The sequence below is a fragment of the Hyla sarda genome, chromosome 7 (genome assembly GCF_029499605.1).
Source record: "Hyla sarda isolate aHylSar1 chromosome 7, aHylSar1.hap1, whole genome shotgun sequence".
Classification (NCBI taxonomy): Eukaryota; Metazoa; Chordata; class Amphibia; order Anura; family Hylidae; genus Hyla; species Hyla sarda.
Genome location: NC_079195.1, coordinates 43,291,337 through 43,419,333, shown reverse-complemented (window position 1 = coordinate 43,419,333; position 127,997 = coordinate 43,291,337). Strand labels below are relative to the sequence as shown.

The 127,997-nt window shown below is 45.0% G+C and overlaps 1 protein-coding gene and 1 long non-coding RNA gene across 7 annotated transcripts; one reads left to right on the top strand and one right to left on the bottom strand.

The window, feature by feature from the left end:
- Positions 1 to 6,457: 6,457 nt before the first annotated feature.
- On the bottom strand, positions 6,458 to 24,275 carry LOC130282136 (uncharacterized). Of its 2 annotated transcripts, none has more exons than XR_008846254.1 (3): positions 24,153 to 24,275; positions 23,483 to 23,595; positions 6,458 to 6,690 (listed from the first exon to the last, which is right to left on the bottom strand). It is a non-coding gene; the product is annotated as an uncharacterized LOC130282136 (long non-coding RNA). The 2 variants fall into 2 exon arrangements; XR_008846255.1 differs by having other exon boundaries at positions 23,483 to 23,592.
- Positions 7,902 to 104,154, top strand: CPN1 (carboxypeptidase N subunit 1). 5 transcript variants are annotated; one of them, XM_056530071.1, is made up of 10 exons: positions 25,583 to 25,649; positions 29,631 to 29,713; positions 37,544 to 37,740; positions 48,141 to 48,296; positions 53,299 to 53,484; positions 78,982 to 79,093; positions 84,912 to 85,051; positions 88,608 to 88,707; positions 90,086 to 90,204; positions 100,502 to 102,443. In XM_056530071.1, coding segments are annotated over exons 1-10 (1,227 nt in total). In that variant the 5' UTR covers positions 25,583 to 25,647; the 3' UTR covers positions 100,634 to 102,443. The 5 variants fall into 5 exon arrangements, 4 of the variants coding, with proteins under 4 accessions (XP_056386047.1, XP_056386046.1, XP_056386048.1 ...); XM_056530073.1 differs by lacking the exon at positions 25,583 to 25,649 and adding an exon at positions 27,560 to 27,650; XR_008846253.1 differs by lacking the exon at positions 25,583 to 25,649 and adding an exon at positions 103,258 to 104,154 and having other exon boundaries at positions 29,385 to 29,713; positions 100,502 to 100,775.
- The last annotated feature ends 23,843 nt before the right edge of the window (positions 104,155 to 127,997 follow it).

The window sequence follows — 127,997 nt, the reverse complement described above, 5'->3', positions numbered from 1 at the left end:
TATACTGAGAGATATACTGAGAGATATACTGAGAGATATACTGAGTGATATACTGAGAGATATACTGAGAGATATACTGAGAGATATACTGAGAGATATACTGAGTGATATACTGAGAGATATACTGAGTGATATACTGAGTGATATACTGAGTGATATACTGAGTGATATACTGAGAGATATGCTGAGAGATATACTGAGAGATATACTGAGTGATATACTGAGAGATATACTGAGTGATATACTGAGAGATATACTGAGTGATATACTGAGAGATATACTGAGAGATATACTGAGTGATATACTGAGAGATATACTGAGTGATATACTGAGTGATATACTGAGAGATATTCTGAGTGATATACTGAGAGATATACTGAGTGATATACTGAGTGATATACTGAGTGATATACTGAGAGATATACTGAGAGATATACTGAGAGATATGCTAAGAGATATGCTGAGAGATATACTGAGTGATATACTGAGAGATATACTGAGAGATATACTGAGAGATATACTGAGAGATATACTGAGTGATATACTGAGAGATATACTGAGTGATATACTGAGTGATATACTGAGAGATATACTGAGAGATATACTGAGTGATATACTGAGTGATATACTGAGTGATATACTGAGAGATATACTGAGAGATATACTGAGAGATATACTGAGGGATATACTGAGAGATATACTGAGAGCATACTGAGAGATATACTGAGAGATATACTGAGAGATATACTGAGTGATATACTGAGAGATATACTGAGAGCATACTGAGAAATATACTGAGAGATATACTGAGAGATATACTGAGAGATATACTGAGAGATATACTGAGTGATATACTGAGAGATATTCTGAGTGATATACTGAGAGATATACTGAGAGATATACTGAGAGATATACTGAGTGATATACTGAGTGATATACTGAGTGATATACTGAGAGATATACTGAGGGCATACTGAGAAATATACTGAGAGATATACTGAGAGATATACTGAGAGATATACTGAGAGATATACTGAGTGATATACTGAGAGATATTCTGAGTGATATACTGAGAGCATACTGAGAAATATACTGAGAGATATACTGAGAGATATACTGAGAGATATACTGAGTGATATACTGAGAGATATTCTGAGTGATATACTGAGAGATATACTGAGAGATATACTGAGAGATATACTGAGTGATATACTGAGTGATATACTGAGTGATATACTGAGAGATATACTGAGAGCATACTGAGAAATATACTGAGAGATATACTGAGAGATATACTGAGAGATATACTGAGAGATATACTGAGAGATATACTGAGAGATATACTGAGTGATATACTGAGAGATATTCTGAGTGATATACTGAGAGATATACTGAGAGATATACTGAGAGATATACTGAGTGATATACTGAGTGATATACTGAGAGATATACTGAGAGCATACTGAGAAATATACTGAGAGATATACTGAGATATATACTGAGAGATATACTGAGAGATATACTGAGAGATATACTGAGTGATATACTGAGAGATATACTGAGAGATATACTGAGAGATATACTGAAAGATATACTGAAAGATATACTGAGAGATATACTGAGAGATATACTGAGTGATATACTGAGAGATATACTGAGAGCATACTGAGAAATATACTGAAAGATATACTGAAAGATATACTGAGAGATATACTGTATATATCAAACTGACATAGAATGGACTGAACATAAGACAACAACACATTATATCTAGTGGTGAAGTCTAGAGATGAGCGAACTTACAGTAAATTCGATTCGTCACAAACTTCTCGGCTTGGCAGTTGATGACTTTTCCTGCATAAATTAGTTCAGCTTTCAGGTGCTCCGGTGGGCTGAAAAAGGTGGATACAGTCCTAGGAGACTCTTTCCTAGGAATGTATCCACCTTTTCCAGCCCACCGGAGCACCTGAAGGCTGAACTAATTTACACAGGATAAGTCATCAACTGCCGAGCCGAGAAGTTCGTGACGAATCGAATTTACTGTAAGTTCGCCCATCTCTAGTGAAGTCCATCAGAGACCATGTGAGATGGGATTACAGGGGAGGCATCTGCAATATACCAAGACGTGTAATGTAAGCAACCTATTTTGCAATAACCAGAGCGCCAAAACTGTATAGGCAGGGGCGTAACTATAGGGGGTGTAGAGGTAGTAGTCACACTAGGGCCATAGGGGGAGATTTATCAAAACCTGTGGACAGGAAAAGTTGCCCAGTTGCCCATAGCAACCAATCAGATCGCTTCTTTAATTTTTCACAGGCCTTGTTAAGAATGAAACGAGCGAGCTGATTGGTGGCTATGGGCAACTGGGCAACTTTGCCTGTCCACAGATTTTGATAAATCTCCCCCATAGTGCCTAAATGGGCCCAAAGACACCTCTTTACTGTGAGAAAACACCACTATTATTAATGACATATGGTAGACCTGGGGTCCTGTTAGGCTGGGTTCACACCACGTTTTGTTAAATACGGCTCCCGTATACGGCTGGAAGGAGGGGGCGGGGCTTAATCGCGGCGCCCGCACTCAGCCGTATTCGGAAACCGTATTTAATGTATGTCTATGAGCCGACCGGAGTGAACCGGAGCCTTTGCCTCTGGTCGGGAAACCGTCTATGGCCGAAAACGAAGCCGACCGGAGGCTGCGGTTCACTCCGGTCGGCTCATAGACATACATTAAATACGGTTCCCGAATACGGCTGAGTGCGGGTGCCGCAATTAAGCCCCGCCCCCCTCCTCCCAGCCATATACGGGAGCCATATTTAACAAAACGTGGTGTGAACCCAGCCTTACAGATTTTTCATTGGGGACCTGAAGCTACAAGTTACACCTCTTACACAGCAATTGATGATAAGTACACACGTGGTAATCCAGGGCTGTATAGCCATACACTAGTACCAATCAGTACATAAAGCAATGGTGTATCAAGTCTACATAATAAAATGCCATGTAAATATTAAGAATATGGGAAGTGCGGGTAAGACTATAAAATGTGTAAATGCAAAAAAAGTGCAAACAAGTATAAGCCATGAAGTGCAGTGTGTGGTGAGGGTGTGATGGAGGGCAGATGTTAATACCCTAGGGGCAGATGGCATGAACCCCTTATGTTCGTGATGCCAGGGCGTGGTTTAACCTCTGCACCACCCGAAGGTATTCCGCTGGATCCTGGGCTAGGCACGGGGCAAAGAATGACTCCGACGCTAAGTTACGGAACAACGGCAGCTTTACTGAGTCAGACAGATGGAATAGTCTTTACAGCTCAGTTAGGTGACCAATGACTTCAGAGACTATAGGGCTCGCTGGGACTTATAGTGGATTTAGACAATTTGCTTCAGGCCCACGATGACTTTATACAGACTGATCTTAACTGACTTGACTAGTGTCACGATTCGGCTTACGGGTTGTGGATCCGCTGTGTCAGCGAGGGATTGGCGTGGACCGTGCTAGTGGACCGGTTCTAAGAGGCTACTGGCTTTCACCAGAGCCCGCCGCAAAGCGGGATGGTCTTGCTGCGGCAGTAGCAACCAGGTCGTATCCACTAGCAACGGCTCAACCTCGCTGACTGCTGAGAAGGCGTGGGACAGAAGGACTAGGCAGAGGCAAGGTCAGACGTAGCAGAAGGTCGGGGGCAGGCGGCAAGGTTCGTAGTCAGGATGGATAGCAGAAGTTCAGGTAACACAGGCTTTGGACACACTAAACGCTTTCACTGGCACAAGGCAACAAGATCCGGCAAGGGAGTGCAAGGGAGGAGATCAGATATAGCCAGGGAGCAGATGGAAGCCAATGAAGCTAATTGGGCCAGGCACCAATCATTGGTGCACTGGCCCTTTAAGTCTCAGAGAGCTGGCGCGCGCGCGCCCTAGAGAGCGGAGCCGCGCGCGCCAGCACATGACAGCAGGGGACCGGGACGGGTAAGTGACCTGGGATGCGATTCGCGAGCGGGCGCGTCCCGCTGTGCGAATCGCATCCCCGACGGCCATGACAGTGCAGCGCTCCCGGTCAGCGGGACTGACCGGGGCGCTGCAGGGAGAGAGACGCCGTGAGCGCTCCGGGGAGGAGCGGGGACCCGGAGCGCTAGGCGTAACAGTACCCCCCCCCTTAGGTCTCCCCTTTTTTTTGTCCGGTGACTGCCTCCCCTGGGATGAGGACACCGGGAAAGAATGGAGGGTTTCCTCAACGGCAAGCAGTACAGGAGGAGTTGGAATGGGGAGGGAGGGCAGAGGGTGAAGCTTGGCACGGGGCAGGGTGACACAAGGATGGGAGCCATGAAGAGGCACAGAGGCTTGCCTGACGGGACTGGGAGGGGGGGAGAGGCACTTCCGATGGCAGGCAGAGTCCCAGTTCTTGATCTCCCTGGTGGTCCAATCAAGGGTGGGAGAATGAAGCCGGAGCCACGGCAGACCGAGGAGGACCTCAGAGGTACAGTTGGGGAGAACGAAGAGCTCAATCCTTTCGTGGTGGGGTCCAATACACAACAGGAGGGGTTCTGTGCGGTAACGCACGGTGCAATCCAGTCTGACTCCATTGACCGCGGAAATGTAGAGCGGCTTGACGAGACGGGTCACCGGGATGCGGAATTTATTAACAAACGACTCCAAAATAAAATTACCAGAGGCACCAGAGTCCAAGCAGGCCACGGCTGAGAGGGAGGAGTTGGCTGAAGGAGAAATCCGCACGGGCACCGTGAGACGTGGAGAAGCAGACTTGGAACCAAGAGACGCCACACCCACGTGAGCTGGGTGCGTGCGTGCGTTTCCCAGACGTGGAGGACGGATAGGGCAATCCACCAAGAAATGCTCGGTACTGGCACAGTAAAGACAGAGATTTTCTTCCCTACGGCGATTCCTCTCTTCCTGGGTCAGGCGAGACCTATCCACTTGCATGGCCTCCTCGGCGGGAGGCCCAGGCGTAGATTGCAACGGATACTGTGGGAGAGGTGCCCAGAGATCTAAGTCTTTTTCCTGGCGGAGCTCTTGGTGTCGCTCAGAAAAACGCATGTCAATGCGGGTAGCCAAATGGATGAGTTCTTGCAGGTTGGCAGGAATCTCTCGTGCGGCCAGCACATCCTTGATGCGACTGGATAGGCCTTTTTTAAAGGTCGCGCAGAGAGCCTCGTTATTCCATGATAACTCGGAAGCAAGAGTACGAAATTGGATGGCGTACTCGCCCACTGAAGAATTACCCTGGACCAGGTTCAACAGGGCAGTCTCGGCAGAAGAAGCTCGGGCTGGCTCCTCGAAGACACTCCGGACTTCAGCGAAAAAGGACTGGACTGAGGCTGTGGCAGGATCATTGCGGTCCCAGAGCGGTGTGGCCCAAGACAAGGCCTTTCCTGAAAGAAGGCTTACTACAAACGCCACCTTAGACCGTTCTGTAGGAAACAAGTCCGACAACATCTCCATATGCAGGGAACACTGAGACAAAAATCCACGGCAGAGTTTAGAGTCCCCATCAAATTTGTCCAGCAGGGACAAGCGGAGGCTAGGAGCGGCCACTCGCTGCGGAGGAGGTGCAGGAGCTGGCGGTGGAGATGGTTGCTGCTGTAGCAGAGGCAGAAGTTGCTGTAACATGGCGGTCAACTGCGACAGCTGCTGTCCTTGCTGGGCAATCTGCTGCGATTGCTGAGCGACCACCGTGGGAAGGTCAGCGAGACTTGGCAGCGGCACCTCAGCGGGATCCATGGCCGGATCTACTGTCACGATTCGGCTTACGGGTTGTGGATCCGCTGTGTCAGCGAGGGATTGGCGTGGACCGTGCTAGTGGACCGGTTCTAAGAGGCTACTGGTTTTCACCAGAGCCCGCCGCAAAGCGGGATGGTCTTGCTGCGGCAGTAGCAACCAGGTCGTATCCACTAGCAACGGCTCAACCTCGCTGACTGCTGAGAAGGCGTGGGACAGAAGGACAAGGCAGAGGCAAGGTCAGACGTAGCAGAAGGTCGGGGGCAGGCGGCAAGGTTCGTAGTCAGGATGGATAGCAGAAGTTCAGGTACACAGGCTTTGGACACACTAAACGCTTTCACTGGCACAAGGCAACAAGATCCGGCAAGGGAGTGCAAGGGAGGAGATCAGATATAGCCAGGGAGCAGATGGAAGCCAATGAAGCTAATTGGGCCAGGCACCAATCATTGGTGCACTGGCCCTTTAAGTCTCAGAGAGCTGGGGCGCGCGCGCCCTAGAGAGCGGAGCCGCGCGCGCCAGCACATGACAGCAGGGGACCGGGACGGGTAAGTGACCTGGGATGCGATTCGCGAGCGGGCGCGTCCCGCTGTGCGAATCGCATCCCCGACGGCCATGACAGTGCAGCGCTCCCGGTCAGCGGGACTGACCGGGGCGCTGCAGGGAGAGAGACGCCGTGAGCGCTCCGGGGAGGAGCGGGGACCCGGAGCGCTAGGCGTAACAACTAGGACTGATTAGACAGACTTCATCCCCTTTGTAGCTTTCCAGGTTTTGACTTTCACCTGTGGGGCACTGGATTAGAAGTGGTTGCGTGGTCGGCCTTGTGTCTCTTCAGGACACCAGACACTCTCAGGTCTTGACGTCACTGTAGCTCAGTTTAGCTTAGACTGACTGGTTAGCTCTTCTCTGGAGGGGTCTTATAGGTCACCCACAAGTCATCTGGTCACTGACGCCTTCCATGCCTACAAAACATGGTAACAAGATTTAAAGGCACATAACAGTATACATAAAATACAATAGATAATACAAAGCACTTATTAACCATTTATGATGCATAGATTATGAGGGGACTCAGGGGTCACTGCAATAGAGTCCGCCAGACAGGACAACAAGGGTCCAGGAGTGCAACTCCTGTACTGGGCCACAACAAGTGCATACTGTAAATGTTTGTCTGCCAGGGGGCCATGGGAGCCAGCCCCTACATATGTTTTGGTAAAAAAAAAAAAGGCCTTCTTCTGGGAGTGTCAACTTACACAGCCAAGGGAATTTATTTTATGTAACTCACAAATACAGAAACATAGCCACACATCCACAGCTTGTACTATACTGAGAAACAATTAGATCATAGTACAAGTTGTGGAAGTGCGACCATGTTTCAGTTTTTTTTTTTTTTGTGAGCTACAGTTTATATCATGTAGAAAGACGTAACACCATTTAAACAATGGCCCAACACATAAATTAAGCATAATACATACCTGTTGTGGAGCTTCAATATATGACGATCCGCACGTGAGCACTTATCATCACTTTCTGTGTTTGTACTTTTTTATGTCCTCTCATGATTTTATTGTTTTCGTGTACCAATAAAAGCTATAATGCCACCATTATAGTTCTGTGTAAACTTTTTATGTAGCGATGTGAATGTAAGGAAAAAAGTTTTAAACTTAAAGGGGTATTCCAGGAAAAAACTTTTTTATATATATCAACTGGCTCCAGAAAGTTAAACAGATTTGTAAATTACTTCTATTAAAAAAATCGTAATCCTTTCAGTACTTATGAGCTTCGGAAGTTAAGGTTGTTGTTTTCCGTCTAAATCCTCTCTGATGACACCTGTCTCGGGAAACGCCCAGTTTAGAAGAGGTTTGCTATGGGGATTTGCTTCTAAACTGGGCATTTCCCGAGACACGTGTCATCAGAGAGGATTTAGACAGAAAAGAACAACCTAAACTTCAGAAGATCATAAGTACTGAAAGGATTAAGATTTTTTAATAGAAGTAATTTACAAATCTGTTTAACTTTCTGGAGCCAGTTGATATATATAAAAAAATTTTTCCTGGAATACCCCTTTAATATAGAAAATTCACTATTAAAATCCAACTCTTTGAGAATCATGAATTTCTCAAAACGGGAGTTTAATGAAGATTTTTGTCTTGACTCTTATTCAAGGGCTTAAAGAAGTACTTCTATCCACGGAAGAGGGGATAACAAGCCGATTGGTGGGGGTCTGAACCCTGAGACCCCTACTGATCAGGAGAATGTGGAAAGTCACCCATAGAGGTAGCTTTTCCCTGTCACGATGCCGGCTGGCAGGTAGTGGATCCTCTGTGCCAGAGAGGGATTGGCGTGGACCGTGCTAGTGGATCGGTTCTAAGTCACTACTGGTTTTCACCAGAGCCCGCCGCAAAGCGGGATGGTCTTGCTGCGGCGGTAGTGACCAGGTCGTATCCACTAGCAACGGCTCAACCTCTCTGACTGCTGAAGATAGGCGCGGTACAAGGGAGTAGACAGAAGCAAGGTCGGACGTAGCAGAAGGTCGGGGCAGGCAGCAAGAATCGTAGTCAGGGGCAACGGCAGGAGGTCTGGAACACAGGCTAGGAACACACAAGGAAACGCTTTCACTGGCACAATGGCAACAAGATCCGGCGAGGGAGTGAAGGGGAAGTGAGGTATAAATAGGGAGTGCACAGGTGAACACACTAATTGGAACCACTGCGCCAATCAGCGGCGCAGTGGCCCTTTAAATCGCAGAGACCCGGCGCGCGCGCGCCCTAGGGAGCGGGGCCGCGCGCGCCGGGACAGGACAGACGAAGAGCGAGTCAGGTACGGGAGCCGGGATGCGCATCGCGAGCGGGCGCTACCCGCATCGCGATTCGCATCCCGGCTGGAGACGGTATCGCAGCGCGCCGGGTCAGTGGAGCTGCCCGGAGCGCTGCGGTAGCGAGAGAGAAGCGAGCGCTCCGGGGAGGAGCGGGGACCCAGAGCGCTCGGCGTAACAGTACCCCCCCCCCTTGGGTCTCCCCCTCTTCTTAGAGCCTGAGAACCTGAGGAGCAGACTTTTGTCTAGGATGTTGTCCTCAGGTTCCCAGGATCTCTCTTCAGGTCCACAGCCCTCCCAATCCACCAAAAAGAACTTTTTTCCTCTGACCGTCTTGGAGGCCAGTATCTCTTTCACAGAGAAGACGTCAGAAGAACCGGAGACAGGACTGGGAGAAACTAATTTGGGAGAGAAACGGTTGATGATGAGTGGTTTAAGAAGAGAGACATGAAAGGCATTAGGAATACGGAGAGAAGGAGGAAGAAGAAGTTTGTAAGAGACAGGATTAATTTGGCACAAGACTTTGAAGGGACCAAGATAGCGTGGACCCAGTTTGTAACTGGGGACACGAAAGCGGACATATTTAGCGGAGAGCCATACCTTGTCTCCGGGAGCAAAAATGGGGGGAGCTCTTCTTTTCTTATCGGCAAACTTTTTCATGCGAGATGAAGCCTGTAAAAGAGAAACTTGGGTCTCTTTCCATATGGTGGAAAGATCACGAGTCACTTCATCTACCGCGGGCAAACCAGAGGACAAGGGAGTAGGGAGGGGGGGAAGAGGGTGACGGCCGTACACCACGAAAAATGGGGATTTGGAGGAAGATTCAGAGGCTCTAAAGTTATACGAGAATTCGGCCCATGGTAGAAGATCTGCCCAATCATCCTGGCGGGAGGAAACAAAATGTCGTAAATAATCACCCAAGACCTGGTTAATTCTTTCTACTTGTCCATTGGATTGAGGATGATATGCAGAAGAAAAGTTTAATTTAATCTTGAGTTGTTTACAGAGAGCCCTCCAGAATTTTGACACGAATTGGACGCCTCTATCCGAGACTATTTGTGTGGGCAACCCGTGAAGACGAAAAATGTGTACAAAAAATTGTTTAGCCAACTGAGGCGCTGAAGGAAGACCAGGAAGAGGGATGAAATGTGCCATCTTGGAGAATCGATCAACGACCACCCAAACAACAGTGTTGCCACGGGATGGGGGTAGGTCCGTAATAAAATCCATACCAATCAGAGACCAAGGCTGTTCGGGGACAGGCAGAGGATGAAGAAAACCAGCGGGCTTCTGGCGAGGAGTCTTATCCCGAGCACAGACAGTGCAGGCTCGCACAAAGTCCGCGACATCCGTCTCCAGAGTCGGCCACCAATAGAAGCGAGAGATGAGTTGCACAGATTTCTTGATGCCTGTATGACCTGCGAGATGGGAGGAGTGACCCCATTTGAGGATTCCGAGGCGTTGGCGTGGAGAGACGAAAGTCTTTCCTGGAGGAGTTTGCCTGATGGAGGCTGGAGAAGTGGAGATCAGGCAGTCAGGAGGAATGATGTGTTGTGGAGAGAGTTCGACTTCCGAGGCATCCGAGGAACGAGAGAGAGCATCGGCCCTAATGTTCTTATCGGCAGGCCGAAAGTGAATTTCAAAATTAAATCGGGCAAAGAACAGAGACCACCTGGCCTGGCGAGGATTCAGCCGTTGGGCAGACTGGAGATAGGAGAGGTTCTTGTGATCGGTGTAAATAATAACAGGAAATCTTGATCCCTCCAGCAGATGCCTCCATTCCTCAAGTGCTAATTTAATGGCTAGAAGCTCTCGATCCCCGATGGAGTAGTTCCTCTCCGCCGGAGAGAAGGTCCTAGAAAAAAACCCACAAGTAACAGCATGCCCGGAAGAATTTTTTTGTAGAAGGACCGCTCCAGCTCCTACAGAGGAGGCATCAACCTCCAATAGGAAGGGTTTAGATGGGTCAGGTCTGGAGAGCACGGGAGCAGAAGAAAAGGCAGACTTGAGCCGTTTAAAGGCGTCTTCCGCTTGAGGAGGCCAAGACTTGGGATTGGCATTTTTTTTGGTTAAAGCCACGATAGGGGCCACAACGGTAGAAAAATGTGGAATAAATTGTCTGTAATAATTGGCGAACCCCAAAAAACGTTGGATAGCACGGAGTCCGGAGGGGCGTGGCCAATCTAAGACGGCAGAGAGTTTGTCTGGATCCATTTGTAGTCCCTGGCCAGAGACCAAGTATCCTAGGAAAGGAAGAGATTGGCATTCAAACAGACATTTCTCTATCTTGGCATAAAGTTGATTGTCACGAAGTCTCTGAAGAACCATACGGACATGCTGGCGGTGTTCTTCTAGATTGGCAGAAAAAATCAGGATATCGTCCAGGTATACAACAACACAGGAGTATAAGAGATCACGAAAAATTTCATTAACAAAGTCTTGGAAGACGGCAGGGGCGTTGCACAGGCCAAAGGGCATGACCAGATACTCAAAGTGTCCATCTCTAGTGTTAAATGCCGTTTTCCATTCATCCCCCTCTCTGATGCGGATGAGATTATAAGCACCTCTTAAGTCCAGTTTGGTAAAGATGTGGGCACCTTGGAGGCGATCAAAGAGTTCAGAGATGAGGGGTAGAGGGTAGCGGTTCTTTATCGTGATTTTATTAAGACCGCGGTAGTCAATGCAAGGGCGTAGAGAGCCATCTTTTTTGGACACAAAGAAAAATCCGGCTCCGGCAGGAGAGGAGGATTTACGGATAAAGCCTTTTTTTAAATTTTCCTGGATGTACTCCGACATAGCAAGAGTCTCTGGGGCGGACAGAGGATAGATTCTGCCCCGGGGTGGAGTAGTGCCCGGGAGGAGGTCAATAGGACAATCATAAGGCCTGTGAGGAGGTAGAGTCTCAGCTTGTTTTTTGCAAAAAACATCCGCAAAGTCCATATAGGCCTTAGGGAGACCGGTTACAGGGGGAACCACAGAGTCACGGCAAGGGGTACTGGGAACCGGTTTTAGGCAGTCCTTGAAACAAGAGGGCCCCCAACTCTTGATCTCCCCAGTGGACCAATCCAGGGTTGGGGAATGGAGTTGAAGCCAGGGTAGTCCAAGGAGGATTTCGGAAGTGCAATTGGGGAGGACCAAAAATTCAATCTTCTCGTGATGAGGTCCGATGCACATTAGAAGGGGCTCCGTGCGGAAACGTATGGTACAATCCAATCTTTCATTGTTTACACAATTGATGTAGAGGGGTCTGGCGAGACTGGTCACTGGGATGTTGAACCTGTTGACGAGAGAGGCCAAAATAAAATTTCCTGCAGATCCGGAATCCAAGAAGGCCATAGGAGAGAAGGAGAAGGCAGAGGCAGATATCCGCACGGGCACAGTAAGACGTGGAGAAGCAGAGTAGACATCAAGGACTGTCTCACTTTTGTGCGGAGTCAGCGTACGTCTTTCCAGGCGGGGAGGACGGATAGGACAATCCTTCAGGAAGTGTTCGGTACTGGCACAGTACAGACAGAGATTCTCCATGCGGCGTCGTGTCCTCTCTTGAGGTGTCAGGCGAGACCGGTCGACCTGCATAGCCTCCACGGCGGGAGGCACAGAAACGGATTGCAGGGGACCAGAGGAGAGAGGAGCCGGGGAGAAAAAACGTCTTGTGCGAACAAAGTCCATATCCTGGCGGAGCTCCTGACGCCTTTCGGAAAAACGCATGTCAATGCGAGTGGCAAGATGGATGAGTTCTTGTAGGTTAGCAGGGATTTCTCGTGCGGCCAGAACATCTTTAATGTTGCTGGATAGGCCTTTTTTAAAGGTCGCGCAGAGGGCCTCATTATTCCAGGATAATTCTGAAGCAAGAGTACGGAATTGTACGGCGTACTCGCCAACGGAAGAATTACCCTGGACCAGGTTCAACAGGGCAGTCTCAGCAGAAGAGGCTCGGGCAGGTTCCTCAAAGACACTTCGAATTTCTGAGAAGAAGGAGTGTATAGAGGCAGTGACGGGGTCATTGCGGTCCCAGAGCGGTGTGGCCCATGACAGAGCTTTTCCAGACAGAAGGCTGACTACGAAAGCCACCTTAGACCTTTCAGTAGGGAACTGGTCCGACATCATCTCCAAGTGCAGGGAACATTGGGAAAGAAAGCCACGGCAGAATTTAGAGTCCCCATCAAATTTATCCGGCAAGGATAGTCGTAGACCAGAAGCGGCCACTCGCTGCGGAGGAGGTGCAGGAGCTGGCGGAGGAGATGATTGCTGAAGCTGTGGTAGTAGCTGCTGTAGCATCACGGTCAGTTGAGACAGCTGTTGGCCTTGTTGCGCTATCTGTTGTGACTGCTGGGCGACCACCGTGGTGAGGTCGGCGACAACTGGCAGAGGAACTTCAGCGGGATCCATGGCCGGATCTACTGTCACGATGCCGGCTGGCAGGTAGTGGATCCTCTGTGCCAGAGAGGGATTGGCGTGGACCGTGCTAGTGGATCGGTTCTAAGTCACTACTGGTTTTCACCAGAGCCCGCCGCAAAGCGGGATGGTCTTGCTGCGGCGGTAGTGACCAGGTCGTATCCACTAGCAACGGCTCAACCTCTCTGACTGCTGAAGATAGGCGCGGTACAAGGGAGTAGACAGAAGCAAGGTCGGACGTAGCAGAAGGTCGGGGCAGGCAGCAAGAATCGTAGTCAGGGGCAACGGCAGGAGGTCTGGAACACAGGCTAGGAACACACAAGGAAACGCTTTCACTGGCACAATGGCAACAAGATCCGGCGAGGGAGTGAAGGGGAAGTGAGGTATAAATAGGGAGTGCACAGGTGAACACACTAATTGGAACCACTGCGCCAATCAGCGGCGCAGTGGCCCTTTAAATCGCAGAGACCCGGCGCGCGCGCGCCCTAGGGAGCGGGGCCGCGCGCGCCGGGACAGGACAGACGGAGAGCGAGTCAGGTACGGGAGCCGGGATGCGCATCGCGAGCGGGCGCTACCCGCATCGCGAATCGCATCCCGGCTGGAGACGGTATCGCAGCGCGCCGGGTCAGTGGAGCTGCCCGGAGCGCTGCGGTAGCGAGAGAGAAGCGAGCGCTCCGGGGAGGAGCGGGGACCCGGAGCGCTCGGCGTAACATTCCCATGAATATATGGCTCCTCTGTAGGGTTATATAGGGTCCTCCTGTAGTCAGAGAGCCAACTGTAGGTAGGAACCATCCATCCCCCAATCCCCCCACCCGGAGAAAAAACCTCACTTCGGTTTCACTTTAGCCACCGACATCTTCAGCTTCTTCCCGCGGCCACTAGAGGCTGTAAGCTCCTCTAACTACAGGATGTGCATGAGGACATCATCGTACATGTCCCAGAAAAAGTGATGTTCCCTGCCTTAATGGCCACAAGCAGCGTCACTATAGGCTGGAAGCCCCTAAAGACCTTTCAGCTAGGATGCACTAAGACCACTGTGGCGGTGATACACAAGGATCTTAGTGTGACCAGTCAGCCTTTCCCCACAGGACTGCCACGGCACACCTTGTGGGCCCTCGTGGCAGACCAACATGCCGTGGCACACTGTTTGGGAATCACTGCTCTAGAGTCTCGTAATGTTATCAGTTGCCATGGGGGGCACCACCATTCCATGTTGAAACCTACAAAACTTTTTTTGTTACATTGTTGGTATTTCTGTAAATGGCAAAACAAAATAATTGTAAATTAAATTGCTAAATAATTGTTTAATAATGTAAAATAATTGCTAATTTAGCTGCTAAATAATAATTTAATGAATGTAAAATAATTGTAAATTAAATGTATAATAATTTAATAATGTAAATTATTGTAAATTAAATGTACAAATAATCATTTAATAATGCAAAATAATTGTAAATTAAATGTATAAATAATAATTTAATAATGTAAAATAATAGTAAATTAAATTGATAAATAATAATTTAATAATGCAAAATAATTGTAAATTAAATGTAAAAATAATAATTTAATAATGTAAAATAATAGTAAATTAAATTGATAAATAATAATTTAATTATGTGAAATAATTGTAAATTAAACATTTATCCTGTGGAGCAGTAGTCTCCAAACTGTGTTGTGAAATTACAACTCCAAGCAGGCCCCAAAAGTTTTAGAATAGCTTGAGAGCCTCTGTTTGGGGACCACTGCTATAGACCACAGTATTTAATCACCGCCTTACTCTTTGATATATCTAGATCTGTAGTGCTAGTTACTGAAAAAAAGATGTAGACAGTGTTGGGCTTCCCAGAGGAAATGATTCAAATTACCACCCTTCATTTATGTATAACATGTTGATATCTAATCTCAATTCCATTTTAACCACTAGCTGACCTTCCATGGGCAGTCAGCAAATGCTCTGCAATGACGTTCCTGAACATCCTTGCAAAGTCTGCAGCCGCACAGAGATTGTGCCACTACTGGAGAATAGAGAGGAAACAAAATAATACAATGGCACTATGTGCTAATAATACAAAAAGTTGAATTTCTTTTTTTTTTTTAAATAGACACTTATTTCCATTTTTTTTTACATTTTGGCCCCGATGTCACAAAATAAAAAGTTATATAATCATATAAAAATAAAGCCCTATGTGCCAATAATAAAAACCTGATACAAACATTATTTAAATAACTGAGCAAGAAAAATCTTACATATCCAAATCAACCAAAATAACAAAAATGTGTCTGGCTATAAAGGAAGGAAACTGTCCCAGTTTAGATGTGGTTCACATGGTCATCATTGTACACATAGAACAAACAGTATCATCAATAAAACTGAAAAGGATATTTGTGAATCATACCATTAAAAATAAACCTTGGTAAGTAATGGGCTTCTTATTCAGCTCCTGGCCTTCTGGTAGATTTTTAGGGCCCAATATTGTCCAGGTCCACCATAGGTGCTTGGTTACTCTTGTGGGCCATTTTGACCCTGGATGTATAAGGCAAACTGGTGTTTAAAACACTGATGTGATCTACTCTTAGGCCTATTGGCTGACATTATCTAGTCTAGATGAATGTCCACCGCATATGAGCAGTCAACTAGACTGGGGCTTTTGTGGGCTTCATAGCAGCCATCTTAACTGTCTTCATGGTATACATTCCCTTGAATTTTGTTTAGGACACCGTCCGGCGTGTCCAACGATCCAGCGTCAAAATTAAGATGCTGGATGATTGTGAACTGTCCCAATCAAATGAATGGGATCAGTTCTAGCATCAGTTTCCCTCCTGTGTATGCCGGAAACGATCCCAGATGCTGGACATATGTGAATCCAGCCTAACAGACCATGGACATCGGGACAAATGAATCTGCTCCTCATAAAGGCCAGGGACGTCATCAGTATTGACTGATGGTTTTCTTCCACTGCCTCAAAAGTGGCAACTTCTACTCCCACTTACTGGCCTGGGCTTATTGTCCAGGTTGCTGGTCCATTTGGCATTTTAGTACGTTGTGTATATGGTCAAGTTCACTTAAGGTACCTGGCACTGCCAACATATTGGTTATATATTATTACACAATAGCATTATTGTACAACTGCTTTTAAAGCCAAGAAGAGGGTTAAGTCAAATAGTAAAACTCATCAAGGTTTCCTGGAAAGAGCAACAGGGGTTGGATTGTTACTCCTATATTACTCAATCTCTGCTGTGAGTGTACACTACCAACATTATACAGACAGGGGGTGCTGCTGCTGTGGGACAAGAGTAAAGAATTTGCCATCAGAAATGTTCACAGAATCCTTACGATCCTGCCTATAATACTATCACTAACAATATTATTAGAGATGACGCAGTTTTTTCTTTGAAAACCGGCCCCTCCACCCTTTGTTCCCATTGTCCCTGGAGTTCAGCATAATAGCTTCCAACTGCTTGTAGAAGGATATTTAAATACATAACACCTTACCCCGTGCGGCAGGAATATTTAAAGGGATATCCAAAGTATCCTATATCCTATCCAAAGTATAGGGGATAAGATGTCTGATCGTGGGGGGCCCACTGCTGGGACCCCCTGCAATCTCCCTGCAGCACCCGCATTCTATGCAAGGCTGCATCTCCAGTTTCGGAAACCTTCGGGTTTCGGGAACTGTGGACGTGGTGTCACGCCACGCCCCCTCCATTCATGACTATAGGAGGGGCGTGATGGCCATCACGTCCCCTCCCAAAGACATGAATGGAGGCGGGGTAGCGTGACATCACTGTGATGGACTGACTCCGCCAAAAGTGACTTCTCCTTCCTGATGACAAGCCCCAGCATATCACAGGCAATATCCCCAGGCAGAACTAGAGATTATTGCATCCTTGTACCCAAAGAACCAGGCAACACCAGTCTTCAGGTATAAAATCAGAACTCTTTATTGTGGAACAAGTGTCTTCTTTTATAGGAAAGACATCACAGGGGGAAGGGTCAGTAAAGACAATACAGGTGACAGCGAGTCTGGGAGATAATCCAATAAAAATAGCTCTCCCTATACAGTGCCTTGAGTGCAAAAGGTGGAGGTGTGCAGAAGTCGGACTGTGTGCAAAAAGGAGAAGCATGTGTAGAATTAATGCATTGTACAAAAGGTGAACCGTGTGCAACAAGTGGACCGTGTGCAAAATGTGGACCGTGTGCAAAAGGTGTATTGTGTAAAGGAGGTGGACCGTGTGCAAAAGGTCAATAGTGTGCAAAAGGTAGACCATGTGCAAAAAGGTGTATTGTGCACAGAAAGTGGACCGTGTGCAGAAAGTGTATGAAAACAGTAAATAAAAGTATTTTAACTCTGAGCTTTATGTCACTGGACAACATGAACTGAGGGGTACAAATAGCGATGTCCTAAACTCCATCCAAGTAGGTAGGGTGACTCTAGGATCCGTCACAATCACGTCCCCAGTTCCCGAAACCCGGAGGTTTCCAAAACTGGAGACGCAGCCCCGCATAGAATGCGGGTGCTGCAGGGAGATCGTGGGGGGGGGGGGTCCCAGCAGCGGGCCCCCCGTGATCAGACATCTTATCCCCTATTCTTTGGCTAGGGGATAAGATGTTTTTGCCCGGAATACCCCTTTAAAGAACATCAAATGCAGCCCACAATGACATCACAGACACTATCTAGACTAATAAATGACACGAAGTATCTAAAATTGTCAATGAAATCACAGTCCCTTGCGGTGACTGGCATTCATCAAGTCTCTGCCCACGACCTGGTGGAAACACTTTCATGTGGTCCAGGCCAGATCAGCAGTGGTTCCATACCCTGTTTACATAATATGCCATTTGGGTTATACCAATGTTTTGAGAAAAAAAAAGAAACTGCACAAGAAATTCATATTTTTTAAATCTTTCAAGGATACTATAAGACTGGCGTAAAAGGAAGGGGTATCTCTCCACCCGGTTTACCATATATCAAGGTTTAGGAAAAACAAAGGGCAGAGCTTCCTATGGGACAGTACGTATGTATAGCAGTACACTGAAGACAGTGGTACATTGGGTGAGTGTATGCTCACCTTTTCCATTTGTGTAAGATACTCAACTACCGTCAGAGCTTGATATGAAGATAGGGTGCAACACCCCGGAATCAGAGCATAGGTAACCCACGTCGATCAGTAGACTTGTCAAATCAGGTACAGTGACCAAAAAAGAATCCGGGACATGTAGGCGCAATCCGTGCATGAACGACAAGGATCCAAATATAGGATCTAACTTTTTATTGTGCTAAATTCAGATGCGTTTCAAGACATAGTCTATTTCTCAATGAACAGTGGATCACTTGGTAAGCCACTGTTTATTGAGAAAGAGACTGTGTCTCGAAACGTGTCTGAATTTGGCACAATAAAAAGTTAGATCCTACATTTGGATCGTTGTCGTTCATGCACGGATTGCGCCTACATGTCCTAGATACTTCTTTGGTTGCTGTACCTGATTTGACAACACCCGGTTTACCAGGGAGTCTGCATTCTGCGGATCTCCCTGGACAACCTAACGCTGCACTGGCATGGGTAGAGCACAACTATAGCGATCCATCACCACTCTCTCAGCCATCTTCTCTGGGGTAAGGGACTCTGGTTGCAACCACTTCCACACGAAGTGGAACTGATTAAACATCTGTGACCTTGGTGGTTTATCCTTGCAGAAAGTCCATTGTTGTACCCACTTGGCCTGGACTGGACCGCTAGGCTGACCCCCAAGTGAACAAGAATCTCAGCCTTTAAAAGCTTTTTCCGTCTTCCCAGTCAAGTACGGACCCAGCACTTCAGCCCACTGTTCCAATGGCAACTTTTCTTGTTGGGAAGACCCTTTAGTCTTGCCTACAAGAAAACAGACCCAAACAGGCAGGTTTGTCACAGGTCAGTATTCTTGTTTTTTTGTTACAATTCACATACAGCAATAAGTTCCACTTGCAGCATGGCGTATAACAGAAACTTAAACGTCTTTCACATCAGGTTCTTTACACAATCATGAACATCTGAGCATCTCACCCAAAACATGGCACATTCATTCCCAAATTCCGTGGTATTGGTGCTGTGTATCAGTATCCAACATACCACAGACAGGCTTATTTTAGCTTCTGAGCCACTCCTCTCTGCTGCACCTGTGAGTTCAGGACTGCAGCACACACCCCAACTGAAGTATGGAAAGGACTCTATATCCAGAACCTTCAGTCACTCCCAAAACCCAGACCCAAACTCCAGTCTGAAGCAGAAGCCTCAGTGATACATACCTCCCATCCACCATTTTACCAGCTGTTTGCTAACAATATACCGTATATAACATTTAGTGTGGTTGTGCTTATATGTTGATGGAATATCAGTTTGGTTTGCTGTAATATTACCTCCAGCTTTGGTTGCCAGGTTTATTTATATTTAAATCTGTGTGTTGAGTATATTTGAAAGTGTGAAGAAGAGGTCAGAGCAACCTTGAAACGTATTGTACGTGGCTCCATTAAATTGTTTTATGTGTTTATGATGTGTGAAGTCTTTGTATGGAACTAGCAAGCACTCATGAAACCCTGCTAGAGTGAATGCTTAAAGGGGTACTCCGCCCCTAGACATCTTATCCCCTATCCAAAGGATAGGGGATAAGTTGTCTGATCGCAGGGGGTCCCCGCCGCTGGGGGATCCATGTCGGATGACTGGCGATGCGGGGCGGAGGCTCGTGATGTCATGGTTACGCCCTGATCGTGACGTCACGGTCATGCCCCCTTAATGCAAGTCTATGGGAGGGAGCATGACTGCTGTCACGCCCCCTCCCATAGACTTGCATTGAGGGGGCGTGGCCGTGACATCACGAGCGGGGTGTGACATCATGAGCCTCTAGCGCTGCACCCGATGCTCTAAACAAACACCCGGTACAGCAGGGAGATTGATCGTGAGGGTCCCCTGCGGCGTGACCCCCGCGCTTAGACATCTTATCCCCCTATCCTTTGAATAGGGGATAAGATGTCTAGGGGTGAAGTACCCCTTTAAGTGTCTTTTATTGGTTTTGTTGCTGGGCTCTGCAGGTGGAGAGGCAGCCATTTCCGATCTGCCGGTTATATAAAGCTTTATTGATAAGTAGACGTGTGGGTGAGCAACGTATCCCTGAGCTGCCGGGTGCTGTCACCTTTCTTCAATCCTAAGTAGATTTCCAGTTCCTCTTTGTCAAAATTAGCTGGGTAAACCAGTCAGTCAGTAAAAAGTGTTCATATCTAAGTTTAATAAATTTCGGGATAGAAGAGAAAAAACCTGGGAAAAGTTCAAGCCTCTTCAGTGTCCTGTATCCAAGTTCCATCACCAGAGACAGGTCTGGGCCACATGTGCATTGATCATAGCGCTGTATGGAGTGTAAAGGGGTACTCCGGTGAAAAACTTTTTTTTTTTAAATCAACTGGTGCCAAAAAGTTAAACAGATTTGTAAATTACTTTAAATTAAATTAAAAAATATTAATCCTTCCTGTACTTATTAGCTGCTGAATACTACAGTGGAAATTCTTTTCCGTTTGAAACACAGAGCTCTCTGCTGACATCTCTGTCCATTTTAGGAACTGCCAGAGTAAAAGGAAATCCCCATAGCAAACATATGCTGTTCTGGGCAGTTCCTAAAATGGACAGAGATGTCAGCAGAGAGCACTGTGCTCATGATGTCAGCAGAAAGCTCTGTGTTTCAAAAAGAAAATAATTTCCGCTGTAGTATTCAGCAGCTAATAAGTACAGGAAGGATTAAGATTTTTTAATAGAAGTAATTTACAATACAAATCTGTTTGTCTTTCTGGCACCAGTTGATTTAAAAAAAAAGTTTTTCACCGGAGTACCCCTTTAAAGAATTTTTCCCAAAAGTTTCCAGCTCCAACAAGTATTCTTAAGACAGAGGAGGAGAGAGCTAAACAAGGACCCCGCTACATATACTAATCTCTTCAGTGACCTACAATTATTTGCACAAAGGAAGCCAACCTGTGTAGGCATTTACAATAGAGTTTGAATGTATTGTACTGTATCCTGTCTGCATTTCACTAGTAACCTCACTTACTCAGGTGAATAGTGCACCAGAGACCTTCCACTGTAAAAGCATCTCTTAAAGGGTCAGTGACCAACTTCCCACTAATCTGCTTAAAACATGTAAGAACATTTCACTCTGTCCTAAAGAGACTGCATTTTGCTTCGATCCACACAGAACGTACAGTAAAGTTTCATGTTCAAAAAAACAAAGGAATCATACACAAAATCAGCCACATAGGAAAAAAAATGCAGGATGGGGAAAGCAGAGTCATCAAACCGTAGTTCAGACCTCAAAATGAACCAAAGCTAAAATAAATTTAGACCCTAGATCAAAACAATATGTTAAAGGGGTTATCCAGGGAAAAACTTTTTTTTATACATCAACTGGCTCCAGAAAGTTAAACAGATTTGTAAATTACTTCTATTAAAAAATCTTAATCCTTTCAGTACTTATGAGCTGCTGAAGTTGAGTTGTTCTTTTCTGTCTAACTGCTCTCTGATGACACCTGTCTCGGGAACCGCCCAGAGTAGAAGCAAGTTCCCATAGCAAACCTCTTCTACTCTGTGCAGTTCCCGAGACAAGCAGAGATGTCAGCAGAGAGCACTGTTGCCAGACAGAAAAGAACAACTCAACTTCAGCAGCTGATAATTATTGGAAGAATTAAGATTTTTTTTTTATAGAAGTTATTTACAAATCTGTTAAACTTTCTGGAGCCAGTTGATATAAAAAAAAGTTTTTTTTCCTGGAATACCCCTTTAATGTCGACCCCCAAGAAATTGCTTACCATTCCTTACTTCTGTTTACTTCTGTACCCGGAACCTAGGACCAAGATGTTCTGTTCTGAGCTTATTCAAGAAACAAGATGCTCAGGATTAAATTGCTCATTAAATTGCTCATTAAATTGCTCGGCGGCACTGACATTTCCTACAATCAGGTGTCATTCTTAAAGAGTACCTCTCATGATCTTGTTACATTGTATAATCCTCCCAGTTCCCGGCCCCATCATGATAAACCACCCCCTGCCTTTATTTTTAATATTTTTTTTTTAGTTTTCTACCTTTATATTGTCTCTTTATTTTCTTCTCAGTCAGATTCACAAACTGGGAAGGGGTGTTCCCCAGCAGGTTGGACACCATCTGAAGCCATACAGGGGAGAACTTTCTCCCTCACTCTGCTACGCACAGCCCAGAGCAGTTCAGTGTGAGATGAGCTATGATTGACTAAGGCTGCACACACCCTCCTCAGTACTCTGGATTGCATTTCCTGATTTTGGACTTCTGCCAGGCCAGCAGGAGTCCAAAGTCTGTGCAAGAGACGGAGGGAAACGTGCTCTGGACAAATAGGGAGACACCTAGTGGCAGCTTTTTTAAACACAAATAAAACAGAAAACTTCATTTTTTTTTTTTTTTTATCAAAGTGCAAAGTATATTTTTTATTTACCATAAGGAGTGCATTAGAAAAAAATAGTTTTAAAGAGAGTGCCTTTGTACTTTTATGCATTAAAGGGGTACTCCGGTGAAAACCTTTTTTCTTTTAAATCAACTGGTGCCAGAAAGTTAAACAGATTTGTAAATTACTTCTATTAAAAAAATCTTAATCCTTCCTGTACTTATTAGCTGCTGAATACTACAGAGGAAATTATTTTCTTTTTGGAATTCTCTCTGATGACATCACGAGCACAGTGCTCTTTGCTGACGTCATAATAATAATAATAATAACTCTATATTTATTGTTGTCCTTAGTGGGATTTGAGCCCAAGGCCCCAGCACTGCAAGGCAGCAGTGCTAACCATGAAGCCACCATGCTGCCCTTAGCACACATCTGCTATGCACGGTTGCTAAAATGGACAGAGATGTCAGCAGAGAGCACTGTGCTCGTGATGTCATCAGTGTTCCAAAAAGAAAGGAATTTCCTCTGTAGCATTCAGCAGCTAATAAGTACTGGAAGGATAAAGATTTTTTTATAGAAGTAATTTACAAATATGTTTAACTTTCTGGCACCAGTTGATTTAAAAGAAAAAAGGTTTTCACCGGAGTACCCCTTTAACCTTTGTATTACGGTATGTCCACAAATTGTGGATTTGTCATTGGATTGTTGCAAAATTCCTGAGGATTTTGACAACAAATCTGCAGCATGTGAACATTCCCTCATCTCCCTATTACAGTTTTTCCCAACCAGGGTGCCTCCAGGTGTTGCAAAACTACAACTCCCAGCATGCCCGGACAGCCTTTGGCTGTCCGGGCATGCTGGGAGTTGTAGTTTTGCAACACCTGGAGGCACCCTGGTTGGGAAACACTGCCCTATTAGATCTCACGGCATGCACAGTGATTGAGTTTGGATGTCATAGATTGGGCTACACAAAAGATTGGTGCATTGTTTGGGCTTTTGTTGCCCAAATCTATTAGCCACATATACTGCATTACATAGGGAAATATGCGGCTGATGAGGGACACTTATTTGACAGGTCAGATCGAAGCCTTCAACCAACAAATGAGCATTTACTCACCTGTTCACCATTACGTTTCCTTTTTCACTGCTGTCATTTGCCCAAGGATTTCGGCAGAGGTAAAGCTGGCACATGCCTAATAGGTGCTAGCTGATTCATCTTCCTCATCTCTACTAAAAAAAACATTCAATCTTATTTCCATGGAGAAAGAGATAAGTAGCGTCATGTAAACACATGACACTGTTTATTTAAAGCGGTACTCCAGTGGAAAACATTTTATTTTTTTTAAATCAAAAAAATTCTATTAAAAAAAAATCTTAATCCTTCCAGTACTTATTAGCTGCTGAATACTACAGTGGAAATTCTTTTCTTTTTTGGATTTCTTTTCTGTCTGTCCACAGAGCTCTCTGCTGACACCTCTGTCCATTTTATGAACTGTCCAGAGCAGCATATGTGTGCTATGGGGATTTTCTCCTGCTCTGGACAGTTCCTAACATGGACAGAGGTGTCAGCAGAGAGAGCACTGTGGTCAGACAGAAAAGAAATCCGAAAAGAAAAGAAATCTCTCTGTAGTATACAGCCGCTAATAAGTACGGGAAGGATTAAGATTTTTCAATATAAGTAATTTACAAATCTGTTTAACTTTCTGGCACCAGTTGATTTAAAAAAAAAAGTTTTCTACCGGAGTACCCCTTTAATGGATGACAACTGTGGGCTATGCTCGGGTTACCCTGCGTTAGTGCCCCCGTTAGAAGTATCCATCGGCATCCCGCCATTGATTTCAATTGCCCAGACAGAGTGACCAAACTTCAGACTGTGGGGGAGATTTATCAAAACCTGTGCAAAGGAAAATTTGCCCAGTTGCCCATAGCAACCAATCAGATTGCTTCTTTCATTTTGCAGAGGCCTAGTTAAAAAATGAAAGAAGCGATCTGATTGGTTGCTATGGGCAACTAGGCAACTTTTCTTCTAGACAGGTTTTGATAAATCTCCCCCTGTGTGTCCAAATCTTGGTGTTTTTTTTTTCCCATAGAAGCCTATGGGAGAGAAAAAAAACGCCATAAAAAATATCCATGTAGGTTGTGCTTTGGCGTTTTTTCACCTGTGGAAAAAAAGGAGTTGTTCCCAGGAAAGGCTGGAAAAACTGCCAAGGTGACAAAAACGCAATTTCCACACAAATGAAAAAACGCCAGACGCAGGAAATTGCACTGGCGTTTTTTCTACCCTTTTTTTTTTTCAAACAAAACAACGCGGGACAAAAAAACTAAGTCGAAATTTAGCCTAATAGGATGTATGGGACCTGTCCAATAATAGGAATAGGTCCCACTGACTGTATGGACACTGGGGGGTTAACAGGTGCCGAACAAGGTTGGGGCCCTCCCACAGGTCGGGGTGGGAACTGGGTGATAGTTACGCCCATAAGGGATATAGGAGACTCTCCTGCTTCCTCCCTCCTCTTACCTCACCAGCAACGAGAGACGTCCCGCCCTCCCTCCCCTTTTGGTTGTTATGATTTGTAATGTTTTCTTGTATTTATGTCTATTTTGGCCCGCGCTCCGGTTGTTCGGCGCGTGGGCTTGCTTGTTCACCCCTTTTAAAAAAAAAAAAATATATATATAAAAAAAAAAAAAAAAAATAATAATAATTTGAAATATAAAAAAAAAAAAAAAAAAAAAAAAAGGTGGTTTACGTTTCAGAGGCCGTACTGTAGGCTTGTCTACTCCCGTGATGTTTACGATTTTTCTGCTTCTTGTACTTATTTCTGTATTGTGTTTTTCTTATTCTTTTTGTCTTCCTTTTAGTCACAGCTGGCATGGAATAGTTTGACCTTAGAAGATGGAAGATGCCGTGGGCAGTCATGCCCGTCGGGGATCCGACGGTTGGCATTCCTCTACGGCTGTGGAACAGGTCAATATCACCGTTTTTGTTATATGGTTACTGCTATGCAGTGTTGATTTAGAGTTGCACGCTATAGTGCTGTTCATTACTTAATAAATTGGAGCTGTGACCACCACCTCAGCCCACTAAAAGAGAAACACAGTGTCTGTTGTTATTTACTGAGCGGGGGGAGGGCAAAAGGTTTTGTAGAGGGAAGGTGTGTTCAATGCAGTCATAGTTTGATAGTTCAGATAGCCACGAACTTGTCCGATGCCCTCACATGTCTACTAGGGTCCAATAAGATTTCATAGAGAGAATGGAGTTCTATACACAAAGGTATATAAGACATGTAGGTTCAAACCCAGAACTAGAAAGGCGCAAAATACAAAGTGGGAGATTTATCAAAACCTGTCCAGAAGAAAAGTTGCCCAGTTGCCCATAGCAACCAATCAGATCGCTACTTTCATTTTGCAGAGGCCTTGTTAAAAATGAAAAAAGCGATCTGATTGGTTGCTATGGGCAACTGGGCAACTTTTCTTCTGCACGGGTTTTGATAAATCTCCCCCAAAGTGTCTCAGCTTCTGTGTATCCATATGCTGCAGTATACAAACCATTTTGCTTTATTGTGCAACACTGTATATGCATGAGGCCCTATATGTGGTAAAAATGCAAGACCATCCCCCATGATACCATGGCCTATAACTTTCAATCCACCCATGGGTCAGGAAAAGTTCCATTACATTAGAATATCAATTGGACACAGGTTACACAGGTCAAGATAAAACAGAAAGCGAACTTTAGGCCATTTGTGTGATTCACTTTCCCTTGCAGAACATATGTTTGTGGTTTATGAAAAAATACAGATCACAATTCCCATACCAAAATACCAAAGGGCATCCCATAATAATCATACCTACCTCAGCCCCAATTCCCCTCAGCTCCTGTGTGGCTTTGTCAGGTCCCCAGATCTTCTCTCCTCTCTCTGCTCCCGAGATGAGCAGGACCTGCCTTCTAAGCCAATCGCTGGCACCAACGCCATTGTTATGTTTCTCAACAATTAGCTTGTGAAGGCCTTGAGACAGCTCTTTGATTTTACCCAACATCAGTTTTGTAGCCATCAGTTGGGACTGAACCATCTGATATTCATTTGCTTTACTGATTTCACCTGTTGTCTTGGCTTTCCTTGCCTTTATGCGCTTGAGAAGCACTTGTTTAGACTCTTTTAAGAAACCAACTTGAATGTTGTGCAGTATGGTTCACTTTCTATGCAGTGGTCAGTGATTTATCAACTGAGGCTTTTTAAAAGTGTTGCAGAAATTTGGCGCATACTCTTTCTGTAATCTTACACCAGCCCAGACCACACATTGAATTTGTTTAGATCTATACTATTTAGCTTTTTATGAATTAACATGCCTCTTTTGCGCCCCACATGCGGCAGAGTCTATTGTTTTCAAAGTTCAGACTGCAGAATCACCTCCGCGGAATTCTACTGGCGGACAGTCCGTGCAAAGAATGAACATGTTCATACTTTGGATGAAATTATGGCGGGACTACATTGCTGCCTATAGAGATGGCAATGTCTACGCAGTCCTACCACCAAAGTCCTCCAGGGCGCCCGCTGCAAGTAGACATTCAGCCAGCGGAATTCTGCGTGGACAAGTCCAAAATGTCAGTGTTTCACTCAAAGTCTGAGTTTTAGAAACTGACTGGAAATGTATGCCAAGCCGGATCTCTCCAGAAGGAAAGAATGGCCATCTGCAGACAGCTGTTTTGGGGGTTATTGCCCTGCGTCAGTACAGAGCACTCCCCTTAAAGGGGTACTCCGCCCCTAGACATCTTATCCCTTATCCAAAGGAAAGGGGTTAAGATGTCTGATCACAGGGGTCCCGCCGCTGAGACCTCCCACGATCTTGGCTGCGACACCCCATACATCCGATGCACGGAGCGAACTTCACTCTGTAACGGATGACTGGCGATATTGGGCGGAGGCACGCCCCATCCCATAGACTTGCATTGAGGGGGCATGGCCGTAACATCACGAGACTCTGGCGCTCCAGCGCTGCACCCAACACTCTAAATCAGGGGTCTCAAACTACCGGCCCGCAGGCCAATTGCGGCCCGTGGACAGAAATTTTGCGGCCCTCTGCCCCCGCCCCGTACTGTGTGAAATGTTGCGGCCCGCAACTCCTTCCCCGGTGACCCCCCCCCCCCCCCCCGTACTCATCTTTCTGTTCTGAATCTGGCAAAGCAGGGGTTGGAGTCACGTGACGTCAGCGGCGACGACGACGTGGCGGGCCATCCGCACTGATCTGGTGCGACGTGTCTGCTCTGGTGCACCTGACTGACCCTGGTAAGTCAGTACTGCCAGGGAGAAAAAGGGGCGCTGGGGGGCTTCTAACCTCTGGTGGTGGTGGTGGGGGAGTGTTGCTGATGTCTCAGCAAGTGTGCAGGCCTGCAAACTGAATGATTAGGGTGTTACTTGTCTGTCCACCAAACCCCACAACCCCCCGCAGCAGTAGTACCCCCCTAATCTGTCAGATGATGCTACTATCACGGGGGGGTTGGGGGGGTAGGGGGAATGGATGTTGCTGGGGGATGATGGGGGTGCTACTGCTGGGGGGGTGTTTCAGGTGGATGATGAGGGTAGCATCCCAATCATCCAACAACACCCCCCCAGCAGTAGCACTCCCATCATCCACCAGCAACAACCCCCCCCCCACAGCAGTAGCATCCCCATCATCCACCAGCAACACCCCCTCCCCATTCCTCCTACCCCCCTTTGGTAATAGCATGAGCTGACGGATGATGGGAGGGCAACTGCTGGGGGGCGGGGTGTTGCTGGTGGATGATGAGGGGGCTACTGCATCCCAATCATTCAACAACACCCTCCCACAGCAGTAGCATCCCCATCATCCACCAGCAACACCCCCCCAGCAGTAGCACCCCCATCCTCCATCAGCAACACCCCCTCCCCTTTCCCCTACCCCCCCCCCCCCTGTGGTAATAGCATGATGAGGGCATTATATGTGAGGGACACATGATTAGGGCATTCTCTGTGAGGGGCACATGCAGCCCAGCCTCACCCAGCCGCTACCTCCAGTGGCCCCCAGATAATTTGAGTTTGAGACCCCTGCTCTAAATGAACGCTGGGTGCAGCAGGGAGATCATGGGGATCCCCTATCCTTTGGATAGGGGATAAAATGTCTAGGGGCAGGGTACCCCTTTAAGGAGAAACATTTCCGCTTTAGTCGCTTAAAGGGGTACTCCGGTGGAGAACATTTTTTTTAATCTATTGGGCCCAGAAAGTTAAACAGATTTGTAAATGACTTCTATTAAAAAAGCTTTACCCTTCCGGTACTTTTTAGCAGCTGTTTGCTACAGAGCAAATTCTTTTCTTTTTCAATTTCTTTTTTGTCTTGTCCACAGAGCTCTCTGTTGACACCTGATGCCCGTATCAGAAACTGTCCAGAGCAGGAGAAAATCCCCATAGCAAACCTATGCTGCTCTGGACAGTTCCTGATACGGGCATACGGTGTCAGCAGAGAGCACTGTGGACAAGACAAAAAAGAAATTAAAAAAGCATACAGCTGCTAAAAAGTACTGGAAGGGTAAAGATTTTTTAATAGAAGTAATTTACAAATCTGTTTGACTTTCTGGCACCAGTAATAATGTTTTCCACCGGAGTACCCCGTTAAGGCTGGAATCATACATTTTATGCTAAATACAATGCGCCAAAACCCTAATGTCTGAGCATAACACATGTATGTCCTGAAGGTGTGCGGAACATGATCCCATAGTAGTAAGTGATGGGAGCAGCCGCTAGGTATGGACGCCGCCTCATCCTACAGCTGGATATTGACTGTTTGCAGACTTGTTAATAAATGAGCAGAGGTCAGCGGTGCTTGCTTCACCTGGTGGGGGCTGCAGGGAGGAGGGAAGCAGAGGGGAAGGAGGAGGGGGGGGGGTTTCCTCAAACAAATGCTGTAAGTCACTCTGTAGGATGCTGTCAAGGGAGGAGTTCTGCAAAAATCCCTTTTTTCCTTCTTAGTCCACCTCACATACTTCCATGGGCTGCAGTGGGCTGGCACTTTTCTATGTAACTGGAGCAGACTAGTTGCACTTCACACTTGTAGGGGACAGGACGCCTCTGTTACATATTTTATGGAAACTTAAGGGGGAAAAAAGCTGAAAGAATGAATGTGAAGTTGTGTGCGCTCCTCCTTGCCCTCCTGTGTAAGGTGGCAGTATCAGTCAGCTTTCACTACCACCGCTACCTAGAGCTAGTCCAGGCTCTCAATGACATCCACAATGCCTGCCCTTATATCACCAGGATCTACAGCATTGGAAGAAGCCACCAAGGGAGGCACTTATATGTCATCGAGTTCACCGACCAGCCTGGCATCCATGAGCTGTGTAAGTATCAGGGGGTCCTGGCATGACTTATGTTGGTGATGGATTATAGTGATGGAAACGTAAGCGCCGATAATGTACAATGGTATTATACAACATTAGATGATAGAATATTGTTATATGACATATGGGCTCAATGTGTATAAAACTCATAAAACGAATCAAATAATTATCAGGATTAGAACATAACTCATAATAACACATAGAAACACAGAATGTGTCGGCGGATAAGAACCATTCGACCCATCTAGCCTGGTCAAAACTTATGTTGAAATATATTTATTTATCTAAATATCGGTCTATCTTGTAAGTATCTATGTCATATCTGTTAATGGAAAAGTAGCAATAGGGGAACAGGGGTCTTGATGCTTTAGGGGGCCCAATGGGTCCCTCTGTTCTATATGATCATTGCAGAATGTATTTATCTATCTATCTATCTCATATCTATCTATATATCTATCATATATCTATCTATGTATCTATCTCATATCTATCTATTTATCTATCTATCTATCTCATATCTATCTATCTATCTCCTATCTATCTATCTCATATGTATCTATCTATCTATCTGTCATATTATTTATTTCTTATCTATCTGTTTATTTAATACCTATCTATATACTGTGCTCCCTCAAGGTACAATATTAATTGGTTCCAGGACGACCATTGTATGTTGAAACCATAACTCTATGGAAACCTGTTAATTGGATAGGAAAAAGTAAGGATTAAAGAAAAATAAATAGATAACTATAAAGTAAATCCTTCCATATAAAAGTAAGAAAGATCTGCTGGAGCTGTAATCACTGTCTATGTAGAGGACATAAGCTTCTTCAGGGTCCTGTACAGTACACAGTGTCCTAAAAAAGTAATGGAGCTGCCCCCCACCTGGTGTCCAGAGGAACAGCTAACCCTGGCCCAGGTAAAGAGCAGTACAGAACATGTAATACCTCCCTGTACTGTAGGGGGCGCTACAAGACACCAATCAGTGCATATGCTTCAGTAATACAGGGGTTTTACCAGTGAGATGCCAATTCTAATTGGTCGGTTCTTCCAGCCATTGACATGTATAACAGATCTGGACTGTCTGTAGTATTGTATTTGGAGTCTGGTTTCAGATTACAATGGTCCAGAAAAGAACATTGTATGTTGGAAATATTGTAAGTTGAGGGATCACTGTATTATATATGTATGCGTGTTTATCTTCTATCTATCATTCTACCTGTCTATGTATCTATCTATCTATCTCTATCTATCTATCTCTATCTATCTATCTCATATCTATCTATCTTCTATCTATCATTCTACCTGTCTATGTATCTATCCATCTATCTATCTATCTATCTATCTATCTATCTACCCTTACCTACCTTATGACAACTCCTACTCTGACCCTCCACCACTTAGAACTTTTCCCATCTTAAATACAACTTAAAGTTGATTTCCAGGAAAAAACTTTTTTTTATATCAACTGGCTCCAGAAAGTTAAACAGATTTGTAAATTACTTCTTTTAAAAATTCTTAATCCTTCCAATAATTATCAGCTGCTGAAGTTGAGTTGTTGTTTTCTGTCTGGCAACAGTGCTCTCTGCTGACATCTCTGCTTGTCTCGGGAACTGCACAGAGTAGAAGAGGTTTGCTATGGGGACTTGCTTCTACTCTGGACAGTTCCTGAGACAGGTGTCATCAGAGAGCACTTAGACAATATAGAAAAACTCAACTTCAGCAGCAGCTGAAGTACTGAAAGGATTAAGATTTTTTAATAGAAGAAATTTACAAATCTGTTTAGTTTTCTGGAACCAGTTGATATATATATATATATATATATATATATAAAAGTTTTTTCCTGGATAACCCCTTTAAGGTTAGGTTCCAGCTATGGCTCTTTAGGGAATCAATGAATTTCCCAGCAGGACAGATGACTGATGAAGAAGAAAGCAGCAGTGGGGAAATCACCGTCCTGTGCCGGCTCCGTACAGACCATGGTCATATAGAGTGACAGCAGAAGTCACCATGGTCCTTGTCACCTACCATTGGACCTATAGGTTTTATATTAATGTTATCAGGATGGGTACACAGAAGGCTGGATGTGTTGTCGCTCTACATTGATGGCTGTTTTGTGTAGGGGGAATTGTTTGCATTCCTCCATGAACAATTGCCCCATTTAATTGGCACCATTGTCTCCAGGATTGCCCAGAGGTGAGGCTTATCTCTTCAGCTGTTTTATTGTCTTTGAGTCATGTGGATCGGCCATGGCTACTGTTCAGCACACAGTTCACACATAACAAAAAGTATTTATAGGAGCAATTAGAGATAGGGGAGATTGGGGAGAATGGGAGATTGTGGATGTTTACACCACTGCTGTACTAAAAACACTGTACATACACATTTAAAAAAAAAAAAAAAAATATATATATATATATATATATATATATATATACACACAGTACAGACCAAAAGTTTGGACACACCTTCTCATTCAAAGAGTTTTCTTTACTTTCATGACTATGAAAATTGTAGATTCACACTGAAGGCATCAAAACCTTGAATTTACACATGTGGAATTATAGACATAACAAAAAAGTGTGAAAATATGTCATATTCTAGGTTCTATCCACCTTTTGCTTTGATTACTGCTTTGCACACTCTTGGCATTCTCTTGATGAGCTTCAAGAGGTAGTCACCTGAAATGGTCTTCCAACAGTCTTCAAGGAGTTCCCAGAGATGCTTAGCACTTGTTGGCCCTTTTGCCTTCATTGAGTTCAGGTCTGGTGACTGTGGAGGCCAGGTCATCTGGCGCAGCACCCCATCACTCTCCTTCTTGGTCAAATAGCCCTTACACAGCCTGGAGGTGTGTTTGGGGTCATTGTCCTGTTGTAAAATAAATTATGGTCCAACTAAACGCAAACCGGATGGAATAGCATACCGCTGCAAGATGCTGTGGTAGCCATGCTGGTTCAGTATGCCTTCAATTTAGAATAAATCCCCAACAGTGTCGCCAGCAAAGCACCCCCCCCCCCCCCCCCACACACACCATCACACCTCCTCCTCCTCCTTCCACGGTGGGAACCAGGCATGTAGAGTCCATCCGTTCACCTTTTCTGCGTCGCACAAAGACACGGTGCTTGGAACCAAAGATCTCAAATTTGTACTCATCAGACCAAAGCACAGATTTATACTGGTGTAATGTCCATTCCTTGTGTTCTTTAGCCCAAACAAGTCTCTTCTGCTTGTTGCCTGTCCTTAGCAGTGGTTTCCTAGCAGATATTCTACCATGAAGGCCTGATTCACATAGTCTCCTCTTAACAGTTGTTCTAGAGATGTGTCTGATGCTAGAACTCTGTGTGGCATTGACCTGGCCTCTTATCTGAGCTGCTGTTAACCTGCGATTTCTGAGGCTGGTGACTCGGATGAACTTATCCTCCGCAGCAGAGGTTACTCTTGGTCTTCCTTTCCTGGGGCGCTCCGCATGTGAGACAGTTTCTTTGTAGCTCTTGATGGTTTTTGTGACTGCACTTGGAGACACTTTCCACCTAGAATATGACATATTTTCAGTTGTTTCACACTTTTTTGTTATGTCTATAATTCCACATGTGTTACTTCATAGTTTTGATGCCTTCAGTGTGAATCTACAATTTGCATAGTCATAAAAATAAAGAAAACTCTTTGAATGAGAAGGTGTGTCCAAACTTTTGGTCTGTACTGTATATATATATATACATATACAAATGGCGGCCACCACATACAGATGGAGAATGACTTAGGAGGTGACAGCACGTGTAAATTTCTAGAGCAGTGTTTTTCAACCAGGGTTCCTCCAGCTGTTGCAGAACTACAACTCCCAGCATGCCTAGACAGCCTTTCAAGACCAGTATTTCCCAACCAGGGTGCCTCCAGTTGTTTGCGAAAACTACAACTCCTGGCATTACCGGACAGCAAAAGGCCGTCCATGCATGCTGGGAGTTGTAGTTTTTTTTAACAGCTGGAGGCACACTGGTTGGGAAGCACTGACAGTAGTTAAAGGAGTACTCTGGTGCAGGAACATTTATCCCCTAACCAAAGGTTAGTCAGCGGCTGTAATGCCCCCTCCATGTAGGAATAAGTGTCTGATTGCAGGGGGTCCAACCGCTGGGAACTCGCGCAATCTTCTGCACGGTGCCCTGTCCCTCTCCAGGAACGGAGCGTGTCGACCCCCGCATGAAGCATCGGCCATTATGTCCCCCCCATGTATCTCTATGGGAGACCCGGAGATACCCGAACGCTATATCTTCTGCTCGCCCATAGAGATACATAGAGGGGGCATGTCGGCCACTGTTCGTGTGGGTGTTGACACAGTGCCTTTGTTTGGGGAAGGGAAGGGGGGGGGGGGATCGCAGGTGGATAACCCCCTTTAAACATAACGCAATTGACAGGGGCGGACACCGTCAGCAGAGGGCCCCTGTGCAAAGAATGTGCCTGCCCCCCCCCCCATATGTCACAGCTTATTCAGGCCCCCACATTAGGTAGCATAGTTTCCCCACATTAGGTAGCATAAATTCCCCACATTAGGTAACAGTTTCCCCACATTACGTAGCATAGATTCCCCACATTAGGTAGCATAGATTCCCCACATTAGGTAGCATATATTCCCCACAATAGGTAGCATAGATTCCCCACATTAGGTAGCAGTTTCCCCACATTAGGTAGCATAGATTCCCCGCATTAGATAGCATTGTCCCCACATTAGGTAGTATAGTTTCCCCACAATAGGTAGCATAGATTCCCCACATTAGGTAGCAGTTTGCCCACATTAGGTGGCGTAGATTCCCCACATTCGATAGCATAGCCCCCCCCCAACACACAGACACACACACACACACACACATAGGCACACTTACATGTCCTGCGCAGCGCTTCTCCTCTCTGGCGGCGGGGTCTGACGAGTGACGTCACTGCGCGGGTCTGCGGAAGGACGTCAGTTGCATGACGTCCCTTGTCAGACCCAGGTCGGCCCGCTGCCCCCACACGCAGGGCCCCTGTGCAGCTGGTTCAGCGTATGTCCGCCCCTGGCAACTGATGCCCCAACTGATGGCAATGTACATCAGTTGTCATTTGTTGTTCAGCATCCGACATCCATTATTTCTGAACGCCAGAATGCAACAAGGTGCGTTCCCCGTCCGGTGTGTTTAACCATCCAAAATGAGATGCCGGATGAATGTGAACTGTCCAATTCCAATGCATGGGATCAGTTCTATCATCAGTTTCCCTCCTATGCTTTTTCTACAGCCCTATAGGGAAACACTTCTGGACAACAAACATATGTAAAGGGGCCTAAGACATATGTCTGACAGCAAGTTTGTTAACTGTTTGCAATAGCAACTAGCAGAATTGTGAATGCAGCACTGGAGTACACTACAGATTTCAGGATCAGCAGAAGATAGTTAATGTAATGTATTTACAAAGCAACTCAACTTTATTGCAGATGGTATACATATATGTCATGATTATGAGTGTCCAATACCTAGGAAACCAAATCCTAGTCCCAAGCTTAAAAGGGGTATTCCAGTGAAAAAAATATTTTTTTCATATCAACTGGCTCCAGTAAGTTAAACAGATTTGTAAATTACTTCTATAAAAAAAATCTTAATCCTTCCAGTACTTATCAACTGCTGAAGTTGAGTTGTTCTTTTCTGTCTGACAACATTGCTCTCTGCTGACATCTTTGTCTGTCTCAGGAACTGTGCAGAACAGAACGGGTTTGCTATGGGGATTTGCTCCTACTCTGGACAGACAATAGAAGTAATTTATAAATCTGTTTAACTTTCTGGAGCCAGTTCATATGACAAAAATAGTTTTTCACTGGAATACTCCTTTAAAATCACAGCTTCTACCTTAATGCGCTTACCCTAGTGTGGCATTTGGTTAGCTATAACACATCATGGTGAGGGACAATGAATATATTAAAGGGGTACTCCGGTGGAAAACCTTTTTTTTTTTTTTTTTTTAAATCAACTGGTGCCAGAAAGTTAAACAGATTTGTAAATTACTTCTATTAAAAAAATCTAAATCCTTCTAGTACTTATTAGCTGCTGAATACTACAGAGGAAATTAATTTCTTTTTGGAACACAGAGCTCTCTGTTGACATCACGAGCACAGTGCTCTCTTCTAACATATCTGTCCATTTTAAGAACTGTCCAGAAGTTTGCTGTCTGGGCATGCTGGGATTTGTAGTTTTGCAACATCTGGAGGGCCACAGTTTAGAGATCATTGTGCAGTGGTCTCTAAACTGTAGCCCTCCAGATGTTGCAAAACTGCAAATCCCAGCATGCCGAGACAGCTGTTTGCTGTTTGGGCATGCTGGGATTTGCAGTTTTGCAACATCTGGGTAACTACATAACTACATACCTTCGGTGATCAGTACATGCTGCGAGTTGTAGTTTTGCAACAGCTGGAGGCACACTGGCTAGGAAAACACTGGCACAGAGAAAGAATATTAGGATATATTAACTCTACAATGTACCTTCCAGTCCATTTTAAAGGGGTACTCCCATGGAAACCTTTTTTTTTTTTTTTTTTAAATCAACTGGTGCCAGAAAGTTAAACAGATTTGTAAATTACTTCTATTAAAAAAATCTAAATCCTTCTAGTACTTATTAGCTGCTGAATACTACAGAGGAAATTAATTTCTTTTTGGAACACAGAGCTCTCTGTTGACATCACGAGCACAGTGCTCTCTTCTAACATATCTGTCCATTTTAAGAACTGTCCAGAAGTTTGCTGTCTGGGCATGCTGGGATTTGTAGTTTTGCAATATCTGGAGGGCCACAGTTTAGAGATCATTGTGCAGTGGTCTCTAAACTGTAGCCCTCCAGATGTTGCAAAACTGCAAATCCCAGCATGCCGAGACAGCTGTTTGCTGTTTGGGCATGCTGGGATTTGCAGTTTTGCAACATCTGGGTAACTACATAACTACATACCTTCGGTGATCAGTACATGCTGCGAGTTGTAGTTTTGCAACAGCTGGAGGCACACTGGCTAGGAAAACACTGGCACAGAGAAAGAATATTAGGATATATTAACTCTACAATGTACCTTCCAGTCCATTTTAAAGGGGTACTCCCATGGAAACCTTTTTTTTTTTTTTAATCAACTGGTGCCAGAAAGTTAAACAGATTTGTAAATTAGAGATATAGGGATATATTCCCCCACCTCTCTGCTTCCCACCATGCATCTGATGAAAGGTCACATGACCTGAAACGCGTCATGCTTGGCGCTGATTCCTGGAATTTTAAATGTTTGTCTTATTGAAGTCTCTCCATGTCGATGATTTTATGTGGTTCCAATAAAGGTGAAGTTTCATAATCGCTGGCATCTACCTGCTTTCTTCGTAGATTTGTAAATTACTTCTATTAAAAAAATCTTAATCCTTCCAGTATTTATTAGCTGCTGAATACTACAGAGGAGATGGTTTTCTTTTTGGAACACAGAGCTCTCTGCTGACATCATGAGCACAGTGCTCTCTGCTGACATCTCTGTCCATTTTAAGAACTGTCCAGAGTAGGAGAAAATCCCCATTGCAAACAAGTGCTGCTCTCAACAGTTCCTAAAATGGACAGAGATGTCAGCAGAGAGCACTGTGGTCCTGATGTCAGCAGAGAGCTATGTGTTCCAAAAAGAAAAGAATTTCCTCTGTAGTATTTAGCAGCTAATAAGTATAAGATTTTTTTGATAGAAGTAATTTACAAATCTGTTTAACTTTCTGGCACCAGTTGATAAAATAAAAATAAAAAAAGTTTGCCACCGGAGTACCCCTTTAAATATCTCAACTAAAATATCTTCCATTTTCTCCATAGTGGAGCCGGAATTTAAGTATGTCGCAAACATGCACGGCAATGAGATCCTGGGACGGGAGCTGCTCATCCAGCTGGCTGAGTTTCTATGTGAGGAGTATCGCAATGGCAACCAGAGGATCATCAGCTTAATCCAAAACACCAGGATACATATCATGCCTTCTATGAATCCAGATGGATATGAAGTAGCAGCCGACCAGGTAAGGTTTGGTGCTTTCAACCTCTCATCCACAGCAGAATGTCCCTCTTGCTTTAATCTTGATGGGTATTGTGAAACGTGAAATAATTCTACTTGTAAAGCTCTTCAAAGGAGCAGCGGAAGTAAAGATCTGTCACTTGGTGTAAAATGCGTCAGCACAAGTTCTCATCAATCAGAATCAAAGTGTCCTCCAGGTGTTGGGCAGGAATGTAAAGGAATATGTCTTTCTTTGTTCCTTTACCCCCATTGGAGATTTAAGAAGGTAGTGCCCCCATGGGCAATGCAAATGTTCTACAATGCTGTTTCCAGTGTGAGCCACATAAAAAATAAAAAAAATGTAAAAAAATCTGGGCCTTAGGCCCCTTTCGCACCGCCGGTATACTACGGCAAATTTGGCTGTCAAACTCCCTCTTTTTATGAATTTTTTTTTGCATTTTGCCGGCCGTAATTTTGCCGAAGCAAAATTACGCCCAGCAAAATGCAAAAGACAGCCAGCAGTGTGAACGTAGCCTTAGACACACCTTTGTTGGCACTATTATAGGGAACCAAAAAACTAGACCAAGAGCCATCCAAGCATTAGGTTAGGTTCACACTGTGGAATCTCTGGGCAGAAATTCTGCCAGAGATCAAGCCGGCGGCACTAGGACCGCGGGGACTACATTGTCGTTCCCATAGATGGGAATGCATTTCTGAGCAGATCTCCCAAAAGATCCACCCAGAAATGCATTGCAGTCTATGGGGGCAGCAATGCAGTCTGCTCGGTCCTAGCACCGCCGGCTCGATCTCCAGCAGAAATTCTGCAGTTTGAACCTAGCCTTAGAAGAACAAGATCACTACATGCAACATCAGGAAGAATCAGGAGAATATCCTATTTTCCATAGGATCAGGTTAGGGTCTATTCCAGTGATTCCCAACCAGGGTACCTCCAGCTGTTGCAAAACTACAACTCCCAGCATGCCCGGACAGCCTTTGGCTGTCCGGGCATGCTGGGAGTTGTAGTTTTGCAACAGCTGGAGCCACCCTGGTTGGGAAACACTGGTCTATTCACAGAACATAATTTCCGCTTGCGGAATTCCGCCTCAAATTAAAGCTCATAGACTTCTATAGGATTCCGCACTCCCATTCACACTTCTGAATTTCCGGTGTGAATGAATTTCCATTCAGAAGTGTGAATGGGAGTGCGGAATCCCATAGAAGTCTATGGGCTTTAATTTGAGGCGGAATTCCGCAAGCGGAAATTCTGCCGTGTGACTAGGCCCTTAGGCTGGGTTCACACTACGGAATCTCTGGGCAGAATTTCTGCGCGGACAGCATTGCCGTCCCCATAGATGGCAATGCATTTCTGGGTGGATCTTTTGGGAGATCTGCTCAGAAATGCATTGACATATATGGGGACGGCAATGCGGTCCGCGCGGTCCTAGTGCCGCCGGCTTGATCTCCAGCAGAAATTCTGTCCAGAGATTCCACAGTGTGAACCTTGCCGAATTTCTGCCTAGAAATATTCCGGGCACAGATTCCTTCTGCAGCAGGTGCTTTCACCATTGACAGCAATGCAGTCTGCGTGGCACATGTTCATTCATCCGGTGGGTCCGGAACATTGAAATTCCGTAGTGTGAATGGGTCAACAGAAAACCCATTCACACCAATGTTTTTTTTTTCATGCAGCGGAATTTCCAAGCAGGGTTTCTGAGCAAAATTTCGTGCAGAAATTCCATTGTGTGAACGGGCCCTTACTGGGCTTTGAGGGTCTCTTAGTAGGTACTGAGTTAGTAGGAAGATTTGGCTTGCACCTGAATTTCCGAAGTGTGAATTCATTTCCATTCAGAAGTGTTAATGGGAGTGCGGAATCCCATAGAAGTCTATGGGCTTTAATTTGAGGTAGAATTCTGCAAGCGGAAATTCTGCCGTGTGAATAGACCCTTAGGCTCGGCTCACATTATGGAATCTCTGGGCAGAATTTCTGCTGGAGATCGAGCCGGCGGCACTAGGACCGCGCGGACTGCATTGCCGTCCCCATAGATGGCAATGCATTTCTGGTTGGATCTTTTGGGAGATCTGCTCAGAAATGCATTGACATCTATGGGGACGGCAATGCAGTGCATGCGGTCCTAGAGCCGCCGGCTTGATCTCCGGCAGAAATTCCGTCCAGAGATTCCACAGTGTTAAGGTCCATTTGCACTACAGAATCTCTGCCTAGAAATTATCCGGGCACAGATTCCTTCTGCAGCAGGTGTTGTCACCATTGACAGCAATGCAGTCTGCATGGCGCATGTTCATTCATCCGGTGGGTTCGGAACATTGAAATTCCGTAGTGTGAATGGGGCAACAGAAAACCATTCACACCAATGTTTTTTTTTCATGCAGCGGAATTTCCAAGCAGGGTTTCTGAGCAAAATTTCGCGCAGAAATTCCATTGTGTGAACGGGCCCTTACTGGGCTTTGAGGGTCTCTTAGTAGGTTCTGAGTTAGTAGGAAGAGTTTATTGCAATGCTTTTTGAGAAAAGCTATGCTCAACAGTGCTCCTCCAGAGGAAAGAAAACATTCCCCATAGTGCCACCTATTAGCACTGGGCATTACTGGGGAAAATTTTGCATACCTTGTGCAGGGAAGCAGTCGTCCATAGTGTGGTGCTACAGGTGGAATGTGGGTGAAATGTACAGTTTTTGACGCCAGGGAAACATTAACCTACATGTTCCGAGCATGAGATAGCTTCTCCTGGGCCAAGTGCGGTAATAGTTACAGATAACTATCTTTACTGAAGCAGGAATGTTGTTAAAATCCTCACAGTACAGACTTGTGCAGAGGGAAGTGCAGAATGAACCCGGGAAGCCTGTCGCTTTGCTGGGACTTGAAGTAGCTGAGACTGCCGATTTTAGATCAATTTCAGCCCACAGCTGAATTTAGAGACTTTAGGGGAGATTTATCATTTCCTTCCTGACATTTTATTATCTGAAATTTGGCGCAATTAAAGTTTTTGTGCAAACATTTTGTGCAATTTTAAAATAGACAACTTTGGTAAAATTGACTGTGAAATGCCGTGGTTCATTCTTGACTATGCAGTGGACGAGATTTATTAACTACGTCTGTTTTTAAAAAGGCGCAAAAATATTGTGCACACGTTAAAAAAAAAACTCAGATTCATACCACCTCTGCCTTAGAAAAATGACATCCTACAGCAAGTTCTAAGGCGGTTTTTCATTTGTGCAAAATTTATCATTTTGATAAATTTGGCGCACATAAGCCAAAAAACACAGCAAAAAAAACAAAAAAAACAAACAGGCTGTGAATTGGCTTCACACAGACACATATTGATAAATCTCCCCATTTCTACTGACTGACTTAAGACTTTTTTCCCCTGGAGCTTTGTTCTTACCGCCAGGCATGAACTTCCCCTGAGCGATGAGGTTCTTCTGAGATCGGCATGGCTGCAGTTTTCTTCTCCTTTGGCCTCCTCACACTTCTCCCCACACTTTTCCACACTGTACTCTGAACTGGTCTGCACTGAACTGCAGATCCTCACTGACTGAACAGCCTCTCCCTCCCCCCCTACACTATATGGGGACAATGTTGGGGGCTCCCAAGGGGGCCTCACGGTCAACTGGTTAACTCTGCAGCATTTCCTTAAAAAGACAGTAACATAATTTATCACAACATAACACAGTTCAATATAACAAAATACAATATGGAGTAGTGGGTCCAGAACAGTGACAGCAGGGATGCCTGAGGCAAACTAGCCCACAGGACGACATCCTGTACTGGGACACCACACATAGCAACCACTCAGATTTCAACTTTCATTTTTAAAAAAGGCTTCTGAAAAATGAAAGCAGGAATTTGGTTGCTATGGGCAACTGCAACACTTTGCGCCGGCAATCTGTGGGGAAGCAGAGCTGAGAGGTAAAGTCAGTTGGGGAGATTTATCAAAACTTGTGCAGAGGAAAAGTTGACCAGTTGCCCAATCAGGTCACTTCTGCCATTTTTAAATGGGCCTCTGAAAACTGAAAGAAGCGATCTGATTGGTTGCTATGGGGAACTGGTCATCCTTTCCTCTGCACAGGTTTTGATAAATCTCCCCAAGTGTATGAGAACTGTGTGGGACTAAGGTATTTTGTGCTTTATATAGTTTACTATCACTGCTTTCCGATGTCAGTCACCTCACTGCACTGCTACTCCTATCAGTCACCTCACTGCACTGCTACTCCTATGTCAGTCACTAGTGTACTGCTACTATCAATCACTTTACTGAACTACTACTCCTATCAGTCACCTCACTGCACTGCTACTCCTATGTCAGTCACTAGTGTACTGCTACTATCAATCACTTTACTGTACTACTACTCCTATCAGTCACCTCACTGCACTGCTACTCCTATGTCAGTCACATCACTGTACTACTACTCCTATGTCAGTCACCTCACTGCACTGCTACTCCTATGTCAGTCACCTCACTGCACTGCTACTCCTATGTCAGTCACCTTACTGTACTACTACTCCTATCAGTCACCTCACTGTACTACTACTCCTATCAGTCACCTCACTGTACTACTACTATCAGTCAACTCACTGTACTACTACTCCTATCAGTCACCTCACTGCACTGCTACTCCTATGTCAGTCACTAGTGTACTGTTACTATCAATCACTTTACTGAACTACTACTCCTATCAGTCACCTCACTGTACTACTACTCCTATCAGTCACCTCACTGTACCACTTCTCTTCTGTCAGTCACCAGAGTACTACAACTATCAATCACCTTACTGAACTACTACTCCTGTATCAGCCACCTCACTGCACTACTACTCCTATCAGTCCCCTCACTGTACCACTACTCCAATGCTAGTCACAAGTGTACTACTCCTATCAGTCCCCTTACTGTACTACTCCTATGTCAGTCACCAGTGTACTACTACTGCTATCAGTCACCTCCATAGTACTACTGCTTTTGTGTCAGTCATCAGTGTACTACTATTCCTATGTCAGTCACCTCCCTGTATTACTACTCCTTTATCAGTCACCTCACTGTACTACTACTCCTATATCAATCACCTCACTGTACTACTACTCCTATATCAATCACCTCACTCTACTACTACTCCTATATCAATCACATCACTGTAATACTAATCCTATATCAATCACCTCACTCTACTACTACTCCTATATCAATCACCTCACTGTACTACTACTCCTATATCAATCACATCACTGTACTACTACTCCTATGTCAATCACCTCACTGTACTACTACTCCTTTATCAATCACATCACTGTACTACTACTCCTATATCAATCAACTCACTGTACTACTACTCCTATATCAATCACCTCACTCTACTACTACTCCTATATCAATCACCTCACTGTACTACTACTCCTATATCAATCACCTCACTGTACTACTACTCCTATATCAATCACCTCACTGTACTACTACTCCTATATCAATCACCTCACTGTACTACTACTCCTATGTCAGTCACCTCACTGTACTACTACTCCTATATCAATCACCTCACTGTACTACTACTCCTATATCAATCACCTCACTGTACTACTACTCCTATATCAATCACCTCACTGTACTACTACTCCTATATCAATCACCTCACTCTACTACTACTCCTATATCAATCACCTCACTGTACTACTACTCCTATGTCAGTCACCTCACTCTACTACTCCTATATCAATCACCTCACTGTACTACTACTCCTATATCAATCACCTCACTGTACTACTACTCCTATATCAATCTCCTCACTGTACTACTACTCCTATATCAATCACCTCACTGTACTACTACTCCTATATCAATCACCTCACTGTATTACTACTCCTATATCAATCACCTCACTGTACTACTACTCCTATATCAATCACCTCACTGTACTACTACTCCTATATCAATCACCTCACTGTACCACTACTCCTATATCAATCACCTCACTGTACTACTACTCCTATATCAATCACCTCACTGTACTACTACTCCTATATCAATCACCTCACTGTACTACTACTCCTATGTCAGTCACCTCACTGTACTACTACTCCTATGTCAGTCACCTCACTGTACCACTACTCCTATGTCAATCACCTCTGTGTCAATCACCTCACTGTACTACTACTCCTATGTCAATCCCCTTACTGTACCACTACTCCTATGTCAGTCACCTCACTGTACTACTACTCCTATGTCAGTCACCTCACTGTACTACTACTCCTATATCAATCACCTCACTGTACTACTACTCCTATGTCAATCACCTCACTGTACTACTACTCCTATGTCAGTCACCTCACTGTACTACTACTCCTATATCAATCACCTCACTGTACTACTACTCCTATGTCAATCACCTCACTGTACTACTACTCCTATGTCAGTCACCTCACTGTACTACTACTCCTATGTCAATCACCTCTGTGTCAATCACCTCACTGTACTACTACTCCTATGTCAGCCACCTCCCTATACTAATATTCCTATGCCAGTCACCTCACTGTACCACTATTCCTATGTCAGTCAAGTCACTCTACTATTTCTATATCAGTCACACCCCTGTACTACTACTTCTTTGTCCATCACCAGTGAAGTGGTACTTCTATATCAGTGACCTTACTGTACTACTCCTTCTATGTCAGTCACCAGTGTACTACTACCCCTATATCAGTCCCCTCATTGTACTGCTACTCCTATGTCAGTCACCAGTGTACTACTCCTTTATCAGTCGCCGAAGGCTGTCCGGGCATGCTGGGAGTTGTAGTTTTGCAACAGCTGGAGGCACACTGGCTGGGAAACACTTCTCTGTGCCATGTGCTGCTTTAATACAATGTATCAGTAATTTCCTGATTCTTCCTTTAATCCTCCTCCAGTCCATATCCCAGGCACTTGTCTTATTCTCCTTTTAGACGCTCCAGATTTTACTGAGAATATTGTTTAAAAAAAAAAAAAAAGTTTCCATTCTAAAAAAAAAACCAAACAGCAAATCCAAGATTTTAGCACAGAAAGAAAACCGTTCCATGTTTATGAATAGCTGCAAAACAGCTCGAAATGCGGCGTCTCTCTCTCCATATATGGTATAATTGTGTGTTAATGCGCCCAGCATGAGGAACATATTAGGGCTTCGGGTGGAAATTCCATTGGCTGAAGAAGCACTAATGTATTTCTCTGCTACCAGACGCCTCGATTCTGTTTTATTGCTTTCTATGGGATGAAATATTTTATTTTTTTACTTGTTTAGGATTTTGACAGATATGAATCCTGCTCGGGATTTTACCATAAAGAGAAGTGCAGAGAAATTCCTTTAATCCAGCAGTAGATAATCCAGAATGTCTGGAAACCTCTCCTGCAATACGAAATTGTTATATAATGGGGACATTTCAGCAGAAAGACTGTAAAAGAATTTGTTAACACTTTATTTAGAGTTATTTTATAACTTTTTGATTATTTTCTATGATTATCTGATAATCCAGAATGCTTCATAATGTGTACCCACCTGTTCATGCTGAATTTTAGGGGTACTCTGGTGAAAATATATATATTTTTTAAATCAACTGGTGCCAGAAAGTTAAACAGATTTGTAAATTACTTTTATTTCAAAATCTTAATCCCTCCAGTACTTATCAGCTGCTGTATGCTCCACAGAAAGTTATTTTCTTTTTTAATTTCTTTTCAGTCTGACCACAGTGCTCTCTGCTGACACCTCTGTCTATGTCAGGAACTGTCCAGAGCAGAAGAGGTTTGCTATGGGGAATGGTTCCTGCTCTGGACAGTTCCTTACATGGGCAGAGGTGTCAGCAGAGAGCATCGTGGACATTCAAAAAGAAAACTCAAAAAGAAAACAACTTCCTCTGTAGCATAGAGCAGCTGATAAGTACTGGAAGGATTAAGATGTTTTAATAGAAGTAATTTACGAATCTGTTTAACTGTCTGGCACCAGGTGATTTTAAAGAAATTGTTTCCCACCGGAGTACCCCTTTAAGTCACCTTCAGGCAATGTTCATATTCTTTATTTTGATGCTCAAAAATATAAATTTTTTCCAGGCAAAATGAGCTTCAACTTTTCAAGTCTTTTTTTTTTTTTGTTATTGTTGCTTTTTAGAGCTTTTTGTAATATACATTTTTTATGAGGTTTACAGATGGTTTGAAGCATTTCCATGAAAAACAAAAATTCAATTGTGCGTGTACATGCCCTTAGGGCACTTTTTCCCAAACATTGTGCCTCCAAATGTAGCTAAACTACAACTACCAGCATGGCCAGACATTCGTTTTGCAACAGCTGGAGGCACAACGGTTGAAAAACACTGTCCTATAAGATAGTAACATTTTACCTGCACTGATACATTGTTGCAACAGGAAAGAGGTTAGTGCTGCAAGGGGCCCAGGGGACACTGAAGGGAGGCTGCCAGACAGGGCAGCAAGGGTACGGGCAACAACTCCCGTACCAGCTTGAAGAAGCACCGTTTACGGTGTGAAACAGCTTGTCCTGGTGTACGTCCCCCGCCTCCCTCCCTCCATCTGCTTTTGTTACCTGCAATGCTGCAATAAAGCTCCGTTGCCGTTGGTGAGTGCAGTCTTTTTCTTGAATCCATATTTACTGCTCTACATATGGACTTTGCACCTCCTGCACCGGCACCTACACGGGGTTACACACGCGCTCCACCATAGCTCCTGATTACTGAATCCTTAGCCTTAGTCCTGCTAGTGCCGAGTCTCTTGCTACATAACACCCGTACTGGGCCACCACAATTCTCTTGCAGAGGGCAGAAGGCGCCCCTATCAAGAGGGTGCTCTAGGTGGCTACCTATTTTGCCTATAGGTGGAGCCTGCCCTGCGTTCACACACACAAATAAATATTACTGCAAAAGATAAATTGTCAGTTTTTTTTTTAACCATGATCAGCTAAAAACATGGCCGTTTTTTGAATATGTTTTATGCCTCAAAAATCAATCCATATTATGTCAGTCCCCCCCCCCCCCCCCACACACACGATTTGATTGGTCAAGTGTAGTTAATAATTATTACAGCCATAAAAAGGGTACCTAATGTGAAAACAGATCTGAGAACAGTACCTGCACGAAAAAAATAAAATAAATACACAAAAAAAAAAACTCCAGGAACATAAAACAAGAAACATGTATATAAATACTCTAAAAAGCTAATAAATATAAATACTCTAAAAAGCTAATAAATAAAAAAAAAAATAAAAATAAAAACAAGAGACCCTTTTTATGGCAATAAAATATAATAGAAATGGCCATTCTATGCTTCAAAATACACTCTAAAGAATGATGTGTTAATGTAGCCTAAGGCTTTTTTCACACATCTGTGGCGCCCAGTCGAGAACGGCTGTTAACCTCTCTTTTTGTTTCTTTTAGTTTGACGGTCGTCGTTTTGACAGGGTGCAATGGGCAACAGCGGGTCCCATTATAGTCAATTTGTCTGTCGGGCGCCGCTGTTTTTCAGCTGGTGTAGCCGGATGAAAAGATGACGCAAGCTATATTTTTTCTCCCGCTATTCTCCCCAGCAGCCCCGATGGCCGTCACACTACCGTGCGACAACGGTGGTGTGAAAGATGCCTAACACTGTTATTTAGTAAGTACTAAGGTCAATGGTTCCAAAATGCCCCATCTACAGCCCATAGGCCTATGTACCGTAGGGCTAGTCCATGGGGTTGCTAAGGTCGGGCATTGGCAATTGGATCATAGAAGAGTGTAGAGTGATAAACAGTAGCCATTCCATCCTTGGTGACAAAATGTGACATCAATGTGTGTGTGTGTATACAATTGCTAAAATCACATGGTATGTTTTGGGGGAAAACAAAGGCTTAAAAGGGGTCACACTTCCCATGCTGATGTTAATAGGTAATATTATTGTGGATGTATACTGTCAGTAAATTGGTCTTAAAGGGGTACTCCGGTGCTAAGACATCTAAGACAGCTGTCACACCCCCTCCCATAGGCTTGCATTGAGGGGGCGGAGCGTGATGTCACACGTGGGCGGGGCTGTGACGTCACAATGCTCCGGGGTGCTGCGTGCAAGATCACGGGGGTCCCCAGCAGCGATCAGGCATCTTATCCCCTATCCTTTGGATAGGGGATAAGATGTCTTAGTGCCAGAGTACCCCTTTAAGGCTTCTTATTTTTTGATGACAAGGGTTACGAGGTGTTTTCTCTCCCAATCTGCAGATATAGAAGCATCTGTCATCTCTTCATGTTACTGCTTCCTGATCTCTTCCTGTTCTTTTAATGTCTTGTGAACAGTGGAATCAGCAGATGTTGAGATATCAGATATCAGAAGAAATGGTTCATAAAAATAAAAACCCATGACTCCTCCAAATAAAATAAAATAAAACCTAATGATACACCATCTATTAAACAATGTTACCTTTACAGGGCCCAGATGCCAATGGATATCTGACTGGAAGAAATAACTACAATGATGTAGATCTGAATCGGAACTTCCCTGATCTTAATATCGTTTTGAACTACAATGAGAAGCACGGAGGGCCGACTGACCACTTAAAACTCCCTGACAACTGGAAGGAACAGGTAGGTCCATGTTTCCTCAATCAGGAAAGGCTGGGTGATATCTGAGGAATCCCTAGAAGACCATAGCTGCTGAGGGCTTTGGTAAAGTCCATCTTCAGGCCTGGATTTTTAAGGAATGAAAGGCAGATTTGGTAGTGGGGCTTTTCATTCACTTCCTGTCCAGTTGAGGTTTCAGCACTGGCACTGAAGACAACTTGTTACTTTGCTTTAGGACTAGGTGTAACTCAGTCAGCAGGCTGAAACAGCAAACAATATCATAAGGGTTGGAGTCCTGAGAAATGCAAAGCCTGACAAAGGTGAATCCGGCACTGCTGTCCACCTATATCCCGTCTGGGACTGACTAGTCCAGCAACCAAACCAGTGGGGCTGTATTGAGGTTGAATTCTTCCAGCGAGCGCTCGCTCCCGCCACCGTCGTCCTTGCTTGATGAAACGCAGCATCGCGCACGTTACATTAGTTGAAGGGCGCATGCACTGGGACCTGTGTGTCAATCACACAGCGGTCCCAGCACGGAGATACAAAGTCGGCGTTGCGCCGGCGGGGCATCGCATACCTCGCACCACGCCTATCCAACCATCAGTGGCTTTGATTAAAAGCACTTTTTAGCGTCACGAAAGCCTGCAAAGATGAGGTAAAATAATTGCTGTACACAACACCTGCACACAGTACAAAGGCTGTGTACAGGTTATTACACAAAAATTTCATGACAGTTGCGCTATAAAGGGTAGCTCCCACCATCCATTTTTTTTTCTGTCCTTGCCTATTGCCCATCTATCCCTAACCCCCTCCCTGCCTTTGCATTTTTTTTCTTCTATATTAAAAATGCTTTTTTGTCTGCCTGGTAGTGTGCTCACTACCAGGCAGACTTCCCCAACAGGCACAGCGTCACTGATGCCTGCTGGGGCCGACACTTCTGCCCTTAGTTCACTATGCAGGGTGCCTCCAGCTGTTTCACCACTGCAACTACCAGCTTGCCCTGACATCTACGTTGTAGGGGTGAAACAACTGGAGGCACCCTGTGTTGAAAACAATAACTTTGTTAGCGGTGCGGCGCTACCCCGAACCCCGCAACCCCCCCCTGTTGAAATTAATAGTTGCCGCATGCCTCGGCGCTACCCCGAACACCGCTCCCCTCCCTGTTGAAATCAATAGTTGCCCCATGCCGCAGCGCTACCCCGCTACCCCCCATTCCCCCCCCCCATTGAAATCAAAAGTTGTGCCCGAACCACGCTCCCCCCCCCCCAGCCATACCCGAGTGCAGAGCAGCAGCGGTGGCGTGTAGATGCCGGGAGGCTGGGCCGGCGTGTGAAGCCAGGGAGCCAATGCCCGCTCCCCCCCCCTGTCTGATTGACTGGCAGGGAGTGAGCGCAGGCTAAATGAATTAGGACCTATGCCCGGCCGGCATCGGTCCGAATTCATGCGTGACGTCACTAGCCGACCACTAGGAGGGAGACCCCTAGTGGCCGGTTTTCAACATTAAAATAAACAATTTTAATGAAAGAAAATGTAATAGATTTATATTAGAGATATGTTGTAGTACATAAGTACTACAACATATCAAAAAAAAGTTTGGCGACAGTGCCCATTTAAAAAAGACTGAATTATATTTCAATATAGGGTCCATTTTTTTTCTCTTATAACCAGCGCCAACTTAGTCTGTGGCAATGTGTGGTATTGCATCTTAAGTACTGTAAATGAGACTGAGCTGCAAAAAATGATAATGGACTCATATAACCCCTTTTCCATTCATTTGAGAATGCTTTGTTTTAGTCATATATTTAGCATTTTCTTCCTGTTATCTCCATACATACCAAAAAATAAGATAGGGGTATTGATATAAGAATATTATCCATCACCACCACGTGATACATGATTCATTTATGTGTTGTCTGCCAGCTCTGTGAAGTTTCTCTTGTTATCTGCCTTCTTTCCTAATAAATCCGTCCATTTACATGATGCTTGCCAATTCGCCAGTCATTATCTATACAGTTTAATGAGAGGGATTTGGCAGCTGGATGTTGTTTATATTTACCATGAAAAAAAAAAGAGGGATGAAGCTTAAAACATTCTATCAGTCAAACGCTTAGTCTTTACCTATTTTTCCCCAATATACATGCATGCTCAGCTCGGAAGAGCGTGCACGTGTTCAGAATAGGGGGAGAAAGAAGAAGCCAGCCAGACACCACTGGCAGCGGCTTGTCTCTAATAATAACAAAAGGATAGGATAATATTAAATCCAACATGCCCAACATGTTTCTCCCCCAGCATCTGCCATCAGGGGAGAATTGGGAAGCCACCATACACATCAAATGCTTGGCTGATTACACCTAAATACTGTTAACAATAATCTAATGCAGTGGTCTTCAAACTGTGGACCTCCTGCTGTTGCAAAACTACAACTCCGGCCACTTTGTGGTAAGGAATTGCTTCATTCACTACATTTGGGGGGCTAAAATGGCAAGGAAGTCTAGGAAGGCGGCCCTGTGATGTCACAGCCCTATATATTTGGCAACCATTGCCGAAGACGGGCATTTCCCGGTGCAGAGACTGTGTGTGTGCACTAATCACCGTTACTGACAATACAGATCTTTACAGCGGCGAATCCATTCACCTCAAGCCCACATTCATTCTGGCTAGACAGAGAGCGGACACTGTGTGGTCACTAATCAGCATTACTGACAATACAGATCAGCACAGGGGAAATCAATTGACCCCAAGAACGCATCACTGCAGGCAGGCAGGGAGAGTTTAGAAGTTGTTTCATGGTCTGCCGACCCTGCTGTCACATCCAGACTCTGTCATTGTACAGTGATTCTAATAGCGACGCCTGTAATCTGCATGTTATACTGAATAACAGTATCATTTCACTACCCCAGCACACTCCCTATGCGTGTTACAGCAAGGCAAAGTGTTCTACACCCCGATTGAGGCTCTCTGTAGCACGGAAATAGCCCTCTTTTAATAGCGATTTGCTGCGAATATATTCAGATCTGTGGTGGCCCAGTACAGGAGTTGCACTCCTGTACCCTTGTTGTCCTGTGTGGTGGACTCTATTGCAGTGTCCCCTGAGTCCACCCTTATTGTACATAACTCAAATGGTTAATTATTCCTTATGTTATTGATTGCATTGTCTTATAATGTTATATGCCTTTAAATGTTGTTACCATGTCTTGAAACTAGGGAAGGTGTCAGTGACCAGATGACTTGTGGGTGACCTATAGGACCCCTCCAAAGTCTCCCCCATATAAACCCTGGGAGGAGCTAGCTAGTGGAGTTCTGTGCTGAGTGCAGTGAAGTCAAGACCTGAGAGTGTCTGGTGTCTTGAGGAGACCTAAGGCCTAGTCATGTAGCCACGCTTCCATCACCAAGTGCCCCACAGGTGAACGTCAAAGCCTGGTAAGCTACACAAGGGGTGAAGTCTAGTCAGTCCTAGTCAAGTCTGTTATAATTCAGCGTGGGTCTGCAGCATTCTGTCCAAGTCCACTACAAGGCCCAGTGAGCCTGCAAGTCTCTAAAGTCACTGGTCCCTTCCTTGGGCCTAACTGAGCTGTAAAGACTATTCCATCTGTCTGCCTCAGTAAAGCTGCAGTTGTTCCGTAACTTAGCATCAGAGTCAATATTTGCCCTGCGCCTAGCCCAGGATCCAGCGGCCATACCTCGTGTGGTGCAGAGGTTAACCCCTCCCTGGCGTCACGAATACCATCTGCCCCTAGGGTAATAACATCTGCCCTCATCACACCCTCACCACAGATCGAACCAAATTTTTTCAGAAAATTTGGCAAATTAGCCGAATTGAATTTTTGAAAAATTTGCCCATCTCTAGATCTAATGTTTAAAGGGGTACTACCGTGCTGACAACTTATCCCCTATCTAAAGGATAGGGGATAAGTTGCCTGATCGCGTGGCGTCCCGCCGCTGGGGACCCCCGCGATCTTGCATGCAGCACCCCGCTGTCATCAGGCCCGGAGCAAACATCCGCTCCGGGTCTGATGACGGGGCCGGTGATCGTGACGTCACAGCTCCGCCCCCATGTGACGTCACGCTCCGCCCCTCAATGCAAGTCTATGGCAGGGGCGCCCCCTGCAATAGACTTACATTGAGGGGCGGAGCGTGACGTCACATGGGGGCGGAGCCATGACGTCACGCCGTGATTGGCAGTCATCAGACCTTGAGTGATGTTTGCTCTGGGGCCTGATGAGAGTGGGGTGCTGCGTGCGAGATCGCGGGGTCCCCAGCGGCGGGACCCCACGTGATCAGGCAACTTATCCCCTTTAGATAGGGGATAAGTTGTCAGCACGGTAGTACCCCTTTAAAGGGACCCTTAGTCTCTAAGCCAAGTGCACTCTACTTTTAATTTACACTCTCCAGTTGATGCCAAACTACAACTCCCAGCATGTTCTGCCAGTCTTTGACTGTCAGTGCATGCAGGGAGTTGTAGTTTCCATATAGCTATATAGAGATTCAGATTGGAAAGTCTATAGATTCTATAGGGATTTGTAATCTTATCTCTTAATCTGTTAATGACCCACAACGTGCATGCATGTCATAGGGGGACGTTAACAATGTTCAGAGAAAATTTGGGCAAATTTTTTTGGTGCTCGGAGTCGGCATCACATTTTTTGGCCACGCTTTCCGCCAATACCAGTTGTTTTGTCCCACTAATAATAATAATAATTATTATTATTAATAATAATAATAACAAGAAGAATATTTATTTATACATGCCAACAGATTCTGCAGCACTTTACAATTTTGGGGATAAAAATAAAGTCTAGTATCAGACATTACTTGATTTTTACATATTTGATCTTATGTTTCTCTAGAGATAAGCGACATCAAATGTATTTTAGTGCCACTCACCACCCTCTTTGAAAATTTCCAAAAAATAAGTATAGCATATAACATATACCGTATCACCTATCTATTGTGTATTATGAATTTATAAAGCAGACAGACTTCCGGGTTATTTTTATTAACTGAAATATCTTTTTTTTCATGCCAGGTTGAACCAGAGACGCTGGCCATGATCCTTTGGATGGAAAATTACAATTTTGTCCTGTCGGCAAACCTACATGGTGGCGCCGTTGTAGCAAACTATCCATTCGATAAAGTCAAAGACTATCGGAACAGAGGTTATCGGCGCATGGCGAGTTATACTGCTACCCCTGACGACAAGCTGTTTAAAACGGTAATTTATGTCATACTACTCAACATTAAAGAGGTTATCCAGCAAAAAAAAATGTTTATATATCAACTAGCTCCAGAAATTTGTAATTTGTAAATTACTTCTACTAAAAAATCTTAATCCTTTCAGTACTTATGAGCTTCTGAAGTTAAGGTTGTTCTTTTCTGTCTAAGTGCTCTCTGATGACACGTGTCTCGGGAACCACCCAGTTTAGAAGCAAACCCCCATAGCAAACCTCTTCTAAACTGGGCGGTTCCCGAGACACATGTCATATACATTAAATTATATATATACATTAACTAACACATTTATAAGAGGCGACTAGGGGAAAGCCCTACAGGAGAGCCCTATTGACATGAAGGGACTCTAGCTGCGGGGACCTTAGACAAGGGACAGGACCAGGTCCTGTATCGGGACACCACAAACCCCCTTACTTGACATAAGTCATTCTCGACATACGTCCCCTAGGATAGAGGAACGGAATGGCCATAGGGCCGGATGCAGTCCTGAGCATTAATACAAATGTCCATATTCAGGCTGTAGATGAATAACGGTATAGAGTCTTTGTGCATAGTGAAATGTCCATACAAGCTCTAACATTAACATATAAACAGAATTGTTAGGAATTGGATCATGAACAGGATGGTATGGATTTATCTTGACATCCTTTTTGGTATCTCCCATTCTACTTTACTTTATCATGCACCTATTGACTATGCAAGAAATTTTATAACAATTAACATCTGACTGACATTTGATTTTTTTTTTCTTGACTGACAAATACTCAACTGAAAGTATGTAAAATGACAGTAATGCTTCTACACACTTTAACATATCTCACTATATTTTTTTCCTTTGACAAATAGCAAATATTAGACCAAATATTTATTATACCACATATTTATTTTCTAGATTTATACACTGGTTGCGGATTGGGTTGCCTGAGGCTTTCTGCCCAATGCCTTGGTTACTAGGGTCTATAGGTATTACACACTTACCCTTAGAACTCTCTGAATGACATACTGTTACCTTTTTTTATTGAGCCACAGGAGCACCTTCTGGCCAGGAAGAGCATCCTGAACAAAAGAACACATTAGTGCATAAACAGTGGTATAGTACTGAGATATAGCATGTTACAGTTCCTAAGTAATGTGTTGTTGTGTGTGAGATATATATTTCTAAGTTATGTGTACTGGATTCTGAATGTACACTAATGAGTTTTGTATAATGTACTATGTGTACATTGTATTGAATAGAGTCAGTCTTGGTATCTGATGGGAATATTTCCTGTAGGTTTTAGTGAGGGGTGACACTATTTGTTACTCCCAGAGGAGCTGGGAGGGCACCTTTAAGTAACACTATAATACCTGAAAGAAAATAAGTATTTTGTGTACAGGAATTGAGACTTCTGTACAATAACCATGGACATTGGTTTGACATTTTATAATAACAGACATTTTATTGGCAAAACACCAAAAACATTCAGGTACATTCACCTGCTGTATGGGTGCACATTTTGCACACAAAAATATATTACTATGATGTTATTTACAATAAACAGACACGTAAGGATCAGCAGTCCACCTACATTAGGAGTCCTTATTAGAACACGGCTGCTACCAAAGCCAGGTGTAGGCTTACAAGAATCTCCTAGGACAAGGAGTCTCTCGGCCTGGGGCAGGGCACTAGCTTAGGTGGTTACCTTACTGAACAGGTAACTTCATGGCATAGTCCTGCCAGGCACTTCTTCTTAACAGGTTGCACCCGGAACAGAACAGACTGTAGAAAAACAAAGGTACTGGGTACCACAGAATTAATGGTAAGCAAACAAAAGAAATTTATGACTTTAAACGGGGTATCTTCTTGACTCCAAACCTTGCCGGCCAGCGTGCTTCCTGCTCTGGGACATGTAGGGAGGAGCACGAGGTTGGGACTCTCTCAGGGTATGAATAGCAGTGTCCCATGAGACATTAGTGAGCTTTGATTGTGAAACAGAAGGGTTAATACTCACTACAAAATTGATAGCAGCAGCTGCTGAGGCCACTGGTACTCCCTTTGGTGCTGGTTGATTCGGCCTCACCACCTTGAGTTTAGTAGGCCGTGGCACTTCTGTCGGTGCCTGTTGGTTAGGCCACACCTCTGGGCATGGAGTAGGCCTAGGCACATCTGTGGTTGGTGCCAGTTGGTTAGGCCACACCTTCGGGCATGGAGTTGGTGGTTCTGTTGGTGCCCGCTGTTTAGGCCTCACCTCCTCAGGGGAGTAGGCCTGGGCACATCCTCGACTAGAGCTGCTGCAGAAAGATAGGACTTCGGCAAATACTTTGGGGTGCATGACAGGTGCCCTGAATCCTTCTTCTTCATCGGCTGTGTTGGGTAGCCTCATCGGCCGGATTCCATGTTCCGAGTAATTCGACGGAAAATAGGTGAAGGGGATCTGCGTCGGGTTCTTGGGTCTGGTGACTGCTGCAGCCCATTCACCCTGCAGACTCTGCATGGGGGTGTATACGATCTCCCCTTGCTCCAGGGAGTGGTAACTTTTGGGCAGATAGTCCCATTGAACGGCCCTTCTGTTCATCAGGATGGTCCCCCCATGTCTGCAAATCTAGGAGGGCACCAAAATCCCTGGCCTTATCAAATTTCACCACGGTGGCGCGTCGGTGCTCAAGGGGTGCCTCACCCTCTCGTGGGTAATTCAACATTCTTATGTATAGGGCCTCCAACCTCTTGGTATCACTCTGGTGCTTCACTCTATCTTCATAGGAGAGGCATTTTGGCCCATATCACTCTCAGTGCTGAGCCTTCAGCTGCTCAATTATGCTGTTAATTTCAGACTCCCTGCGGGCCCTTTCTTTCTGAGCTGTGGGGACTGGTGGATGGGACTTCCCTGGCTGGGGAAGAACATGGTTCCACATGCTCGTCGCCGAACACCCATTTCGGGAGAGGGGATGAGCGCGAGCGTGCACTAGGCAGGGTGACTGGGGATAGGGGGACCTCTCTCTCTCTGGGCTGGATGAGGAAGAGAAATTGGATTCCACAGGGGTACTCGCATCCGAGTCTTCCGATGGGATCTCGGCCCAGGACCCCCATGTCCCGTGGTGAGGGGATAGTCTCACCGGTAATGCCGTCTCCGATGTACCGGGTGATGCCCCTTCTGGGGTAGCTGGCCACTCGTCATCCTCCGGTAGCGGGGGTAGGTTGTAGGCCTCCTCGGCCCCAAGGGACAACTGCTGCAAGCGGTCAGCAAGATCTTGAAAAAGTTGCACTGTGGCCACGGCAACTTTTCTCTGAGTCGGCACCATCTTAGGACTCTCTTCACGTGTAGCGCTGGGCTCCGCCATGTCTGTACACCTCGCTGCCATCTTCAGACTGTAGAGGTCTGGCCGCGTGGCATCTTTTATATGGGGCTCCCACAAGTTGGCCGCCAGCCGGAAGGACGTCATCGGTGCAGCTCTGACTTCCTGTCCTCCGGCAAACACAAGCAAAAGATTACAGTTCCACTTCGGCATTGCAACGTGTACTTGGAGTCCACGCCCAGGGTCAGGTCACAGACCAGCGCGGGACATTTTCGCACGCTTCTCTGGTAAATCTTTAACCCTTTCAGGTACTTGTTGCAGTGGAGAGCGCAGCATGGCTTCGCTGCGAATTTTACACATGGCCACAGAAAGACAATCTTCACCTCCCCCTTACTTTTTCGTTTGCCCCAGTTAAGCACAATCTCAACAGCAAAGTCCTGTACACTTCTGGGCTTAATTTTAATTGCTACATGCGACAATTCCGGACAGTTCATATAGCACATTTCTGTATAGGGGGAGGACTATGGCTTCTGTCAGGGTAGCAAAGTTCTTTAATGCACACAACCGTATCCTGTTCGTTAGATGCCAAAAGAGTTGTGGTGCCGAGAGAGTAATGGTGTCTAGGGTGTTCGGTAAATGTGTAGTGTCTGGTGGTATTAACCGTTGAATGTTGTGATGCCAGGGTGCGGTTTCCTCAATAGTAATGTTCCTAGCGCCAACCGTCTCACAAATGGCAGGGAGAAATAACGGAATGTCCACAGCAGATTTTATGAAGTAAACGGAAGAAACTTTACTTGCAGCTTTTATGCAACGGTATTGAACACAACAGCCTCTTAAGAGTGAACCGGGATACAGGTTCCTCACAGATTTGCTGAGACTTGGAAGCAATGAGCTTTTGATGCTAGCCACTGTGCTACTATTTTAGAATATTTGAGCTGGTAGTAGTCACACAGGATTCAGTAGTTTGAGCTTTGAGTAACTCACGTTTTGTGGCTGCAAGTTCTTAGGCTTTGGGCCTAGCTTGAATTGATGATGCTGATGAGATGTGCTTGGCTTGATAATCCGGAACTAAGAGAGCAAGAGAGTGAATTGATTGACTACAGCCCTTTATATAACAAGGGGCTGGACGAAGCTCATTGGTCAGCAAACCTGTAAGTTATGAACCCAGTAAACTCTGGGTACATTACATGACCTCAAAAGGTTTATACATTACAACTGTGCATCACGTGACCACTAAGGTCCTATACATATAATTCCTATACATTAATTTATATATATATATATATATATATATATATATATATATATATATAAATATATATACATTAAATGCCCTATAGACATGAAGGGACTCTAGCTGCGGGGACAAGGGACAGAACCAGGTCCTGTACCGGGACACCACACTTTACATGTCTGTTTTATGTGTCTAACGTCTTGTTTTGGCTCACAAATCCCTCTGTTCTCACATCTACTGCTCAGGAAGGGGCATGTCCGAAACACTGAGCCCGCCCTCATTCATCATGCATTTACTTTCTCCTTAAGTCTGCTGTGCTATGCTGAATCTCTTCCTTTAATCACTGCAGGCTGCTCTGTAACCCCCTCCTTTCTGTTTTCATGATGTAGTCTGATAGGACAGGAGTGAGCACAGAGAAGTTCTAGTCCCTCAATGCAAGCCTATGGGAGGTGGCGCGACAGCTGTGACGTCACACGGGGCGGAGGCGTGACATCACACGCCTCCGGCCCTGTGATCGACAGTAATCAGATCCGGAGCGAACATGCTCCGGGGACTGATTTTAAACGGGGTGCGGTGTGCTAGATCACGGGGGTCCCCAGTGGCAGGACCCCTGCAATCAGGCATCTTATCCCCTATCCTTTGGATAGGGGATAAGATGTCTAAGCGCCGGAGAACCCCTTTAAAAAGATGTGTTGTTCTTCTGACATGTTTGGTCTAATAATGTATCCCCTGTCAAATTTCAGTTCTGGAGCATCTTTGCTGCATCAGAATTTCTAAATGGCATTTTAAAAAAGAATTCCACTTGGAAATTCCATGTTGTGAACCTGGACCCAGGGTACATTCACACTACAGAATGTCTGCCCGGAGATTCTATGCACATCAGGGCCGACTGATTAAGCCGGCCCTAGGACCACTTGGACGTGCGCCATCACCACTTATGGCAGTGCATATCCAAATGGATCCACTGTAAAAATGAACATGGTTACTGTTTCCAAAGAGTCCAAAATTTTAATTACTGCAGCAGAATCTCATTAAAAACAATGAAAGGCTGCTCTACCAGAATTTCCAAGCGGAATTTCTCAGCTTAGAAATTCTGTTGTGTGAATGCACCCTTACATCCAGTCGTCAATGTACCTATACATTTCCAAAAGGAATAATAGAGGAATGGTGCAATGCAGAGTTGTAAGAAAAGTTGGTCCAGAATTTTCTTTTTATGGGGAATACACAAGTCAGAAGAGCCATAGTAACATGTTTCATAAGGTTGAATAAAGACCAGAGTCCATCAAGTTCAACCTATATCCCTAATTAGTCCCTACTGAGTTGATCCAGAGGAAGGCAAAAAACCCTCATACTAGAGGTAAAAATTCCTTCCCCATTCCAAATATGGAAATATTGCAGTCAGAATAAATCCCTGGATCAACGTTCTGTCCCTATAAATCTAGTATACATAACCAGCGATGTTATCCTTCTCCAAAAATCCATCCAGACCCCTTTTGAACTCTTTTACAGAGTTCCCCATGACTACCTCCTCTGGCAGAGAATTCCACAGTCTCACTGCTCTTACAGTAAAGAACCCCCATCTGTGCTGGTGTAGAAACCTTCTTTCCTCTAGACGTAGAGGATGCCCCCTTGTTATAGATACAGTCCTGGGTATAAATAGATCATGGGAGAGATCTCTGTACTGTCCCCTGATATATTTATACATAGTGATTAGGTCTCCCCTAAGCCTTCTATTTTCTAAACTAAATAACCCTAATTCTGATAATCTTTCTGGGTACTGTAGTCCTCCCATTCCCCGTATTACTCTGGTTGCCCATCTTTGAACCCTCTCCAGCTCCACTATATCTTTCTTGTACACTGGTGCCCAGTACTGTACACAGTATTCTATGTGTGGTCGGACTAGTGATTTTTACAGCGGTAGAATTATTTCCTTGTCGCGGGCATCTATGCCCCTATTGATGCACCCCATGATTTTATTTGCCTTGGCAACAGCTGCTCGACACTGGTCACTACAGCTAAATTTACTGTTAACTAAGACCCCTAAGTCCTTTTCCACATCAGTCGTCCCAAGTGTTCTCCCATTTAATACATAATCCCAGCCCCGATTATTCTTCCTCATGTGCATTACCTTACATTTATCAGTGTTGAGCCTCATCTGCCACTTCTTAGCCCAAACCTCCAACCTATCCAGATCCATTTGTAACAGTTCACTGTCCTCTATTGTGTTTACCGCTTTACAGAGTTTAGTATCATCTGCAAAGATTGCTACTTTACTATTCAACCCCTCTACAAGGTCATTAATGAATATATTAAATAGAATAGGACCCAAGACTGACCCCTGTGGTCCCCACTAGTAACAGTCAACCAATCAGAATAAGTACCATTAATAACCACCCTCTGTTTCCTATCACTGAGCCAGTTACTTACCCACTTACACATATTCTCCCCCAGCCCAATCATTCTCATTTTATGCACCAACCTTTTATGTGGCACCGTATCAAATGCTTTCGTATCAAATGCTTTGGAAAAATCCAGATATACGACATCCAGCGATTCACCCTGGTCCAGTCTGGAGCTCACCTCTTCATAAAAGCTGATCAGGTTAGTTTGACAGGACCAATCCCTCATAAAGCCATGCTAATAGGGAGTCATACATTTATTTTTATCAAGATACTCCAACATAGCATCCCTTAGAAAACCCTCAAACAATTTACATACAATGGAGGTTAAACTAACAGTCCTATAATTCCCGTGGTCACCTTTTGACCTCTTTTTAAATATTGACACCACATTTGCCATGCGCCAGTCCTGGGGAACAGTCCCTGTCACTATAGAGTCCTTGAATATTAAAAATAGCGATCTGTCTATTACATTACTTAATTCCTTTAAAACACTGGGGTGAATGACATCTGGACCTGGTGTATATTTAGATTTTTTTGGCGGCACTGTACTTTTTCCTGGGTTACATAGGTGACCTGTACTTCTTACTGGGTTAGACAGGTGACCTTTACTGGGGAGTTTACCTTATCTCGCTGTATTTCCCCTGGCATTTCATTTTCCTCAGTGAATACAGTGGAGAAGAATTTAACCCCTTAACGACGAGCGCCATAAATGTACGTCCTGGTGAGGTGGTACTTAACGCACCAGGACGTACATTTACGTCCTAAGCATAACCGCGAGCATCGGAGCGATGCCCGGATCATGCGCGGTAGGTCCCGGCTGCTGATCGCAGCCAGGGACCCGCCTGTAAAGGCAGACACCCGCGATCCCGTGATCAATACAGATCACGGCATCTGCAGCATTGCGGTCACAATCCGGTCATCCAGCACGGCAGACGGAGATCCCCTCACCTTCCTCCGCTGTCTTCCGGGAGTCTTCTACTCTGATCTGCCTTCCCACAGACCAGAGCAGAAGATGACCGATAATGCTGATCAGTGCTATGTCCCATACATAGCACTGAACAGGATTAGCAATCGAGTGATTGCTATAAATAGTCTCCTATGGGGACTATTAAAGTGTAAAAATAAGTAAAAAAAAAGTACAAAAATAAAGTTAAAAAAATTAGAAAAATCCCCTCCCCCAATAAAAACGTAAATTGTCCCATTTTCCCTATTTTACCCCCAAAAAGTGTTAAAAAAAATATTTTATATACATATTTGGTATCACCGCGTGTGTAAATATCTGAACTATTAAAATAAAATATTAATGATACCGTACGGCGAACGGCGTGAACGTAAAAATAAAAAAAGTCCAAAATAGATGCTTTTTTATAACACTTTATTCCCCCCAAAAAATTATTAAAAATGGATTGAAAGTTCTATATAAGCAAATATGGTATCAATAAAAAGTACAGATCATGGCGCAAAAAATTAGCCCTCATACCGCCACTTATACGGAAAATACAAAAGTATATACAAAAGTCTTCAAAATTGGGGGATTTTAAACGTACTAATTTGGTTAAAAAGTTTTCGATTTTTTTTAAGCGCAACAGTAGTAGAAAAGTATGTTATCATGGGTATCATTTTAATCGTATTGACCCAAAGAATAAAGAATACATGTCATTTTTACCGTAAATTGTACGGCGTGAAAACAAAACCTTCCAAAATTAGCAAAATTGCGGTTTTCTTTTTATTTTCACCACACAAATAGTATTTTTTTTGCTTGTGCCATACATTTAATGGTAAAGTGAGTGATGGCATTACAACGTACAACTGGTCGCTCAAAAAACAAGCCCTCATACTAGTCTGTGGATGAAAATATAAAAGAGTTATGATTTTTTGAAGGCAAGGAGGAAAAAACGAAAAAACGTTAAAAATTTAATTGTCTGCGTCCTTAAGGCCCAAATGGACTGCGTCCTTAAGGGGTTAATATATTTGCTTTTTCCTGATCCCCATCTATAATTTCTTACTCATCATTTTTTAAAGGGCCAAAACTTTCCTTTTTTACCTTTTTGCTATTTATATAGTTAAAGAACATTTTGGGGTTAGTTTTACTCTCTTTGGCAATGAGTCTTTCTGTCTCTACTTTTACGGCTTTTATCAGTTTTTTTTACATATTTTAAATTTTTTCTCTGCAGCTTTTTCATGCTTCTTCACTGCCGTCCTGTTTTAGTAGTTTAAATGCTTTATTTTTGTCATTTATTGCCCCCTCGATGAACATTTTTATTTGTCATTTATTGCCCCCCCCCCCCTGATGAACATTTTTATTCATCCATATTGATTTTCTTCTATTCCTGACCCTTTTATTCCCATAGGGTATATACATCTTACAGTGAGAATTTAAAATATTCTTTAAAGTCTCCCATTTAGTGTCAGTATTTTTGTTTTAAGGACATTATCCCATTTTATATTGTTATGGGCTTCTCTGAGTTGATCAAATTTTGCCTTCCTAAAGTTGATTGTTTTTGTGGCCCCTCGAGTGGTTCCCTTATTGAAGAACAAGTTATATGTATTATGTTATGATCACTATTTCCTAGGTGTCCTTCTTCTTGCACATTAGTTACTCTGTCAGGTCTGTTGGTTAATATTAAGTCCAGTAGGACGCCCCCTCTGGTCGGGCCCTGCACCATTTGGGACAGATAATTGTCTTTAGCTATAGTCAGAAACCTGTTTCCTTTATGAGAGTCACAGGTCTCAGTTTCCCAGTTTATATCAGGATAGTTAAAGTCCCCCTTATTATCACATCATTCTGATTTGCTGCCTTGTTTATTTGCCTCAGTAATTGATCTTCTGCCTCTTCCATTATGTTTGGTGGCTTACAGCAAACCCCTATCATAATTTTTTTTATTTATCTCCATATATTTCTACCCATAATGACGCCACATTATCTTTTCCCTCCCGTATATCCTGGTGGAGTGCGGCCTTCAGACTGGACTTTACATAAAGACAAACTCCTCCCCCTTTCTGTTTTGTCCGATCCTTCCTGAATAGACTATAACCCTGTATGTTGACCGCCCAGTCACAGCTATCGTCCAACCAAGTCTCTGTTATACCGACTATGTTATAATCCTCCTCAGACATTATCAACTCCAGTTCATCTGTTTTATTGGTCAGACATCTGGCATTAGTCAACATGCAATTTAATGGTGTATGTTTTTTCTTCCTATGAAGCCTATCCCTATTAACTATTCTAACCTCTACCTCCGCTCCACCCCCAGGCACATTAATAAATCCCCCCTCTCTATCTACACTATCTTCCCCCTCTATGTTGTAGGTTCCCTCCCCCCCCCCAGTCCCTAGTTTAAGCACTCCTCCACCCTTCTAGCCATCTTCTCCCCAAGCACAGCTGCACCCTCCCCATTGAGGTGCAGCCCGTCCCTACGGTAGAGCCGGCATCCGACAGCGAAGTCAGCCCAGTTCTCCATGAACCCAAACCCCTCCCTCCTACACCAGCTTCTGAGCCACTTGTTTACCTCCCTAATCTCCCCCTGCCTCTCTGGTGCGGCTCGTGGTACAAGTAATATTTCAGAAAATATTACCTTGGAGGTCCTTGCCTTAAGCTTGCGGCCTAAGTCCCTGAAATCATTTGAAGGACACTCCACCTACCTCTTACTTTGTCATTGGTGCCAATAGGTACCATGACTGCTGGGTCCTCTCCAGCCCCACCCAGCAACCTGTCAACCCGATCCGCAATGTGCCGAACTCGAGCGCCAGGAAGACAACACACTGTTCGGCGATCCCGTTCTTTGTGATAGATCATCCTGTCTGTCCCCCTAATAATTGAGTCCCCCACTACGAGTACCTGTCTGGCCTGCCCTGCACTCCTCCCTCCCTCCTTACTGGAGCAGACACCCCTTGGTGGTCAGAGGCAGAGTCCTGCTGCAGTACTACTAGCTCTCAAATGGCATCCCCCTCATCTGCCAACCGGGCAAACTTGTTGGGGTGTGCCAGATCAGGACTAGCCTCCCTGACATTTTCCCCTCTACCCTGTTTTCTAACTGTAACCCAGCTAGCTGTCCTTTTTAAGCATGTCTGTCAAAGACTGCCTGGTCATCGATGGACCCACTGCTGGTACACATCTACAATACTTGTTTTTAATAGCAGAGTATTTTAGCTTCATGGGAAAAGAAGCATTATATGGTGCTCATTTCAATCAATAGGAACTGTACAATGCTCAGACACTAGTGCTTTCCGATTAGGCTTACTGAAAGGAATCTTCTAAAGACTACAACCCCTTTGTACTACGCTGCTAGATGCCGGGTTCCTGTGGCAGTGGTCGTGATTTCACGGCCACGCCCCCTCGTGTCATCACACCACGCCCCCTCCATTCATGTCTATGGGAGGGGCGTGTCTACCAACACGCCCCTTCCCATAGACATGAATGGAGGGGGCATTGTGTGACGACACAAGGGGGCATGACCATGACATCACGATCACTGCCTCCGGCTTCGAGCGGTCTACCTCTTTAATGCAAGTAATGTTCTGTTCACACTACCATCATGGTTTAAAATGGAAACTATGACTCCCAATGCCAATATCGCCCCAAAGACCCCATGGACTTATAATCTGGTCCATCATAGTTCCATCATGGTTTTCATTTGTTTTGATAGAGAGACTAGCACAGTATGTTATCTGCCTGTGAAATGTCACAGAACTACAAAGACTTTAGGATGATAGTGTGAACACCACTTAACAGGCGACTCGATTTATAAAATACCCCATTCAAAAGAAACAGCAGCTCTCAGCTACAGATGGAGTTGTCCTCTTCTGAACCCCTTACTCCCTGTTATGGTTGACGTCAGGACCCTGGACCACCAACAGCTCCAGTCCTGATTGGGAAAGTATCTCCAGCATAATATCCATAGCTATAAACTTCTTTCCTAGAACAGATAAAAAACCAGTGACTACCACACACATAAATAGTCATTGTCACCCTGTATCTATAATAAAACACATGGTCAGTACAGGCGTCAGTGCAAACACGTTGTACTTTATTCTCTGCAACCACAGGCTCAAAATACATTCAATAGCCCCAAACCGATTGTGAAAAGACCCAGGGAAGTTTAGACAACAAAAATGCGCTTGTTGGCCGCAAGATCTACAAGAAGAGACTCTCAGGCCTGTTATATATTTACTGAGCTAAATATAAAGGTCTGGTTGATGTGCATTGAATCACTTGGATGCTCATGTTATGAAGAACTTACTTAGATTATCACAGGCATATTGGTTGGTCATTATTGACATCTGTCCTGGAGTTGTTGAGGGTTGGGAATTGACCTTTGTGGACTCTATTGGATATTATTTTGTAGTAGGTGACTTATCTGTGAGTATGTGAAGCTCGGATTTTCCTTCCTTAAAGGGGTACTCTGTTGGAAAACAAAAGTTTTCAAATCGACTTGTGCCAGAAAGTTATACAGATTTGTAAATTACTTCTATTTAATTATCTTAATCCTTCCAGTACTTATCAGCTCTATGCTCCAGAGGAAGTTGTGTAGTTCTTTCCAGTCTGACCACAGTGCTCTCTGCTGGCACCTCTGTCCTTGTCAGGAACTGTCTAGAGTAGAAGCAAATCCCCATAAAAAACCTCTCCTTCTCTGGACAGTTCCTGACACAAACAGAGGTGTCAGCAGAGAGCATTGTGGTCAGGCTGAAAAGAACTACACAGCTTCCTCTGGAGTATATAGCAGCTGATAAGTACTGGAAGAGTTAAGATTTTTAATAGAAGTAATTTATAAATCTGTATAACTTTCTGGCACCAGTTGATTTGAGAACATCTTTTTCCTCCGGAGTACCCCTTTAGCACTGTAGCACTTTGAATAAAACAAATCTGTCTGAATAAGTACTAAATGTCTTAAAGGGGTTATCCAGGAATATAAAAGCAGAGCTAATTTCCCTCAAAACAGCACTACATCTGTCCCCAGGTTGTGTGTTGTATTACAACTTGGCTCCATTCACTTCAATGGAACTGAGCTGCAATACTGCACACAACCTAGGGGCAGACATGGTGTTATTTTTGGAAGGAATCACCTCTGTTTTTCTAATCCTGGATAACTCCTTTAAAGGGGTTGTCTACCCTGTAGCCCTATAGACAGGTTGATCACAGGGGGCCCGCACGAAGATGCATTGAAGGATGAAAGATTCCTGATCATCGAGAAAGATAATTATTGTACAAATTTTCACCTTCGAGATGTGTTGAGTAATGGTGAACTCTGTGGCTTTATATATTTTGGATAAATATTGTGTAGTAGACAGATCTTAAGACTGAATTCACTGTGGTCTGTTTTCTGATGGTTTAAGGGCAAGATGGTGTTTCCAACCAGGGTGCCTACAGCTGTTGCAAAACTACAGCTCCTAGCATGCCCAGACAGTCCTTGGCTGTCTGGGCATGCTGGGAGTTGTAGTTTGGCCACAGCTGGAGGCACACAGGTTGGGAAACACTGGGGTGAGGCCACGCAAGGTGGAAAATGCTGTGAATTCTTCACAGAGTAAATTCACAGAGCCAAATCCACAGCAAATTGTGCAAATTTGGAGCAGAACAGGTTAAAAATCTATGTATTTGAAATGCAAAGTTGCACATTTTGCTGCAGATCCGCAGAGTTTCTGCAGCAAAAGCCACAGCAGCTGCAAATTGCACTTCCCCATTGAAGTCACTAGGGGAAATTCTCAGAAAATCTGCATCGGGTCAACAGCATAAATTAAAATCCATGGGATTTAAAGACAGGGATCAGCATCTTGTATGTCAATCAACTAGGGCACGGAGGGGAGTGGAACACAGGGGACAAGTGATACCCAGGCACATAAGCAGCTCATACCAAAAATATAACCTGAAAGATTCACTTACTTGTTGTTGTGTATTTTTGTATAGTGCTCGATGTCTCTGCGCACATATTGGGCACTGTATATCGTTTCTAGGTACTTTTTGTGTTAGGTCTTTCAGGACATGTGTTGTTGTGGATTCTTGTAGACATGTGTTTTGTTTGGGGCCCCTGGGCAAACCTTGTCCATTGTTTATTTTCACTAGACACATGTTGTTGTGCTATAGTTAATCTTTTTGGTCACTTGTGTAGGAGTTGAGGCCTCTAGACATATGTTGTCAATTGGTTATTTCTTTTTGGACATGTGGTTGATCTTTGGTCACTTGTGTATTGGGTTTCTCTGTACTTGTGTTGTGGTTAATCTTGTTAAGTAAATGTGGTTTGTATTTCTCAACATATTTTTACAGTGGTTGTTACCTCTTGACATATGGTGGGTACTGAATATTTTTTTGCAAGCAAGTGTATTATGGTTCATCTTTCTAGACACATTTCTCAAATACACTCATTTCTGGTACATGCCCTGATCACCTTCCCTGGTCTACTGCAATATCCTCCTCTGTGGCCTTCCATCAAACACTATTGTTTCCCTTCAATCCATCCTCAACTCTGCAGCCCTTTCCCCTCTCTCCTCAACTACCCTTCACTGGCCAGTGGCCACCTCTTGCCCAACAAATTCAATTTAAACTGACATACAAGGCAGTCCACAACCTGGCCCCTCTATACATCTCTTACCTGGTCTCCCGATACCTCCCCTAGAGTAATCTCTGATACTCTCAAAACCTCCACATGTGCTCTCCCCTTTGTCCACACCTCACACAACTGTCTCCAAGACTTTTCCAGTGCTTCCCCCCAATACACTGGAACTTACTATCCCGACACATCAGTGGTGACCATCGGTGTATGGCAAAACCATGGGGTGTAGTGGTGTAGATGGATGGGGCCAGATGGTATTAACCCCTGGGGTAAGTTGTTGTTAACCCCTAAGGTTCATGACGCCAGAGTGGTTTTTGGGTACCGGAACCACATGAATGGTATCTCCGCTATTCCAATGGCTAGGTAGTGAAAGGAGAGTCCACAACCAGTTATGGTTTAACGGAGGCTTTACTGAGTTTAGACAGATGGAATTATCTTCACAGCTAGGCCAGAATCCCAGAGAGGTGGTCAGGAACACAGAAGGACCTCGCAGCATGCTGGGACCAATTAGACTGGTAATAGAATTTAGATAATTATCTTGAGGCTTGACTTTAGACTGGACTTGACTATGAATAGTGACAGCAGACATAGACTTTTGACTTACTGGAATGACTGTAGCTTTGCAGCCTTCCAGGTGCTGGTCATTAGCACTGAGGAATCTTGTGTTTGCTGTTCCTCAGTAAAGAAGAGTCTGAGAGAATTGTAATGGCCGCCCCCTTATATAGAGGGGGGCAAGCTGCAGGTCAAGTGTTAAGCTGGTGCCCTCTGGGTAACATGTGACAATATAAACATAACATGTGACATTTCACAGGTCCTTTAGACAACTGCTGGAGTCTTCCAAAGGTCCTTTATACTAACTATACATTAGCACACTGACTATCCATAAAATAGATAACAGTACAGTAACAGCAGGGGAGATACTGCAGGAGAGCCCCCAGGTCACTGAGGGACTCAACCTGACAGGGCCTAAGTGTAGTACAGAACCATGTTCTATACTGGGACATTACAAACCCCCTACTTAACACAAGTTACCCTCGATGCAGGTTCTGTTAGAGTTGAGGGTCGAGGTGGCCCAGGGGCCGGATGCAGTCCTGAGGTATTTTTGCACACAAAAGTCCATTTCAGGCTGGTAAGTTTCCTTTGGTAAAAACTAAGAACATAAGAGTCTCTGTATTATTGTCCATACATGCTCTGATTTGTGGTTGAACAGGATTAGTACTGACTAGGACTAATACATATAACTTTACTTTAAGGACCTTTGACTATGCATTTGATGACTTGACTATGCAAAACAGTGGATTAAACACAAGATGACATTTGGACTATGCATGTAACATAATACTCATGACTATACTTAATACTTTATTTTAGACATTTGCGGATTGGGTTGCCTTAGGCTCTCTGCCCAATGCCTTGGCTACTGGGGTCCCTTGGCATTTAAAAAACTTCTCCCCAGAACTCTATATTTTGTTTATGCTAGACACTTGTTACGCCGAGCGCTCCGGGTCCCCGCTCCTCCCTGGAGCGCTCGCAGCGTTCTCTCATTCTCAGCACCCCGGTCAGACCTGCTGACCGGGTGCGCTGCGATATTACTCCCAGCCGGGATGCGATTCGCGATGCGGGACGCGCCCGCTCGCGATGCGCATCTCGGCTCCCGTACCTGACCCGTTCCCCGTCTGTGTTGTCCCGGCGCGCGCGGCCCCGCTCCTTAGGGCGCGCGCGCGCCGGGTCTCTGCCATTTAAAGGGCCGCTGCGCCACTGATTGGCGCAGCAGGCCTAATCAGTATTCTCACCTGTGCACTCCCTACTTATACCTCACTTCCCCTGCACTCCCTCGCCGGATCTTGTTGCCATTGTGCCAGTGAAAGCGTTCCCTTGTGTGTTCCTAGCCTGTGTTCCAGACCTCCTGCCGTTGCCCCTGACTACGATCCTTGCTGCCTGCCCTGACCTTCTGCTACGTCCGACCTTGCTCTTGTCTTCTCCCTTGTACCGCGCCTATCTTCAGCAGTCAGAGAGGTTGAGCCGTTGCTGGTGGATACGACCTGGTTGCTACCGCCGCTGCAAGACCATCCCGCTTTGCGGCGGGCTCTGGTGAATACCAGTAGCAACTTAGAACCGGTCCACCAGCACGGTCCACGCCAATCCCTCTCTGGCACAGAGGATCCACCTCCAGCCAGCCGAGTCGTGACAGTAGATCCGGCCATGGATCCCGCTGAAGTCCCACTGCCAGTTGTCGCCGACCTCACCACGGTGGTCGCCCAGCAGTCGCAACAGATAGCGCAACAAGGTCACCAGCTGTCTCAACTGACCGTGATGCTACAGCAGCTATTACCACAGCTCCAGCAACAATCTCCTCCGCCAGCTCCTGCACCTCCTCCGCAGCGAGTGGCCGCTTCCGGCTTACGATTATCCTTGCCGGATAAATTTGATGGGGACTCTAAGTTTTGCCGTGGCTTTCTTTCGCAATGTTCCCTGCACTTGGAGATGATGTCGGACCAGTTTCCAACTGAAAGGTCTAAGGTGGCTTTCGTAGTCAGCCTTCTGTCTGGGAAAGCTCTGTCATGGGCCACTCCGCTCTGGGACCGGAATGACCCCGTCACTGCCTCTGTACACTCCTTCTTCACGGAGATCCGAAGTGTCTTTGAGGAACCTGCCCGAGCCTCTTCTGCTGAGACTGCCCTGCTGAACCTGGTCCAGGGTAATTCTTCTGTTGGCGAGTACGCCATCCAATTCCGTACTCTTGCCTCCGAATTATCCTGGAATAATGAGGCCCTCTGCGCGACCTTTAAAAAAGGCCTATCCAGCAACATTAAAGATGTGCTGGCCGCACGAGAAATTCCTGCTAACCTGCATGAACTTATTCATCTTGCCACCCGCATTGACATGGGTTTTTCCGAAAGGCGTCAGGAGCTCCGCCAGGATATGGACTTTGTTCGCACGAGGCGGTTTCTCTCCCTGGCTCCTCTCTCCTCTGGTCCTCTGCAATCCGTTCCTGTGCCTCCCACCGTGGAGGCTATGCAAGTTGACCGGTCTCGCTTGACACCTCAAGAGAGGACACGACGCCGCATGGAGAATGTTACGCCTAGCGCTCCGGGTCCCCGCTCCTCCCCGGAGCGCTTACGGCGTCTCTCTCTCCGCAGCGCCCCGGTCGGTCCCGCTGACCGGGAGCGCTGCACTGTCATGGCCGTCGGGGATGCGATTCGCACAGCGGGACGCGCCCGCTCGCGAATCGCATCCCAGGTCACTTACCCGTCCCGGTCCCCTGCTGTCATGTGCTGGCGCGCGCGGCTCCGCTCTCTAGGGCGCGCGCGCGCCAGCTCTCTGAGACTTAAAGGGCCAGTGCACCAATGATTGGTGCCTGGCCCAATTAGCTTAATTGGCTTCCACCTGCTCCCAGACTATATCTGATCACTGCCCCTGCACTCCCCTGCCGGATCTTGTTGCCTTAGAGCCTAGTGAAAGCGTTACTGTGTTTGTCCATACTGTGTACTTGACCTCCTGCTATTGCCTTATTGACTACGATTCTTGCTGCCTGCCCCGACCTTCTGCTACGTCCGACCTTGCTCTTGTCTACTCCCTTGTACCGCGCCTATCTTCAGCAGTCTGAGAGGTTGAGCCGTTGCTAGTGGATACGACCTGGTCACTACCGCCGCAGCAAGACCATCCCGCTTTGCGGCGGGCTCTGGTGAACACCAGTAGTGACTTAGAACCGGTCCACTAGCACGGTCCACGCCAATCCCTCTCTGGCACAGAGGATCCACCTCCTGCCAGCCGGCATCGTGACAGTAGATCCGGCCATGGATCCCGCTGAAGTTCCTCTGCCAGTTGTCGCCGACCTCACTACACTGGTCGCCCAGCAAGCCCGACAGATCGCCCAACAAGATCACCAGCTGTCTTACTTGACCACCATGACACAGCAACTCCAGTCGCAGCTACAGCAGCTTCAGTCACAGCTACAGCAATTTCAGTCTCAGCTACAGCAGCAACAACCATCTCCTCCGCCAGCTCCTGCACCTCTTCCGCAGCGAGTGGCCACTCCTAGCCTCCGCTTGTCCCTGCCGGACAAATTTGATGGGGACTCTAAGTTTTGCCGTGGCTTTCTTTCACAATGTTCCCTGCACTTGGAGATGATGTCGGACCAGTTTCCTACTGAAAGGTCTAAGGTGGCTTTCGTAGTCAGCCTTCTGTCTGGGAAAGCTCTGTCTTGGGCCACACCGCTCTGGGACCGCAATGACCCCGTCACTGCCTCTGTACACTCCTTCTTCTCGGAAATTCGAAGTGTCTTTGAGGAACCTGCCCGAGCCTCTTCTGCTGAGACTGCCCTGCTGAACCTGGTCCAGGGTAATTCTTCCGTTGGCGAGTACGCCATACAATTCCGTACTCTTGCTTCTGAACTATCCTGGAATAATGAGGCCCTCTGCGCGACCTTTAAAAAAGGCCTATCCAGCAACATTAAAGATGTTCTGGCCGCACAAGAAATTCCTGCTAACCTGCATGAACTCATTCATCTAGCCACTCGCATTGACATGCGTTTTTCTGAGAGACATCAAGAGCTCCGCCAGGAAAAAGACTTAGATCTCTGGGCACCTCTCCCACAGTCTCCGTTGCAATCTACGCCTAGGCCTCCTGCCGAGGAGGCCATGCAAGTGGATCGGTCTCGCCTGACCCAGGAAGAGAGGAATCGCCGTAGGGAAGAAAATCTTTGTCTGTACTGTGCCAGTACCGAACATTTCTTGGTGGATTGCCCTATTCGTCCTCCACGTCTGGGAAACGCACGCTCGCACCCAGCTCTCGTGGGTGTGGCGTCTCTTGATGCTAAGTCGGCTTCTCCACGTCTCACGGTGCCCGTACGGATTTCTCCTTCAGCCAACTCCTCCCTCTCAGCCGTGGCCTGCTTGGACTCCGGTGCCTCTGGGAATTTTATTCTGGATTCCTTGGTGAATAAATTCCGCATCCCGGTGACCCGTCTCGTCAAGCCACTCTACATTTCCGTGGTCAACGGAGTCAGGTTGGATTGCACCGTGCGTTACCGCACGGAGCCCCTCCTAATGTGCATCGGACCTCATCACGAAAAAATTGAGTTTTTGGTCCTCTCCAATTGAACTTCCGAAATTCTCCTTGGACTACCCTGGCTTCAACACCATTCCCCAACCCTGGATTGGTCCACAGGGGAGATCAAGAGCTGGGGTACCTCTTGTTTCAAGGACTGCCTTAAACCGGTTCCCAGTACTCCCTGCCGTGACCCTGTGGTTCCCCCTGTAACCGGTCTCCCTAAGGTCTATATGGACTCTGCCTGCCATAAGAAGTGCCTCTCCCCCCCTCCCAGTCCAGTCAGGCAAGCCTCGGTGCCTCCTCATGGCCCCCGTCCTGGTGTCACACTGCCCCGTGCCAGGCCTCGCCCTCTGCCCTCCCTCCCCATTCCCACTCCTGCTGTACTGCCTGCCGTTGAGGAAACCCTCCATTCTTTCCCGGTGTCCTCATCCCAGGGGAGGCAGTTACCGGACAAAGAGAAGGGGAGACCTAAGGGGGGGGGGGGGTACTGTTACGCCTAGCGCTCCGGGTCCCCGCTCCTCCCCAGAGCGCTTACGGCGTCTCTCTCTCCGCAGCGCCCCGGTCGGTCCCGCTGACCGGGAGCGCTGCACTGTCATGGCCGTCGGGGATGCGATTCGCACAGCGGGACGCGCCCGCTCGCGAATCGCATCCCAGGTCACTTACCCGTCCCGGTCCCCTGCTGTCATGTGCTGGCGCGCGCGGCTCCGCTCTCTAGGGCGCGCGCGCGCCAGCTCTCTGAGACTTAAAGGGCCAGTGCACCAATGATTGGTGCCTGGCCCAATTAGCTTAATTGGCTTCCACCTGCTCCCAGACTATATCTGATCACTGCCCCTGCACTCCCCTGCCGGATCTTGTTGCCTTAGAGCCTAGTGAAAGCGTTACTGTGTTTGTCCATACTGTGTACTTGACCTCCTGCTATTGCCTTATTGACTACGATTCTTGCTGCCTGCCCCGACCTTCTGCTACGTCCGACCTTGCTCTTGTCTACTCCCTTGTACCGCGCCTATCTTCAGCAGTCTGAGAGGTTGAGCCGTTGCTAGTGGATACGACCTGGTCACTACCGCCGCAGCAAGACCATCCCGCTTTGCGGCGGGCTCTGGTGAACACCAGTAGTGACTTAGAACCGGTCCACTAGCACGGTCCACGCCAATCCCTCTCTGGCACAGAGGATCCACCTCCTGCCAGCCGGCATCGTGACAGAGAACCTATGCCTGTACTGTGCCGGTACCGAACACTTCTTGAAAGATTGTCCTATCCGTCCTCCCCGCCTGGAAAGACGTATGCTGACTCCGCACAAAGATGAGACAGTTCTTGATGTCTACTCTGCTTCTCCACGCCTTACTGTGCCTGTGCGGATATCTTCCTCTACCTTCTCCTTCTCTGCTATGGCCTTCTTGGATTCCGGATCTGCAGGAAATTTTATTTTGGCCTCTCTCATCAACAGGTTCAACATCCCGGTGACCAGTCTCGCCAGACCCCTCTACATCAATTCTGTTAACAATGAAAGATTGGACTGTACCGTGCGTTACCGCACGGAACCTATCCTAATGTGCATCGGACCTCATCACGAAAAAATTGAATTTTTGGTCCTCTCCAACTGCACTTCTGAAATTCTTCTTGGATTACCGTGGCTTCAACGCCATTCCCCAACCCTTGATTGGTCCACAGGAGAAATCAAGAACTGGGGTACTTCTTGTCACAAGGACTGTCTTAAATCGGTGCCCAGTACTCCTTGCCGTGACCCTGTGGTTCCCCCTGTATCCGGTCTTCCTAAGGCTTATATGGACTATTCTGACGTTTTTTGCAAAAAGCAAGCTGAGACTTTGCCTCCTCACAGGCCTTATGACTGTCCTATTGACCTCCTCCCGGGTACTACCCCACCCCGGGGCAGAATCTATCCTCTGTCTGCTCCAGAGACTCTTGCCATGTCGGAGTACATCCAGGAGAATTTAAAAAAGGGGTTTATCCGCAAGTCCTCCTCTCTTGCCGGAGCTGGATTTTTTTTTGTGTCCAAAAAAGATGGCTCCCTACGTCCTTGTATTGATTACCGCGGACTTAATAAAATCACGGTAAAAAAACGCTACCCCTTACCTCTTATCTCGGAACTCTTTGATCGCTTACAAGGTGCCCACATCTTTACCAAACTGGACTTAAGAGGTGCTTATAATCTCATCCGCATCAGGGAGGGGGACGAATGGAAGACCGCATTTAACACCAGAGATGGACACTTTGAGTATCTGGTCATGCCCTTTGGCCTATGCAACGTCCCTGCCGTCTTCCAAGACTTTGTTAATGAAATTTTTCGTGATCTCCTATATTCCTGTGTTGTGGTTTATCTGGACGATATTGTGATTTTTTCTGCCAACTTAGAAGAACATCGCCAGCATGTCCGCATGGTTCTTCAGAGACTTCGAGACAATCAACTTTATGCCAAAATGGAGAAATGTCTCTTTGAATGTCAGTCTCTTCCTTTCCTAGGATACTTGGTTTCTGGCCAGGGACTACAAATGGACCCAGATAAACTCTCTGCCGTCTTAGATTGGCCACGCCCCTCCGGACTCCGTGCTATCCAACGTTTTTTGGGGTTCGCCAATTATTACAGACAGTTTATTCCACACTTTTCCACTATTGTGGCTCCTATCGTGGCTTTAACCAAGAAAAATGCCAATCCCAAGTCCTCGTCCCCCCAAGCGGAAGACGCATTTAAACATCTCAAGTCTGCCTTTTCTTCCGCTCCCGTGCTCTCCAGACCTGACCCATCTAAACCCTTCCTATTGGAGGTAGATGCCTCCTCAGTGGGAGCTGGAGCTGTCCTTCTACAAAAAAATTCTTCCGGGCATGCTGTGACTTGTGTTTTTTTTTCTAGGACCTTCTCCCCGGCGGAGAGAAACTATTCCATCGGGGATCGAGAACTACTGGCCATTAAATTGGCGCTTGAGGAATGGAGGCACCTGCTGGAGGGATCAAAATTTCCAGTTATCATATACACTGATCACAAGAATCTCTCCTACCTCCAGTCTGCCCAACGACTGAACCCTCGCCAGGCTAGGTGGTCGTTGTTCTTTGCCCGTTTTAACTTTGAAATCCATTTTCGCCCTGCTGACAAGAACATTAGGGCCGATGCCCTCTCTCGTTCTTCTGATGCCTCTGAAGTAGAGGTCTCTCCGCAACACATCATTCCTCCGACAGTCTGATCTCCACTTCTCCAGCTTCCATCAGGCAAACTCCTCCAGGGAAGACCTTCGTTTCTCCACGCCAGCGTCTCAGGATTCTCAAATGGGGACACTCCTCCCACCTCGCAGGCCATGTGGGCATCAAAAAATCCTTGCAACTCATCTCTCGATTTTATTGGTGGCCGACTCTGGAGACTGATGTTATTGATTTTGTGCGGGCCTGTACTGTCTGTGCCCGGGATAAGACTCCTCGCCAGAAGCCTGCTGGTCTCCTTCATCCTCTGCCTGTTCCTGAACAGCCTTGGTCACAGATTGGTATGGACTTTATTACGGACTTGCCCTCATCCCGTGGCAACACAGTTGTTTGGGTGGTCGTTGATCGATTTTCCAAGATGGCACATTTTATTCCTCTTCCTGGTCTTCCTTCAGCGCCTCAGTTGGCAAAGCAATTTTTTGTACACATTTTTCGCCTTCACGGTTTGCCCACGCATATCGTCTCAGATAGAGGCGTCCAATTCGTGTCTAAATTCTGGAGGGCCCTCTGTAAACAGCTCAAGATCAAATTAAACTTCTCTTCTTCTTATCATCCCCAATCCAATGGGCAAGTAGAAAGAGTTAATTAGGTCCTGGGTGACTATTTACGGCATTTTGTTTCCTCCCGCCAGGATGACTGGGCAGATCTTCTACCATGGGCTGAATTCTCATACAACTTCAGAGTCTCCGAATCTTCTGCCAAGTCCCCATTTTTCGTGGTGTACGGCCGTCACCCTCTTCCCCCCCTCCCTACTCCCTTGCCCTCTGGTTTGCCCGCTGTGGATGAAGTGACTCGTGATCTTTCCACCATATGGAAAGAGACCCAAAATTCTCTTTTACAGGCTTCATCCCGGATGAAAAGATTTGCTGATAAAAAAAGAACTCCCCCCATTTTTGCTCCCGGAGACAAGGTATGGCTCTCCGCTAAATATGTCCGCTTTCGTGTCCCCAGTTACAAACTGGGACCACGCTATCTTGGTCCTTTCAAAATCAAGTGCCAGATCAACCCTGTCTCTTACAAACTCCTTCTTCCTCCTTCTCTCCGTATTCCCAATGCCTTCCATGTCTCTCTCCTTAAACCACTCATCCTTAACCGCTTCTCTCCCAAAGTTGTTTCTCCAACTCCAGTTTCCGGATCTTCTGACGTCTTTTCTGTGAAGGAGATTCTAGCATCCAAAACGGTCAGAGGTAAAAGATTCTTCTTGGTCGACTGGGAGAATTGCGGCCCTGAGGAGAGATCCTGGGAACCTGAGGACAACATCCTGGACAAAAGTCTTATCCTCAGGTTCTCAGGCTCCAAAAAGAGGGGGAGACCCAAGGGGGGGGGGTACTGTTACGCCGAGCGCTCCGGGTCCCCGCTCCTCCCCGGAGCGCTCGCAGCGTTCTCTCATTCGCAGCGCCCCGGTCAGACCTGCTGACCGGGTGCGCTGCGATATTACTCCCAGCCGGGATGCGGGACGCGCCCGATCGCGATGCGCATCTCGGCTCCCGTACCTGACCCGTTCCCCGTCTGTGTTGTCCCGGCGCGCGCGGCCCCGCTCCTTAGGGCGCGCACGCCGGGTCTCTGCCATTTAAAGGGCCGCTGCGCCACTGATTGGCGCAGCAGGCCTAATCAGTATTCTCACCTGTGCACTCCCTACTTATACCTCACTTCCCCTGCACTCCCTCGCCGGATCTTGTTGCCATTGTGCCAGTGAAAGCGTTCCCTTGTGTGTTCCTAGCCTGTGTTCCAGACCTCCTGCCGTTGCCCCTGACTACGATCCTTGCTGCCTGCCCTGACCTTCTGCTACGTCCGACCTTGCTCTTGTCTTCTCCCTTGTACCGCGCCTATCTTCAGCAGTCAGAGAGGTTGAGCCATTGCTGGTGGATACGACCTGGTTGCTACCGCCGCTGCAAGACCATCCCGCTTTGCGGCGGGCTCTGGTGAATACCAGTAGCAACTTAGAACCGGTCCACCAGCACGGTCCACGCCAATCCCTCTCTGGCACAGAGGATCCACCTCCAGCCAGCCGAGTCGTGACAACACTTTATGCTAGACATTTGATACAGATAACATTTTGACATTTATGTTACCTTATATTGACTATATGCATTGGTTTAGTATCAGGAGTACTTTCTGGCCAGGAAAGTATCCTGACAGCAGACATAGACTTTTGACTTACTGGAATGACTGTAGCTTTGCAGCCTTCCAGGTTCTGGTCACTAGCACTGAGGTATCTGGTGTTTGCTGTTCCTCAGTAAAGAAGAGTCTGAGAGAATTGTAATGGCCGGCCCCCTGATATAGAGGGAGGCTGAGCCAAAGCCCATTGGTCAAGCTCCGGGTCAAGTGTTAAGCTGGTGCCCTCTGGGTAACATGTGACAACATAAACATAACATGTGACATTTCACAGGTCCTTTTGACAACTGCTGGATTCCTCCAAAGGTCCTTTATACTAACTATACATTAGGACACTGACTATCCATAAAATATAATAGATAACAGTACAGTAACAGCAGGGGAGATACTGCAGGAGAGCCCCCAGGTCACTGAGGAACTCAACCTGACAAGGGTAGTACAGAACCATGTTCTGTACTGGGACATTACACATTCGTCTCTCACCCACCATCAAGACCTTCAAAAGCAACCTGAAAACCCATCTATTCAAGATAGCCCGCAGCCTACAATAACCCTGTATGAGGGTACATTCTTACATTGCTCATTATTTATAGGGCTACGAATGTTACATTTGATTAGCTGATGTGTGACTTCTTATGGCCATCTCTCTACAGCTTGCAATGGCATATTCCTATGCCCATGGCTGGATGCACCATGGCTGGAACTGTGGAGACTACTTCCCTAATGGGATTACTAATGGAGCCTCTTGGTATTCCCTTTCTAAAGGTAAGAACTAAATATCCCAAAAACTATTCATGTTTTGATCAGTGCTAAGGCCCCCACCGATCAATAGATAGAGGCACGAAGCAGCATACTTTACTCCCTGGCGAAGTCAGGCTCCAGAGACTTACTGTATAATAAAGCCTATCTCCTTCAGGGAGACATATTGAGCACTGAGCTGGGGAGTGGAAGGCACTGCTATTTGCTTGTCCCAGATATATCTAGAGGTTGGGGTTGCATTAGCACTGAGACCCCAACCAATCAAAACATTTGGCATGTCTGTGTTACATGTAAACAGATTTTTATTTTATTTTTTTAACAACAGTAAAGATTAGAAAAACATGGCTGCTTTTTAAAATAGTGCCACACCTGTCCATGAGTTGAATCTGGTATTGCAGCTTAGCTCCATTAAAATGAAGAGGACTGAGCTGCGTTACCACACATGACATGTGATCAGGTTTGGTACAGTTTTTGGAAGCAATCACCCATGTTTTTATAATGATGTACAACCCCTCTAAATGACATATATCATGTAGAAAAACGTATCCCCTAACAAAGGATATGAGATAAGTTTTAGATCGTGGGGGGTCTGACCGATGGTCCTGGCTCCCCCTGGGAACAGGGTGTGTCGTCCCCCACATGAAGCGAAGCCCCCTCCATGTATCTCTATGGGAGAGCTGAAGATAGCCGAAGGCCCCTGCTTCCTGCGGGGGTCGACAAACCCTATTCCGGGAGAGAGCCAGGGTCCCATGCAGGAGATCGTGGGATGCCCTAGCACTTCGACCCCCCCCACGATCAGTTTTTCTGCATGATAGTTCTCCTTTAAGGATATGTCAACAGGTTTAAGCTGAAATTCTAGTACATAAAAAGGACTTAAAAACAAAAGGAAACCACAACTGTTCCAGCGCACCTAAAGTGTTGAAACATGCATTTTTTGTAATTCAAATGTTAGTTGAGTTTTCTGGAAACTTCATAGTGAAAACACATGAAACTGGAGTGTTTGAGGTCATGGAAGGCTAAACCGAGCAAATGCTTAGAAAAAGCTAATGAGATTATTTCTAGGGGTGTAAATTATTACCGCTATATAAATACTTGGGCTGCAAACACCACTGTGCTCACAACACAACATTCCAAGTCCTGCATTAATTCTCCAGCTAAATTTGGCACAAAAGACATCTTTGTTTTATTAGGGGCCTGTATTGAATGCTTATTTGAATACTTGTATGGTGCAGGGTCTTTGGCGACAATAACCCGGCAATAGTGGAACGCTCTAACTTTTGATTAAGTTTCAGCAACAAGGACAACAACATCAAGTGCAACATTAAGAATGTCAATGTGAAAGGTCAGTCTCTCGATGAGGGCAACACACTTCTCTTGGCCCCAGGCACTTTACAAACATCAAGCACTCCATGAAATACCACTACGACGCCGCAGTCAGCAGATCATTGGTCACTATGGCTAGGGCGGTTTCTGTAGAGTGGTGGTGAAAAAAGCCAAATTGTAGATGGTCAAAAAGTGAGCTGGATGAGAGGTGGAAGGACAGTTCAAGGTAGCAAGCCAACAAAATAGGTGAGGCCAGGCACGACTGACCGAACTATCGTAGGAAAGAGCTGATGAATATAAGTAGTGGGCTGTGAGTCCTTAGCAGACCAGCAGGGAAGGGAGTGCTTCACGTATGTATGTATACAGATACAAAGGCATCACACAATGCTTACATTCAATAATTACTATGTCCACATTAGGCCACCATGAAATGCTGGGAGTTTTTAGTTCTGAAAATATGTGAATGCAGCATTGGAATATAATTCATGTTAAAACAGTAATAATGCACAAAGTTATGGTCCATACACTAAGCATTGCTGCAACAATCCTCTAACAACTGCCTTTAGAGGAAATATTGGAAAATATATAGAAATATAGGATAGGTTGGGACTCAAATGCCCCATCTATTGGTGGAGATGGGGCCCACCAGGTTTTGCTTTTTCGCCAGATGCTCATCCTCCTGTCCCTCTTATTATAAATGTACAGAACAGGCCGCTCTATTAATAGAAGTGGCTGGATTGATGTTGGCTGAGCTAGCATTTGGCTTCCCGTTATCTCTTGTTCATGGCCAACCATAGTGGCTGCCAGGTCCTCCTCAATGTCATAAAAAAGATAAGACAGGTTGAATTTTTCCCAACAAATCTAGATTCTGCTGAGGAAAGCACCATTGATGAGATAAGCGGTGTCGCTGGCCGCCCTTCATTTCCATCTACCTTATTAACTAAGTATCTGCTATCTATAAAGGCTGGAATATTTTATTAAACTTCTTCCATTGCAGACACTTGGCCAATAGAGATTAGGATTAGTGAACACTTTATAGGACTGCTGAGTAGTGATAGAATTTTTATCTATGTAGCATTCTTGTTTTTTCCTGATTTTTTTTTTTTTTTTTACTGTGGTGTTTTTTTCAAAACCTTATTTAGTATTTTCAATAGAATTAAAAACAAATACAATAGAGGACCCACAGGTCATAACATAGTGTGAGAAACAAGTCACACCAAACAACATAACATAACAGAATAGTTTGTGTCACATATCAATGCATAGGAATCCTAATAGGTCTCACAGTGATGTCTACACTATTATAGTAAACAATCATACCTTCAAGTTACGGAGTCGTACTTACATTAGAGCCTACTCTCTGCAAATGCGTCTTGAAAGTACAATACTCCCATGCCATATGGCGGAGCATGGAAGACTTGGATATACTTATCCTATGAAAAAAACTATTTTCTCCATAGTACAGATATGGGTAAGATTAGATACAATTTTAACTAAGGAAGGTTCATCTGTAGATTTCCAAAACTTTGTTATAGCCGATCTAGTGACCGACAGTAGGTGGAAAAGAACCATTAGAGTGGTAAAGGAGAGGGGTTCAAGGGTAAGTGAGAGCAACGCGACTTCAGGTCCCTAGAGGACAGGTCCCTTTACTTGATTGGTCACAAGGGACTGCACGTCTGCCCAAAACTGCTGCCGTGCCGGACACGACCACCAAACGTGTGAGTGAACCCATATTGTTATTACAATGCCAGCAAAGTGAGGATGTGTTAGGATAGATCCTGGCCAAACAAGATGATGTTAGGCACCAGCGATACAGTAGCTTGTGAGACGATTTCAAGTGGCCCACACAATGGGATCATTAAAGGGTAAGGCAAAAATGGCAGCCCATTGTTGTGATGTAAAGGCGGTACCCAAGTCCCTCTCCCATGCATCCTGAAAAGCTGGGCATGCTTGGTTAGATAGTTCTAACAAGGCAGCATAAGCTTTAGAAATACCTCCCCTGTCATCATGCGATTTAAGGAAATGTAGTTCATAGCTGCTCAAGGCGGTTTCTAAGACCCATTTGAGGTAGTACTATAAGTGTCGGACTTGTATATGTCAGGATCCGGACTGGTATGCAGCGAGGACACTGGAGGTGGATCCTCTGTGTCAGTGTGGTGATGGCATGGGCCGTACCAGGGGAACGAAATCTAAGGGGTTACTGGTTTTCACCAGAGCCCGCCGCAAAGCGGGATGGACTTGCAGCGGCAGGTAACCCCCAGGTCGTTCCACCCGATAGCGACTCGACCCCAACTGACAGCTGAGACAGGCGCAGTACACAGGGACAAGGCAAGAGCAAGGTCGGACGTAGCAGAAGGTCAGGGCAGGCAGCAAGAGTCATAGTCAGGGGCAACAGCAGAAGGTCCGGGTACAAAGGCTTGGGAACACACTAAACGCTTTCTCAGGGCACTAAGGCAACAAGATCCGGCAAGGACAGGAAGGAGAAGTGGGTTTTTATCTACAAGGAGCAGATGGAAGCTAATTAGGGTGATTTGGGCCAGGCACCAATTAGCGGTGCGCTGGCCCTTTAAATCTGAGAGCCCCAGGGCGCGCGCGCCCCAGACAGAGGGGCCGCGCACACCGGGACCCAGCAGGAGATCGGGACAGGCGAGTGGGACGGGATGCGATCCGCGAGCGGGCACGTCCCGCTAGGCGGATCGCATCCCCCCCCCGGGCACAACAGAGCAGCGTCTCCGGTCAGCGCTGCCGACCGGAGCGCTGCAGGGCAGAAGACGCCGCAAGCGCTCCGGAGGAGGAGGAGGAGCCAGAGCGCTCGGCGTAACAGTATAAACTAAGGGGGACATTTTTCATTGTTGCTTTGGTAAGCGAGTTCTGTAGGCATTTTTTTGTTTAATATTAACAACATTTTGTTACGAGGGCTTGTGGGGGAGTGTTTTTTGGAATAAAAGTTTTTAAATGGTTTAATTTTTTTTTATTTTTATTTCCTTTACAGGCTTAGGAGTGGAAGCCTTCTTATAGAAGGAGTCCATTACTAAGTCGGGGCTTAGCGTTTGCCCCAAAAACAGCTAGTGCTAACCCCCAATTATTACCCTGGCACCCACCGCCACAGGGGTGTCGGGAAGAGCCGGTACCAACAGTCCCGGAGCATCAAAAATGGCGGTAACAGGTTATCGTTATTTAGGCTGGGGACGGCCAGTAACAATGGTCCTCACCCACCCTGGTAACGTCAGGCTGTTGCTGCTTGGTTGGTATCTGGCTGAGAAAAAAAATACAGGGAACCCTATGTAAGTTTTTCTTTTATTTTTTTATTATTTATGGGGGGAAAAAAAACGTAGAGTTCCCCATATTTTCATTCTCAGCCAAATACCAACCAAGCAGCAACAGCCTGATGTTACCAGGGTGGGCGAGGACCATTGTTACTGGCCCTCCCCAGACTAAATAATTCCAGCCTGTTACTGGCTAGGCCCAGGAGCACCATATTTGACGCCCCTGTTGGTATCGGCTCTTCCCAGCACCCCTGTGCCGGTGGGTACCGGGGTAATAATCGGGGGTTAGCGCTAGCTGTTTTTGGGGCTAATGCTAAGCCCTGGCCTAGTAATGGATTCTGTCTATAAGACAGCTTCCACTACTAAGCCTGTAAAGTAAATAAAAAAAGCATGTTTAAAAAACTTTTATTCCAAAAAACGCTCCATCATAAGCCCACGCTAACCATTTTATTAATATTAAGAAAAAAAAACACTGGTCATCGTCATAGTCCACAGGATACTCGGACATGAAATGAGAAGGAAAAAAAACAAGGAAAATAGGTTAGTACATTTTATTGTCACCCACCCGCACATTTCCCGCCCGCACTGCATGACTACAACTCCCAGCATACCCTTACAGTAAGGACATAATGGGAGTTGTAGTCATGCAGCGGGGCTGGGGGGAGATGTGCAAGCTTATGACAAGCTTGTCACCTGCCCCCACTGCATGACTACAACTCCCAGCATGCCCTTACAGTAAGGACATGCTGGGAGTTGTAGTCATGTGGCACGGGCGGGTGACAAACTTGTCATCCGCCGGCCCATCTAACACACTCCTTCGTGGCGCACAACTACAATTCTCCGCATGTTCTAACAGTAAGGACATGCTGGGAGTTGTAGTAGTGTTGCGTGGGCTGGAGATGTGCGGGCGGGTGACAAGCTTGTCACCCTCCTATTTATCTCCTACCCGCTCGTCCCACCGTGCCTGTGAAAATGAAAGTAAAAAAAGTTGCGCAAAAAGTCTCACGTGCGACTTTTGGTGCGACTTTTGAAAATGCTGTGATAGGCAAGTTTGTAAGCCAGGTCTGACCTTGATTACACTTGTGACTTTTTGAAGGGGGTTTGCGACTTTTATTTGCTTATGTGCAACTTTTGCAATGATAAATCCTGGAACAATGCAATGTGAACACTGTAAATTGCTTAGGTAGGGCAGATTGGTATTTTTCCCTTACAATGTTTTTTTATGTACCGCTCAGGTATGCAAGACTTCAATTACCTTTTTAAGAATTGCTTTGAAATTACTCTGGAGCTGAGCTGCATCAAGTTTCCACGTGAAGAGGAGCTGGAAAGGGAATGGTTTGGTAACCGGGAGGCTCTGATCACATTTATAGAACAGGTGAAAAAAAAAAAGGTGTTGCCTTGAAAATTGTGACATTTACTGTACTTTGGCCTCTGCGCTATTTAAGTGTATAAATCCCTTACTAATGGGTAAAAAGTACAAGAATGCCAAATACAAACATATGGCCTTGCACTCTTAGGTTATGTTCACACTACGGAATTCCCCCAGTGGAATTCCGCGAGTAGAATTCCGCGGTGTGAACTTAGTGTGAATGGGTCTCCGCGAGACCCGTTCACACTGCGGAATTTCAGCGGCGGACAATTCCTGAAATTGTTCCGTGCAAACAAAGAACATGTTCATTCTTTGCGCGAAAGTCCGCGAGTACTGTATAGCCATCAATGGTGACAGCGCAGTGCCGTGCGGTCCTACCGCCGCCGCCGGCTGCCAGGCTGAATCTGCGCTCCCTGAATTCTGCGAGCAGAGATTCCGTTCACACTCCGTAGTGTGGACATACCCTTAGAGGTGTTGAAGTCCTCTACTGTGGCGCTGTGTGCCTCGGCCTTCATAGGTAGGTTTCTTATGTTAAAGGGGTACTCCGGCCCTAAGACATCTTATCCCCTATCAAAAGAATAGGGGATAAGATGTCTGACCGAGTGGGTCCTGCTGCTGGGGACGCCCGCAATCTTGCATTCAGCACCCACCTCGGGGAGCTGCACGCCGCACTGCGAGCTTAGAATCTGCCTCGTGACGATCACGGGGCCGGAGTATCGTGACGTCACCATGTGACGTCACTCCCAGCCCCCGCTATGCAAGTCTATGGGAGGGGGCGTGACTGCCGTCACGCCCCCTCCCATAGACTTGCATAGCGGCGGCGGGGTGTATAAAATGTCTTAGGGCCGGAGTACCCATTTAGATTCTATAACTCCAAATGCAAGCAGAAAAGAAGAAGCAGTATTCTAGTAGAGGACGTCTCCAAACATGGAGCTCGATAAAGTGCGTATGGCCGAGAATGAAGGCTATACGGTCACAGGGCTCAGCCATGTCATGAACCATAAAGATTGCAATATTCTTGCTTCACTACATGTAGGTTTATGCTCCAGGGATATGGAGGTCAACATACACAGAGATTCATATGGCATAAATGAGCTGCTTTCATCAGTAGACCCAAACTCAAGGATATACCTATAAAGCAAAACTGAAGTAACCTGGGAGAGGGAAATGAAAGAGGAAGAACAGAACACTAAGGCTACACATCATGGCCCCTACTTGCCTGAGGCCACATAAGCTGCATACACTACTCACTTTGTTGGGTGTCCAACTTCACAGTTAATATGATGTTGCCCGGCAAATATAGAACAGACTACGCTCAGTGATACATTTTGTTTTATAGGCCCCAAAAACTCGACAGCGTTTACTGGTAGTAGTCATATAGTAGAGGAATAATTGTCTCTGTGTTCTTTTGGCCAAGCAGGAATTGGGGCATTTATAAACACAGAGCGCTTTGTGCGGGGCTGGCCGGCGGGTTTGTATGTCTTAGTAACAAGCACGTAATTAAATGTGACACTTTGATTAGCAAATCACTTACTGGGCTTCTCCAGGATTCTAAAGAAGTGCCCCCCACCAGTCCCCAGCCAAGTCCTTTCCTTCTCCACTGCGACTGTACATAGATTGGGATCTTCATCCAGTCAGGGTTATTATCACTTCAAAAAAAATGTGTCAAGTGTTTTGTTTTAGTTGCAATTATTCATTTTTAGGTATATATCACATTACATTATATCTTTAATTTTTATTTTTTTTCCTGGTGGGCTGGCCATTTTAGAGGCCAACCTCTTGTATTGTCAGTGCTACACTATACACTCCGATCAGCCATAACATTAATACCACTTGGCAAAAATTGTAGTTCCCCCTTGTGCCACCAAAACAGCCCTGACCTGTAGGGGCATAGAATGACCAATACTTCTGAAGGTTTTCAGTGCTGTTTGGCACCAAGACCATAGCAGCAGATTCTTTAAAGCAATACTGCAGCCGAAAAGAACTTATCCCCTATCCACGGGGGGATACAAGATATTCAGTGGATTCTCAGCAGCTAAGATCAGTTTTTATGGGAAAGCATTAAATTCACTACACTTAAAGCGTACCCGTCACATCCAACAAAATTTTTTTTTTTCATATATCACTCAGTACCTAATCCTGACCATGTACATCTAATTTTGATGTGTCTAGCACCTTTATTTATTTTTTTATCACACTTTTAGCTCACTAATCTGAATTCCTGTCAAAGGGAGGGGGCGTGGCCTCATTGTGCAGGTCTCCGCCCCCTCCCTCAGTATGCTGTCTGTTCACATCTCCCCTAGCATTAGCAAAACTACAACCCCCAGCTTGTCCTCACTGACAGTAGCGGGACACAAGCTGACAGTGGGAGGATTTTTCCTCCAGCTCTGAGCCCTGCGTTCACAGCTGTCAATCAAGGAAGTGTCCATGACATAGGTGATGATGCATGGACACAGCAGGACTAGTATGTGTCCAAGCAGCCAGGGGGGGGCAGTTGTATGACTGGCTTTTTCAGTATGAAATACTGAAAATTTTCTAATGAAAGCAATTGTAAAACCTATTGGTTATACATGCTTTACAACGTATCAAACGTTTTTGTATCTGACAGTGCCCATTTAAATCAAGCTCCTTATATATTGACGCCATGCCCCTTTGTGCAAAAGTGAAATCTTTTTAACAAAATGAGGCATGTGCAAAAATTTCCCTTTTATACAAAAAAATAAAATAGAAAAAAATAAAATAAAAAAGAAACAGAAGACTGGTATACAAGTCTTATTAAAGGGGTACTCCCGTGGAAAACTTTTTTTTTTTTTTAAATCAACTGGTGCCAGAAAGTTAAACAGATTTGTAAATTACTTCTATAAAAAAAATCTTAATTTTTCCAGTACTTATTAGGGTCTGTATACTACAGAGGAAATGGTTTTCTTTTTGGAACTCTGCTGACATCATGACCACAATGCTCTCTGCTGACATCTCTGTCCATTTTAGGAACTGTACAGAGCAGCATATGTTTGCTATGGGGATTTTCTCCTACTCTGGACAGTTCTAAATGGACAGCAGAGGTCAGCAGAGAGCACTGTGGTCATAATGTCAGCAGAGAGCTCTGTGTTCCAAAAAGAAAACCATTTCCTCTGTAGTATTCAGCAGCTAATTAGTACTGGGAGGATTAAGATTTTTTTTAATAGAAGTCATTTACAAATCTGTTTAACTTTCCGGCACAGTTGATTTAAAAAAAATAAAAAATTCCACAGGAGTACCCCTATAAGTTCCTCCAAATTGTTGGGAAACGCTGCACTAGAGCTTCTGAGACCCTATCGAGCTGCCAGTGATGGTGTTGGTGAAGCCGCCGCTGTAGTCTACAAGCTCACTGCATGTTCCATCACTTTAATACAAATATTCACATTAAGGCAAATATCATGTAAAAATTCCTTGTTGGCAGGATAAATAATGTAAATGCCATAACTAGTTTAATGTGTGATTCTACTACCTAGTGTATCAAGGCAATGCAGCTAAATGCGAATGTTGACTACAAAGGACTTCAATTATTGTTATTTTGGCCTAGGTTCACAAAGGAATTAAAGGGATGGTGACAGACGAGAATAATAATGGTATAGGCAATGCTGTGATCTCAGTTGCAGGCATTAGCCATAACATCTTTTCCGGTAAGTCTTGATTCAGATCTTATACCTTTCTCAAATTCCAATTTTGAATTACTTTAATTTAATTAAATTAACTGACTTAAAGGGGTACTCCGGCCCTAATACATCTTATCCCCTATAGGGGATAAGATGTATGATCGTAGGGGTCCCGCCACTGGGGACCCCCGTAACCTGTCATTGCGCACCCACCTTTGTGAGCTCCCATACACTTACATTGAGGGGGAGGGGCGTGACGTCACGATACTCCAGCCCCGTGGTCGTCACGCTACATACTCGGAGCCTCCAGCACTGCGGAGAGCACACAAAGGTGGGTGCGCAATGACAGATTGCGGTGGTTCCCAGCGGCGGGACCCCTGCGATCATACATCTTATCCCCTATCCTTTGGATAAGGGATAAGATGTATTAGGGCCGGAGTACCCCCTTTAAAGGGGTACTCCACTGGAAAAAAAATAATTCTCAATCCACTGGTGCCAGAAAGTTAAACGGATTTGTAAATTACTTCTATTAACAAATCTTAACCCAGTACTTATCAGCTGCTGTATGTTCCAGAGGAAGCTATTTTCTTTTTGAATTTCCTTTCTGTCTGACCACAGTGCTCTCTGCTGACACCTCTGTCCATTTTTAGGAACTGTCCAGAGCAGGAGAGGTTTGCTAGGGGTTTGCTCCTACTCTGGACAGTTCCTAAAATGGACAGTGGTGTCAGCAGAGAGCACTGTGGTCAGACAGAAAGGAAATTAAAAAAGAAAAGAACTTCCAAATTTACAAATCAGTATAACTTTCTTGCACCAGTTAATGGGGTATTCCAGGAAAAACCTTTTTTTTTTTTTTTATATATATATATATATATATATATATCAACTGGCTCCAGAAAGTTAAACAGATTTTTAAATTACTTCTATAAAAAAATCTTAATCCTTCCAATAATTATCAGCTGGTGAAGTTGTTTTCTGTCTGGCAACAGTGCTTTCTGCTGACATCTCTGCACAGAGTAGAAGAGATTTGCTATGGGGATTTGCTTCTAAACTGGGCGGTTTCCCGAGACACGTGTCATCAGAGAGCACTTAGACAGAAAAGAACAACGCAACTTCATCAGCTCATAAGTACTGAAAGGATTAAGATTTTTTTTATAGAAGTAATTTACAAATCTGTTTAACTTTCTGGAGCCAGTTGATATATAAAAAAAAGTTTTTTCCTGGATAACCCCTTTAATTAAAAAAAAATAATATATATATATTTATATATATATATATATATATATATATATATATATATATATATATATATATATATATGTGTGTGTGTTTTCCAGAGGACTGTCCCTTTAATTAATTTATTTTAATTTAATGAACTGACTTATGTAAAACCATGCTCTTCCTATAGGTGAAGAAGGAGATTATTTCCGCCTGTTATTACCAGACACCTACACAGTAACTGCGTCAGCAGAAGGGTACTATGCGAAGACCGCAACTGTAGTAGTTGGACCAGATGAGGCCACGGTGGTAAGTTTTAAAGGGGAAAGCTCTGGGGGTTGCAGAGATACCAGGAGCAATCGGACTCTTGTTGCCTCTCCGTGCCACAAAAGGAGACATCAGTATCCTAACTGGTACATGGTAGGTGTGGGCCCTGTTACAGATTTTGCATTGGGTCTTCAAGTGACATGTTGGGCATGAGGACTAGAGATGAGCGAACTTACAGTAAATTCGATTCGTCACAAACTTCTCGGCTCAGCAGTTGATGGCTTTTCCTGCATACATTAGTTCAGCCTTCAGGTGCTCTGGTGGGCTGGAGAAGGTGGATACATTCCTAGGAAAGAGTCTCCTAGGACTGTATCCACCTTTTCCAGCCCACCGGAGCACCGGAAAGCTGAACTAATTTATGCAGGAAAAGTCATCAACTGCCAAGCCGAGAAGTTCGGGACGAATCGAATTTACTGTAAGTTCGGTCATCTATAATGAGGACATTTCAGGTCATGAGGAGAAGTGACTGCATGAGGGTTATAGTATTAGCTACGGTTACATAATCTTTCATAGGTGTTGATACAGTAGACCACTACTGTACTGTGACACAACCTTAACTGGCTATGCCGAAACAGCTTCCCTTATTCACCCAGTGCTAGTATTGTGCACATTTAGAAAAGGAACTTTTTAAAGACAAAAAAATTGTAAGAAAAAAATAAAATTGCCCCTTTAGATGAGAGTATATATTGTTGTATTTGTATGAACTATATATTCCTGTTTATTCTTTGAAAATTTTTATAAAATTTTTAGAAAATGTAGTTGAAAAAAATGTTGGCAACAAAGGTTTTCTGGTGTTACATTTAGAGATGAGCGAACTTACAGTAAATTCGATTTGTCACGAACTTCTCGGCTCGGCAGTTGATGACTTATCCTGCATAAATTAGTTCAGCTTTCAGGTGCTCCGGTGGGCTGGAAAAGGTGGATACATTCCTAGGAAAGAGTCTCCTAGGACTGTATCCACCTTTTCCAGCCCACCGGAGCACAGGAAAGCTGAACTAATTTATGCAGGAAAAGGCATCAACTGCCGAGCCGAGAAGTTTGTGACGAATCGAATTTACTGTAAGTTCGCTCATCTCTAGTTACATTAACAAAAACTTGGGTATCTGTCTATATAATGCAGTGTGGTCTTCAAACTGTGGACCTCCAGATGTTACAAAACTACAATTCCCAGCATGCCCGGACAGCCGTTGGCTGTCCGGGCATGCTGGGAGTTGTGGTTTTGCAACATCTGGAGGGCCACAGTTTGAAGACTGCTGATATAATGCAACAAAAATTATGCTAGGAACAAATGCCTGGTCAAATTTCAACATTGGGATTCTGGTGGGTTACATCAGTAGCACATAAAGGAACCAGGATCTGAGCCCTTACCCCATATCCAATGAGGTTTTTCCCGGGTAAGGAAAAATCGAGGCCATTTAAGCTTTTGGAGACAACTCTACAGTCTCCAACTCTTAAAGGGGTACTACCGTGCTGACAAATTATCCCCCATCTAAAGGATAGGGGATAAGTTGCCTGATCGTGTGGGGTCCTGCCACTGGGGACCCCCGCGATCTCGCACACAGCACCCCGCTCTCATAAGGTCCCGGAGCGAACATCGCTCTGGGTCTGGTGACTGCCGATCACGAGGCCGGAGTATAGTGATGTCACGGCTCCGCCCCCGTGTGACATCACACTCCGCCCCCTCAATGTAAGTCTATGGCAGGGGGCGAGACAGCTATCTCGCCCCCTGCCATAGACTTGCATTGAGGGGCGGAGCGAGACGTCACAGGGAGGCGGAGCTGTGACATCACGATCACCGGCCCCGTCATCAGACCCGGAGTGGATGTTCACTCCGGGACCTGATGAGAGCGGGGTGCTGCATGCGAGATCGCTGGGGTCCCCAGCGGCGGGACCCCGCGCGATCAGGCAACTTATTCCCTATCCTTTAGATAGGGGATAAGTTGTCAGCACGGTAGTACCCCTTTAAAGTACGTTGTCTATTTATTCATTCTTCGACTGGTTTGCTTACATTCACTTTGACTACATTTGTACCTATTGTATCTCATGAAACTTATGGCTTCCATTTGTTATAGATCTTTACCATCTTTACCAGGAGGTAATACTAGTAGAAAGGGAAAAATAGAATGGGATGGCTCTCTTACACTAAAATAACAGTGTGTAGACCGGGCAACTAGTAAAACACCAACCGCAGGTGTCTATAAAATAATAAATAGAAATAACAAATGTCACTAGTGCTCAAGATCTGAATACAGGGCAAATATTATATTAAGATATTAAAAGGTTAAAATTTGTCAGCATTACACAATGCTTCCCCCAGCAGGGCCCATTCTGGTAGGAGGCAATTAATATATACAAATAGATAAGATAAATGGTATAAAATGCTGAATAATAAGAAGCTGAATGATAAAAATAGTGAACCGGTTTAAATGTCCATCCCAATATTATCTGCAACGTTCCCTGATTGAGGTAGTAGTATAACAATAGCAAGTCTGTATAATAAGTCTATGAAGAACGTAGATGGTACAGCGTAACGCTCACCCAATTGTCGTTCTCCTGGCTCTTGCAGCCGGGTATGCGATGTGCAGATTATCGGTGCAGACCTAGTTGTATCATCATGGATCTCCTGGTTCTTGCAGCCGGACAAGCGATGTTACAGTAACCGGTGCAGACCTAGTGTCAGAAGCGTGGGGCTGCGTACAGAGCGATAATGATGATAATATGCTGGCGATGTCGCTCCTCTCCTGTGATCGTACACGCCTCCTGGTTCTACTAGCGTGCAGTCCTGAATGTATGCAGAGATGCCGTAGTGATATTGGAGATGCCAGTTACGTTGTTGCAGATCACGCTGGTTTGTGGTAGCAGTGAAAAAAATATATATATACATTTTTTGTCCTCGTAGCAGAGAAGTGCAGGACCAGGGATTTAAATGGTATATACCAAGCTTGGTATGCTGATACTTAGACGCGTTTCGGTTCCTCCTTAGGGACCTTCCTCAGTAAAATCAGGAAGCAGTAATTGGTTGAGCGTTACGCTGTACCACCTACGTTCTTCATAGACTTATTATACAGGCTTGCTATTGTTATACTACTACCTCAATCAGGGAACGTTGCAGACAATATTGGGATGGACATTTACACTGGCTCCCTACAGTGACCCCCCGACCTACGATTGCCCCGACATACGATAATTTCAACATGCGATGGTCTCTCAGAGGTCATCGCATGTTGAAGGCTGCATCAACAAACGATGCTTTTGTATGTCGGGGCCATCGCATAAACGGCTATCCGGCAGCGCAGACTGCTTCAGCTGCTGCCGGATAGTCGTTTAAGGTGCCCCGTGTGCTGCGGTGATGATCACTTACCTGTCCCCGGCGCTCCGGAACGTTCTCTTCAGGATCCCCTGCATCACCGTCGCTCTCCTTCGTCGTCATCACATCGCCGCGCACGCCGTCCCGTCATCCAATAGGAGCGGCGTGCACAACGAAGTGAAGAGCGATGATCCCGGGCAGCAGAGACGGTCCAGAGCGGTGGGGACACCCGGGGATGCAGCGACAGCGTTGAAGGGCGATATCCAGGGCAACGATGACGGTCCGGAGCGGCGGGGACAGGTGAGTATAACTTCCTATACTTAACATTGCACGGATCCCTCAACATACGATGGTTTCAACTAACAATGGTTCATTTGGAACGAATTACCATCGTATGTTGAGGGATCACTATTTTTGTCATTCAGTTTTTTATTATTTAGCATTTTTACCATTTATCTTATCTCATCTATTTGTATATATTGATTGCCTCCTACCAGCAAGGGCCCTTCTGGGGGAAGCATTGTGTAATGTTGAAAAATATATCCTTTTAATCTTAATAAAGTTTTTGCCATGTATTCAGATGTTGAGCTCTAGTTACATTTGTTATTGGTCATACTAGTAGTTCCTTCAATGAACAAAAAAGCTGTCAGAAGGCTTCATGAAGTTCAAATGTTTATAAGCAAAACAATTCTACACTAGTGGGATAGGTCTATAGTGAAGGCAAACATGGACATTTAGTTGCCATATTTCAATAAAGTTGGAAATTTGGTGGATGTTGAGATGTTTTTGGCAAGACATATCTACTAAAAATATAAAACTTAACCTTCATCTGAGGTTAACTTTTATATCAGTAGTAGCCTAGGGGATGACTTTTCTTTAAAAGTGGATAGACATCTTATCCCCTATACAAAGGATAGAAGATAAGATGTCTGATTGCAGGTGTCCCGCCGCTAGGGACCCCCGTGATCTCCCTGCTGCACCCTGCGTTTGTTTAGAGCATCGGGTGCAGCACCGGAGAGCCGGAGGCCCGTGACATCATGGCCGCGCCCCCTCAATGCAAGTCTATGGGAGGGGGCACGCCCCCTCCCACAGACTTGCATTGAGGGGGCATGGCCGTGATGTCATGAGCGAGGCGTGACCGTGACATCACGAGCCTCCGCCTTGCATCGCCAGTCATCCGTGCACCGGATGTCTGGGGTGCCGCAGCCGAGATTGTGGGTTCCCCCAGTGGCGTGACCTCCACAATCAGACATTTTATCCCCTATCCTTTGGATAAGGAATAAGATGTCTAGGGGTGGAGTACCCCTTTAACCGTAAGATGAAGGTCCCACAGGCTAAAGCTTGGTGAACCTTCATCTGAGGTTAAAGGGGTAATCCCCTGGAAAACATTATTTTTTTTTAAGTCAACTAGTGTCAGTAAGTTAAACAGATTTGTAAATGACATCTTTTTAAAAATCTTAACCCTTCCAGTGTATCCTCCACAGGAATTTTTTTTTCTTTTTGAATTTCTTTTCTGTCTGATCACAATGCTCTCTGCTGACACCTCTGTCCATTTTAGGCACTGTCCGCAGCAGGAGAGGTTTGTTATGTGGATTTGCAACTGCTCTGGACAGTTCCTAAAATGGACAGAGGTGTCAACAGAGAGCACTGTGGTCAGACAGAAAGGAAATTCAAAAAGAAAAGAACTTCCTGTGGAACATACAGCAGCTGATAAGTACTGGAAGGATTAATATTTTTAAATAGAATTAATTTACAAATCTATTTAACTTTTATTCTGGCACCAGTTGATTGAAAAAAAATGTTTTCCAGTGAAGTACCCCTTTAACTTTTATATCAGTAGTAGCCTAGGGGATGCATTTTCTCTAATATGGATAACTTACATTTTTATGACCTGAACTTTCTAGGTGGATCATATTAACATTGTTAGGACCTCTCAGCAAAAGTCTAAAGTTCAGTTCGAGCAAAAATGTTCCATCTATGTATCATGTGCTTGACTGTTCCATCTATGTATCATGTACTTGACTGTTCCATCTATGTATCATGTACTTGACTGTTCCATCTATGTATCATGTACTTGACTGTTCCATCTATGTGTCATGTACTTGACTGTTCCATCTATGTATCATGTACTTGACTGTTCCATCTATGTATCATGTACTTGACTGTTCCATCTATGTATCATGTGCTTGACTGTTCCATCTATGTATCATGTACTTGACTGTTCCATCTATGTATCATGTGCTTGACTGTTCCATCTATGTATCATGTACTTGACTGTTCCATCTATGTATCATGTACTTGACTGTTCCATCTATGTATCATGTGCTTGACTGTTCCATCTATGTCTCATGTACTTGACTGTTCCATCTATGTATCATGTACTTGACTGTTCCATCTATGTATCATGTGCTTGACTGTTCCATCTATGTATCATGTACTTGACTGTTCCATCTATGTATCATGTGCTTGACTGTTCCATCTATGTATCATGTACTTGACTGTTCCATCTATGTATCATGCACTTGACTGTTCCATCTATGTATCATGTGCTTGACTGTTCCATCTATGTATCATGTACTTGACTGTTCCATCTATGTGTCATGTACTTGACTGTTCCATCTATGTATCATGTACTTGACTGTTCCATCTATGTGTCATGTACTTGACTGTTCCATCTATGTCTCATGTACTTGACTGTTCCATCTATGTCTCATGTACTTGACTGTTCCATCTATGTCTTATGTACTTGACTGTTCCATCTATGTCTCATGTACTTGACTGTTCCATCTATGTATCATTTACTTGACTGTTCCATCTATGTATCATGTACTTGACTGTTCCATCTATGTGTCATGTACTTGACTGTTCCATCTATGTCTCATGTACTTGACTGTTCCATCTATGTATCATGTACTTGACTGTTCCATCTATGTCTCATGTACTTGACTGTTCCATCTATGTATCATGTACTTGACTGTTCCATCTATGTCTCATGTACTTGACTGTTCCATCTATGTATCATGTACTTGACTGTTCCATCTATGTGTCATGTACTTGACTGTTCCATCTATGTCTCATGTACTTGACTGTTCCATCTATGTATCATGTACTTGCCTGTTCCATCTATGTATCATGTACTTGACTGTTCCATCTATGTATCATGTACTTGACTGTTCCATCTATGTATCATGTACTTGACTGTTCCATCTATGTCTCATTTACTTGACTGTTCCATCTATGTCTCATGTATTTGACTGTTCCATCTATGTCTCATGTATTTGACTGTTCCATCTATGTCTCATGTACTTGACTGTTCCATCTATGTCTCATGTACTTGACTGTTCCATCTATGTGTCATGTACTTGACTGTTCCATCTATGTATCATGTACTTGATTGTTCCATCTATGTGTCATGTACTTGACTGTTCCATCTATGTATCATGTACTTGACTGTTCCATCTATGTCTCATGTATTTGACTGTTCCATTTATGTCTCATGTACTTAACTGTTCCATCTATGTCTCATGTGCTTGACTGTTCCATCTATGTATCATGTGCTTGACTGTTCCATCTATGTCTCATGTGCTTGACTGTTCCATCTATGTCTCATTTACTTGACTGTTCCATCTATGTCTCATTTACTTGACTGTTCCATCTATGTGTCATGTACTTGACTGTTCCATCTATGTGTCATGTACTTGACTGTTCCATCTATGTATCATGTGCTTGACTGTTCCATCTATGTCTCATGTACTTGACTGTTCCATCTATGTCTCATTTACTTGACTGTTCCATCTATGTCTCATTTACTTGACTGTTCCATCTATGTCTCATGTACTTGACTGTTCCATCTATGTGTCATGTACTTGACTGTTCCATCTATGTGTCATGTACTTGACTGTTCCATCTATGTATCATGTGCTTGACTGTTCCATCTATGTCTCATGTACTTGACTGTTCCATCTATGTATCATGTACTTGACTGTTCCATCTATGTCTCATTTACTTGACTGTTCCATCTATGTCTCATGTACTTGACTGTTCCATCTATGTGTCATGTACTTGACTGTTCCATCTATGTCTCATGTACTTGACTGTTCCATCTATGTATCATGTACTTGACTGTTCCATCTATGTCTCATGTACTTGACTGTTCCATCTATGTATCATGTACTTGACTGTTCCATCTATGTCTCATGTACTTGACTGTTCCATCTATGTATCATGTACTTGACTGTTCCATCTATGTGTCATGTACTTGACTGTTCCATCTATGTCTCATGTACTTGACTGTTCCATCTATGTATCATGTACTTGCCTGTTCCATCTATGTATCATGTACTTGACTGTTCCATCTATGTATCATGTACTTGACTGTTCCATCTATGTATCATGTACTTGACTGTTCCATCTATGTCTCATTTACTTGACTGTTCCATCTATGTCTCATGTATTTGACTGTTCCATCTATGTCTCATGTATTTGACTGTTCCATCTATGTCTCATGTACTTGACTGTTCCATCTATGTCTCATGTACTTGATTGTTCCATCTATGTGTCATGTACTTGACTGTTCCATCTATGTATCATGTACTTGACTGTTCCATCTATGTCTCATGTATTTGACTGTTCCATTTATGTCTCATGTACTTAACTGTTCCATCTATGTCTCATGTGCTTGACTGTTCCATCTATGTATCATGTGCTTGACTGTTCCATCTATGTCTCATGTGCTTGACTGTTCCATCTATGTCTCATTTACTTGACTGTTCCATCTATGTCTCATTTACTTGACTGTTCCATCTATGTGTCATGTACTTGACTGTTCCATCTATGTGTCATGTACTTGACTGTTCCATCTATGTATCATGTGCTTGACTGTTCCATCTATGTCTCATGTACTTGACTGTTCCATCTATGTCTCATTTACTTGACTGTTCCATCTATGTCTCATTTACTTGACTGTTCCATCTATGTCTCATGTACTTGACTGTTCCATCTATGTGTCATGTACTTGACTGTTCCATCTATGTGTCATGTACTTGACTGTTCCATCTATGTATCATGTGCTTGACTGTTCCATCTATGTCTCATGTACTTGACTGTTCCATCTATGTATCATGTACTTGACTGTTCCATCTATGTCTCATTTACTTGACTGTTCCATCTATGTCTCATGTACTTGACTGTTCCATCTATGTGTCATGTACTTGACTGTTCCATCTATGTCTCATGTACTTGACTGTTCCATCTATGTATCATGTACTTGACTGTTCCATCTATGTCTCATGTACTTGACTGTTCCATCTATGTATCATGTACTTGACTGTTCCATCTATGTCTCATGTACTTGACTGTTCCATCTATGTATCATGTACTTCACTGTTCCATCTATGTGTCATGTACTTGACTGTTCCATCTACGTATCATGTACTTGACTGTTCCATCTATGTATCATGTACTTGCCTGTTCCATCTATGTATCATGTACTTGACTGTTCCATCTATGTATCATGTACTTGACTGTTCCATCTATGTATCATGTACTTGACTGTTCCATCTATGTCTCATTTACTTGACTGTTCCATCTATGTCTCATGTATTTGACTGTTCCATCTATGTCTCATGTATTTGACTGTTCCATCTATGTCTCATGTACTTGACTGTTCCATCTATGTCTCATGTACTTGACTGTTCCATCTATGTGTCATGTACTTGACTGTTCCATCTATGTATCATGTACTTGATTGTTCCATCTATGTGTCATGTACTTGACTGTTCCATCTATGTATCATGTACTTGACTGTTCCATCTATGTCTCATGTATTTGACTGTTCCATTTATGTCTCATGTACTTAACTGTTCCATCTATGTCTCATGTGCTTGACTGTTCCATCTATGTATCATGTGCTTGACTGTTCCATCTATGTCTCATGTGCTTGACTGTTCCATCTATGTCTCATTTACTTGACTGTTCCATCTATGTCTCATTTACTTGACTGTTCCATCTATGTGTCATGTACTTGACTGTTCCATCTATGTGTCATGTACTTGACTGTTCCATCTATGTATCATGTGCTTGACTGTTCCATCTATGTCTCATGTACTTGACTGTTCCATCTATGTCTCATTTACTTGACTGTTCCATCTATGTCTCATTTACTTGACTGTTCCATCTATGTCTCATGTACTTGACTGTTCCATCTATGTGTCATGTACTTGACTGTTCCATCTATGTGTCATGTACTTGACTGTTCCATCTATGTATCATGTGCTTGACTGTTCCATCTATGTCTCATGTACTTGACTGTTCCATCTATGTATCATGTACTTGACTGTTCCATCTATGTCTCATGTGCTTTACTGTTCCATCTATGTCTCATTTACTTGACTGTTCCATCTATGTGTCATGTACTTGACTGTTCCATCTATGTATCATGTACTTGACTGTTCCATCTATGTCTCATTTACTTGACTGTTCCATCTATGTCTCATGTACTTGACTGTTCCATCTATGTCTCATGTACTTGACTGTTCCATCTATGTCTCATTTACTTGACTGTTCCATCTATGTGTCATGTACTTGACTGTTCCATCTATGTGTCATGTGCTTGACTGTTCCATCTATGTATCATGTGCTTGACTGTTCCATCTATGTCTCATGTGCTTGACTGTTCCATCTATGTATCATGTACTTGACTGTTCCATCTATGTATCATGTACTTGACTGTTCCATCTATGTATCATGTACTTGACTGTTCCATCTATGTCTCATGTACTTGACTGTTCCATCTACGTATCATGTACTTGACTGTTCCATCTATGTCTCATGTACTTGACTGTTCCATCTACGTATCATGTACTTGACTGTTCCATCTATGTATCATGTACTTGACTTCCATCTATGTATCATGTACTTGACTGATCCATCTATGTCTCATGTACTTGACTGATCTCTCTTTCAAACCTTCAGCTTAATTTCCAGTTAAAGAAGGAGAAAGCATCTTCAAATTCAAGGGAAAAGCTTCCTTCAAGAAACCTAAGCTCCAAGAACCATATAAGAAAGGTTGCTCCAAGAGCCGCCGAAAGAAGAAAAGGAAGATGAATGTATAATGTTATGGAAGAGGAATGGGGGGAACAGAGTCTTCAATCTGATTTTACCACACAATATAATTCCATTTTTAAAAGGACTTCAGGAGCCAGTAGACAACATTAAAGCAGAAAATCTAAGATTATGCAGTATTAAGGTATTTTATAAAAATGTATTCACAACGCATCAAGAAAATTTTCAGACCCTTTCACTTTTTATTTACATTTTGTTATGTTTCGTCCTTGGGCTAAAATGAAAGAAAAATTAAGTTTTTCCGATCATTCTGCCCTCAATAGGCCATAATGAAAATGCGAAAACAGGTTGTTAGAAATCTTTGCTAATTTATTGCACAGGAAAATCCAAAAATTTGCATTCAAATATGCATATATTACATATATAAAAGGGGTACTCCACTGGCCAGCGTTCAGAACTAAATGTTCCAAATGCTGTTTTCGCGCTGCGGGGGTTGGCCATTCCCCATGTGACATCACGACCACGACCCCTCAATGCAAGTCTAAGGGAGGGGGAGTGACAGCTGTCACACCCCTCCCATTGACTTGCATTGAGGGGGCGTGACCATGACATCACAACCCCCACAGTGCGAAAACAGCATTCGGAACATTCGCATTCGCTGGCCAGTGGAGTACCCCTTTAAAGCCTCTTTTAGAGCAATTCCAGTCTTCTTGGGTTTACACACTTGGATTTGGGGATTTTCTGCCATTTTTCTCTTTGTCAGATTAGATGGGTACCGTTGGTGGAAGCCATTTACAAGTCTCTTCAGAGATGTTCGATTGGGGTCAAGTCAGGGTCTGGGTCACTCAGGGACATTCAGGGTTGTTCCTAAGCCTCCTGTGTTGTTTTGGCTGTGTGTTTGTTGGAAAGGGAATCTTCACCCCAGCCTGAGGTCCAGAGCACTCTGGATCAGATTCCCATTAAGAATATCTCTGTACTGTGCTCCATTTAGCTTTCCCTCAACCCTGTCTCCCTCAACCAGTCTCCCTGTCCAAGCTGCTGAAAACACCCCCTACAGCATGCTGCTGTCCCCACCATGATTTACTGTAAGGGATGGTATTGGGCAGGTTATGGGCAGTGCCTGGTTTCCTCCAGAAAAGACATTTAGAATTAAGGTCGAAAACTTCAGACATGTAAATCTTGTTTCTCACAGTCTTAGGGCTCAATCACACGGACGGATCTGCAGCGTATTTTACGGACTCTACAGTGCTGCCTCCTCCGTGCCTGCTCACAGTGGCAATCCTCCACTACGAGCAGACACGCTGTGATGCACGGCTGCTCCCTGAACTAGGCAGAGAGCAGCCGCGATGTGTGCGAGTATACTGTGCATGCGCGCAGTGACTCGCACTTCGCATCGTGTCTGCTCATAGCGGAGGATTGCTGCTATGAGCAGGCACAGAGGAGGCAGCACTGTAGGGTCTATTGACGGCGGATCTGCAGCATAAAATACGCTGCAGATCGGTTAGTGTGACTAAGCCTTGAGAGTTCTTTAGTTGCTTATTTTTACAGACCTTAGGCGAGCTTTCATATTAACTTTACTAAGTAGAGGTTTCTTTTTGCCCCCTCTGTCATAAAGCCCAGATTGGGGGAGTGCTGCAGTGATGGCTGACTTTCTGGAAGTTTCTTCCATCTGCATGGAGCTCAGTCAGAGTGACCATTGGGTTCTTGGTCTCCATGCATATCAATGATGTGTCTGTGTAATGCAGGACATGATAAGTCATTAAGAGTGAGAGATGCTGTCTTGAACTGTTTAAAGGGGTACTCCAGTAGAAAACAATTTTTTTCAAATCAACTGGTTCCAGAAAGTTAGACAGATTTGTAAATTACTTCATAACCCCTCCAGTACTTTTAAGCTGCTGTATACTACAGAGGAAGTTGTGTAGTTCTGTTCTGTCTGACCACAGTGCTCTCTGCTGACACCTCTGTCCATATCACGAACTGTCCAGAGTAGGAGCAAATTCCTATAGCAAACCTCTACCGCTCCGGACAGTTCCTGACATGGACAGAGGTGTCAGCAGAGAGCACTGTGGTCAGACTGAAAAGAACTAAACAACTTCAGCGTACAGCAGCTGATAAGTACTGGAAGGGTTAAGATTTTTTAATAGAAGTAATTTACAAATCTATATAACTTTTTGGCACCAGTTGATTTGAAAAAAAAGTTTTCCACTGGAGTACCCCTTTAGCCCTCAATGAGATGAAGACCTAAACAAGGGGCCCTTTTATTATCTCAGAGGGTAGCTACAAACAGTGTCTTTCATTCTGGAGGACCCGTTGTATTCATATGTTACATGGACAGCCCATTGATTTCAATATTAATTATGTAGTACTTAATTTCACCTGCGGAGGTGCTGCAGAATAATGTAACACTTGTCAGATTCCCACAAAATGTATAACTCATGATTTTGGGGGGGGGGGGGCATCTAACTTTCAGGCACCCTGTGATTATCTTGTTGTTGGGGAAACTCTTCTTACAAGGTTTTTACTTAATTTGAAGAACCCCTTTTAATTGTAAATGCACCATTTTCAAGTTGTATGGCTGCATTTAAATGTCTATTACAACCATAGCAAGCAGCTCCCCACTAACAAGAATTTCAATCACCAATAGGTTTTATGCGTTGTCTTAACAGATTTGTTGATCAGGATTCGGGATAAGCTGAGTGACAACCCCTGTGGGAGCTCTACCATTGGCTGAAGGAATGGCTAAATTCAGAATTGAAATTTTTTTTTGCAGAAGGTGAACATTTTAGGTCTATTGGATATTTTCCTTGAGCAAATTGTCTTTTATGAAAGGGGATTTCTCGGCAAAACATATTGATGACCTATCAACAGGATGGTCGCACAATATCTGAGCAGTGGTCAGTCCTACACCAGGCACCCTCTGAAGCACAAAACATGAAGCACAAAGTTCCGTACATTGTGTAGTGGCTGTGCTGGATTGCTACAATTCAGCTCTTGGGAGCTCAATGGGAGCCGAGCTGCAGTAATCCAGCATGGCCACTATGAAAGTGTGGAGCTGTTTCTCTGTCCCTGCAGGGCTCACATTTTTGGGAATTAGTTGATCGGCAGGGATTCCAGGTGCAAACCACAGATCTGATATTGATGACTTTGATGAAAGACATCAATACATTTTGCCCGGAAAATTTAGGTGCAAATTTCTTCACTTCTCACAAAGGTATGGCTAGGAAGGAGGGCTAGTGGGGACTGAAAAGCCCCTGTCTTGTATAAGGTATTTGGCTATAGTTCTTAAAGGGGTACTCTGCCCCTAGACATCTTATCCCCTGTACACCAAAAAACAAAAAGTGGGAAGCTAATCCCACCAACCAACACCCTCAGGTGTAGTGCTGCATCTGGAATATACCCCAAAATGAAACACCACTACCAAAATAATTAATATTCAAAGCTTTATTAAATACAATATTATAAAAAAAAAACATGTATTTCATTCATCATATAGCACAAAAAATTACAGTCACAACTGGACGTACACTACAGGCAACGACACGGTAATCATGTAGTCATGATATTTAGACTCTTAATAATAATACATATAATAGATAGCAGCCAATAGTTCATATAATGTAAAGCTATAGACTAGATGCATAAGGTGCATAGTGCAAGGAACTAGCAGGAGTCTACAGCTAATAAACAAGTCTTACCAGTAAGTGTACAGACCCCAACATATGTTTCGCTCGGATTACGGAGCTTCCTGAGGCTTCCTGATGCCCCCTGAGGAAGCTACGTAATCCGAGCGAAACATATGTTGGGGTCTGTACACTTACTGGTAAGACTTGTTTATTTGCTGTAGACTCCGGGATTGTACCTACTATTACATGCCTGCTAGTTCCTTGCACTATGCACCTTATGCATCTAGTCTATAGCTTTACATTATATGAACTATTGGCTGCTATCTATTATATGTATTATTATTAAGAGTCTAAATACTTCCAGTTGTGACTGTAATTTTTTGAGCTATATGATGCAATATTTTTTTAATAATATTGTATTTAATAAAGCTTTGAATATTAATAATTTTGGTAGTGGTGTTCAATTTTGGGGTATATATATAAATATCTTATCCCCTATCCAAAGGATAAGGGATAAGATGTCTAAACGCAGGGGCCCTGTTGCTGGGGACCCCCGCAATCTCCCTGCTGCACTCAGCGTTTGTTTATAGTGTCGGGTGCAGCGCCTGAGGCTCGTTACGTCACCGATTGTAAGGTCATGGCCACGCCCCCTCAATGCAAGTCTATGGGAGGGGGCGTGATGGTCGTCACGCCCCCTCCCATAGACTTGCATTGAGAGGGCGTGGTCGTGATGTCACAAGCTGGGCGTGGCCGTGATGTCACGAGCCTCCGCCCCGCATCGCCAGTCATCAAGCACAGAGCGAAGTTCGCTCGGTGCACCGGATGTCTGGGGGCCCCCAGTCGAGATTGGCTTTGGACAGGGGATAAAATGTCTAGGGGCGGAGTACCCCTTTAATCTTTGCCCCAGGTGAAGGGAAGCTTAGCTATGCTTCTGGGTTCTAGAATTATTTATTGATAATAATCACAGGCTACATTTCATTTATATGGTGCTGCCGTCATATTTGTACATTCATCTGCATCTTCCGTATACCATTGCACAGATACAGACGGGTAATAAACCTTTTGCATGACTGTTTGTGTTTGTTTTGTATCCAGGAGCAACTATGCAACATGCACAGATCTTTCCGTATGTGTATAAATAAAAGTATATTGTTTTTTTTTTTATTTAACTACGAGTCTTGTGATGTTTTAAGATATATATATATCCTAGATAAAACACCCTGAGACGGTGGGCACTGGGCAAGATGAGAGCTGCAGGAGAAGATTATGATGATCTTGTAGGAGGAAGTGACCTGACCGCTCATCTTATTGTGGTGTCAGCGGGGTGCAAAGCAGGGTAGATGTTATAACCCAAGGGGCAGATGTTATTAACCCCTTCTTGTTGTGACGTGGTTTAGCCTTAACCACTTGAAGTTAATACCGCTGGTCCTGGGCTAGGCACGGGGGCAATGAGGACACTGATGCCAAGTTACGGACAAACGGCAGCTTTTCTGAGGGTAGACAGATGACACAGTCTATGCAGTACAGCCAATATCCCAAGGAGGTAACCAGTGACACAGGGGGACCTCGCAGGCTTGCTGGGACTTGCAGTAGTTAGACTGACTTCAGTGCAGGCCACGGTGACTACAGATGGACTTGACTTGGCAGAGATGGCGACTGACAATAAGATGACTTGACTTACTGATGACCGAATTGTGGCTGCAGGAATTTAGGCTTGAGGCCTCCAATGCTCTGGACACAGACACTGGAACAACTTGACTGGACTGGACCTCAGCAGGAAAGAGATTGCAGCCCCTCCCCTGGTTATATAGGGGGGATGTGCAAGGAGCCCATAGGTCACTTGGGGGGGTCACCTGGTCACTAGTGCCTCCTGGGTAACAATCATTTGATCCAAACATTAAAGTAACAGTACATTATACAGTGACCCCCCCGACCTACGATGGCCCCGACATATGATGAAATCGACATACGATGGCCTCTCAGAGGCCATCGCATGTCGATGTCAGCATCGACATACGATGCTTTTTTATGTCGGGGCCATCGCATTAAGTGCTATCCGATAAGTGCTATAAGTGCTATCCAAATGCTTAAGCTGCTGCCGGATAGCAGCTTAATGTTCCCCGTGTGGTGCGGTAAGTATTACTTTCCCCTCCACAATGCTTCGGGGTGCCCTCCGGGTCCAGCGCTGGTCTTCCGGTGTCTTCTCGGCCCTCTCCCATGACGTCAATACGCTGCTGTGCACGACATCCAATAGGAATGGCGTACCCAGCGGCGTAATGACGTCGCTACGCAGGCCCAGTAAGGCAGAGGACCGGAGAAGACAGAAGAGGACCGGAGAAGACAGAAGAGGACTGGAGAAGACAGCAGAGGACCGGAGAAGACAGAAGAGGACCGGAGAAGACCAGGAGAGCCCAGCGGAGGCCCGGGGACACCATCTCGAGCGTCGGGGACAGGTGAGTACAGCTTCCTATACTTTACATTGCATGAATCCCTCAACATACTATGGATTCGACAAACGATGGCTCGTTTGGAACGAATTACCATCGTATGTTGAGGGACCACTGTATATACAAAACCTATGTACAACATGGGGAACTGTAAGGGGGACCCTGGGGACATGCAGGGACTCTGACTGACAGGGCAGGAGGACAGTACGGGGCCACATCATCCTGTACTGGGACACCACATTATTATCTTAGCATTGCCCCAAGTTCTATCACAATAATGATGGTGGCCAGTTGTGGACCTGCTTTTGAACTCTGATGGGGGAGGGATTCAACTATACTAACACCTATACTTTGACACCCTACTTATTTTGTCCAAATTAGAGGAAAAAGAGGGCCCCCTATAGCCACACAAAACATGCTCTTTAAAGGGGTATTCCGGCTTTATACATCTTATCCCCTATCCACGCCACGCCCCTCCATTCATGCCTATGGACGGGGCGTGATGAATGGAGGGGCGTGGTGTGATGTCACTAGGGGGCGTGGCCGTGATGTCACGTCCCCGTCTCGGAGGCAGTACCCGGCACAGAATGCCGGAGGCTGCACTGAGATCGTGGGGGTCCTCAGCAGCGGGACCCCTGCAATCATACATCTTATCCCCTATCTTTGGATAGGGGATAAGCTGTATAAAGCCGGGAATACCCTTTTAAGTTTGTTTTATATAGAAAGGTACAATTTCTTACCAGTTCTTCCCCAGTCCAGTAGTAACCACACTGAGCGCTGTTATGTGATCATTGTCACGTTCTCTATAATTATGTCCTGGCTTACGACGCTCAGTCATGCAAACATTTTGAAACACTTTTCGTAAAATCTCTAGTGTTGAGCTAGAGTACATATGGTGTACACTGGGGATGACGATGAGGGTTATGTTAGGTGTAGTGGTCCCTGATGAATTTGTCACGTAGCTGAGGGGTACTAACCCCTGAACCCACCTACACCTTATTACAAAAAGAGCTGTTAATGCATAAAATCAAACACAGGAATGAGACTTCTGATGCTAGGATTCTGTGAAACAACTTGTAAACTGTACTTAAAGGGGTACTCTGCTGCCCCAGTGTTCGGAACATTTTGTTCCGAACACTTGGAGTGGGTGGCCGGGGTTTGTGATATCAGGGCCACGCCTCCTCAATGCAAGTCTATGGGGGGGGGGTGACCGCCATGCCTCTTCCCATAGACTTTCATTGAGTGGGTGTGGTGTGACGTCATGAGGGGCGTGGCAGTGACATCACGACCCCACCGCCCGCACCCAGCGTTCTAAACGAACACGGGAAGGCGGGACCTCCGCGATCAGACATCTTATCCCCTATCATTTGGAGTACCCCTTTAACTCATTTTGTAATTCTAGAGAAATACAGTTTTTTGAATAAAGCTTTAAATAACACAGCTTAGGATAATTTAGATTTGGTCACTGTCCCTTGATCTAGTGCTTTATAGCAGTTTAGCGGAATTTTAGGAAACTTAAAGGAGTTATCCATGAATAGAAAAACAGAGCTAATTTTTTTCAAAAACTGCTCCCCGTCTGTCTTTAGGTTGGGTGTGGCTCTGCAGCTTAGTTCCATTGAAATGAATGGAGCCAAGTTGTAATACCACACACACAACCTGGAGACAGGCGTAGAGCTTTTTTTTTTAAAGAAATCTGCTCTGTTTTTCTATTCCTAGATAACACCTTTTAAAGTTCTCTTGCACATGTACATGAAATTGTCTTTTGCAGATGGGTGTGTGGTGGCCCAGTACTGGAGTTGTTACCCCGTACCCTTACTGGCCTGTCAGGCGGCCTCCCTGCAGTGTCCCCTGGGCCCCCCTGCATCTGTTTTACTGTAATTGTATATTGTCCCCTATGTTATGTATATAAGAGTGTTATTGCTTTAATAAATGTTAACATGTGATCACCAGTTGTCATGTGACTTGTCATGTGATTGTTACCCGGGAGGTATCAGTGATCAGGTGACTTTAGGGGGACCAATGGGACCCCACCAGAGTCTCCCCCATAAAAGCCCTGGAAGGAGTCTCTTCTCTCTCTTAGTTCCTGAGTCTTTGCTGAGGTGCAGTCGAGCCTAAGAGTCTGGAGTCATAGGAGCCTCAAGTCAAGTCTGCAGCCACAAGATACATGTCTACAAGTAACTACAGTCACAACTTATTCTGTCTCCAGTCAAGTCAGTCACTGCCATCTATTGTTAAGTCAGCGTGGCCTGCACTAAATTGTCCAAAACCACTGCAAGTCCCAGCAAGCCCTTAAGGTCTCTGAAGTCACTAGTCACCTCTACACTGTATAGACGGTACCATCTGTCACTCGGTAAAGCTACCATTGTCCGTAACTTGGCGTCGGAGTCATTATTGTGCCTAGCCCAGGATCCAGCGGTATACCTTCGGGTGGTATTGAGGATAAACCACGCCCTGGCATCACGAATACAAGGGGCTAATGCCATCTGCCTCTAGGGTAATTCCATCTGCCCTGCATCTCACACCCCTTACCACACATGTGGAGGGATTTAAGGTTCTGTAGCTCTCAAATTCTCAAGTCCAAATTACTGAAACTACTGGATGAGGATCCTCATGGGTTGGTTAAACGTGGTGTAAGGTGCAATAAAGGATTCCAATTTGCTCACTCTTTTGCTGGTAATCTTTGACATGAGATTCTGAAAGTGCATCCAGGAAAGTTCCCCTGACTTGGCAGTGAAACAGAGAAAGGTACTTGTACAACTAATCCTTTCTTGAGAAATACTTTCCCTTTTGGAGGCTAAGACAATGTAGAATGTATCCTTGCAGAATGAACTAGAACTAGCAATTAATATGTGCACAATCACAAGGGCTGGTGGGCGCTGGAGGAAATGGATGAATCTAAGTTTGGTAGACGCGCAGAGCGGGCTACGTGCCAGAATGTATACTGCCTACTGTAAAACATGGTTCAGAGGGAAGAATAGTCTGGAGGTATTTTTAGGGTTTGGCCTCTTATTTCCAGATATGTGTTTTGTTAATGCTGCAGCAGACAAATAAGCCTTGGACAATTATTTGTTTCAAACTTTGTGGGAACAGTTTGGGTTCAGCCATGGTCTGCCCCAGTGCACAAGGTTCCTAGAGACGTGGTTGGGAGGTGTTTAATGTGACAGTGTGGTGTCAGGTGAGGGTAATGTGGGAATTAACCTGTTCAGGACCCAAGACGTATGCATACGTCTTGGGACCCTGGTACTTAAGGACCCAGGACGTATGCATACGTCCTGAGTCATTCCGGTCTCCGCCGCTCGCTGGGCAGATATCGGAACGGCATGCCTGCTGAAATCGTTCAGCAGGCATGCCGTGCAAATGCCGATTGCCCCACATGTCGGCAATCAGCGCAGATCGCAAGTGAATTCACGCCAGCGATCTGCGCCGATTCCGGTCATTCTGGTCAATTGTGACCCGATGACCCTGTAATAAATGGTGATCAGCGGTGTACAATACACCGCCAATCACCTGCCGTTGCTGGGGAGAGATGACAATACTGTCACCTCCCCAGCAACGCTGCTATTGGCCGACAATCGTCCAGCCAATAGCAGTGTGGCAGAGGAGGGGTTAACGGCTCCTTCTCCCCGCTCTGTGCGCTTACTGAGTTCAGTCAGCGGGCTGTGCGGGAAGATAAGGACCGGAATCCCCCCTCGGAGCATCGGAGACCCTCAGGAAAAAGAGGACCCCATTAGATCAGGGTGAGCTTTTTCCAGGGACAGGTAGGGAATCAAAACGAAAGTAAAAGTGAAAAAACAGTAAAAAAAATAAATAAAAAGTAAACCCCCCCTGACCCCCTAATAGGTCCCCAATGGTCCGCTGTCACCTGATCCGTGTTTACACCAAGCACCACACACTACACACTTCCCTGCCCCCCCCCCCACGCACACACCCTCCCCCCGCCCCACCCCTGCCACCATAGAAAAAAGGCGATGGCCCGCCGGGCATTTTCGGCAGCGAAGGCTTACGTTTTTTTAGCCTCTGAATCTGCCAGTGAGGACGAGGAAGATCCTACTTTTTTGTGTTCTTCCTCGCCCTCCTCATCATCTAGTAGTGATGATGAGTCCCCTGTACGGCGGTGGAGACGTTGCCAGGCGATGCCACGCACCCCCCATGAGAGTGACCCAGTGGCAGACACTAGTACGAGTGGCAATGCCTCTCATAATAGGAGTCCGGCCCCCCAGACAAGTGCACCGGAGCCCCCTTCCGATGACCCTGTCTGGAGCCCCCCAGAGGGTTATCACCCACGGATTTCTGAGTTTGTTGGCGACTCAGGAATCCGGATTGACCATGCTGGCTTCACTGATCTAGACTTTCTAAAGTTTTTTTCAGTGACAGCCTGGTCGATCACATGGTGGAGCAAACGAACTTGTATGCCCAGCAGTTCATTGTCCACCACCCCAATTCGTTTTTGGCCAGGTCCAATGAATGGTACGCCATTGATGCAGCGGAAATGAGGACATTTTGGGGCCTCACGCTGCATATGGGCCTGGTCAAAAAAGCAAGTGCTCGTCAGTACTGGAACGGGGACGTCCTCTATCAGACCCGCTTTACTGTATGGCGATGAAACAGAAGCGGTTCGAGGCGATTCGGAAATGCCTGCATTATGCAGATAATGCGGCATGTCCGCCCCAAGGTGGTCCCGCCCATGACCGCCTTTACGAAGTGAGGCCGGTCATCGATCACTTTGGGGCCAAATTTTTGGAGGCCTACGTACCGCTCAGGGACCTCTCTGTAGATGAGACTCTCATCAGTTTTAAGGGGAGACTCATCTTCCGCCAGTATATTCCCTCGAAGCGGGCGCGGTATGGCGTGAAACTCTACAAACTTTGCGAGAGTACCTCCGGGTACACTTGCAAGTTTAGAGTATATGAGGGACGAGATTCCCGTATTGAACCCCCAGAATGTCCCCCCACTCTGGCTGTTAGCGGGAAAATTTTTGGGACCTTAAGCACCCATTGCTGGATAAGGGTTTCCACGTATACATGGATAACTTTTATACCAGCATCCCTCTGTTCAAATCCCTTTCCACCAGATCCACGTCCGCTTGTGGGACCGTGCGGAGGAACCAGAGAGGCCTCCCTCTAAATTTGGTCCAGACGCCTATCTCCAAGGGTGAGTCCCGTGCCCTGACCCATGATAACCTGTTGTTGGTGAAGTATAAGGATAAGAGGGATGTCCTTATGCTGACCACTATTCATGGGAATGGCAGCACCCCTGTCTCTGTGCGAGGTACCGTGGGACCGGTCCTCAAGCCCGATTGCATTCTGGACTACAATCGGTATATGGGGGGAGTTGATCTCTCAGATCAAGTCCTCAAGCCATATAACGCCATGCGGAAAACACGGGCATGGTACAAAAAAGTTGCGGTCTACATGGTACAGGTTGCCATGTACAACGCTTTTGTACTATCCCAGTACGCTGGCAACACAGGGACATACCTCCAGTACCAAGAAGAAGTCCTAAGGTTCCTGATCTTTGCTGACCAGGAAAGATCAGGCCGGACTTCCCAAGGGTCTGGAGTTATAGGCGCCAGGATCGTCCCAGGCCAACACTTTCCAGGTGTGATCCCCCCCCACTGGAAGGACAGGACGAACCCAGTAAGAATGCAGAGTGTGTAGCAGGAAGGGGATTCGGAAGGACACCACATATCAATGTGACACTTGCCCAGATAATCCGGGCCTCTGCATAGGCTGCTTCAGGGAGTATCACACTTCCATGGAGCCCTAAATTTTCCCTTTTTATGTTAACTTTCCATAATTTGACCAATGTACCAAGTCCAGAGTACATTCCAAATTTTTAACCCCATAAATCTCTAAATTGCCCCAAAAACCTAAAAAAAAAAAAAAAAAAAAAAAACCTGATAAGACCTCTGGGGGTGTTTTTTTAAAAATGGGTCATAGGTCACTGAGTCACTATCATCGGGGACTTTTTTATGTTGCCTCAAATGCACAGCGCTCTCTCCACCTGAGCGGGTGCGCATTTGAGGCAACAGGTTAGGGACGGCCACACACATCACATTCCCAGAATGATGATTCAGAGCATAGGGTTTGGGGCGGGCATATTTTTTTAAGTTTTGGCTATGCTCTGGGTCATCATTCTGGCAATATATCCTTTTTTATTATAATTTTCTGGCCCACTGTACCCCATATTATGGGCCTCTGTACCCTACCTGTATACCCAGTTACGGCCCGTTGTCCCCTATAGTGTCCCCCTATTTTAGGCTCAGTGCTCCCCCATTAACGCTCCTTGAGGGGGGGTCCCACATCCTGGCTCCATATAAAGCTCAAGGCCCCTGACTGCTCTCCCACTCCAGCAAGACCTGCTGTGCATCCGCCGAGCCATTATCATCAAAAAATAAGGTATGTCCTTACTCCAAAGAAATGTATTTACAAATTGTGGGGTGTCTTTTCGCCTATTAACCCTTGTAAAAATGTAAACTTTTGGGGAAAACTCACATTTTAGTGAAGAAAAACATATTTTTTTTTTTACATATGCAAAAGCCGTGAAACCCCTGTGGGGTATTAAGGCTTACTTTACCCCTTGTTACGTTCCTCAAGGGGTCTAGTTTCCAAAATGATATGACATGTGTTTGTTTGTTTTTTTCCTAAATGCGACATGTCCCCCCCATTTCAGCAAAGTTTGCAAATGTGACTCCTTCTCTTCTGAGCATTGTAGTTCGCCCGTAGTACACTTCAGGTCCACTTATGGGGTACTTCCATACCCAGAAGAGATGGGGTTACAAATTTTGGGGGGTCTTTTCTGCTTGCAAAAATTTGTAATTTGGGGGGAAACCCACATTTTAGTGAATTTTTTTTAAAAAAATGTTCCATATGCAAAAGTCATGAAACCCCTGTGGGGTATTTAGGCTCACTTTATTTCTTTTTACGTTCCTCAAGGGGTCTAATTTCCAAAATGGTATGCCACGTGTTTTTTTTTTTTTTGCTGTCCTGGCACCATAGGGGCTTCCTAAATGCGACATGCCCCCCGAGCAAAATTTGCTCTCAAAAAGCCAAATATGACTCCTTCTCTTCTGAGCATTGTAGTTCACCCGTAGTGCACTTCAGATCAACTTATGGGGTACCTCCATACTCAGAAGAGATGGGGTTACAAATTTCTGCTATTAACCCTTGCAAAAATGTGAAATTTGGGGGGAAACACACATTTTAGTGAAAAAATAATGTTTTTTTACATATGCAAAAGTCGTGAAACTCCTGTGGGGTATTAAGGCACACTTTATTCCTTGTTACGTTCCTCAAGGGGTCTAGTTTCCAAAATGGTATGCCATGTGTTTTTTTTTTTGCTGTTCTGGCACCATAGGGGCTTCCTAAATGTAACATGCCCCCCAAAAAGCATTTCAGAAAAATGTACTCTCCAAAATCCCCTTGTCGCTCCTTCACTTCTGAGCTCTCTACTGCACCCGCCGAACAACATAACATAAAGTAGACATATTGGAAATGTGAATTAAAAAAATGCAAAATGCAAAATTTTCCAATTTTTCATAACATTTTGGGATTTTTCACCAAGAAAAATTTTACCACTATGTTAAAGTAGAATATGTCCCGAAAAAACAGTCTCGGAATCAGAATGATAACTAAAAACATCCCCGAGTTATTAATGTTTAACCCCTTAAGGACCCAGCCATTTTACACCTTAGGACCCGGCCATTTTTTGCACATCTTACCACTGTCACTTTAAACATTATTAACTCTGGAATGCTTTTAGTTATCATTCACAAAATTTCCAAAATCATGATTTTTCAGGGACCAGTTCAGGTTTGAAGTGGTTTGAAGGGTCTTCATATTAGAAATACCCCATAAATGACCCCATTATAAAAACTACACCCCCCAAAGTATTCAAAATGACATTCAGTCAGCATTTTAACCCTTTAGGTGTTTCACAGGAATAGCAGCAAAGTGAAGGAGAAAATTCACAATCTTTATTTTTTACACTCGCATGTTCTTGTAGACCCAATTTTAGAATTTTTACAAGGGGTAAAAGGAGAAAATGTATACTTCTATTTGTAGCCCAATTTCTCTCGAGTAAGCACATACCTCATATGTCTATGTAAATTGTTTGGTGGGCGCAGTAGAGGGCTCAGAAGGGAAGGAGCGACAAGGGGATTTTGGAGAGTACGTTTTTCTGAAATGATTTTTGGGGGGCATGTTGCATTTAGGAAGCCCCTATGGTGCCAGAACAAGAAGAAAAAAAAACACATGGCATACCATTTTGGAAACTAGACCCCTTGAGGAACGTAACAAAGAATAAAGTGAGCCTTAATACCCCACAGGTGTTTCACGACTTTTGCATATGTAAACAAATTTAAAAAAAATTTCAATAAAATGTGTGTTTCCCCCCAAATTCCACATTTTTACAAGGGTTAATAGCAGAAAATACCAGCCAAAATTTGTAACCCCATCTCTTCTGAGTATGGAGGTACCCCATAAGTTGACCTGAAGTGCACTACGGGCGAACTACAATGCTCAGAAGAGAAGGAGTCATATTTGGCTTTTTGAGAGCAAATTTTGCTCGGGGGCATGTCGCATTTAGGAAGCCCCTATGGTGCCAGGACAGCAAAAAATATCCACATGCCATACCATTTTGAAAACTAGACCCCTTGAGGAATGTAACAAGGAATAAAGTGAGCCTTAATACCCCACAGGGGTTTCACGACTTTTGCATACGTAAAAAAAAAAAATTATGGTGCCAGAACAGCAAAATAACCCCCACATGGCATACCATTTTGGAAACTAGACCCCTTGAGGAATGTAACAAGGGGTACAGTGAGCATTTACCCCCAACTGGTGTCTGTCAGATCTTTGGAACAGTGGGCTGTACAAAATTTTTTATTTGCACAGCCCACTGTTCCAAAGATCTGTCAGACACCAGTGGGGGGTAAATTCTCACTGCACCCCTCATTACATTCCGTGAGGGGTGTAGTTTCCGAAATGGGGTCACATGTGTTTTTTTTTTTTTTTGTGTTTGTCAAAACCGCTGTAACAATCAGCCACCCCTGTGCAAATCACCTCAAATGTACATGGTGCACTCTCCCTTCTGGGCCTTGTTGTGCGCCCCCAGAGCACTTTGCGCCCACATATGGGGTATCTCCGTAGTCGGGAGAAATTGCATTACAAATTTTGGGGGGCTTTTTTCCCTTTTACCTCTTGTCAAAATGAAAAGTATAGGGCAACACCAGCATGTTAGTGTAAACAATTAATTTTTTTACACTAACATGCTGGTGTAGACCCCAACTTCACCTTTTCATAAGGGGTGAAAGGAGAAAAAGACCCCCAAAATTTGTAAGGCAAATTCTCCCGAGTACGGCGATACCCCATATGTGACCCTATTCTGTTGCCTTGAAATACGACAGGGCTCCAAAGTGAGAGCGCCATGTGCATTTGAGGCCTGAATTAGGGATTTGCATAGGGGTGAACATAGGGGTATTCTACGCCAGTGATTCCCAAACAGGGTGCCTCCAGCTGTTGCAAAACTCCCAGCATGCTTGGACAGTCAATGGCTGTCCGGCAATACTGGGAGTTGTTGTTTTGCCACAGCTGGAGGCTCCATTTTGAAAACAGTGGCGTACCAGACGTTTTTCATTTTTATTGGGGAGGGGAGGGGGGCTGTGTAGGGGTATGTGTATATGTAGTGTTTTTTACTTTTTATTTTATTTTGTGTTAGTGTAGTGTTTTTAGGGTACAGTCACACGGGCGGAGGATTACAGCGAGTTTCCCGCTGCGAGTTTGAGCTGCCGCGCAAAATTCACTGCATCGCAAACTTGCAGCCTCATACTCACTGTAAGCCCCATGCCCATGTGAATGTACCCTGTACATTCACAGGGGGGGGGGGGACCTCCAGCTGTTGCAAAACTACAACTCCCAGCATGCACATCAGTGCATTCTGGTAGGTATAGTTTTGCAACAGCTGGAGGCACACGGGTTGGGAAACACTGAGTTAGGAAACAGACAATGTTTCCCAACCAGTGTGCCTCCAGTTGTTGCAAAACCACAACTCCCAAACATTCTCAGGCATGCTGGAAGTAGTAGTTCGGCAACATCTTTAGAGCCAGATGTTGCCGAACTACAACTCCCAGCATGCTTGGAGTTATAGTTTTGCAACATCTGGAGGACTACAGTTTGCAGACCACTAATGCAGTGGTTCCCAATCTGTGCCCTTCCAGATGTTGCAAAACTACAACTCCCAGTATGCCAAAACTGTCCAGGCATGCTGGGAGTTGTAGTTCTGCAACATCTGAAGGGCCAGATGTTACAGAACTACAACTCCCAGCATGCCTGGACAGTAAGGGCATGCTGAGGATATGTAGTTTTGCAACATCTGGAAGGGCACAGTGGTCTCCAAACTGTCGACCTCCAGATGTTGCAAAACTGCAACTCCCAGCATGCCCAGATGCCAAGGGCTGTCTGGGCATGCTGGGAGTTGTAGTATACAGGGTCCCAATACAGCAATGCATGTCGCTTTACGGTGACGTGCATTGCTGTAAAGGGCCCGACCGCGGCTGAAGATCCACTCACCTGTCGCCGCCGCCGCCGTCTTCATCGCCGGGATCCGGGTATTCAGGGACGAGGGAAGTACCGGGGCCGGTCCCCAGCACTCCCCCCATCCCCCGCCGCGTCCCCCTCCGGTCTTCCTCCCGTTCTCTCCGGACTTCCAGGGGCCGGGCAGGGTGGGAGGAAGTAACCGCCCCCCCCCCCCCCCCCCCCCCTACGATTGGAGGAGGTGGCAGGCTTGCCACCTCGATCCTATGCTTTAGCATGGCCCTGGCTGCCGGGATCATGCAAAATTACCGGGCGGCCCGATCAGCCCGGTATCGCCGCAGATCGCAAGGGCGATTTCCCTTGCGATTTGCGGCGATCGCCGACATGGGGGGCCTACATGGCCCCCCTCGGCATTTGCCCTGGATCCCTGCTGAAGGATTTCAGCAGGGATCCGCTTCCGATCTCTGCCGTGTGAGCGGGGGAGACCAGGAAAAGACCATGACGTATGCATACGTCATGGGTCCTTAAGACCCAGGGTGTGATGACGTATGCATACGTCATGGGTCCTTAAGGGGTTAAAGTAACAGTGGTCAGATGTTCAAAAAATGGCCGGGTCCTAAGGTGTAAAATAGCTGGGTCCTTAAGGGGTTAACCTTTTCGTGACGCCAGGGTGTGGTTGACCTATACACCACCCGAGATAGACCAGCTTCTCCTGTGCCTGGCACGGGGCAAATAATTACTGTCACGCCCCTCCCATAGACATGAATGGAAGGGGCGTGGCGTGACGTTACGTCCCCAGTCCCGGAAACCCGGAGGTTTCCAAAACTGGAGATTCAGCACCCGCATAGAATGCGGGTGCTGCAGGGAGATCGCGGGGGGTCTCAGCAACGGGCCCCCCGCGATAAGAGATCTTATCCCCTGTCATTTGGATAGGGGATAAAATGTTTTTGCCAAGAATGCCCTTTTAACTTAGAGAAAAATGCTCACTGATCTTCATTGCTTCCTTCAAAGTTCCCGTAAAATGTCCTTTGAATTTTTTTCTAGGTAATTATAACCTTATTGCTCTGTGTAAACATATAAGGGAGGACCCTGGTGAAATGTGTAACCACCATAATTATAGTCCATCTCTTACAACAATATCATTAGACACATTGTAACCAGCATCAATTACAGGTCCGCCGGCTCCATGAAGACACTGCACATCCTATGGTCACTTCTAAGGCCTGATGCCAATGTGTGGAATTTTCTATGTCCCTTAGAGTTTTAAAGGGGCAGCACATGAAAGTAGCAGAGATGTGTGGAGTCACAAACCGGATTTACTAGTGATCTACAAAACTATAGGAATGTGCTCAAAAGTCCCACTGTGTAGCATGTACTCCACATAGGGGGTATTTATCATTTTTACCTGTTGTCAGTTTCTTTTTACCGTTTTCTTTTTCTTTGGTTTTAATGGACAAATTTATCATTTGGCGCATGTCCTTTAGTAATTTTGGCGCATGCCATATTCTTCCTTTGGCATGTGTGTTTTCCATGTCAGAATATTGTTGGTGGTGATTTGCACCAAACATGCGTCAAAAACAGTCAAATTAGCGCCAAAATACAATTGCCGCAAATGATAAATTACTGACCACTGAAAAAATCATACACAGGACCATCAAAATCCTAGCAAGTTTACAAAATGACAGTGGAGAGAATGCGCAAAAAATGCGCCAAACATACGCAATAAAAAACATAAATCCGTTAATAGATACCCCCCATAGTGTAACAATATACATTGTTGTATATGTCCTCCTCACAGCGGTATATACATGTACCACACAGTTAAGTATTTGTCCTCCACACAGAAATGTATACACTCACTGGCTTTTTTATTAGGTACACCTGATTAATTTGTTCTTTACACAAATAGCTAATAAGCCAATCACATGGAAGCAACTCAATGCATTTAGGCATGTAGATGTGATCAAAACAACATGTTTTAGTTCAAACCCAGCATCACAAAGGGGAATAAAGGGGATTTAAGTGACTTTAAATGTGGAATGGTTGTTGGCTCCATATGGGCTGGTCTAAGTATTTAAGAAACTGCTGATCTGCTGGGATTTTCACACACAACCATCTCTAGGGTTTACAGAGAATGACCCAAAATTGAAAAAGTGGGCTGCATTTGTGTGGAGATAAATGTCTTGTTGATGTCAGAGGAGAATGGGCAGACTGGTTTGAGATGATAGAAAGGCAACAGTAACTGAAATAACCACTGGTTCCAACCAAGGTCTGCAGAATACCATCTCTGAATGCACAATACTTCCAACCTTGAAGCAAATGGGCTACAGCAGCAGAATACCACACCGGGTGCCACTCTTGTCAGCTAAGAACAGGGTAAGAAATAGAATAGTATTCCCAGTTTTTACATTAGGCAGGATACTGTATTGCTGCCTACAGCTCCTCATACTCAGCTTGGTGGACCTCTGAGATTGTGTTCATATCTCAAACATTAACTTCTTCAGGACGCCGGGCGTATGCATACACCCTGCATCCTGAGTCCTTAAGGGAATTCCGGTCCCCGCCGCTAGCCGGTTGGAGACCGGACTGGGATGCCTGCTGAAATCATTCAGCAGGCATCCCAGCACATTGATCCCCCCCCCCCCCATGTCGGCGATCGCAGAAAATCGCATGTCAATTCAGACATGCAATTTTCTGCTAGTCCGGGCTGATCGGGTCTCTGGTGACCCAATCACCCGGAAAATAGGGATGATCGGAGCTGTCAGTGACAGCCCCGATCATCCTGAGGGATAGGAGCGAGGTCGCAGTGCTGCGATCTCCTCCTATCCCCTGCCATTGGGCAGAACTGATTCTGACCAATGGCAGCGCAGAACAGTGGGTTGCCATGGCAACCCCGTTCTGCCCACCCCTGGATGTCGGGCAGAACGGGGGGAGAAGATGGAGGGGACCGCTGGCGTGGGGACCGCCGATCGTCGCTGGAGACAGAGGAGATGACGTCGCAGGTAGGGAAACGACGGCGGGGGGGGGGGGGGGGGGGAAGGGGTCAGTAAGCGATATTTACTGCTGCCCTTCCTAGTGGGTGCCAAACTGCAACTCCCAGCATGTCTGGGCATGCTTGGAGTTGCAGTTTTGCAACATCTGGAGGGTCACAGTTTGGAGACCACTGTTACAGTGGTGCCTAAACGGTAGCCCTCCAGATGTTGCCAAACTACAACTCTCAGCATGCCTAGACTGCCCAGGCATGCTGGGAGTTGTAGTTCTGTAACATCTGTCCCTTCAGATTTTGCAATTTTCATGAAATTTTTGAAAATTGCTGCTCTAGTTTGAAGCCCTCTAATTTTTCAAAAAGTAAAAATATGTCCATTTTATGATGCCAACATAAAGTGGACATATTGTATTTGTGAAGAAAAATAAAATTTATTTGGAATATGCATTTTCCTTACAAGTAGAGAGCTTCAAAGTTAGAAAAATGCAACCTTTTCTAAATTTTCATGAAATTTGGGGATTTTTCACCAAAAAAGGATGCAAGTAACGACGAACATTTACCACCAAAATAAAGTAGAATATGTCACAAAAAAACAATCTCAGAATCAGAATATTTGGTAAAAGCGTTTTAGAGTTATTAATGCTTAAAGTGACGGTGGTCAGAATTACAAAAAAGGGCTCAGTCCTTAACGGTTAAAAAGGCATTTTAGGAAACGTAATCAGCACAAAATATTGATTCTTAAAATGATATGGTGTTACAGATGGAGCTCTCTGTCACATTTAGGGTCACCTCCATGATCAGTTGTACACTTAGATGAATCTGTGTCCACAGGGACCCACAAAGGTCAATCACTTACCACAACCAATGTCTATAGTTCCTTTTTCAACACAGAAAGTTACTAATTTCATCATTATGTGCGTCTATAGGAAAGATCAAACCTTTTATGGACATTTAGATAAGGGGCACCAATAAAGAAAGAAGCCCTTATGGTCATTCAGTTCCTTCTTGGAGTTTGTCTTTCATTGCTTCCAAAAACAGCTGATCGTCCGGGGATTACATAAGTGACACCGATTCATCTATGGACTGTTCTCATCTCTTATCTAAAATAAATATTTGTCATGTTCAACCTCTGCTAGTACTGGCCTTTGACATGGTGAAGGTTGAATGGACAGAAGATGTAGACGTCATGCGTACTACACTGGGCCAACATTTATTGTGCATTGCCATTGCTTCTTTCATGAATTGTGGTGGTGATAATGGAGTGGGTAAATGCTGCAATCCTATGTAAGATCAGAAATAATTCATAATAACTGTGCGAAAAGCTCAACTTTGCTGCATCTGTGGTGGCCCAGTACGGGAGTTGTGCCCCTGTACCCTTGCTGCCCTGTTAGGCAGCCTCCTTACAGTGTCCCCTTATGTATATATTGTTTGCCATGTGTTATACTGCATAATGCATAAGAAAGTGTTATTACTTTAAGAAAGTGTCATGTGAGTGTAACCCAGGAGGTATCAGTGACCATGTGACTTAAGGGTGACCTATGGGACCCCACCAGAGTCTCCCCTATATAAGCCCTGGGAGGAGTATCTTCTCGCTCTTTCTGTTGAGGTCCAGTGCAGTCAAGTCCTAGAGTGTGTCTGGAGTCCATAGGAGGCCTCAAGTCCGTCCTGCAGCCACAAGTCTACAATTCTACAAGTAAGCTACAACCACAGCATTGTCAGTCTCAAGTCAAGTCAGTTACAGTCATCTATTGTCAAGTCAGAGTGGCCTGCACTAAAATTGTCCAAAACCACTGCAAGTCCCAGCAAAGCCCTTAAGGTCTCTGAAGTCACTGGTCACCTTCGTGGGCCTGGCAGAACTGTATAGACGGTACCATCTGTCTACCCTCAGTAAAGCTACCCTTGTCCTTAACTTGGCGTCGGAGTCATTATTGCCCTCGTGCCTAGCCCAGGATCTAGCGGTATACCTTCAGGTGGTATTGAGGATAAACCACACCCTGGCATCACGAATACAAGAAGGCTATATAGAGTAGGTTTTATATATAGTTTGACTATATTTCATAATTTAATTGCCTACTTATTTTGTAGAAGCTGTATAGTGCCTGTACTAGTAGTGACGTAAGAGAGATCACCATTAAAGAGGTACACTGGTGGAAAACATTTTTTTTTTTAAATCAACTGGTGCCAGAAATTTAAACAGATTTGTAAATTACGTTTATAAACCCCTTAAGGACTCAGGGTTTTTCCGTTTTTGCATTTCCATTTTTTCCTCATCACCTTGTAAAAATCATAACGTTTTCAATTTTGCACCTAAAATTCCATATTATGGCTTATGTTTTGCGCCACCAATTCTACTTTGCAGTGACATCAGTCATTTTACCAAAAAATCCACGGAGAAACAGAAATAAAATTAATTGTGTGCCAAAATTGAAGAAAAATGCCATTTTGTAACTTTTGGGTTCTTCTGTTTCTACGCAGTGCATTTTTGGGTAAAAATTACACCCTATCTTTATTCTGTAGGTCCATACGGTTAAAATAATACCCTACTTACATAGGTTTAATTTTGTCGTACTTTGGAAAAAAATCATGACTACATGCAGGAAAATTTATACGTTAAAAATTCTCATCTTCTGACCCCTATAACTTTTCTATTTTTCTGCGTACGGGCCGGTATGAGGGCTCATTTTTTGCGCCATGAGCTGAAGTTTACATCGGTACCATAATTTTTCTTTACACTTTTTTTTTGCAGCGTTATAGCTCCCATAGCCCATCAGCACCACTGAGCAGCCGGGCAGCTTTCACTTTCGTTTTAGACACGGCATTCAACTTTGAACGCTGCGTCTAAAGGGTTAATAGCGCACGGCACCGCGATCACTGCCGCACGCTATTAGCCCCGGGTCCCGGCTTCAGATACATGCTGGGACTGACCTGATATGACGCGGAGTCACCGCGTGAACCCGCGTTACATCGCGGGAGCCGGACAAGGACGTAAATATACGTCCTTGGTCGTTAAGGGGTTATAGAGTACATGTCATGAAACCATATTTTCTAAACTAACTGAGATTACCGTATATTCCCTAACTATGCCTAACACCCCTCCTGCCTTTAAAAAAAAATTCTGAGCTTTAAAAAGCTGTGTATGATACCTTTCCCCTTTCTCCCATTGTGTGAGCTCCGGCAGGAGAAAGTGGGCGTTCCCCAGCAGGCGCGACTTCACTGAAGCCTGTGAGAGCTGTGCCTCCCCATGCCCTGCGCTCACTTCCTGAGTATGGCCACTGAGATTTGTACGGGCAGTGGAGGCCGAGGACACGGTGGAGGATGAGGAGGCGGAGTCGCACACTGTCACAGGACCAACTGCCTGAGAGTGAGAGCGTGGAGGAGGAAGCAGTGTGACCTGTCCAAGTTGCTGTTGTGGCTGTGCAGGAACCACATTAACCCAGTGAGCCGTAAAAGACAAGTATTGTCCCTGCCCGTAGTTACAGCTCCACACGTCGGCGCTGGCGTGCACTTTTGAACACTCCAACAGGCTCAAGGACTGGCACACCTTCTCTTGTACAAACTTATGCAGGGCTGGTACTGCCTTATTCACAAAGAAATGACTGCTTGGGACTCTCCACCTCGGCTCGGCACAAGCCATCAATTCTCTGAAAGGTGCAGAATCCACCACTTGAAAAGGGAGGGACTGCAACACCAACAACTTGGACAGGAGCACATTCAACTTTTGTGCCATTGGATGAGTGGGCGCATACTGTTGTCTCTTGGACATGGCTTCGCCCATGGATTGTTGATGGAATGGCTGACTAAAAGCGGGAGAAGCAGGAGCGACAGAAGGAGGGTTTGACACACAGCTCCCTTCGGCTGAGGTGGTGGAGCCTTGGCTTTATGAAGGAGGGAGCGGATGGCCACTGGGAGATGCAGCAGGCTGGACCACTACATCGGAGCCACGGTTCTCCCAGGCCGCTTTATGGTGGCGAAGCATGTGTTGACGCAGGGCCGTGGTGCTGACTTTGGGACCCTGGCCACGCTTCACCTTCTGCCGACATATCTTGCATGTGGCTACGTGAACCTCCTCTGGATGCCTGATGAAAAACTGCCACAACGCTGAGTAGCTGATTTTCCCACCTGCATTCCGCTCTAATTGAAAGTTACTGGCACCGTCTCCAGGAACCCCTGTTCCACTACCTCCCGGTACGGTAGGCTGCCGCGAAGCAGGTGGTTTCCCTCGGGCACGTTTTGCTCCAGAATTTCCACTTCTGCCACCAAGCTGACTGCCAACCGTTTTTTTCACATCTGTCCACTTTCATTTTAAGCATTAATAACTCTGGGATGCTTTTACCTTTCATTCTGATTCTGAGATTGTTTTTTCGTGACATATTCTACTTTATGTTAGTGGTAAGATTTTTGCCGATACTTGCATGATTTCTTGGTGAAAAATTCAAAAATTTGATGAAAAAATTGAAAATTTTGCATTTTTCTAACTTTGAAGCTCTCTGCTTGCAAGGAAAATAGGCATTCCAAATAAATTAATATATTGAGTCACAAATACAATATGTCTACTTTATGTTTGCATCATAAAGTTGACATGGTTTTTACTTTTGGAAGACATCAGAGGGCGTAAAAGTTCACCAGAAATTTTCAAATTTTTCACAAAATTTTCAAAATCGGAATTTTTCATGGACCAGTTCAGGTTTGAAGTGGATTTGAAGGGCTTTCTAATTAGAAATACCTCACAAATTACCCCATTATAAAAACTGCACCCCTAAAAGTATTCAAAATGACATTCAGTAAGTAACCCTTTAGGTGTTTCACAGGAATAGCAGTAAAGTGAAGGAGAAAATTCAAAATCTTCATTTTTTACACTCGCATGTTCTTGTAGACCAAGTTTTTGAGTTTTAACAAGGGGTAAAAGGAGAAAAATCCTCTCAAAATTTGTAACCGAATTTCTCTCGAGTAAGGAAATACCTCATATGTGTCCGTCAAATGTTCGGCGGGCGCAGTAGAGGGCTCAGAAGGGAAGGAGCAACAATGGGATTTTGGAGAGTGAGTTTTTCTGAAATGGTTTTTAGAGGGCATATTACATTTAGGAAGCCCCTATGGTGCCAGAACAGCAGAAACCCCCCCCACATGGCATACCATTTTGGAAACTACACCCCTCAAGGCACGTAACAAGGCATCCAGTGAGCCTTAATACCCCACAGGTGTTTGACGACTTTTCGTTAAAGTCGGATGTGTAAATGAAAAAAAAATTTTTTTCACTAAAGTGCAGTTTTTTTCCCAAATTTACCATTTTTATAAAGGGTAATGGGAGAAAATGCCCCCCACAATTTGTAACCCCATCTCTTCTGAGTATGGAAATACCCCATGTTAGGACGTAAAATGCTCTGTGGGCGAACTACAATGCTCAGAAGAGAAGGAGTCATATTTGGCTTTTGGAAAGCAAATTTTGCTGAAATGGTTTTTGGGGGGCATGTCGCATTTAGGAAGCCCCTTTGGTGCCAGAACAGCAAAAATACCCACATGGAACGTAACAAGGGGTACAGTGAGCCTTCACGACTTTTTGTTAAAGTTGGATGTGTAAATGAAAGAAAACATTTTTTTTCACTTTTTTTTTCATTTTTTCACTGGTTTTTCCCAAATTTTACATTTTTACAAAGGGTATTAAGAGAAAATTACCCCCAAAATGTGTAACCTCATTTCTTATTTGGAAACTACATCCCTCACAGAATTTAATAAGGGGTGCAGTGAGTATTTACACCCCACTGGCATTTGACAGATCTTTGGAACAGTGTTCTGTGCAAATGAAAAATTACATTTTTCATTTTCACGGACCACTGTTCCAAAAAGCTGTCAGACACCTGTGGGGTTTAAATGCTCACTGTACCCCTTATTACATTACGTGAGGGGTGTAGTTTCCAAAATGGGGTCACATGTGGGGGGTCCATTGTTCTGGCACTATGGGGGCTTTGTAAACACACGTGGCCTTCAATTCCGGACAAATTTTCTCTGTCGCTCCTTCTCTTCTGAGCATTGTAGTGCACCCGCAGAGCACTTTACATCCACATATGGGGTATGTTCTTACTCAGAAGAAATGGGGTTACAAATTGTGGGGGGCTTTTTTCCTATTTTCCCTTGTGAAAATGAAAAATTTTGGGTAAAACCAGCATTTTAGTGAAATTTTTTTTTTTTTTTCATTTTCCCATCCAATTTTAACGAAAATTCGTCAAACACCTGTGGGGTGTTAAGGCTCAATATACCCTTTGTTACGTTCTGTGAGGGGTGTAGTTTCCAAAATGGGGTCACATGTGGGTATTTATTTTTTTGTGTTTATGTCAGAACCGCTGTAAAATCAGCCACCCCTGTGCAAATCACCAATTGTGGCCTGAAAGGTACATAGTGCACTCTCACTCCTGAGCCTTGTTGTGCACCCACAGAGCATTTTACGCCCACTTATGGGGTATTTTCATACTCAGGAGAAATTGTGTTACAAATTTTGGGGGGTCTTATTTTCCTTTTATCGCTTGTGAAAATAAAAAGTATGGGGCAACACCAGCATGTTAGTGCAAATTTTTTTAAATTTTTTTACACTAACAGGCTGGTGTAGACCCCAACTTTTCCTTTTCATAAGGGGTAAAAGGAGAAAAAGCCCCCCAAAATTTGTAGTACAATTTCTCCCCAGTACGGAAATACCCCATATGTGGCCCTAAACTGTTTCCTTGAAATACGACAGGGCTCCGAAGTGAGAGAGCACCATGCGCATTTGAGGACTAACTTAGGGATTGCATAGGGGTGGACATAGGGGTATTCTACGCCAGTGATTCCCAATCAGGGTGCCTCCAGCTGTTGCTAAACTCCCAGCATGCCTGGATAGTCAGTGGCTGTCCGGAAATGCTGGGAGTCGTTGGTTTGCAACAGCTGGAGGCTCCATTTTGGAAACACTGCCGTACAATACATTATTCATTTTTATTGGGGGGGGGGGAGACAGTGTAAGGGGGTGTATATGTAGAAGGAGCGAATTCTGCTCAATGCCAGATCAATAGCAATCACAGCCACCACACCCCTTCCATTCATGTCTATGAGCAGAGGCGTGACGGTTGTGTGCTAGGGGCCGGCCACTCCTCGATCAGATATGTTATTTCTGATTCTTTGGATAGGGGATAACATGTCTAGGGGGTAGAGTACACCTTTAACCCCTTAAGGACCAGGGGTTTTTCCGTTTTGGCATTTTCGTTTTTTGCTTCTTGCCTTTAAAAAATCATAACTCTTTCAATTTTGCACCTAAAAATCCATATGATTGCTTGTTTATTGCGCCACCAATTCTACTTTGTAATGCTATCAGTCATTTTGCCCAAAAATCCATGGAGAAACGGAAAAAAATATCATTGTGAGACAAAATTAAATAAAAACGCTGTTTTGTAAATTTTGGGGGCTTCCGTTTCTACGTAGTACATTTTTCGGTAAAAATGACACCTTATCTTTATTCTGTAGGTCCATACGATTAAAATGATCCCCTACTTATATAGGTTTGATTTTGTCGGACTTCTGTAAAAAATCATAACTACATGCAGGAAAATTAATACGTTTAAAATTGTCATTTTCTGACCCCCTATAACTTTTTTATTTTTCCGCGTATGGGGCGGTATTAGGGCTCATTTTTTGTAACTGTACCATTTTTGCATTAATAGGACTTATTGATCGCTTTTTATTAATTTTTTCATGATATAAAAAGTGACCAAAAATGCACTATTTTGGACTTTGGAATTTTTTTGCACACACGCCATTAACCGTGCGGTTTAATTAACGATATATTTTTATAATTCGGAC

What these genes read in the sequence shown, in the direction of transcription:
- CPN1 (XM_056530068.1), top strand. Translation starts at nt 29,494, where the DNA reads ATGAATGTGAAGTTGTGTGCGCTCCTCCTTGCCCTCCTGTGTAAGGTG. An exon ending in GCCTGGCATCCATGAGCTGT is followed by an intron (nt 29,714 to 37,543) that starts GTAAGTATCAGG and finishes TTTTCTCCATAG; the next exon opens with TGGAGCCGGAATTTAAGTAT. An exon ending in TGATCACATTTATAGAACAG is followed by an intron (nt 85,052 to 88,607) that starts GTGAAAAAAAAA and finishes ATTTTGGCCTAG; the next exon opens with GTTCACAAAGGAATTAAAGG.